The 144179-nt window shown below is 36.2% G+C and overlaps 1 protein-coding gene across 1 annotated transcript; it reads right to left on the reverse strand.

Annotated features, from left to right (window-relative positions):
- Positions 1–14631: 14631 nt before the first annotated feature.
- Positions 14632–111579, reverse strand: LOC131060954 (uncharacterized). Its single transcript, XM_057994421.2, has 7 exons — positions 111469–111579; positions 35208–35377; positions 34412–35008; positions 33930–34160; positions 33669–33809; positions 33296–33496; positions 14632–15345 (listed from the first exon to the last, which is right to left on the reverse strand). Exons 1-7 carry the CDS (start codon positions 111554–111556, stop codon positions 15064–15066), a joined length of 1710 nt encoding a protein of 569 aa, XP_057850404.2. The 5' UTR covers positions 111557–111579; the 3' UTR covers positions 14632–15063.
- Between the last annotated feature and the right edge of the window lie 32600 nt (positions 111580–144179).

Raw genomic sequence — 144179 nt, forward strand, 5'->3', positions numbered from 1 at the left:
TACTTGGGTACAATTAGTTGCTGCTGCAACATATTCTAATTATGCTGTTGATAAAGATGTGCAACTCTGTGATCAATCTGCTGCCAAGAAAGAATGCTCCGCTAGTGGTGCTCTTTCTGTCATCTACGTCTCCTATCCAATTTGCATCTGTGTATGCACATAAATCAAAATTCTCATCTTTAGGATACCATAAACCAAGATTTGTTGTGCCTTGTAGATACCGGAAAATCCTTTTCACTACTGATTCATGATTTTCTTTAGAATTACTCTGAAATCTTGAAACAATACATACTGCATTCATAATATTAGGTCTTGTTTGTGTTAAATACAATAAACCTCCTATCATAGACTTGTATCTTGTCAGATTAACAGGTGTTGATTCATCCTTCAATGATAGTTTATCAGTTGTAGTCATAGGTGTGCTTACCAGTTTAGAGTTTTCCATGCCAAATTTCTTTAGTAATTCCTTCAAGTACTTTGATTGATTTATGAATATACCTTTATTAGTCTGTGAGATCTACAATCCTAAAAAGAATTTTATCTCCCCAATCATAGACATTTCAAATTCTTCCTGCATCTTATTAGAAAAGTTTTTACACAATCCATCTTCTCCTCCAAAAATAATATCATCAACAAAAACTTCTATAACCAAAATGTTATCATTAGTCACTTTGAAATATAGATTGTTGTCAGCATTACCTTTAGGGTAACCAAGCTTCAAAAGATATTTGTCCAATCTAACATACCAGCCTCTAGGAGCTTGTTTTAATCCATATAAAGCTTTCTTTAACCTGCAAACCATATCTTTGTCATTTGTCAATGAAAATCCATCAGGTTGTTCAATGTAAACTTCCTCTTCAAGATCACCATTTAGAAATGCAAATTTAACATCCATTTGATATACTTTATAGTTCTTGTGTGCTGCAAAAGCTAAGAATAATTTGACTGCCTCAATTCTAGCTACCAGTGCAAAGGTTTCATTATAATCAATTCATTCTTTCTGTGAATATCCCTTACACACTAATCTTGCTTTGTTTCTGATTACCTTACCATCTTCATTAATTTTATTTCTGAATACCCATTTAGTTCCAATTACATTTTTGTTTATAGGTCGGGGAACCAATGTCCATGTGTTATTCTTTTCAATTTGTTCCAATTCATCTTCCATAGTTTTAATCCAATGTTTATCTTCACATGCCTCATTAACTGGTGCTGGTTCAATTTGAGAAATTAAACATACCTCTTCATTTGTCAGTGTTCCTCTAGTCATAACACCTTGATACTTGTTCCCAATTATCTGACTTTCAGAGTTATTCAATCTTACATACCTCGGTGTTTTTACTTGTTGTTGTTCTTCAGTCACTGTGGAATTCTCAGATGATGCCGGTGTGACTAGATTAACATTCTATACTGGTGTACTCATTGTAGGTTCATTTGATATTATATCTATTGCCGGTTGAGAGTCCATGTACCTTGAATTACCTCTAAATTGTTCCTCAATCTTCATATTTGCACTCTCAACAATTTTATTTAATCTCTTATTACAACATCTAAATGCCTTGCTCTTAGATGAATAACCAAGAAATATTCCTTCATCACTTCTAGGATCAAATTTTCCAATATACTCATCTCTCGTAATATAACATTTAATTCTAAATATTCTGAAATATTTAAGAGTAGGAGTATTACCAAACCATAGTTCATGAGGGGTCTTACCGGTTTCACCTTTGATGTGAACTTTGTTGAATGTGTAAACTGTCGTATTCACTGCTTATCTCCAATATACATGAGGTAGATTTGCTTCTGATATCATACTTCTAGCTGCATCCAGAATAGTTTTGTTCTTCCTTTCAACAACTCCATTCTGTTGGGGTGTTCGAGGTGCTGATAGTTGTCTTCTGATTCCATTCACTTCACAGAATGTATTAAATTCTTTAGATGTGAATTCACCTCCTTGATCTGATCTCAAACATTTAATTTTCTTACCGATTTCATTCTCTACCATCACTTTGAATAGTTTGAATTTCCCAAAAGCTTCTGATTTCTCTCTGAGAAAAGTAACCCAACACATTCTAGAATAATCATCAATGATTAGAATAAAATATCTATCTCCTTGTAAGCTTCTAGTTCTTGCCGAATCACATAAATCAGTGTGAATTAAGTCAAGAACATTATTGGATTTTTCTGGAATACTCTTGAAAGTTGCTCTAACTTGCTTTCCAAATTGACATTCCTTACATACCAGATTGTGAGGTTTAACAATCTTAGGTAAATCCCTTACTGCCTTAGTTGTACTGATTTTCACAATGCAATCAAAATTAACATGACAAAGTCTCTTATGCCATAACCAACTTTCATCAATATGTGCAATCAAGCATGCTTTCTCATTGTTATTCAAATGAACGATATTACCTCTAGTCTGATTACCGGTTGCAATTTCCAAGCCAGTTCTATTCACGATTGTGCATTTACCATTCTTGAATTGTAACTGAAATCCTTTTTCAACTAATTGACCAACACTCAAAAGATTATGCTTCAAGCATTCAACATAGTAAACATTATCAGTATTGTGCTTACCATCAAAAGATATAGTGCCTTTTCCTTTGATCAAACAAGCTTTATCATCTCCAAGTCTTAGTAGACCTCCATTGTCTTCCTGAAAAGTTAAGAATCTACTTTTGTCACCAGTCATATGATGTGAATGTTAGGATTAATGATAGTCCCAAAGATACTAAGAGGGGGAGGGGGGAAGGGGCGGGAGGGTGAAGTAGTATCTAACCGGTTAACAGAGTTTTTGACCTTATTAAGTATTTTGCATTCCAAAACAATGTGCCGATAAACAAGAATTAATGCAGTAAATATGAACAATAAAGACACATAGAAAGCACACCATAACACAAGATTTTTGGCAAGGAAACCCGGTGCGGAAAAAACCTTGGTGGGATTTGTGACCCACGATATTCACTCACTGGCAAATGAATGGATATTACTTACAATGAGGTGCCTGCACATGCAGGAAGGCCAACTGCCTAGAGCTCATTGCTCAAATACAAAAGGAAGTCTCACTAACTTACAAAATGGATTATGAGAATCCAATATAATGTACTGCTACAAAACAACATCTGCTATGCCAAATTCAGTACCGGTTTAAGCTCATACTATGACCATAACCTTATACAAAATTTGCCTTACTATTTACTCATCACTCCATGTCCTGTCTCCATATTAAAACGATTTACAAGATCTCATATTTATATATGAGTCTATTACAATATGCCATGTCGCCTTTACAAAAGATATTACAATTTAATACAAAATACAAAAGATGTTCCTGTCAGCTGGGGTGCCGGTGAACATTGTTGTCGCTGCCCGTGAAGTGCCTGCTGGTGCCGGTGTCTGTCGGTGATTTACCAGATGAATGCCATACAATTGTTTGAAGGTATCCACAAGACTGCAAGGTTGCCATCAATGACAACACCTTCAATCACCTTCAATTCTCATTGGAGTGTGCAATGCCAACAGTGAACATCCAGAATCAATGATCCATTCATCCTTTACTTCAATTTTAGCTGCCAGGGCCTTCTCTACCGGTTGAACAGTAGGTACCGGTGGATCTTCTGTTATAGCAACAAAATCCCATCCATTGTCTTCCGGTTCCTCATCAGAATCATCAGTAACTCCTTCATCAACATAGTAACATGATTTGTCTCTATTTTTCTTAAATCCGTCTCTGATATTCAGAGTTAGGCTTGTTTGTTCTTTTAGCTTCTTCTTTTAATCTTGCATGTCTATCAGGACACCTAGATGCCATATGACCAATTTTATTGCAATTAAAACATTTAAATGGTGCTTTACCTTCATACTTACTTCCAACTGGACCTTTAGGCATTTTCTTTGCAAATAGTGCTTCAAGTTCTTCCAGTTCTTCATTCTCCCTACTGATTTCTTCAAGTTCTCTTGCATAAAGTGCTTTCCAATCAAATCTTTCAGATGACGATGATGATGCTATAGATGATGATGATGCCTTGAAAGCTAAATATATCTTAATTGTAGCAATAGGACCAAATTCCTCAAGTTCAAAAGATGAAAGTTTTCCAACCAAAGTATCTCCAGATACTGATGTATTAGGCATTGTTCTTAATTCATTGATAACAATTACTTTCATTTTATATCCTGGTGGTAATGCTCTTAAAACTTTAGAAACAATTTCATCTTCACTTAAGGATCCTCCACAACATTGTATACCTAGAACAATTTCATTTACTCTTTCCATAAAAGCATAAATCCTTTCATCTTCTTCCATTTTCAAATTTTCATACCTGACCCAGAAGCATTCCAGTTTTGCAATTTTGACTAAGGTATCACCTTCATTCAATGTTTCCAGTTTGTCCCAAATAGATTTAGCAGTAGATCTATTTGATAATCCCATGATTTTGTTATCTGACAATGCACTCAAAAGTGCTTCTCTTGCTTTGTAATCATTCTCCTCAGCTTTAGCCAAGGTTGGTGGATTAGGTTGACCTTGAGTAGGCCCAACATAGCCATTCTTTGTAACATCCCATATGTCTTTTCCAATGCAATTCAGATGTGTCTCCATTCGGATCTTCCATATACCATAATTAGTTCCATCAAGTTTCAAACTGTCCTTCCTGAAATAGTTAGTAGACATAGGATCTCCTCAAGTTGTTAAACTTCTACAAAAAGAGGACTAGGCTCTGATACCAATTGTTAGGTCCTAGAGACAACTGAGAGGGGGGGTGAATTAGTTGTCAATTAATTTCAAGCCCAAATACAACTTAACCAAACTTAATGCATAATGCTAGTAAACTAGACTTTATATCGGTTAACAGTTTAACAGTTAATTGTAGTACCAGTAAAGTTTAATGCATGAAACAGAAAGACAAATAACATCCACAACACATAACACAAATATTTGTGTGTGGAAACCCTATAAGGGGAAAAACCACAGTGGGAAAAATTACCCACAATCAGATGATACTACTAAAGATAGTATGTGTGTACAATATGGAGTCTGCACATGCAGAAAGACCAACTGCCTAGAGCTCACTGCTCAATCACAAAATGGGAGTCACACTGACTACAATTGGATGGTTAAATCCAATGATAATGTATTGCTCAAAATAGCATCTTCACATGCTGGATTCAGTACCGGTTAAGCTCTGATTTGCCATCTTCAAACCTTCCTTGAATCTTCAAATGATGTTTGCATGTATAGCTTTGCTTATATTCGCATATACCAAAAATACTTTATTCCTTTTTTACTTCTTACATCCCCATATTGATCTCACAAATGAGATCTTACATATATACCAAAACCTAAGACCAAATGTGTAGGTCATCTCACTAAGATATTACAATAAAATCAATTACAAATGAATCAATATGTGATGTATCATGTCGGCTCAATGCATTTACAATAATAACAAATCATCTCCACAGCGTGTCGTGCTGATCTGAAATGGATAACGCTTGCTAGTCCATAACCTAGACCTATTTGCCGATAACAACAAATATGCAAACCCGATTAGACCAATAGTCAAATCACCAAAGCAAAGTGTCCAAACAATGTCTTTGACATAACCAAGTAATCTCCAAGTCATCCTTAGTGCCGGTGAATAATGTAACCTGCCAGTGAACCAGATACCGACAACTGTGCATAAGTCACTGAACATGCCAGTGAACATAACCAAAGATCTCCAAGTGCTGATAGGGGTTGACAAGTGTTGACATCAATGACAAAACCAATGCAACATATCCAAAATACCAACAGGCTGAAGTAATTGCCATGAGACCTTGACCTTAGGCTAAGAAGTTTATTTGATTGTGATAAGACCCATGAAAATTGGGTTGTTTCATCCTATTGAATATACACATTGCCTTCATATTTGGATAAAAACACTTTCAGAAATTGTCTTCTTGCCACAAAAACACTCACATTAAGATCTAGTCAAACATTGAAACATTGGAAAACTTGGACAAAATTGAGAATTTTTTTTTACCTTTTTTGTCATAAACACGTGTGTGGATTCATACTGTGTTTGTGGTTCAAAGAATGAAAGATCTTCTAAGGCCGATTCTATAGGAATCCATTTAGTTAAACATTATCTTTTTATGACTTTCCATTCACTTTCAGACATTTTTAGACATCACTTTCAGTCCCCCATTTACATCTTCAACTAGAGTCAAAAGGTTGTTTAGTAGTCTGTAACTTATCTTGCAAACACATCACATTCATCTCTAGGTGGTTTCCACATTAGATTTATCATCTTGGGTACCATTTGGACATCTCAAGTTAAGGTAAATTTACCTATAGGAATTTGTTATCTCCTAGGAAGCCACACCTTACTTAGATCATCTTATCTATCTTGGAACAATATTTTGGGACATTGCAAGACAACCGTGGATTCATTATCCATTTTCATAACCACCTTATTTTTCATAGCCTTCATATTTCCCCATACTTCATTTTAGCCAAAGTCTTTTCATGGTTGAAACCCGATCTCAAAGGTTTAGAAGACAATCCAAAGAAGCTCAAAGATATCTAAACATGGACACATATGAGTTTCATGAGGAAGAATTTTATAACACACGAAATTTTAAAAATCACAGTAATGCACAAGAATTTGACAATGAGTCCTTTACAACCACGAAAATTCAAGATCACATGTTTGACAAAAGGTTTAATAGATTGCTTGAGACAATTTTGAGAGAGATCACCAAATATTTTTATACATGTTAATCCAAGATGGTGCAAGATTACCCCATGACTTTGATGTGACACAAATTTTGGAAGAAGATCCAAATCAAGCTAATGGTAACGATGGTGGACCTAGACGTGAGCATACCATGCCCGAGTCATTTTCATACCTCTTTCAAAAACCCAAAATACCTAATTCTTACACGCATGCTAATTACTTTAGGCAAACTCATGAACAACCTCGTGCACATACTTTTCAAGGCTGAAGGAATACTAATGCTCATACTCAACAACAAGGTGATACTCGAGGTCTTAATCATGATCATACATATACCAGAAGACCACTTGTCACATTTAATGATCATACGCAAGATCACACTTACAATAGCAATTACACACGTGGTCATGATACATATAATCACCTAAGGCCTAGTGCACCTCATTGCAATAACATACTAGGTGGCTCATATAGAAATTACATTCCTCCACTTCCTAAACAAGCATATGACCAATATCATCCTTACATGAAATATATGTCTCTTCAGGTCTCGGTGGCTCAGGTATAAGGATTGCTCAAAGAAATAGGGCACCACCTAGTAATGATTTGAAACAACAAATGACAAGTATGCAAGCACCAACCAAGAATTACACAATTCATGACATGTGTCCTTATCCCTTTGATAGAAATGTACCGATGCCTCCTTTTCCTTCACATTTCATGGTACCTAAGTTTGATAAGTATAAAGGAAAAGAAGATCCCAAAGCACACATTGGAGATTTTTTTATGGCTTGCATAGAGTTGGCAAGAGAAGACTCTTAATGAGATCATTTCCACAAAGTCTAGGTGGACAAGCCATGAAATGGTTTTCACAATTACCACCTAGGATCAAGTCATGGGGTGAATTGGCAGAAGCCTTTATACACCATTTTTCATACAACATTGAATGTGAATTATTGGTGATCACTTTATGCAATGCAAAGCAAAAAAATGGAGAATCTTTTATGTCATTTTTACAACAATGACATTTCATGACATGATTTGACATTTCATGACATGACATTTTTACAACAATGACATTTCATGACATGAGAATCTTTTAGTAATGATTTGAAACAACAAATGACAAGTATGCAAGCACCAACCAAGAATTACACAATTCATGACATGTGTCCTTATCCCTTTGATAGAAATGTACCGATGCCTCCTTTTCCTTCACATTTCGTGGTACCTAAGTTTGATAAGTATAAAGGAAAAGAAGATCCCAAAGCACACATTGGAGATTTTTTTATGGCTTGCATAGAGTTGGCAAGAGAAGACTCTTAATGAGATCATTTCCACAAAGTCTAGGTGGACAAGCCATGAAATGGTTTTCACAATTACCACCTAGGATCAAGTCATGGGGTGAATTGGCAGAAGCCTTTATACACCATTTTTCATACAACATTGAATGTGAATTATTGGTGACCACTTTATGCAATGCAAAGCAAAAAAATGGAGAATCTTTTATGTCATTTTTACAACAGTGGAGAAGTTTGGCTAGTTGATGCCCTTGTCACATTCCACAAAAATAGATGGTTGAGATGTTTACCCAAAATGTGAACAAAGACATTGGATATGGCATTTGTAAAGCATGTTTATCTACATTCTAAAAAGTTATTGAAAAGGGTTTATCTATTGAGAAGGTCCTCATTGAACAAGGCACTATCAAGCTATTTAAAGAGAACAAAGATGAAGGAAATAGAAAAGACAAACCTCAATTTTGGAACAAAAACAAGAATATTGTCAATGATGTGGTTGTGGAAACCAATGATAAGTTTTCCCGATTCTAGCTCATCTAATAATGAAGTAAATACACAAAGATGGGATGTGCCCCCTTGACTGCTTGTTTTGGTCCTCTTTGTAGAAGGACCAAGGCAGCCCAAAATGCCATGTTCCCTCTCAAAGGGACCCCAATTTGAAATGGGGTAGGTGTTATATATCCTCGACATAATTTGATTCCCAGAGTTACACATGATCATTGAAGGTTGGCCTAACTGGTAAATTACCCCAGGAACCCTATATAAAGACATCTTATCAATTCATTTTAGATCTAAGAGGAATCTACAAGCTATCTATAACATTTGTGCATCCGTGAAGCATTCATCATCAAGCATTTTTAGAGATTCAACGCTGCATATTCATCATTCAAGCATTGTGGAGCAAAGTTACAGCAATGTTCATGCAAGCATGTGTGTGTGATTAGGGTTTTTCATGTTCATTTGTGTCATGCCATTACATTCAATATTTGTGATTACATTCAAAGAGCATTGCATCATCATCAACAATTGTAGATTTGAGGTATGTCTCCTTAATATTTATTTCAGTATTTGTATTATTTCATTCATGGTTGATTCCAAAACCAAGGTTTGACCTAAGGCAAACCTTTATTCTCAACATCTTTCCCTTTCTTTTGTGTGTGCAGGAAAAAGGTATGAAGCTATACTCAGGAAATCCAACAGAGTCAACAGTGAGGAACAAGTTAGCTTTTAATGGAGAAAAGTTTAAAGGACCAAGTAGGATTTGTGCTACCTGGTCTCAAAAAATCAAGCCGAACTTTAGAGGACAAATTTTAAACATCTCATTTTGCTCAGATGCATGTTAGTGGCTTCGTGAGACATCTGTAGCTTATTATTTTTGTCAAATCACTTCAATAATCCCTCATTTCACCCTAATTTTACAATTACACCACAATTCAACTTAGAAAGAAGGAAATCTACACATCATCACAATTGGGGTAAATTTAATTAACATTCTCAACCCTTTTCCTATTAAATTGTAGCTAAATCCATTGGATTTACCCCCTTCTTTCTATGTATGTGTGTTGATTTGGCCAGTTAGTGGGTTTACTTGTTGAAACCCTAATTCCTAATTTTCACCACATTACAAGATTATAGATTCCACGAGGAGTTTTTCATTACCTAGTTAGACCTATTTTCTACATTTTTACAAATGTTTGATAGAACATGAGTTTTTAGTTTTCTATTTCTTTTCCTCTCTTTCATGTTATTTTCCTCATTTTTACACTAGTATTCGACTGCATACCTTTGATTATTTATCTTTTCTTGTATATTGTAGGCACCTAGCATCATTATATCTAATGTCTCTATTTTTGTATTTGTTAGATTTAAAAACTGTAGAAGATTTTGATGTAGGACAAGGAACATATGTCTCACGTCATTGCACTACAATTTGCTATAGAATTTCACCTAGAGCTTCCTCTCAACATTTCAAGCACTTTTTATAATTGCACAATTTGATTCCAAGTTCATCTATATGCTCTTTATTTTATTGTTTATTATTTCTAGTCACAAATTCTCATATTTAAGTATTTGTCAAGCCTTGTTGCCACTTATAATTGTGTTTTGTTGATTAGTGTTTGACAAGTTGGATATAGTCCTTATTTTGCACTAGTTAAGATACAAACTAAAAAGAGAATCAACACATTTTCTTCCCATCACTCTAGCCCTCTCAATTTTTAAAATTTTTTTCTCACTTCCAAGACTAAATCTAAAGATTTTGTACCTTCTTTTATAGCTCTAACTACTATGTCTTCTTTAATCATCTTTGTTTATGCCTATTTATTGTTTTATGGTGTAGAGGAGGGGATTTTCTATTCTCAAGACGATGGGGTCTCAAGGAGCAATAGCCCTCAACTACCTCAATGTAAAAATGTTGAAGTGAACTGGAAAGTAAATGCCAAAAATTGAACTTTAAACTATGCTTGATAAAGAATGTGAAACTAAAAATACTTAATAACTTTGATATACAATATCATAAAAATATATAAATTACAGAAAAGGAGAGTAAAGAAAGTGTAGAATTTGATATTAGACAAATTAGCTCTCGACCTGGATGCTAATGCACCACAAGAACATTTGTGCGATCACATTGTCATTTGCACAAAAACATCCAGAAAACTATTAGAAAGAGAACCTTGATTTATCAAACTTGTTCATCTACACACATAGAAATAGGAAAAATTGTGGGGGCTATATAGGGGTTTGCCTCATTCAAACCCCTATTTTGGTGCTTCCACCTCCATGAACAACCAAACAAGATTCAAAGACATAAAATGAAATAGATGTGTGATAGAATCAAACCTTGTTGTGGAGGAGAACCCCTATCACAGTATAAAGACAATAGACAAGATAATAAAATAGACAAGATCATGTAATAAACATGATGCAAGAGAGAGTTACTAGCACTTGTGGCTCCCCTCTTGAGATAATAGACGTCATAAACAAGATTTGGGAGGAGTCTTGGCTGTGGTGAGAATCCAAGAGCTAAGAGTATTTTGTTAGAGTTTCACAGTGAGAGAGCAAGAGATGAACACAAGCTGAGAAAGAATGAGAGTTTTGTTGCTTGGAATGGGCAAGAGTAGTTGTTATAAGCATGTTCGACCATTGGGACACATGTTAGAGGAAAACTACCCGAAATATTCTTCATTTGAATCTCAGAATTTATCGTGACGTTTACACGACTTGCAAACATCTATGCACCACATTTGCTCAATTGATTTCTTCCAAAAATCAAGCCACAATCTACTAATGCTTCATCTTTGCTAACTATGAAGTTCAAATCATAAAATATTGATTATAGGTTTTGTCATAAATGCACCAAGTGTAATGTGTAAGTGTGAAATTGACATAGGGTGCAATTTGCAACACTACATGTGTTTTATTTAATTCTTAAACCCAAGGTCACATTCATTGGTGGATGTTGACATATAAGTATTATGAACAACATCCATTTGTTTGTCTCCCATTCTTGATTGTTATACTTCTACCATTGTGTATTCTTCTTGTGCTTTTGAACAATTCCAAGGATACAATAGTGCCTCACACTCTTATCATGTTTGCCAAAATACGACCTTTCTTATCTTTTTTTGTATATTATTCAATATTCCTTGTCCCTGTGAATTAAAAACTGATGCAAAGCATCACAATGCTTCAACTCACACTCATCATCTTGACCCAAAAACATAGTCCCCTTCTTGTGTGGTACTTACCCTTCTTCATATGTATTTGTGCAGCTCTATAATGTTAGAAACAATACAAAGCATTAGAATCATTTAAACCTTCTCTCTCCATGCAACCCAAAACCATAACTTTGATTATTGTTTGGTTTATCACTTGACCTTTTGTTTGTACCACAATTATTGTGCTTCTCCTCCATCAGATTCTATTTATTTTAGCCTTGTTGCCTCTTCTATAATTATCATGTTTTCTTTTTACTCGTTACAACTATTATTGTCCTATATTTTGTCTTATTTGTATTCTTAATGAAAATATTAAATAAATAAATTAAGTACTACATTCTTACCTTTCTCATGTCTCCATTTCAAAGCACTTTATAGTTGTGGCAAATTATGAGAATGCTATCTTAAGCCACCCTTCCTAAAAAAAAAAAACTCAACATTTCCATTAAATTGCACTTTATATGATAGATTATTTCACACTATTATATTATGTAACTTGTTTTCATGTTATGTTTGAAGTGTTGTTAGTAAAATGTCAACTGTCATGCATGTTGGAAAGACGGTTGCCGTTGCACCAAAAGATCGACTTGTTAATGCCCGATACAACGACGTGACACATAGAATCCATGGGAAGCGATTAAGCCATGTCACAAACCCATCGCTTGTGCTGCACAACACAAGGAGACCAAGGGCGCACACCTTGCCACAATCCCCTCCTCAGCGCAAGCGGGGGGTTTGAACCCGTGACCAAGCTCTGATACCACTTGTTGGAAGCACGGTTGTCGTTGCACCAAAAGATCGACCTATTAATGCCTAATACAACTGCATGACACATGGAATCCATGGGAGGCGATTAAGCCATGTCGCAAACTTGTCACTTGTGTTGCACAACACAAGGAGACCAAGGGCGCACACCTTGCAACAATGCACAACACCCACCCACACATTAGAGGTGTCAACAAGGGGCAAAAGTATTTTTTTCCTCATTGTTCTAAGCTTATATGATCACATTTTCTTAACAAACAAAACATAGGCCAACATATCTACTTACCTGGGATCGTAGAAATTACAAATATTTCTTCCCTTACCTCATATGAAATCAATTTGGGGGGAGAATACATCCTCCCTTCCATCACAAAAAAAATTATTCTCTTCCATTACAAAAACTTTGTCTAATAGTTATAGTGATCCTTCGTGAGTCTCACACCACATATCGAATGGCTCTTCATGAGTCCTATACAATGCATCCTACTTGAAGTGATCTTCCATGTATCCTATACCAATTTTGATAATGAATTCTATCCTTCATGGGGCATGGACATTGCCACCATTGTAGATGTCAATACATGAAATAGTCACGATCACACTTGCTTGGGCACTATAGATTGTGGATGTGCCCCAATTGATGCAAAGCCCAATGTAAAAAATAGAGTCACTCCAAAAATGTGTACCCCCTCCTTAGCCCTATCAACTATCAAAAACTTGATTAGATCAAACACATACCTTTCATTTTTATCCTCCTTTCACACTTTCCTTTATAATCATCCTCTACCTCTATTCTTAGTCTAATGAAAAAGAACTTGAAATGAATGTTTAAGTACATGTTTATGCTTTACATTCATGTTGAAAGTTAATCTAACGACATTAAGACAACAACCATTTATCCATTTCAATTTCTTTCTTTCTTTAATGAGAAAATTCATATTCTCATTTTTACTTATTTTCAAAAATAATACTAATGGTTTTTCTTTTCCTAGTTTATTTCTATGGAAGCAAAAGCCAAGAAAGTGAAATTGGAATTTTGGCAATCCCAAACCTACTCAACCTTTGGGGGAGTGCGCCTTGCACCATGAGCAGAATTCTTTTGGATAATCTTCCCTAGGAATCACCACCATTAGCTCCTACACAAAATAGCCATTCAAAGGTCTTTGTGAAGACTCTTGTTAGGCCTTCTCCAGCCAATGGTAGCATAAAAACTGCACAGTCGTACCTCTATTTCCTCGGGAGTGCTTGTGCTTGTTGTGGTTGAGAATTCTCAAGATGGAGGGGTGGCCCTCTTGTTCTTATTAGGTTTTCAAAAGTAAGGTATCTTATATAATTCAGTCCCTTTTTGTAAAAAACTTTGTGTAGAAGTGCATCTTCTAATCTTGTATGCTTTGTGCCTTATGGTGATGGAAAATCTTGGGATTATTAGTCATTTTTAACAAGAAGATTTGTATAGATTTTATTGGATGATCTTAGACCCCTTGGATCCCTTGGGCTTTAATCTATGCATTGTCAATACAAATTTATAGCATACTGAATATGAACGTGGCAAATTCAACCTCCTTGGTCTGGACCTGGACTCTTTTAATACACGCATTGTCATCCAATAAGCTCTGCCTCTTATATACTACAACCTATCACAAATTTAATTGGTAGACCATACGAAGCTAGAAGGATATACAATCTCTCATTAGTTAAATTTTGCTGTGATTTATAGATAGTGCTTAGACGTTGCTTTTGCATGCATAAGAATGTTGTTACTGGATTATCATAGACTAGTGCTGCATTGTGTTCATTACCAATAAAAAGATATTTGGCATTATCAATTCGACAGGAGGAAATTTCAGATTATAAATTTTTTTGGTATATAATCACTCATTAGCGAAACAAGTTGCACTGCCATTGTTTCTCAGTTTCACTCTATATATTCCACCAAGACAATTGGATGGTTAGTAGTTGCCCGGTTTTTATTACCTGTGTATTCATTAGTTGTTATTGTATTCTAGCCAAAAGAGGGTTCTTATTGCTCTATGTTGTACCTCAGAAGTTAAAAAATGCATTAAAAAAGAAGCATTCATGGCATTAGTAATACATGGTAATTGATATTTTCTCCACACATATCTCCTCTCATGGAAAAAAATAAATCATCTGCTTCTATTCATCATCATTGTACTACAAGATCCTGCATGTTTTCAGCCTGTGAATTTTTTGTGGCCTTTATCAGTTGCTGTACAAATAATTTTTGGGTTTCAGTGACATTCTACTTGATTGGAGACATATTTCCCTGGTGTCTGACCCAGAAACATAAGCACATCTAGGAACATATACAAGAATACAGTAGTTTCTTGGCGGCATCATGACTGTTAATGAAGCAGACTGTAGCTTTGATTAATGGAGATCCTTTTTCCCTTCTAAATTATAGCATCTGCCTTTTATTTGGTGGGTGGAGGCTTCAATTTGAATGCTTCTCAAAGAATTTTCGGGGCACTGAAATGATTCTTCTCTAATTTTTCATTTCTTTGCTTGCCATATCCCAAGATTTTACATTTCAAGCAAATCATGTTAGTAGCCCAAATAGCATTTTATATCTTTGTGTCTATTTAGGTGCCTTAGTTTTCCTAAAGCATTGTTTTCAATCTGTCTGATGCGTTCTTTAGAAACACAAAAGTGGTGTGCAACCTCCTTACGTGTTCTAGATATGCCACCATCTAATCCAAAGCGTAGTCTTACCACTTCTTTCTCCCTTGGTCGAAGAGTTTCGAGAAGTTCGTCAATATCTTGGCGCACCTTCTGTCTGGTGACTGCTATCTCTGAACTTTTCACTTCAGGATCTGCAATAAATTCCTGAACAGAATGCAGAGGCTTGTAATTATTATAATCAATTTGAAAACCTTCATAATATGTCATTTAGCTAGAATTGTGGGGTGAGTATATACTTCTTCCACAAAGTTCAAAATCATTGAAGGTTTTAGTATAATGCCTCCTTTTGGATATATCTTATTTTTGCCAAAAAAAAGCAAAAATAACAATTCCAACAAATGCAATTCATTTACAAATAGAATTCCATTATTGTAATATCAATTTAGAAAAAATCGTAATTTAGGTCTTATAAACAATTTAAATTAACATTAAAATTTAAAACATTAATATCAAGTAGAATTCCATAAATAAAATTTCATAATTGTAATGTCAATTTAGAAAAAATCTTAATTTAGATCTTATAAACAATATTAATTAACATCAAAACATTAATATCAAGAATCTATGATAGTATACAAATAATCTTTATTAAAATCAAAGTATTCTAAAATCATTCATATCTATTTCATAACTGGAATTCCAATTGAAAAGCTTTATAAGACGTGGAGAGACTGTCTTCCTCAACCAAACCAAGGGCATGGAATGAACCTCCAATTCATTCAGCCCGGACTATGTATGGTAAGACTTCCAGTCCATCCATCTCTGGGTGATACTTGATGAGGGATTCAAGTGGTCTTAATCTCCTCTTGCTGGAAAGATGGAATAACTGATAAAATTTTAGCAATAAGACACATCCATTCCTTTTTCCTTTTCCCATCATAGTTGGCCTATAAAATGTTGGAGAGGATGCTTAGAAGCTTTCTTTGGGGGAAAGCAAGTTGGGGCAAAAGATATTCCTTTAGTGATTGGGGTTTTTCTACACAATGCCTGGATATCAAGCGGGTCTAGGACTTCCTGACATAACAGTTCAGGAGTTGTTCTGGCTGGAAAATAGGTATTGAGCATTAGGGGGTGATGATGGCAGATTCCTTCAATCATGGTTTTAAAACTCCACAAGTACTCACCGGGCTTGCGAGTTTTTCTGCTGGTGAGTAACTTGTGAGTTAAATCTGCTGAAAAGCTCACTAGATACTTGGCCTGCTGAAAAGCTCACTAGTTACTTGGCAGACTTGCAAAGGGCCCCAATAGAGAGACTCAGCCAACACAAAGACAGAATAATCACAGTTGAACTCCCAAAATTGAAAAATCTGACTTATATTGTTATTTTTATCTTCACAAATCTGAATCGCAGCTGCATGAAGTGATTGTTGGGTGATCGGAATGATTAATCTGTTTTCTTATTTGGTATTATGATTCAAATTATTATTTATTTGTTATGCTCTTTTGATTAGGTACTTGCCCTTGTTGGGAGGTTGAGATAGGTTGCATCCGAGATGTGTTTAAGTAGTTTTTTGTCTTCCTCCTTTTAATATGCAGAGGCAATGACATACAGATACCTCTGAAGTAACCATTCTTTTGAAATTAATAACATAATTCCACACCAGTGAGGTGACTGAAGCTTTCCTCTAATTTGAACAGTATGACGGTCGGAGTGCAATATATAGGGTTAATGCATTCTCTAAATCCATTCTTCATGCTTCTCAAGCATTTTTAAAGTTCACTTTGTGTATTTATGTTATCTTCCAAGTTTTTCGCTGAATCTGAGTCAAATTTTTGGGCTGCCAGAATCCGAATTGACCCAAAAACATCTGCGGAAACGTCTAGGGTTCGGCATTTTGGCGTCGAATCAATTCTGCCAAGCACATCCCGAAAATTCCAGGCGTCAGTTGATTTTTTGTTGACTTCTAAACAATTAGAAAACCCTAAAACGTGATGACAAACCAAGTTTTGGAGCAGTGAAATATTTTGCGAATACCATATGAAGGATTTCTTAATTCTTGCTACGAACGAACAAGGATGGTTTTCCTACGAACAAGGATGATTTTGCTGCCAAAAGGTACGCTATTCTATGAATAGAGATGGTTTTTCTGCAAATAGGTAAGCCAGTATTTACCTCCATACGTATAGGGGAGAGAATCCACTGCTCACCTTAACTGGTTCTCAATTCTGTACTCAATTCTGTACTTCGAAACAGTATAACTATATTATATAATGTATTGAGTAGTATGCCTAAATAGTAAAACTAAATATAGTATATTATTACATGAATATATATAATTTTATTTTAATCTGTGTCACTAAATAGTAATATTGACTACTATATATAAAATTATTTATGTACAATAATTATTAATATATTATCATATTGATATTCTAGTGAATAAATAATGTACAATACTTTAATTATTATATAAATTCAATTAAAATATGCATAAAATTATTTTTATTTGCAATTTTGCATGAGTCATAAAGTTTCGAAGTTTTGATGTTTTGTCAATTGTTTGGGTTTCATTTGTTTTCCATACTCCTTTTTGTAAGGCAGTTGCATGTAGAGATTATAATTACATTGTTATGATGACAACTTGTTCTAGCTCCATCGATAAAGCCTCATTCAAAATTAACTCAAGTTTACCTTTGTGGAGGCATGTACAAATGTTATAGTAGCTTCCAAGTGGTGGGACATATGTTTGGCTATGTAGCAGATGTGAGCAATAATATACAAGTTCTTACAATTGAGTGAAAGCTCACTTGTGTGTTGTTTTTGTATTGGAGATCAAAGTTTGTCCAAGAAAACTTGGTGCACCTATATCTAGCAAAATTTATCAAAGCATGAGAGGAAACAAATGTAAAAATTGTCAATAGAATGGAGCATCCTTTGAGAAGAAAAAGGAGCTCACATAGGCCACCTACTTCTTCATCTCATACTCATTGTCATCCCTGATATTGTAATAGAAAGTCATCCATTTTGGATAGGAATGAAAACAAGCCTAATAATGAGAAACTCATCCATTTTGGATAGGAATGAAAACAAGCCTAATAATGAGAAACTCATCCATTTTGGACAGGAATGAAAACAAGCCTAATAATGAGAAAGTCATCCATTTTGGATAGGAATGAAAACGTGCCTAATAATGTGACGAGCAAAATGACAATTGGAGAGGGCATTTAAAGTGATGCTAAAGAGATTATTGACCAAACCATTTCAAGATGCCTCTATACAAATGGTTTGTCCTTCGATATTGTTCAATCACCATATTGGCAAGAAATAAGAAGAAAATTAATGAAGCTCCAAAAGGGTACATGAGCTCATGTTATGAGAAGGTGTATAGCACCTTATCATTTCAAGAGAGGTCAAACATATAAACCTCAATTGCTCTCATTAGAGTTTTTAATTCATGTCCTTAAAATACAAGAGATCACAGACCTTAAATCACAACCCGGGAATAGAAATAAGAAAGCAGCGATTACATAAAAGGAGTCAAATAAGATTAAACAACAGAATATCATGGCCAGCGATCCCTAAAAGCATTTGAATAAAAATAAATTAAGAAAGTCATTGGCAGCAATTAGTTAAAAAATTGTAATTAAATACTAAGGATCAAGACCAGCAATTAATTATGAATGGTTGTAACTCTTAAGTGTAGAAATCATGAAAAGTTGTGACTCCCTCAAGAATAAGATATATAAGGGAGATCATTTCCTTGGGAGGAGCTCATCAAGCAAGGAATTAATCAATCCCAAATTGGAAATAAATTTTTATCGTCTAAGGCAGCAATGAAGGGTGGTGACTCAGTTCTTATTAAGGATGGTGACAATTCTTGTGAAAGGTGGTGACTCTTTCACCAATAAAGAGAAGATCATTCCAAGCAAACATCAATACATCATCACTCATCAATGCATAAAAAATCAAGCAATCTATCAATCAGCAAAGGTCAAATCAACAAAGTGGACAAAAAAGCAATCAAATTGTCATCAATCATAATTGAATCAGCAACCAATCATCAAATGCGTTTTAAGAAATGAATCACTATCAATTCAGCATTCATTCAATCATCATTCACCAATATATCAAACCAGAATTCATTCAATCATCACTCACCAAGATATCATATCAGCAATCATAAATCATCATTCATGAGTCTATCAAAGGAAATCCTTGAATCATCCATCAATCATCAATTGGGAATAAAGGAATCGAGCAAACCAACCAGCAAGCAAGCAATCAATCAATCAATCATTCAAACATCAACTATTCAAGCATCAACCATTCTGTGATGTCCCCTTCTCAGTGGTGAGAAGTTTAGTTGGCCATTAGCCTACTCTGGAGACTTATAGGCTAACTGGAAGCAAAAATTAGGGTTTCCAACTTTTGTGGAGGTTTGCAGGAGGTGTTTGATGATTGACTTATTGGAATTTTACAATTTAGACTGTGGATTCCTTCTAGGTTTTCTGAGAGCTTCATAGGGGTGTGACATGCATTCAGTTCAAAGAAGCTTTCTGAACTTACTATTTTTAGTAAGTTGGTGGAAGCCGTCAAGATTTATGGGTTTTTCTGGGTTTTCAGAGTTCATCCTCAGGGTTCGAAGAGAAATCTTTTTGGAGATATTTTCAGGACTTACTATTTTTAGTAAGTACTATATCTGGAAGTGCTATTTTTTAGCAGTTCAATTCAGTGCTCCAACCCAGTTTAGTTTTGGTGATTTCCAGTACTTCAGTTCTCGACTTAATTTGGCAATAATCAGTTATTGAGAAGAAGGTATTTTTAATATATTGATACCTTAGGCATGAGGTTTTAATATTTGATTATTTTATGGATGGACGACTTAAGAAGGGAGAAAATATTATTGTATCTTAAGTCTCAATTTTCCCTAAGTCAGGTGGCGCCAAGAATCAGTATTAGTCATGCTTTATAATGTTGATATTTTATAACCTTGTGACAATTAAAAAAGTACGCCTAGGAGACATGAAGTTGGACGCCAAGTCTAGAGGGGGACATGAAATGAAATGAAGTTAATGGAGTTTGGGCGCCATTTGAGTTTGAGTTTGAGCCTCCAGAATCTATAAATATGAGTGTTGGGACTCTCATTTTATCTTTTGAACATATCATAACAAAATGTTGCCAAAATGCCAAGTGAAGCTTCGGGGAACGCTTGCCTCCTAGCCATAGTTCGATTTCTTGCTTGCAATACAACAACTAGTTGAGCCAGAGATTGCTCTTCATTCAGAGGAGTGGATTGAAGATGATGTTGCAGATTTATGTATTAGTTTTTCAGGTGTGTTGGAGTGTTTTTTTGAGTGTCCAGGTTGCTGGTTGTGTGGGTGTGTTGAAGAAGGTTAATTTTCATTAGTCTCTGTATGTTCTTCTGTTTGTTTTGGGTATTTTCTCTTAATCATTCTAGACCCTAGGCGATATTTCCTTCCAATTTGCAGAGCTTAGTTTGGTCATTTGGATTTTATAATGCAAAATCATCCCCATGCTTGGTTGTACCATGCTAAGTCTGCCTTGAGTTACGTGCAGATTTGTTTAGATGTTTTTGTGGCGGTTTTGTGGGTCTTGTCTAGTCGCCTTCCCTCTGGCATTTGTTTGTTTCTGTTCTTGGGTCATTCCGTGTTGTTTCAGAAAAGTTGTGAGCATTTCTATGGGATTTGTTGTGGCTGTTTGGGTGTGTGTTATGCTGCTGGAAATTATATTTCAGAATTGGAGTTTTGCGTTTGGGAATTATCTTTAGGTGTGTTTGAGTTTGCAATGTGTGGAGAGCTTAGAAGTTCTTATCGGTAGTGGACACACTGGACAGTATCATTCCTACTCTATAATTCATATTTCTACATTGTAATAGATGGTTAGTAGTACTAACAACTATTTTTTGGTTTTTGCAACAAGACCCACTAAAAAAGTGGAAGAGGCTGACTTGCCGCCTATATCTTTATTTGTATTACTGTCCTCCCACTGCATAAGCAATCGAGTGATTGTTTGCTTCAGTTTCTTGGCTTGTTTTTGGCTAGTTTACCACCAAGTTGTTATTTGCATTTCTATCACCCACTAGATAAGCGGAAGGGGCTGGCTTGCCACCCAAGCATTGTAATATTTCTAGTTATTTGAAGCTAACAATCCCCTCAACACCGTATGCTCTCACCTTCCCATATTGGGCTCTTGGTGACCAGAAAGTGGAAGGGTTACAATTTCAGTATTATTGTATTTCCATTTCTCATCCTTAACGGGTTCTTGTTGTGTTTTAACTGGAAATTAATTAAAAAAAAAATTGTGGGGACATTACTCATTCTGTCATCAAATAATTCAAATATCAATCATTGAGACATCAAGCATTAGAGCATCAATTCATTTAGGCATCATTTAAGTATCCACTCATCAATCATTCAAGAAATGGCAGTAAAGAGAAATAAAAAATTAGCAATAATCTAACAAATTCCTTAAGAAATGAGTTTTGAATTTGTGGAAGTGTCTTGCAAATAGGAAAGATGAAACTATTCCAATTTGAATTTGAATTTGTAAAGTGTCTTCGAAGTTCACAAGAGATGAAAGTACGGTACCCCTTTCATGTTCTTATCAAGTTGAATACGAGATGGAAGAATGGCCAACCTTACATGCTCTTGGGCTTGATCAAGGAGGATGGCAAGCCTCCAAGGAAAAATGGAGAGATGGAAGGGTGGCCCAACTTCCATGGTCTTTGCAAGTCAAGGATGACCAACCTTGATACTTGTCATTTGCAAGCGTTTCCAAGGAATTCACAATGTGATTGGCTGTGAGGAATATCCTATGATGTATTCGTCCAACTATTAATGATACTATGATGTATTGATTTGAATATTATCACAATTTCCTGATCTTTAATATTTCTATTATCAATTTTGAGTGATTAATATTTTTTGCAGGTGTAGAAATCAGGAATATCCCCAATAGGGGAATTACATTAATGTAAAAAAACATTAATGTAAAAAAACAAGGGTGTCTTATTATTTTCGATGGATGGAAAGATGGAAAAAATAGGCCAATAATCAATGTGATTGCAATGTGCCCTAAGAGGCAATATTATTTGAAAATATAGATTGTGAGAGACAGGTGAAGAAAGCACGTTTTATTGCTAACATCCTTACACATTGCATATAGGAAGTGGGTCCTCAAAATATTGGCCAATGTGATTGCAATGTGCCCTAAGAGGCAATATTATTTGAAACTATAGATTGCGAGATGCAGGTGAAGAAAGCATTGCTAACATCCTTACACATTGCATATAGGAAGTGGGTCCTCAAAATATTGGCCAAGTCAAAATGAAAAATGCAAAGAATTACAAATCAATTAGTATGTTGGTTGTGATACGATTCTCTTATGTATTTTAGACACCTTATGTTGTGTAATCACTCAAGATCATGCTACAAAAGTTGGGTAGGAAAACACATTAGATCAACAAGTCTATGTTGAGGCCAAAGAGATCCAAATGTCCATCACAATCCATCACATGTTGCAAGCCATATTAGATCATTATTGTGAATAGAGCTACTAAAGATAATTCAAATAATTCACTTATTTTATTTTACGTTTTATTTTAGTAATTTTGGCATTCTTCTTTATTTTTTGTTTTTATTTTCAAATAGATTGTTAAGACTAGATTTGTATTGAACATAATTGTCTTTAGACAACTTGTAAAGGTGTGTGAGGTGCTTTCTAGCATGGTCGTCAACCAATCATGATGGTTCATATATGGAGGCAATCCAATATTAGGAGGGCAGCAAAAGTAAAGCAAATGATTCTAGAGCACACTTGGCGGGATCATGTGGGATATCTTACTTTCATTGAGCTCATCACGAGTATAACCCACTTTATTGATATGGAATGCCATTCTTGGGAGAGGTTTATGATGGCATCAACTCAATGATTGAGAAAATGAAACCCATCATAAATGCAAAAAAAGTAAGATCCTAAAGAAACTTTCTTCAAAGAGGTGCAATCAATTTGTTTTGAGAAGTGAAACAAAAATGACCACCCCAATCCATCTTCTTGCCTTCACATTGACTTCCAAATATTACAAAGAAGAGATCATTGCTATGCCAACAAGGGTGCCATCATATTGTGATGTAGAAGTCAGCATAGGGTTTAGGAAAACAATCAATAAACTATTCCTTTATTCAGATATGGAAGATACAGTTATAGGTAATTTTGTTGATTTTGTAGCCTCTACTATTCAAGGTGTTTCCACTCTGTGTGCCAAGTATAAGAAGGATACTCACACTTGGCGATACTTGAATGGCCATAAATTGCCACACCTTCAAACTCTTGCAATCAAAATTTTATTGCAAGTTCATGAATTTTTACCCTCTCTAGATTTGATTTTCTCAATTTATATTTAGTATTTCAAATTTGAAGTTTGATTTACAATTTATTAATTTAACAACTCTAACGAAAGCTCCTTGTGCTTCAATAGGTTGCTAGTTCTTCTTCATCTAAACAAAATTGGAGTACACACTACATCCGCTCAATGAAGCACAAATGATTGACATCAAGTAAGGTAGGGGAGATAGTTTACGTGCATTCCAACTTACACCTTCTTACTCAAATATGATGAGTACAAGAAAGGAGTAACAAAGTTGTGGGATGTAGAATGGAACAAACTGACATGGGTCTTTCTTCTTGTAGCGTCCTAAAATTGCGACACTTGCAATTTCGGCTGCATTTGGGTCTTTACGATGGCGATGCAACACGGAACCTGAATGGAGACCCCGAAACTTGTTCATGACACCAAAAACTGCATTTCTCAGCACCTTGGCCTGATCCTCCTTGCACCCTGCTGTCCCGGGAGGTGGGACTAGGGCGCCCAGCGCCCTGGTCCCTGGCCCTATTTTTGGGCCCGGTCTCTTTTGGGCATCGGGTCTTTAAGTTTGCAAATTGGAAAATAGCATTTCCTGGTCCGCCTAAGGTCGGGAAAATTAGTCTTTTAACCCTAATTGACAAGTATATAAACTACATTTCCTCTCCCATTTTAAAATAGATGGAAAAAAGGCGGAAACGATATTCAAGCATTCAAGCATTCAAGCATTCCTTCAAGCAATTGATCATTCTAAGTCTCCATTCAAGGCTAAGTGTTGCATTCAAGACAAGGATTCAACCATTGAAGAGGAGATCACATACTACAACATACAACATACAACATACAACAACATCTATACCTTCGCATATAAGGATACAAACATCCTTACAACAAGGTATTAGTACTTGTTTTACATTACATTTACAGCATTTCTCATTTCTTGGTTAATTCCAAAACCGGGGTTTGACCTAAGGGCAAACCCCTAATCCCTAACCCCCCAATCGTCTTCGCTTTTCTGTGTGTAGGTTGCAGGTACACGGCTGTAATTGAAGATCTGGAATCCTTGTGCAGAGACGAACAGATCCCCCTTCGTTTCGCGGATTTTTCGGAGGACCGTGTGCACGTCGGGCGCCATTGTCCCGTCAACTTTTGCTCAAATTTGCAGGACAGCGCCGTCTCGACATTTTACTGCTAATTCCAGGTCTGCAGCTTCATCCTATATCCCTATCTCAGTTTATAAGCGAATCTTTCTCACTTTCTATGCATTCCTAGCTTAATCATTCTATCCACATTCTTTACAAAAGAGGGTAGCCTTGCTGTCTTAACCCTTGAAACTCATTTAGAATCCAATCTTGCATTGCGTGGGATTGGATCTTGTGGGTTTCAACCCCTCTTTTGAATGTAAAGTCTCCCCTAAGTGAAAACCATCAACCCTAGTGACTCTCCCTTCTCTCTCCTTGGAGTTGGGGAGGGGAGAACAACTAGGGTTCGATTTTTCCGCTTTACATTTTGGTGAACCCGACGTAAACATCCTCATTCTGATTATTCATGGTTAGATCTGAAAATTGGATGCCTTAATTACATTTCCATGATTGATCTTTTGCAAATTTTAGAGGTTAATTGCATAAAAACCCTAAAATTTCTTTTTAGTAATTGAGCTTGCGAAATGTTTAATTGTTAATGCTTGTTTCAGATCTACCCTTCTATTGCAAATTGTCAATTCATATTTGTGCTTTAATTTTGAAAATTAAGTGGTTAAATGTCAAAACCCTAATTTTTAAAACCTTCTTGATTCAACCTTTGACTGATAATTTCACTGATCTAAACACCTCCAAATCGGCTGTAACTTTGGATTCCGCAATAAAATCACAATATCTTTCATCCCTGAAATTTGGAAAAAAGTTGCGAGGACCGTGTGCACCCCGAGCGCCATTGTCCCTGACATTTTTTCCGAAATTTCGGGAGCTAGATCTGACTGTATTTTTCTGCTAAAATCCAGAATTTTGGCTGATTTTATCAATTTTAACACCTTCAAAATTAAAGTCAAAGTTGGTCTAGTGATTGCTTGGATTAAGGCTCCTAATCATTCAAAAATTGTTAAACTGAAATTCATGTCAAAATTGTGTTTCTTACAGTCCTAAATCTGAAAAGTGTGTTGGCATTCATTCGAAATTTCAGTGCTTTATTCAAATTCTTGCAATTTGTGACTTTTGAAATTAAGTGTTTAATTGTTACAACTTTGATTTCCACTTTCAAATTCGAATTTTGCATGAAATCGAGTCAACTTTTAAATTTCAAAACTTGCATTGCTTTTAGCATTCCCTCTAAATTCATAAAATTCAAAATTTCAGTTTCCCTCTCTTTTTCAAAATTCAAATTTTGCATTTTTTCAACAATCTTGGTAGGGTTCAATCTTGAGATTGCAACTTTAATTTGGCCTATCTACAGATCGTAAAATCACTCAATTTTTTCAGATTAGCTTTAAAATCATCATAACTTTCATCCCTGAAAATTTCGAAAAAAGTTGCGAGGACCGTGTGCACTCCGAGCGCCACGGTCTCGGACATTTTTTCCAAAATTTCGGGAGATTGTCCTGATTGCATTTTACAGCTTAAATCTAGGAGATTGGCTGATTTTATTGAAATTTGCTACCTCTAAAAATTCAAAATCTTCTCTCTCTCTTTAGTGCATGAGTTTTACAACAATAAGCCCTATTTACACTATTCCTGTTAGACGAAGCCTTAGAATTAAGTCTTTCCAAGGTGTACTTACCAAGGAGATGGAACCTAATTTGAATGGCCTTTTTAACGAGGACATGGGTAATTCCTCTAATCCTCTTAATGATGAAGAAGCTCTCCATGAGGTTTCTGTAGAACAACTTTCAAAATTGGATAACCAATTTGATGATTTTCGACAATGGATGTCTCAAGAATACCCTGATAGTGAAGCTCTTTCATTAATTGAGGGTCTAAAACGTATGGTTCAAAGTGATAAGAATGGAATTGATATTTTGCGTGGTATCGCACACATTGTGGATTCGAATGTGATGCCTATGAAGAGTTGTGCCGAAACTTTGGGTTATACACAACCTCCTACTCAAGTCAATCATTCTATTCCTTTGACAACTCCTATTGCTAGTATACCTACTTTTACATCAAACATAATGACTACTTCAACACAAGATATTCCCCCTATGATCACCAGTCATGGGGGCAATCCTTCTTCTTCAATCAACCCTCTTCCTTCATTCAATCCGACTTCTTCATTCATTCCTTGAATGAGTGTCCCTATTTCATCTCCACAAATGAACATGACGCAAGGGGGCAATTCATTTAACCATTCCATTCCTCCTTGTAGTGTTCCTCCAGTCCGATCATCTCCTATGACTAACTATCATAGTGTCCCACCACCTTACTCTCTACCTTCTTTCAATAACATAACACCTCCATCACAATCTAACACATCCAATATGAACTCTTCGACTGAAGCGACCATTAACAATCTTGCACAAACTGTCTCTTCCTTACAGCAACAAATTGCCTCTATGAATCAATCTAAGTTTAGTGTGCCCACATTTGATGTCGCGAGCCCACTTTCTCTTGACATTGTTCGAGTTATCCCCCCTAAACATGTTGAAATTCCACATTTGGAGCTTTATAATGGTAAGGGTGATCCTCTAACACATGTTAAGACTTTTCAAACAATATGTACTGATTTTGCTTATGACCAAAGGTTGCTTGCAAAACTGTTTACTAGAACATTAAGAGATAAAGCCCTACAATGGTATTGCTCGTTGCCTTCCTATTCTATTACTTCTTTCGAACAACTTGCAAATGCTTTTATTCAACAATTTCAAAACAATATAAGTCCTAAAGTTACTTTGATTGATTTAATGCATTGCAAACAAGGTGTTAAAGAAAAAGTGACTGATTTCATTGGTAGATATAAGCATTTGTATGCTCAAATTTCCTTTCCAGTGCCTGACAATGATATTCAAAGAATCTTTATTTCTAATTTACAAAAAGATATTAGAGAAAAACTCATGTTTTCTGAGTTTACTTCTTTCCAACAGTTGTGCGCAACTCTTCACAATTATCAACTGACTGTGAGTCAAATGGAACAAGCAAATCCTATGGCTCCGAGTGATAAGGGTGATAGTAGTCAACAACCATTTGGGAAGTTTAAACCGAACAGGGAGTCCATTAAATTCAATGAAAACATCATCAACAACCATGTGAATGCGGCATCAGGTGTGCCTCCTATTTCTAAGTTTTTCAGGAAAGAAAGAAAGTTTACTCCTTTGAATGAATCATTGCATAGTATTATGAATAAGTTATTGGAACAAAATGTGCTTACCCTTCCTCCTATAAGGCAAATAGATCCTGCAAAGATTAATTCACCCTATTTTGATAACAAATCTTTTTGTCAATTTCATCGTCATCCTGGGCATGATACTGAAAAATGTTTTGCTTTAAAGGGTAAAATTCAAGATTTGATTGATAATAATACTCTCTGTTTCTGGTGTGAATGATAAAGGTAACACATCTGTAGCTCCTCCTAACCAAAATCTTAAGATTTTCACTGATCCATTACCTTCTCATACCTCTAATGCGATTGATACTAATGACTCATCTGTCTCACCTGATGATCTTGTGTCTATGGCTCCGAATGTGATTAACTTTGTAAAGCAGCAGAAGATCCCTAAAGAACCTTCCATCACCTTTGATTCTAGTGAAACTATCAGGGCACCTGATGGTCCTTTATATATAGTTGCAAAAGTCAAAAATACACCTTGTCGTGGAGTGCTTATTGATTCTTCTTGTATGGTTAATGTCATTACTGAAGAATTTCTTTTTACTTTGCAATTGAATCAAGTAATCTATGATGAAACAAATGTGGTTGTGAAACTATTTGATGCATTTTCTTCTCCTGCAATTGGTTCTATTACATTGCCTATTGAGGTCCATAACAAATCCCTTGATGTGGACTTTGCTATTATTCCATCATTTGAACAATTTCGTGTGAAGCTAGGCTATCCTTGGCTATCTTCCATGAAAGCTATTGCTTCTCCTATTCACAAGTGTTTGAAATTTCCCCATAATGGTGAAGTTGTTACTGTCAATCATAGTCTCTTTAAACCTGCTGAAAGAATTTCTAGCGTTCCTATTGATTACTTTTGGCCTAAACAATTCCAATCTCTTCCACCGCGAAGTGACTATCTTTTCAAATCTTATCAAAAGTGGAAAAAAGATATGATCCTATCTCTAAGTGAACCTAGAACACCCAAACTTGACATTCCTATCATTCTTGAGAAGGAAGTTCTTCCTTTGAAAGATAAAACTAATGTCTTTTCTCAAGAAGATTCCCAACCCATCCCTATGGATGTGACTATGCCTATATCTAATAAACTTCCCAAAAGTAGACCTATACCTCCTCGTCATGATGGACTTGGTCTCCTTCCTAAACCAAATATTCCTCCCTTATATGGAGCAGTTCCTCCTCCTTCCTCTTATGGAGAGAAGAGACCTTTCTCTTCTCCTATTGTTCAACCTAAGAGACCACAACCTAAACACCCAAGTGATAAGGATGAGAACATTCCTCCTCCTCAATCTTCTCAACTTCCTACTAAGACTAGACGAAATCGTTCTGCACGTGAACGCCGACGAAAGCGTCGTCTTAGAGCTCAGGCAGCTGCTTCTCAAACTTTGCAATCCCCAAAAACACCTTCAGCCAGTATTATTCCATTTTCTCCTCAACCGACGATTGAGCCAAAATCTCCTAAACATAAGATGTATGATGGTCTTGATCCTGTGCGAGTCAAAGATCCTATTTTTATAAATCTTGATGATGATATAGATGAAAATGTTATTCATGATGAAAATGTTACTCCTGTTCATTCTGATAGTGAATATGAATATGTTGATGTTGATAACCATTTATCTAACGAATTTTCTAAAGCACTTATCCTAGCTCCTAGACAAGAACACCGCGGCTTGGGATATGAACATAGCCCTTGTTTGGATCTTGTGATAGCTCCATCTGCTGTGTTGGATGTTCCTCCTCTAGCGTGTTTCCTACCTTCCCGAAATACTGATCAGCAAGATCGGGGGGTAGATGACGTGCTAGACTAGTGTCATTAGCATAGCAGATTCTCTCCTCCTCTCTTTTGTTACTTCTTCTATGTGTTATTCTCATTCTTCTATTTGTTGTCCTTAGTGTTGACTACTTGAGGACGATGCAAAGCATTGAGATCTCTCGATCTCTCTCATGTTGACTCAAAAGACACATGTGTTCCCTTCTTCTAGGTGACCTTCCTTGATTGGGGAATGAAGAACAATTATGCATACATACATATGATATACATGAATTATCATACAGCATACTGACCCCAAGGAAAGCGAAGTCACCGTGTGCTTTGTGTTTTGTGTCTATTATCCTTGGGCTTATCTCACACTTGGGGGCTAAATCCTTGTGATAACGTGCTCCTTTCTCATTTCTTATATGTATCACTACCTTAAAGCAATCACCCCTGGTGAGGCGTGTGCGATCGCTTTAACGTAGGGGGGCATACATCCCGTTCATATCTTTTCAAGATACTTGAACATTTCTTGACAAATTTAGCTTTGCCTTGAAAATTTTTGATATCTTTCTTGCATGACTCATAGTGAGGGAACCTTACTACTGACAGTCATGGTTCTCCCTCGTGATCTTCCCTTTTACTTTGTCAATCGAAGTCGTAAGATGCTTAGTCCACTGGGGGCTTGGTGTATCTTGCCTCCTTGACGTGGTGAAAGTCTTTCAATGTTGTTTCCTTGTACTTTACCGGAAGTATTGGCGTACGCTTATACTCCCGCTAAAGTGGGGGCTAAATGTAGCGTCCTAAAATTGCGACACTTGCAATTTCGGCTGCATTTGGGTCTTCACGATGGCGATGCAACACGGAACCTGAATGGAGACCCCGAAACTTGTTCATGACACCAAAAACTGCATTTCTCAGCACCTTGGCCTGATCCTCCTTGCACCCTGCTGTCCCGGGAGGTGGGACCAGAGCGCCCAGCGCCCTGGTCCTTCAGGACCATGGCGCCCAGCGCCCTGGTCCCTGGCCCTATTTTTGGGCCCAGTCTCTTTTGGGCATCGGGTCTTTAAGTTTGCAAATTGGAAAATAGCATTTCCTGGTCGGCCTAAGGTCGGGAAAATCAGTCTTTTAACCCTAATTGACAAGTATATAAACTACATTTCCTCTCCCATTTTAAAATAGATGGAAAAAAGGCGGAAACGATATTCAAGCATTCAAGCATTCAAGCATTCCTTCAAGCAATTGATCATTCTAAGTCTCAATTCAAGGCTAAGTGTTGCATTCAAGACAAGGATTCAACCATTGAAGAGGAGATCACATACTACAACATACAACATACAACATACAATAACATCTATACCTTCGCATATAAGGATACAAACATCCTTACAACAAGGTATTAGTACTTGTTTTACATTACATTTACAGCATTTCTCATTTCTTGGTTAATTCCAAAACCGGGGTTTGACCTAAGGGCAAACCCCTAATCCCTAACCCCCCAATCGTCTTCGCTTTTCTGTGTGTAGGTTGCAGGTACGCGGCTGTAATTGAAGATCTGGAATCCTTGTGCAGAGACGAACAGATCCCCCTTCGTTTCGCGGATTTTTCGGAGGACCGTGTGCACGCCGGGCGCCATCGTCCCATCAACTTTTGCTCAAATTTGCAGGACAGCGCCGTCTCGACATTTTACTGCTAATTCCAGGTCTGCAACTTCATCCTATATCCCTATCTCAGTTTATAAGCGAATCTTTCTCACTTTCTATGCATTCCTAGCTTAATCATTCTATCCACATTCTTTACAAAAGAGGGTAGCCTTGCTGTCTTAACCCTTGAAACTCATTTAGAATCCAATCTTGCATTGCGTGGAATTGGATCTTGTGGGTTTCAACCCCTCTTTTGAATGTAAAGTCTCCCCTAAGTGAAAACCATCAACCCTAATGACTCTCCCTTCTCTCTCCTTGGAGTTGGGGAGGGGAGAACAACTAGGGTTCGATTTTTCCGCTTTACACTTCTGTTGCACAATCTTCAATTTTTGAGGAGTCAAATAGCTAACATGCTTTTAGTCCAAGTGGTAGCGGGGTTCCATGTGGTTCAAATCTACTTGCATCATCTAATGTTGATGTTGATGATGATTTTGGTCTTGATGATGACCCATATGATGATTACTAATTGTATTATTTTAATATTATAACAATGATTATCCATCATGCAATTAAAGTTTGGTCCCTTTGATATTGAATTCTTAAATTTAAATTTGTATTTTAAAATTTTAAAATTTGATATTTGTAATGGTTTTGTTTAGCATATACATGGTATATGGTTTCTAAAATTAATTATCGTCTTAGGCCTGCAAATAGATATATGGTTTTTGTTTAGACGTTCCTAGAACATACCCAAAACCCCCAAAAATTTGTCACACTAGCATATCATACCAATGCATCAATACCCGATTCGGCAACTTAGCTGCTAAGTTTTAGTTGAGTCCAAGTTTTTGAACTCTCATTCCAACTGCCAAATCCTAGATGCTCAACATATTAGGAATCATCAACGCTTTCCATCTGTGTCATTATTGGTAATGCTTTGACATTCATTCGGTGGCAGGGTTTCTTTGTTTTCTGTATTGACGATTTGAGGATCCTTGGGATGCTTGGGATCTAGCTTCAAATCATATTTGGACATTTTGGTCTCAAGAGGATGGCCCGTCTCTTGCCTGTGATTTATTGGCAAAATATTGGAAAGAAAAGTACTTTTTGTCCAAGGGGCTTTCGGATCATGAATACCAAGAAAGGCACACTTGGCATGATTTGAATAGAACACAATTGTTTAAAAGATCACACAATTTGCACTGGAAAAGTTTTGTAGGATGATCCCTAAAAACTATCTTTTAAAACTTCAGCTCCAAGGATTAGATCTTTATCAGAGAAATGATGGAAAAACTTTAATAGTCATGTGTGAAATGATCTCTATGATGCAGTGAAATACACGGATGATTTACTTCACAGTCAAACAAGAGATAAGGGTGAGATATTGTATGACTCTATGGTAAAGGCAATGTCAGTCCATCTGGAAATCTTGATCTGCTTTCAAGCACAAAGTTTGGGATGGTTAATGTGCTAACAATGTATGGTCCTGGTGAAAGACTTCACAAAGCTGGAGTAACAGATTCTTAATGCAGACTTTGTGGAAGAGAGGATCAGAAAACTATTGATTATGTTCTTAGAAATGGTCTATTAAGAATTGTTTTGAGTTGTTTTCAAGATGAATCTTACTTTTTCTAGTATCTCCATATTTGTGAAGGCCTCTCCTAGAGGAAACTTGGATGATAAGGTAAAGCTGGAAATTTTGATACAACACTTTTCATTTGAATGCTATTTGAAACCTGTAGAAACCAAGATGCAAGGATATTTTCCATGAGAAACCCTCAAAACTCAATTTATGGGAGTTAATACTTTTAAGGAAGGATTTGGGCTTGGTTGCAAAAAAATGAAATCAATTATTTTTGCACAGATACGAGTCATTGCCTCTTGGAGGTGCCAACTCGGAAGTTAGATGTTCTGACCTACAGACGGAGAGACTTTCCTTGCAATCCTAGTTACATTAAGGTAATTATTTGATCCATGAAGTAACATAAGATGCATTTATCCAGAAAATGAAAAAAGTAAGAGAGCTTTGAAGTAGATAGGAAGTGGTAACATGCCCCAAGTCTGCTGTCATAGTTTTGTGAAATATGCCGATCGATGGATCTTGGAAACTTTGAACACTTCTTCACAAATCTTATTCTTGAAACTGACAGGTTCAAATAAGAAGCAATCTCTTCATCTTTAGGAGGCCTTCTAAACTTCCGGTATAAAGATATCTTTGTTTTTCTTATTTTCAACAAAGTATCAATAAGATATCCCTGCACAGTAAAGTACAAATTATCTTCAATACACTGGAGAAAAATATCCAGTACAAAAGGCATTTGCATCTTGCTTGATATTGGAACAAAAATCTACTGATGTCTCCCAAAAAAATCCATGCCAAATTCCAAACAAACTTCATTAACTTGCAAAAAGACAAAAAAGCATTACAGGTAACCGGATTGTCCTTGAATTCTTGGTTATTGCATCTGTGACAGCTTGTCTAATCCACCAATAAACATATGTCGAAAACTTAAAGCCCTTCTTGTAATCAAACTTTTCAGCTCCCCGGAGGAGACCTAAGCATCCTTCCTGCATTTGAAATTTCATGTTGAGGTCTTTGTGAATAGAAAATGAACAATAGAGATGTTTAAGAAACACAAGATGAATATAATAGCTATAAACCATGTCCTATGCAATTATGCTTCTCACCTGAATGAGATCTGGTAGGCTCACGCCTTTTCCCTCATACATCTTGGCAACTGATATAACCAACCGTATGGCACCTTTGACAATTTTATCTTTGCAATATTGCCCTGCCAGTAATTTCCTATACAAAGTTCCCTGATCTAGACCAACAGCTTCTGCCCATTGGGCTGGAGTTGGTTCATGTCCAACTTTAATTTTAACTCTTGCCCTAATCTTCTCCAATTTTCGCAGGTCCTTAAACAGAAAGAGACCATCAGAATACCACAAAAAGCTTCAAATGTGAACAAAGACAAGCATAGTCTTGTACATCACAAGTTATGTCTACCATTCTATGGATATTTTCAACAAAAAAGTTATCATGAACACAGCCTAGTTTTACATTATGGCTTACCTGTGGCAAAAGCAGACATAACAAGTAAACTATTTCTGTTGACTATAATGATGTATGATTAGAGGCAAAAGAAAATTTTCAGTAAGAGATTTACCTTTAGTCCTTGACAGAATTCAGCTTCATTATCAGCTAAGAAGATTCTGCTGACCATATCGTGGTGCATGTATGATGGGTCGACAGAAGGCACAGTGATCATCTTAGACTTTTTAGTAGATAGGACAGAAACTGATTTGGGACGAACTGCTGTAGTCTTTTCTAATAATCCCGCCTTCATAATTCTTGTTCTCAATTTCTTCTTGGATCTTGTTGTTTTCTCCACTACATTTTGAGAGACCTGAATGGAATTGGCCTCAAATTTGGATAAAACAGAAGATTCTCTTTCAAGTTGAGGATGGTAAGTGAAAGAACTTGCTCCATTTAAACTACATTGTGCTCCTGAATTCCTCTCAGCATGCTTGGATTCTTTAAATAATTTGACAAGTCCAAGCACTTCAATTTGGGTAAGTTTCTCCCTTTCAGATCTTTGTAAATCTCCATTTGAAAGCAACTTGGCTTTTGGAAGATTCTGGATATCTTCCCAAATCACTGCTACATCCCTAGCAGCGTTTCTAGCTTCTGCTGATGCACTTTCTGTGTCCAACTCTTCAATTTTCAACAACATTGCTTCGCCTATGGTGGCCTCTACAATTACCTGCATTACAATCAGAAGTAGTCAAGAACAGCAACCAGCCTATATTTAATGTAGTAATACAGTAAAATTTTCTTCTCTAGCATTCAATAATTATCTAAAACACTATAGTAATACTGTGGCTATTAAAATTTTCATCAACACCTTATATTTCATCTGATGTTTGACTCATCACAAACAGGGTTTGGCACATTATGCTCACCTTGGGCTGCATGGAAATTGCCTGAGTCTTGTATGAAAAACTTTCTTCAGCAGCCAAAACAGAAGAATGGGATTTTGTCGCAAGGATATGAACATTTCCAGAGGAACAAGGCATAACAGTTGTGGTTGATATTATGGATGTCTCTGAACAAGACGCTTGTGGAAGTTTTGCTGGAAAATTGACACAAGAAAAAAAGTCAATTAGTTGTCTTGATTAACATTTCTTTGTGCTGTAAAAGTTTCACTTTAGTATGAATACAAGTTTTCGGATTCATCCCTGAACCCATCCTAAACCTCTTAATTATTACTGTTACAGCCTTTTATTAGGGACACCGTTAAGAGAGTACAAGTTGCATTCCTTTTGTTCTCAAATTGCATTCAGAAACTCTAGTGCGAAAGGATCACAAAAGTCGGCAAAACTAGAAACACAATAAGCAACCAATTTCCTAAGCTTTCAAAGGAAAACAAATGACAAGATACAAACACCGATGTTTGTGTCAAATAAGTTTATTCTGACTTGAGGAAAAGGAATTCAGAGGATCAAGACAAATATTGACATCTGTTTATATCCAAAGGCAAAGAAAGAGTAAATTGAAATCTGGATTTTTTATCAAGAACCAGTGCAACAAATTTATTCAATTACGGTTTAACCAATCAATTCAGAGAGAAGACGGTAAATAACAAAAGCATTCAGTGATACTATATGCATTTTCTTGAGATATGTACGAAGACCTAATTGTCTGTCCCATGGTGTTGTGTGGACAAAACATTGGGTTTTGCAAATGTATTTGTGGGAAACACTATTTGACCCAACACAAATAACACTTGCATATCAGAAAGCACAATCTTTATGACTCTAGAGTGAGAATACTTACTGTGGATTTTAGGTTTTAATCATCTGGAGCCAACTCTATAAATTACTCACATTGTGTTCCAAACAACTCATCCTTAATTTCAAGCGAGCTGTAGGGAGCAAATAGGGTCTCTTATGTATTTATGCATATTGATTGGGGGTTGCATGTTGCTGGGTGTATAATATTGCATATATGTATATTTTGACATGTTGTTGATGGCCCCTTGTTGATATTAGGTTGTAGCTGGTATCTTATTGTTCATCAAGTGTCAATGTTTGAGTAACATTTTGTTGACGGCTACTCATCCAGAAACAGATAGGTTTGTTTAGTCAATTAACTGGCAGATAGTATTGCAACTGCCACATCATTGCCATAAATGCTTTTAATCTGCTAGTATAAAAGATTTGATTGGCCTATAGAATGGTTTTTGAGGTTATGCTTCAATATGTCTGATCTCAAACATGAAAATGTGATTGATATGCTTTTGTTCTTCATGAAGTGAAATGGAAATTCTTTCATATGTCCAAAAAGTCCTTTTTGTTATATCTCTACCCTAGTTTGTATGTTGCTCACGAAGCATGGTCAGGAGCACTATGTATGGCTATACAAATAGTGAGCAAGGTTAGTGCATTTAGTGTACCTTGCAAATTAGAGAAGATGTTAGTTTCCAGAAAATATGGGTGTGAACGTGATAGCAGACAGCAGAAGGAAGAAATCCTGTCTGAGAAGGCAAACAACATACAGAGCAGGCTAAGATGAGACAAATAAATTGAAAGGAAGAAGAAAATAAAGAAGCAAGAGAAGAACATAGCAGCATGCAAAGAGAAATGGCAGATCAAAGAAAATGATAGAAAAGAGTAAGGTTCATGAAGAAAATGAAAATTGAAGCTGGGAATCAAGAAGAATTGAGGTGACCGTGGAGCCAGATATAAATGAATTAAAATAATCAAAAGAAATGAAAAATGTAAACGTATATGGAGCAGCTATTAAGAAATAAAAAGGACAAGTAGATTTCCACTTAGGGAAAATGAAAATGAAGGTAACTGATCTGAATTGGATCATGAAACTAAGTTGAATTCAGTTCAACTAGGTTACAAATCTCACTCTAAAAAACGACTACGACAAGAAAATTGCAATATTCCAAATACTCCTAATATAGCATATTTCATCAAGAATAAGAGTATTCAAATCAGTGCAAGGATTAAAAAAGATGCAAAGGGGTTCCAAGGCAATTAGAAGTTCACCTTGGGGCCATGAGAAAACGAAAGCAATGCACAGTTAACTGTTTGTCAAGATAAACCCCAGTTTGGCTTGAGAAAAATACATACAGGAGTTTCAGCTTGTGATAAACCCATACAAAAGAGGCAAAAGAAAGACCCAAATGGATCCAAGGAAGCTCAAATGCTTGAATTCTAGCTTTCAAATGCTCATGTCATTTGGAATCTTTGTTCAGTTCATTTTGCTGAATTTGTGGATGTGAACAGTGTACACCTTTCGAGGGTCATATAAATCTTCTTGGTTTAGTATTCTTGAAGATGTAGCATGTAATGGTAGTGCGTTGAAAAAAGTTGTTCGTGGTTGAGTTTTCTTGGAGTTGTAGCATGTAATGGTAGTGTATTTTTTCTTTTTGATAAATTATTAGGGGATCACTATAGGGGGCCTCCACTCAATGCCAAACATACATAAACAAAAATCACAGAACAACCAATACAAAAAACCATTACAATTTTATTTTCTTGCTTTTTGATCTGGTCACTATATAGCCAGAAAGCAGAAACTTCACAGATTTTTTCTTTGGCTAAATCTCTTTCCAACTAATTGAAGCCTCAGCTACTTCATAATCCATATAAGAGGAGTCTAATAATGGCTGATGATCACCGCTAGCAATGAATCTTGAAACTGAAAAGCTACTCCCATTACAATTTGCCTTTCTTGCTTCTTGATTTGGTCCCTATATAGCCAGAAGGCTGAAACTTAATGGATTATTTTTTTGGCTTAACCTCTTTCCAACCAATTGAAGCCTCAGCACTTCATAATAGGTATAAGAGGAGTTTAATAATGGCTGATCAATCACTCTTAGCAGTCAATCTGGAAAGTAAAGCTACTCGTCATTCTTTGACATTTGAAAGAGGTAGAAGGCATCTATGCCCCACACTGGAGCTTGTAGGCCGTTTTGGGGACAAAGGACATAGTAGTGGTTGCACATCCTTATTAGAAACAAGCTTCTCAAGCTTATCTTGAAAATCAGCCATGCTTACAAAAATTTCTAGTTACATTTTTGTGAAGAACAATCCAAGGAAGGTACTTGAAGGGGTGGAGAATGGCAAACTATATCTAAGTATTTGGGTAGTTATAGGGGACAAGGAGTGCTCAATTGTAGCAGTGAAGCTTGCTTGGTACCCATCGAGTGTCACACCTCCTCCTTGATCATCTGCATCACTAGAAAAATATAGGGCCACCCTACTAACTAATAGATGGGAGAACCTTGCCCCCTACCACCAAGTCACATGTTTCACCTGTTTTGGTTTCTCCCGAGGACACTTTGCAACATTGTGAACTACATAGAAGTAGTGTATAAATCTAATTGAGATATTCTCATAATTCAATACCTGCTTCCATATACACCCACCTACCTATAACCATACTTTGACTAGCAAACATGAAGATACATCCAATTCTAGTCAAATCCTTGTAGAAGTAGAATGAATTAAACCATTTATTTTAGGGTGTAGCCACAAGAACCAACCTAACATATTGCATATCCCTTAAAAGAAAGAGTCTACCTAGAGTTGAAGCCACAAATAAGGAAAACTTATTCAAACCAGCATAACTGAAAATGTCTATCTAAACTCAAGAAACCATGTTTTCATTAACAAAACCAACTTAAGCCAAAACCAAGGCCCATTAGATTATATATACTCTCGATCTTCCCTATATAGACAAAGCAACACGAAAAAACATAGAGCAATAGGATAAATTTCTATAGACACTTTTAGATTTGCCAACAAATTTCTTGTTATCCATGCATATGAATCAACTAGCCTAGTGTTGGAGTATTCCAATTTTTTGTTTTGATCCTTAGGGTTTTTGGCCTCTATTCTTCGCTAGGGTTTATCTTTCTATGTCTTTGGCTAAAACCCTAGTCCTTGTGAGGTTCTTCATATGCTTTTTCAGCCCAAGATTCTATTTCCATGGTGATTGGTTGCCTAGGTTGTATCACTTAATTCACGAGTCTCAATCCCCCCAAGCCCCATTGTTTTATCAGCCTTGCATTTGTGCTAACTTGATACTAATAGTTTCCTTTTGTTCCTATTGCTTTGAATGCCTCGATGACGTCCTTAGGTTACTAGGCCCGATTGGTTGTCCACATGTCAACACCTAGTTGCATCACATAAGCCTTCAAATCGCATCTTTTATTTGAAAGATCCTTTTGAGACTACGAGCTAGAGTTGGGACATGTGCCTTTAGGTTTGAGTTCTATTGCCAGTTTTAGTGACATGGTGTCATAATTCTTTTGAGTCGGTGTCATTTAATTGGTTTGTAATTGATAATCTATACATTCTGGGTGGATGAAGTAAAGTCTCATGTTGACTCTACTAGATGGCAACTTCCCATTGAATTGCAACTCCCCTTCACATCACAATCTCAGGTATGGGCCCCACTTTCAGCCATGCAACATGTGATGGCCATTAAGGGAAGGTTTTATTGGATAGGTATTACTTGTTGGAAGCAACGTGGAAGTTTTTTATTGTATCACATTGCTGCTTTGCATTACAATTTTTAGTTTAGGTTCTTTGTTCAAATTGCAAGATGGCAACCTATTGCAACATGTCCTTGGCAAGTGAATGTATGTTTGGATCATCTCGTGTCAAGGCGACATGGCATTTCATGATTGGTCTAAGCAATGCTTATGTGTACTTTCGGAAGAGAAGACACTAAATTCCTTGAAGATTTGATAGTGGGGAATCCCTAATTGCATCTCACAATTCCCTTGCATCACAAATTTTCAAAGGGCCCCAATCTAATGTATGTGATGTGTAGTGGCCTTTATAAGCTCAAACAAATATGCTAAGGTGGAAGGCAAATGCCAATTTCTAGTTGCATCACAAGAGCCTTTCACATTGAAATTTTTCATGTGGGTCCCACTTTAGGCTATGTAAAGTGCAACGAAAGTGAATGAAAATAAGCTAATGTAGGCAATGACTTAGCTATTGGTAAAGGTGGAAAAATAGAACAATTTTATTGGGCTACATGTAAGTTGTTCCACCAAGTGGTTTGTATGTGCCAAAGTGGTCCTAGCTGGCATGACACGAGTTTAAATTTGATGCCTATCAAATTCTTTTCAAATCAAAATTTGTGATGTACGATAGCCATCGATCTAATCCTTTAGAGAAAATCAAAGTGAAATAGAGGTTCTTGACAAGAAAGGAAAATAGATCTAGACTATGATGAAGGGGACTATTGCTGACTTCTATGGTGCTCATTTTTTATCTAAGAATTCCCCAAGCATTTGTTAACAGTTAGTAAGAGGGAAGAATGTCATTACACCCCTCTTATGAAACAATTGCAATTTTCTTTTCATGCACAATAATGTTGAGATGAGTAGTTGTGTGGTTTATCAATTGATCTTTAATTGAGTAAGCAATGCAATGAATGTATAAATGACTCATATGATTAAAGTGTAACTGATGATTTGATATATCTTGAGCTTGAGATGGTTTAAGATTAGTCTAACTACTTTTGTGAATCTAAGTGGAAGCATGAGACTTCACTACCCTCCAGGAGGAGAGGGAGAGTATCATTGGGGAGAGGGTTGTAGACGTGAGAAGAGGTTGAGTTGCCATTAAAGCCAAATTCATACCCATTTTGAGATAAGTTGTCCCTGTTAGGGTTCATTGTTGTTGATCTTGTGCCTTAGTGGGTAGTGTTGGTATTTTGATGTTTCTAGTATCAGGACCTTGTGTTGTTTAGATAGACTTGTTTAAGGTCGTCACTATCTTATTAATGCCCTCTATCATTACTTTATTTTATTCAATATGATATTATCCCTTATCTTAGATCATTGAGAGTATATGATGAACTATTTACATCATCATATAAGCACCTTAGTATTGATAATTTAAGGTAAGACAAATAAAATTAACATGACAAGAATATGTTTCTTCTCTATTAATATATATAAATCCAAATTCTTTGTTGAATAAATAGTTGACGGCCTTGGTGATTTGTTAGAGCCTAAGTTATTAAGGGCCACATAATCTTTTATTTATCTTGTGTTATCTATATCAAGCCAAACCTTATTGGGTTGTGGTAATCAACTTCAAACATGTTAATCCTTTAGACAACTTTACTAAACTTGAAGAGCTTGACTAAGCAAAGAGATCATTATGTTATACTGAAGTATTTCATTCGAATCTTGTCTTTGATCATTCAATTCATTTGGATGCCAAGCGTAAGCTTATCTCATGTAACCAAATAACTATTTCTTGAATTATGCGAATTGGATTAATCTTTTGGAGTGGATATAATAAACATCTTGTAATCCATACTGGGGGTTACACAATCTTTCTATCCAGCTTTTCATTTTGGGTTGGTATTGCTTAAAGGTATTGGCACCATGAGTAGAGAGAGGTAGCTTGTGGTGCTAGTGACTGCAAACTTCAATTCAAGTTCTCTGCTACAATTATCAAGCATGAGAAACTATTTCTTTCTCTTCTAAGATGTTCTTCTACATTTCGCTTAGAATTCGCTCTAGTTTTTTATGGCTTTCGATAGAGCATTAAACTCAATAAGATATCAATGGAATTGAAGATAGATATCTGTTTCAATTCCTTTCCAATTGTAAATGAAATAGGTTTCTTTTGAAACAATATTGAATAGAGAAGCTGTCTTAGACCACAAAATAAAGTATAGTGGACAGCGCCACTCTTAAGTTGGTCTGTTAGCTTCAAGTAAACCAATAGCTTGCATGTTGTAGAATCATCTTGTCTCATTCAAATTAACTTGTAAACTTTTATACTCATGAAATTCACTGAGAAACTCTGAGCTTTATCTTAATTCTTACATAGTGAATCTTTTCCAAAGACTCATTCGTAAAAATCTATCTATGCGCCGAATGGGAATTCTTGAGTAAACTGAAGTCTTCATTTCAAAGAGGACAAGTCCAGTATGGGATGGTCTATTAAATAAAACAATTATTCTCATAATTGGTAATTAATAGTTCTTGTTACTGGTAATATTTAGGAGCCTATTGTAAGCAGAACTAAAATACTTGAAAGTACATTATCTTGCTTCGCTAAGGGGATTGCATTAACTTGATGCACATATATGTAGGCATGTAGAATGCAGAGATAGCATGTGCATGTAGGGTGCAAATATGATTGTATATGAGTGCATATAAAGGAAGATATTGACTTACTTATCCCTAAACATACCAAGTCTTATTTCATGTAGAGAATTGTCAGTAGGCTAGTGAGCCTAATCTGAAATGGAATTTCATTATTAGGAACATCAACTCTATGAACTCTCTAAATTCAATTCCATGAAGACCAGATTGGGTCATTTTTACATAATGCTATGGTAAAGAATGTTTCAAAACCATAAGTAACAATTAATGATCAATAGATTGTGATTCTTAACCAAATTATGAATGTTCTACTTAACCAGTTCACAGTGTGAAGTATACCAGCTGTCAAGGATGGTTTGCAATGAATGCATGTCCTTAAGCCGCTTGTCAAACTTTAAACAAATACGTCAATTAAGACCAAAAAGTGTTTGTGAGTCTCAAGTTGAGTAAGGGTGGGTGGACATATGATTGCACGTATGACGTGCTTAGCAATTTTAATTAAAACATTTGGCCAAGGTGGCACAAAGTTCTGCTTGTGCTAGTCAATCCACCAAGATCAGATACATAACCTAGTCAGTGGCTCATTCAAGTTAGCAAGGGTCTATAGTGTGTGGCTGACTAGAGCTATGTAGGTATCCAATCACCAAGCTTAGATGGCAACTAGACCTAATCTTGTGTTTGTACCATCGCAAAGGGTAGGGCCACTCTCAAAAGGAAGGTGTTTAGGGGACTGTCAGGTCTGGAGTTGGAGGAAAAGCACCCTAATGATGCTCTCCCTCATGTGGAATATGCCGAGATTTGATCGGTTTCCAATAACATCAAGCAGAACTCTATAGATTTTAAACCCTACTTTGTCTTTCTTATCCATGGTTAGCATGTTTGTATATGCTAGACATAAAGATCAATATAGATTCTTTTGCATTCATGTTCTCATTCCAATTATATCATTACACTTGAAATGTATGTTCATGTTAGATTGATAGTTTCAAGTAAAAAAAATATCATGCAATTTTAGTTAGCTTCTCTTATTTGTTAAATGTAGCAAATCATTTACTTTACTTGTTAGTAGAAAGTTACCATTAAAAATGTGAGGATTTTTGAGGGGCAAAATGCTTGATATGAAATGGGTCTTATTTGTCAACCAACGGGTATTTATTAGAGATTTAAATTTTTCACATGCAAGAGTGAAAATAAGGTTGGAAAGATATTTTATCTCAGGGGTAAAAGGTTGCAGAGAAATGCAAAGCGAAAACCACTTTTGGCTTGCCTAAATGAGGACAAAAGGAGGGGAGATTTAAAGATGTTGTAGCATATCCCTTGTGCCTAATTCAATAGTAGAAAAGGACTACATGATACAAAGTTTTAGTTTTGTTTTCAAAATAGGTCTTCCCTTTTTTCTTTATGTAATTCTAGTTTTTTTTGAGAGTTATTGGGTTCTAGGATAGAGGCCGATAGTATTTTCCAAGACATACTTATGTTATGCTTGTAATTATGTGGGATTTGTAATGCCAAATAAATGTAAGGGCATTGTTTAATTCTCTCTCTGATTTCTACATTGGCACTGTACTATATATTTAGTAAATCAATATAAGACTTATTCATGTTTGCTTGCAATCTATCTCCATTTCATTTTGAGAGTTTTAGGGAATTGAACACTTTCTAGGTGCACACCTGTTGCACTTGTGTCATGGTTTGGTTAGTTTGTATTCAAGGAATACAGTAAATATATCAGAAGTTATTTGTGATGTAAAGTCTTTTTGACTTGATATGTGGGAATTGTGAGATTGAATGGATTGTTAAGAATGTGTTTCCCTATTTTAGACATGAAGGCATTTGAAAGTCGAGGTTTTGTAAGACAAAGTCATGTGGCATAGGCTCATCTAAAATGTAATTTGCTCTATCCTTATTGTTATTGGTCTTGATTTGATTCTATTCTTGCAAGATGAGGCACCGATCTCTTATGCTTGTAGCTAACTCAACATCTCAAAGATATCAATTAATGAACATCTACAAAAAGGTATAACTTATTGGAATTTTCTTGTCTTCATGGAGTTTAAAGGATGCAAAGGATAGACCTAAGTTTTCTTCCATTTGATCATCCTTTTGTGTATTTGGTACGAAGACAAATCAATTGCTGTAATTTAGTTGTTCACAATGTTGTAAAGGCACAAAGGATTTTGCCTACACTTGCTAATTTGAAATCCTTTGTTTATATATCTACGAATGTGTCAATTATCCACACATTTAGGGTCTATAGCTACAAACTATATGAAACTGTGAGATTTTGCCAAGATCAAGAGGCAATGGAAAACACAAATAAGAGAGAACAAAATAGATGATAGAAATAAGCCGTATTCTATCAAGATGAAAAATATGATCAACTGGATCATTAAGCATTACATACAATGAATATAAGCCTACTTATATAGGCAAGGCTAGGGATATGTGAGCAGACAAACATGACATGTGGCTCAATAAGAAACAAGGGTAGGTAGGAAATAGGTGTGGGTAGGTAGGAGAAACAATGTAATAGTCCACATGAGGTGGATCACCCACTGAATGTGGAGTGTAACAACAAGATCAACACCATAAAAGGTGGAAATTCTCCTACAAACACTATCCCAATGTGGCACAAACACCCAAGTGTCTCATACCCAAACTACTATGAGATGCATTTCTTAAGTAAACTTAAGTAAAGTGTAATAATATCCATGATGAATAATTATTTACACCAACACCCCCCCTTAAGTGCAACTTAGGGGAATGCACTTAAGTCTACAATGCAACTAAGCAATGCAAGATGGGTCCCGGCTACTAGGCCATGTTAGATACCCATGTACAAATGCAAATGCATGAAAACCAATGCAATGAAATCTCTCACAAAGTGGGGAAAGAGAGAAAAACCCAATGGGAAAAAACCCTCCCCCAAAAGAGAGATGAAAGCTATACAAGAGAACTCTCATAGAAGAATGTGAAGGACAAAACCCCATGTGAGGAAAAAGTCCCCCCCATATGAGAGAAGAAGAGAAGCTAGGAAGCCCCGCCTCAGTGTGGAATCTGCACCAATGATAGAAGCTCGATGTATGAAGAAACTGCTCCACGAACGTCGAACAACATTCCTCCCCTTAGGAAGAAACAAAACCAAAGATGTATCCATGAAGTCTCCCCAATCATGAAGGGAAGATGTATGAAAAAAACTCATGATGAAAGGAATCTCTAAAAATTGCTCAAGTGTCCCCATGTCGATGCTGAAAGATACCCCCTCCAAAGGTGGTAAACTGTGCCACACTGCTGAAAAAGGCACTCCAAGATCTAGTGGAGATGGATGTAGAACATGTCCCAAAGACTCACATATCTCCTCAAAACATAAAGAGACCTCCTCCAACTGTTGTGCATAAGTATCCATAATCATATCAACCTCAAAAGAATTATCATGTAGAGAATGAACAAGAGGGTCAGAGTGTGCCCTCGCAACAATCGAAGAAGGATCATCTTCATCAAAGAGAAGATGAATGTCATCAATGATGTCTCCCAAATCTGTAATGTAGGATTCCACAAACAAACCTGCAATGCCTGTCAAGTAATCATCCCATGAATCTGAATCTGGAAGACAATGAATATCCTGTTGCACTGAATCACATGAAGGCAAAACTGTCGCACTATCTGCATCATCAGGTGCAATAGGTGATGTGATATCAATATGAGGAGATGAAATACAAGACTCAAGAATGGGTTCACATGTGAGAATCCCCATGTTCAAGTGCCCAAAGTTCTCCTCAAAATCTGAACCATCACAAGAAGTGTGATCATCATGTGTAGAATCATCAAATGTGAAATTATCATCATCAACAAAATCTGAAAAGGAGTATAACCGAGATGCATGATCAACCACCCCAGTCGCAATGATAGCTCTAGTCTCCAAGTCTCTAATGAAAACTGACTCAGGTGTGAACTCCACAACTCTCTTAGTTGCGCCATGTGTGATTTGATAGATAGAAAGGAGATTGTTTGTCAAGTGGGGTACACACAACACATTATTGAAAGAGTTATCCCCAATGTCAATAGATCCTTTCCCAATCACATCCATGTATGTATGATTGCCCATCAATATCTGCGGCATGGTGCAAGGCTCAAATGTAGAGAATATAGACTGCGAAGATGCCATATGATGAGAAGCCCCTGAATCTAGAAGCCATCTCTCTGAATCATGACTGATAGTAGCACATAGAGCTTTTCCTTTTCTTGTCCCAAAAGAGTGAGTCTTCCCACTTGTAGAAGCCATGAATGCTTGCCCTTTTCCTTTTGAATGTGAAGAAGTGGAAGTTGATGAATCATCCTTCTTGTAGACATTAGGCAAATCAATGTTATGCTTTTTGATGATATGTGTGAGCTCATCAATCTTCTTAGAATGGCAACGTTGCTCCTCATGACCAAACTTTTTACGATAAGCACAAGTAGGTTTCTCCCTCTTTGGTGAATTATCCCTCTTGGAAGAGGATGAATCTCCTTGTTGTGGAGAAGATGGTGCTTTGTCCTTAGGTTTTGATTGCCATTTCTTCTTGTTTGAGTTGTCCTTTGCTTGATTTCCTTTGTTCCCTTGATTTGCCACTAATGCTTGAGACTTAGAAGCCTTAAGAATGCCCATGCTTATCAACTTAGTTTGTTCCATCATCAACATTTCATTGAAAGCATCAAATCCAGGCATTGTGTAGCTTGAACCCATTGTCATCCTATGGGTTTGGAAACTAGAAACAAATGCTGCATATTCTTGTGGAAGCTTGCCCATCAAGTTGAAGATCAATTGAGTATCCTTCTTATCAATGCCACAATCTTTGAGTTGTGCCCTCAACTCATTTGCCTTGGTGACATAATCTTGTATAGTATCAAAGTTCTTGGGATCCAACATGGTGAGATCACTATCAATTTGATATCCCCTAATCTCATCAACTTGACCATACAAGTCTTGAAACTTTTTCCAAGCATCCTTGATTAGAGTACACTTCTCAATATGAAAAATGAGATCCTTTGATACATACTTTCTTAAGGTACCAATTGCCATGATATTTTTAGTGAGCCAATCCAAGTGACCAACTCGATCAACCTTAGGATCAGCGGGAGCAACAATAGTTCCATCAATGTAATGAGTTAGTCCTTTTTCCATAAGTTTACTCTATGCATCAATTTTCCAAGTAGCATAATTATGAGGAGTTAAGAGAGGAAACTTAGAAGAACCCATAGCAGTAGAAAAGAAGGAACACAAAAGCACAAAAGCACAAGAGACACCCTCCCAAATTCACTCAATCAAGGTACCCCCCTAAAAAATGATGATTTTGGCACTTTATATGTAGTGCGTGTACAATAGGCCACTTGCAAACAATGGCAAGGTGGATTTCTGATTTCAATTTACAACTTCTCAAAATGAGATCTAAGAGACTTCAACAAATACTGCTAGTGATCTAAACTGAGATCCAAGCAAAATGCAAGTACCAAATATGCCAAAAATGGCCAAATAATGAAAGTACAATTTCTACTTAAAATTACTGCAAACAAATGGCAGATTATGAAAGTAGATGAAAAAATATGCACTTTCAAAAAAAATGGCACCTGAAAAGGAGTCCATATGAGCCCAAATGAAGCCTCCAAAGTTGTAAAAATCGAGATTTCACGATTTTCGAAAAACCTGTATCCGAAAATCAAAAAAATTCTGCACCACTATATAGATCACGAAATTCTACCCCAAAACAAAAAAAATTGCTCGTAAAAACGAGTCCGGATGAGTGAGATATTGCTATTTGAAAATTGCCTACAAAATTATAATTTCTGGAAAATTTCCGCCGCAACATCAAACTTCAAATGCCTCTAGATTTGGCCTCCGAAGTCCGATTTGGATGAAACAAAAGGCAAAACTGACTTTCTTGGACCTCCTCAATCCAATGGTAACCTCAGATTTGACCCATCAAGCTTGAATAATAACCTGCAATAGAAAGCTCCAAAATACACAATACCAAATAGCATCAATTTCTCTCAATTAGCAAACCAATGACACTCTAATGGCTCTGATACCATGTGAGATTTTGCCAAGATCAAGAGGCAATGGAAAGCACAAATAAGAGAGAACAAAATAGATGATAGAAATAAACTGTATTCTATCAAGATGAAAAATATGATCAACTGGATCACTAAGCATTACATACAATGAATATAAGCTTGCTTATATAGGCAAGGCTAGGGATATGTGAGCACACAAAAATGACATGTGGCTCAATAAGAAACAAGGGTAGGTAGGAAATAGGTGTGGGTAGGTAGGAGAAACAATATAATAGTCCACATGAGGTGGATCACCCACTGAATGTGAAGTGTAACAACAAGATCAACACCATAAAAGGTGGAAATTCTCCTACACACAATCACAATGTGGCACAAACACCCAAGTGTCTCATACCCAAACTACTATGAGATGCATTTCCTAAGTAAATTTAAGTAAAGTGTAATAATATCCATGATGAATAATTATTTACACCAACAGAAACTAACACAATAGTGACAAGACTAGGCTTAACAATTTTGCCAACTAGACTTGGTTTTGTCTTTGTAGAAATGTCTATTAGATATCTTTATTATTCTCTAAGACCCTCATTAGGATTACCCTCTTGAGTCTTGTGGAGCTCGATGTGTAGAAGATTGGATCCAATCTTGTTCCATTGGCTTTCTCTTGTCCTTGGTTCAACGTCACCTTACTTGGATTGACTTAATCCCTAGATCTAGGTGTTGTGTCATCCCTTATGAATGAGGGTAGCAAGAAAAAGAACCCACACCTAGGCCATAAGGTATAAGACCTATAAATCAGCCGTCTACTTGACAATCTCTCTTCTTCCCTAAGAACTTCTTCATCTCATCAAAGGAATGAAAACTCAATAGAGCACAGGATAAGAGGCATCTGCCACATATGAAACGCCAAAACTTCTTTCACTTTATTTCCCTTTGTAATGTCCCCATTTTCAAGTACTCTTGTAGTGCAATTGGTGTTGGCTTTCTAGGTTGGTATCAACAAGATCAGATGAATATTTTGATGTCACTAGTGTATTCAGATGAACTGATGGAGATGAATGATACTTTTGGAATGGTTTTAGACAACTTGTCCATACTTATATATAAGTGTCAATCTGGACACCAATTAGGTCAATTAGGAGTCTTGGCCGACTTACCATTTTTAGCATATTACTATTTATAGTAAGTGTTATTTTAGGCAACTAATCATAGCTTTAGTCTCCTCTCAACTTCAGTGTGCAACATCTTCAGTTTTAGGACTCTTGGGAAACATTTGTATTTTAAGCAGATAACTATTTATAGTAAGTGCTATATCTAATAGGTCTCAGTCTTAGTTTCCTCTTAGCTACAGAGTGCAGTACTTCAATTTTAAGTTTGGGCATTTTGTTATTTTTAGCATATTACTATTTATAGTTGTTAGACAGTTCAAATAACCGGAGGACAACTGAGGGGGGGTGGTGAATCAGGTGTCACCAGATTACTGGAACATTAAGCAATTAAAACTTCATTACCGAAACACATAAGATCAATACCGGAATACATAAACCAATTACCGAAATAGCAAATATACCAATTAAGCACAACCAACAATTAGAGAATAGACACCAACCACATGACACAAAGATTTGTACGTGGAAAACCCGGTAAAGGGAAAAACCACGGTGGGAAGCCTACCCACAGTCAGATAATACTTTTGCAATAAGTATGTGATTACAAATTGAGGGGCTTGCACTTGCAGGAAAGTCAACAGCTTAGAGCACACTGCTCATTACAAAAGGAGTCTCACTGACTACATAGAAATCTAGACTACAATCTAGAAGGAAGAATGAACTGCAATAATAACATCTCCTATGCCTGAATACAGTTCCACCGGAGGACTTAAACCTCTTGCATAAATCCAACTCGATCACCTATGATCGACCAAATCCTCTGCATGAATGATTACTACATTGTTCGCTTGCATACCATCCATCATGATCTACAATGAGATCTTACATCATATTTATACAAACCCTCGACCTTAAACAATTAGGTCGGCCACCTGGACGATAAAACCTATTACATAATTATAAAACATGTCGGCCTGAGGCCAAACAAATATTATCCAACCCATTAGTCATCTCATAAACACATCGAGGAGTCCCAACAACACATCACATTAAGTCGGTCCATAACCTAGATAGTACCAGACCCAATTTAGGTCCACACATGCCAACGCAATGATCCCAATCAGTCAAGTCTCGAACACAATCACCATCAGCATCTTGAATCCCTACTAGAAGCCGCACCAACACCACTTATGCATAGTATCAAAAGATCTTCAACAAAGCTCTGCCTGTGAAACCCTCACCGAATCAATAAACCAGGCTTACCAGCATATAAGATAGCATCCGATCACCAAGTCAATACCAACTGACTGAACATATATCTGAGTAGCATGAATAGTAGATCTAAGCCAATTCCGTAAACCAAAGCATACCGAAGTATAATGGATCAACATGATCTTACCAACCAGAAACCAAACATCCTACCGAGACCAAAAAGATACTGGTAAACAGCCAAAGTAGCTAGTGCTGACATCAATGACAAAACATCAATGCAACATGTAATCATTTCCTCCAAATTGCCAACAATCTCCCCCTTTGGCATTGATGGCAACACTAGATGTGAAAAACATCCAAGTGCAAAGAAATGCCAAACAAATCTCCCACACAAGAATATAGCAATGAAGTTTTGATCCACACTCTCCTTGTAGATGATATCATAGAAACAAATCTCCCACACAAGAATATAGCAATGAAGTTCTGATCCAGACTCTCCCTATAGATGATATCACAGTTAAGTTCTGCAAATTTCTCCCCCTTATGTATATAACTCCTTAAGTTTTTCACATGAATATCTCTCCTCCTTTGACATCAATGCCAAAGATTTGACATAAATATCAAAGCAAAATGTAGTACCCCTCCTCGATCAATCTCTTTTTGTATGTTTTTGATTGACTTCAATGGAACATTATTATATATTAGTTCAGATTTTATGCGATGTTATTTCATGCTTTATCTGGATCCGTGGTGTATGATTTTATGCAATATCTCAGTGCTTATGATTAATGTTATTTTATGGATCATTATCATGGACTGACACTCCTACCTTTTATGTGCGATGCATTATTTATATGTTGAATGTTTGCAAGTGTATTGGGATGCGAGGGGATGATTTTCCTTCACCCACTCCGGTGAGACAGGGAACGTCACGATTCTCCTTCATTAGTGTGCGTGCCGTATCTATTTATATATATATTTGTCTATATGTGTAATGTCCCCTTTTCTAGGTGACATGAGATGAGCAAGGGTTGACCTGCCATTCGAGTTCCCGTAGGTCAATGACATGGTTAGGGGACTCATTCTGAGGGTCATGGAGCTTTGCAAGGGCTCTATGAGCCATTTTGGACCTTCAGACGACAATTCCTATTTTTTAGGGAGAACTGGCAGTTGATTGAATGACCACCTGGGGGACTAAGGAGTAGAGTAGGATCCTTTTGAGCAGTTACAGGTGTTTGGAGAGAGGTTCCTACTTTTTAGGGCGATTCCCTACTTTTTAGGAGGTTGTGGCAGTTTCCATATTTGAGGTTCCACGGGACCATACCATGGTTTCAGTTTCAGGAAGATTGGGTGTGTTTCCTAGTTTCTACGAGTATCCCTAGATTTTAGGGATGTGACTACCAGTTGGCCCATCTTGTCCAGCATCAGTCACAGATAGGTGACGAAGTCAGATTCATGTTTGGTTGGTTATTTTGGGCTATTATTGGATCTATGGAAATATTTTAATATATTTAAATATTTCGTGAGTTAGCGATTAAATAAATTAAAATAAGGCTATGTATCTAGCCATTTCGGAGTAATAAGGGGTTTTTGGCTTCATTTGGTTTGATATGCCTATGTGTTATAGCTCGTTGGAAAGGTCTTGAACTTTGCTACATGATTCTCACCTCCCGGAGTCTTTTTGGATGCTTGAAGCTATTTATTCGCAATAAAGTGATATTTTTCTATAGTTTGACGCCATAATTGGGAAAGTGTCACTTTAATTATAAAGCGCAAGCTTTATTATTCTTTAGGGTTCGACTTGCAAAGGGAAAGGAGCTATAAGGAGATGAAAACCTAATTGATAGCATCTTTGATCATTTTGAAACTTGCGAATTTGGGAATTGCTCTGGAAGAGTGATTTTGGTCTGGGACACAAACCCCAGGTCTGAGCTTGTTGGGACGCAGCCCTCAGCAGGAGTTGACCGTGGATTTATCTAGGATTGCACAGAGATTGTCAGAGGTCGAAGACACATCTTGTCCTGAAGATTCAGCGTGCATATTGGGGGTTTCAACAGGGCGGCTAGTCTATTTCAGCTGGCATGTGATTTGCAGTAGCTTCCACGCCTCCTTTGCAACCACGCCTTGTTTGTATGTTGGCTTGAAGGGTTTTATTCAGCTTATTTGGTCTTCCTCGTTCATTGCCAGTAATATTCCTCCATCTGGCATCAATCCCGATTGAGAACAGCTCCAAATAAATGTATGGATTCTTGCTAAATACAAAACTAGGTTATTTGCCTGGTATGATTTGCAGTATTTTCAGATTGCTTAAGTGTTCTTACATATGAACATTGTTTACTATTTTATTTCACAGTTGTTGCTATTTATCAATTACTTTACTTATAACATCAAAATCCAAAAAGAAACAATCCCTTTCTGCAACTTCTATCTATTCTATAAGATCACCGGAAAATTACAAAAATATAGTATGTTTAATTAAGAATTTACAGCAGCAATAGCAAAAGGATCCATTTGGGATCTTTCAGTGGTATCAAAGCATAATCCTACCAGCCTGTGGGGTGGTAATTGCATTCACTTGGTGTGATTGGATTTGGTTTTCAGTTGGACATAAAAAGAATCATCATGACAGGGTTATGTAAAAATAAACAAGCAGGAAGGGAATTTGATCAAACACCTTCAAAGAGTTCAAGACACACTAGAGGTACAACTACATCTAAAGGTACAAGGAGGCCCCCTGTTAAAACATTCAATGATACAACTATCATGGGTATTGCTCCCTTCCAAAAAAGCTACAAGATATGCTTACCTTCACCCAATTTATGGGTATTCCAGATGAAGCTGAAGATGCTATGAATTCATATCAGCTGCAAATAAAAAGAGAAGAACCGATTGACTCATCCATAAATGAGGTTTGTAAAAATCTCTATGAGGAATTTGATGAACATGCTACAAGGGATGAAGTGGTACCTATGAATGTTGAAAACATGTCACAAAGGTATGGCAACCATTCTGATTTTTATAACAGCAGTCCTTCATATAAACACAATGATGATTCAAAGGTCATGGCACATGAGGAGGAAGTTGTAGGAGGGATTCCAACAGTTGGCACGCAATATATGAGTGTTAAACAAGAGGGATGCAAGGGGAAAACAAGCCATAGCAGCCCTGAATTTTATGACAGCAGTCTTGCTACTGAGCATAATCAAGATTTTGATGCTTTGGTGCATGAGGATGATGTCTGTGAGGGGTCATCTCATGCAAACACTCATTGTTTGGGTGTTACTGATGCTTTTGATATTGAAGATACATGTCATAATGAGTCTGATTCAAATCAGACCTTAGAAGATGGGAACAAAACAGAAAATGTGCCTAATGGTGATGGTTCCAAGGAGGGTTTGACGGATGTGTGTGAGTCTATCTTGATAGGGGAGGTGTATGTTGAACTTGGCAAATCAGCAGCCTCTAGCATGTCATTCGAGCCACCCCACGAGGTTCATAACAAAAGTGATATAACTTATCTTCCTCAAGATATGGTAGTCTTTGGTCAAGAAGAGAATAATGATTTGCATTCTAGACTTGAAGGTACACATGGTGCAATCATGGGTTATGATAATGTGAATAATACAATCCATCATAAATCAGATTTTGTGCATTTTGGGACAGCTGATATAGAGCAATCTCAGAGGATGAATGAAGGATGGTTGGCAAGAGCCAAGCAAGCCAAGTTGATAGCTCATCAGGCCAAGCTTCAACTTCAGCACATTCATGATACTCATCACCATATTGGTAAGGAGGAACACGAGCTATCTAATTCTGATTTTTCAGCTGATATTGGTTATTTTTTTCATGGTGGTGATGGAATTGATAATGAGGCTCATAGTGGACCAGCCACTAATGAGTTATCCTTTATTGGCATAGAAGGTGTTCCCAATGCACCTTTCATTTTGTCACCTCTTTCATATGATAAGGCAGCGTTGTACTTATTGATTGGTGACTCAGTTTTCTTAGATTTGACAGTCGGCTATGAAGATCAACATGTAAGGGACTTCATTTGTTACATGGCTCAACAAAACATTTACTTAGCAACCTTTAATGAAGGCACATTAATTTGTGGAAATATAGGTAAAGTTACAACAACTGTTTGGAGGTCTTGGAAAAGTATTCAACACACTTTACTTGTTGGAAATTGGCTCATTGATGGATTCATATCAGCATTGATGGTTGGTAGTACTTGTGGCTTCAATTGGAGTGAAGTTCTTAGCTGGTTAGATGATGTTCAGGTTCACAGCAGCAGTATAATGAGTATTGACATGATGGATGGATATGACAGTGCAAAGATTTGCGATCCTGGTATTGACATGTGTGGTGTATTTCTTCAGTGGATCCATGATAAGTTGTTTCACTTAGGGTATAAAAATGTTTATATCAGAGTAGTGCAGCGGTTGGGTGAAGCAACGTTTATCAGATTGATATGGGATCCAGTGAATTGGTTTTCAGAGTGCAAGTGCAGATTGCTTGAGGGCAAGCAATCTTCGGGAAGGGAAGATTGTAATGTCCCCTTTTCTAGGTGACATGAGATGAGCAGGGGTTGACCTACCATTCGAGTTCTCGTAGGTCAATGACATGGTTAGGGGACTCATTCTGAGGGTCATGGAAATTTGCAGGGGCTCTGTGAGCCATTTTGGACCTTCAAACGACAGTTCCTATTTTTTAGGGAGAACTGGCAATTAACTAAATGACCACCTGGGGGACCAAGGAGTAGAGTAGGATCCTTTTGAGCAGTTACATGTGTTTGGAGAGAGGTTCCTACTTTTTAGGGCGATTCCCTACTTTTTAGAAGGTTGTGGCAATTTCCATATTTGAGGTTCCACAGGACCATACCATAGTTTCAGTTTCAGGAAGATTGGGTGTGTTTCCTAGTTTCTAGGAGTATCCCTAGATTTTAGGAATGGGACTGCCAATTGGCCCATCTTGTCCGGCATTAGTTACAGACAGGTGACGAAGTCAGATTCATGTTTGGTTGGTTATTTTGGGCTATTATTGGATTTATGGAAATATTTTAATATATTTAAATATTTCGTAAGTTAGTGATTAAATAAATTAAAATAAGGCTATGTATATAGCCATTTCGGAGTAATAAGGGGTTTTTGGCTTCATCTGGTTTGATATGCCTATGTGTTATAGCTCGTTGGAAAGGTCTTGAACTTTGCTACATGATTCTCACCTCCCGGAGTCTTTTTGGATGCTTGAAGCTATTTATTCGCAATAAAGTGATATTTTTCTATAGTTTGACGCCATAATTGAGAAAGTGTCACTTTAATTATAAAGCGCAAGCTTTATTATTCTTTAGGGTTTGACTTGCAAAGGGAAAGGAGTTATAAGGAGATGAAAACCTAATTGATAGCATCTTTGATCATTTTGAAACTTGCGAATTTGGGAATTGCTCTGGAAGAGTGATTTTGGTCTGGACGCAAAGCCCAGGTCTGAGCTTGCTGGGATGTAGCCCTCAGCAGGAGTTGACAATGGATTTATCCAGGATTGCACAGAGATTGTCAGAGGTAGAAGACACATCTTCTTGTCTTGAAGATTCCACGTGCATATTGGGGGTTTCAACAAGGCGGCTAGTCTATTTCAGCTAGCACGTGATTTGCAGCAGCTTCCACGCCTCCTTTGCAACCACGCCTTGTTTGTATGTTGGCTTGAAGGGTTTTATTGAGCTTATTTGGTCTTCCTTGTTCGTTGCCAGTAATATTCCTCCATCTGGCATTTATCTAGATTGAGAACAACTCCAAATAAATGTATGGATTCTTGCTGAATACAAAACTAGGTTATTTGCCTAGTATGATTTGCAGTATTTTCAGATTGCTTAAGTGTTCTTACATATGAACATTGTTTACTGTTTTATTTCACAGTTGTTGCTATTTATCAATTACTTTACTTATAACATCAAAACCCAAAAAGAAACAATCCCTTTCTGCAACTTCTGTCTATTCTATAAGATCAGCGGAAAATTACAAAAATATAGTATGTTTAATTAAGAATTTACAACAGCAACAGCAAAAGGATCCATTTGGGATCTTTCAATATGCACGTGTGGATTCTTTGGTGCAGGACATTGCAGGTACTAGTACCGGGTAGGTACGGAGTATCGACTCCACCTAACTTCACAGGTCTGAGCGTGCCTTATATGTCCGATGGGAGTGGAGGAGATAGTTGTTGGACCCTAACTTGACCCGCAGTTACATTCGTGTGAGTGTTGTCAGTCGGTTGTCTTTCCCGTCTGACCGGTATGCGAGTCATAGTGCTTTGGTTTGGTCATTTGTGAATCGTCATTTGATCATTTTTTTGTTTTGCGTGCTTTCGTTCATCTGAATGGTTATTTAATTGAATGGATGATGCTATCTTAGGTTGGCGTAATTAGTTAATTATTATGCTCTTGAGATTATTGATTTAATTAAATTAATGATTTGGTAGATTAAATGGTTAAATGGCTTATTTTATTGTGTAAAGTTGCATTAATATATTTTGTGGAAGGAAATAAATAATTGCCTAGCCATTTAAGTTTTAAATGCTTATGTTGAAAGGAAGTATTGTGAAAAAGGAAATGAAATAAAAATAAAAGCTTTTCCTTTTTACCTCTCCATTTTGACTTTTGCATTTTATTTATTGGAAAAGAATTGTTTTTGGAAAAAGAGTAAATCTGACTGCTTTTTACTTTTTAAATAATTTAAACTGATTGGTGGAGAAAACTTTTAACCTAGAAAGTTTAGGTTGAAATTATTTTCCCATATATTCCTAGGAATTCACGGGAATGGGAGGCAGAAAATTTGGAAGAGAAGTTTGGAAAACCATTCTGAAAGAGGAGCCGGAATTTGATTTGATTTGCAAGGACTGGGATTCTTCCATCATTTTGCTTGCTAGTTTGCTTCAAGGTTGGATAATGTCTTCTTGTTTGAAATTTAAATTTGAATATTTCAGTTGCTTCCTGTGTGTTAAAAAAATGCAAATCTCTTTGTAGATTCTTGTGGAATGATTGGAATGGAAGAAAGAGTGCCTGTTATTGTTGATCTTGTGAAACTTATATCATATGTTTGCTTATAGGAAAGAAATGGTTCATTTCTCTATTTGCTGTATGTTTTTGTTCTTAAAAATCAACTTCTTGAATTACCTCTTCTATTGGGAATAGAAAGAATTAGATTTAGATTGTTGTGTGCTTTCTAGTATCTAATTGCCCAAGATTTGGGGTTTATGTTGGCAAAATTTGGTTATTGCCTTTTGCTAGATGCAAGGAATTCTTCCTGTTTATGGAAGTAAGGAAATTTATCTTAACCCTTCTCCTACCTGTTGAATTCTTCTATTGTTGCCTAAATCGTTATTTATTGGGTTCTTGTGTGATTTTAGCTCACCATTTACCTTACTAGTAAATATCCCTTTGTAATTTGGATTTTGGCACTGTGTGTGTGTGCCGGTGAAATAAACAGAGGAAGAACCAAGCTCATGTTTTATTGATTTTAAATGCTATGGAAGCATGTATTTATTTTATTATGTTGACCTTACCTTACCCACGTGGCGGGCTAGTCCCACCACGCGGGTCAGTAGTGTCTGCTACCTGCAGGTAGCAATGCTACCGGTCGGCAGTACTGCTACGCGTAGCAGCACTACCGGTCGGCAGTACTGCTACGCGGTAGCAGCACTACTGGTCGGTAGGACTGCTACCGGTTGGTAGTAGCACTACCGGTCGACAGCAGTACTACCGAGAAGTAGTGCTTGCAGGCCTACCGGTCGACAACAGTACTACCGACATGTAGTGCCTGCTGTTCTGACAACAGCACTACCACAGGTAGGCCTTGGCCCCCGTGTGACTTTGTACGCTTCGCGGTACAACTTTATGTGTCGTGAATTTCATTTGTATAAGATGAGATATTTTTTAAGTTGGCTTTTAATGTTAGATAAAAATAGTAATTTTCAAAGTGATTTTTATTATGTGGTTTAATAAATTTATTTATGGAAATCAAGGCATGAATTAGTAATTCAAATTGGTAAATTTGGATATATTATGGAAATGGATCAAAATGCCTATTAGGAATTCATGTTTTATTCGGTTGAATATTTAATGTGGATTTTATTCTTGATGGAATATTGATTTGGAAATTGAATAAGATGTGAATGTCGTAAAAGAGTGTTTTATTTAATTTTCAATCAATGAATTTGCAAGTGCTTATGATGCTGATTTTCTCAAAGATTGTCCAAGTGCGGACTTAATGAAATTAGCTTTCCTTGCAAAGAGTTACATTGAGTTATTTCTGGTCTGTGGTTCAGTCGTCCTGTGGTGGCCTATTTGGTACCTTTGACCAAGTGATATATGATGACTTCGTTATCTTAACCATGTAGTGTCTTTGCCTTATGGTTAACCAAGAGTCAGTATGCCCTTGTTTTGACCAATTGTTTTTGGATAGTGGTGTTATGGCTGTCTGCTTCGCCATAGGGTCTTCGTGGAGTGACCTGTTTGTTTAGTGTCCTTTGAGAGAGTGGCTTTCAAATGGGGGCTGCGCCCAAAGTGGTTGGTAGGATGACCCATCGAAAGTCAGATAATAAGTGATAATCTAATTAATTGATTAGGTGGGTAGTTCATAACATTAAATAAGATATTGTACCTTGCGCATAGGTGAGTGCTTGTACAGGGCTCATAATGTAGTGAGAAGGCCTGGAATGGCAAACCAACCACCTTGTCTTCACGAAAGGCTGGAAGGGTCCGCATGAGACTTAGTTGGAGCCGGAGGTTCGGGAAAGGTTACCAGGATAAACCCAGGATGGGGGCTGGGACCTATGGAGGCCGACCATGGTAACCATCATAAGCTATGCGATGACACTCTCTCTTTAGGTTCACTTGTGTTTGTGATGTCGAATCACTTGTGTTTTGTGATGTCGAATCACTTGTGTATTTGTGATGTTGAGTCACCTGGAATATTGTGGAGTCATATTGTGCTGTCATGGAGTCGTATTGTTCTGTCGACCATGTCATGCTTTTGCTTGCTTGAGGGTCCTCTGCTATCTCCTAGCACGGTGGGGTGATTTCTAGTTTGGGATCACATGGTCGGGTGGTAGTGCCACTTCCCATCGGATGTTCTTGTTCGTACCTTCATGCGAGGATTGGCTTCGTAGGTGTTCTTGTGGTTCGTAGCTCATGCTTCATCTCATGTTTGGAGATTATTGTTATTTGGAGACCTATGTGGTCAATTTTATCATGAACTTTTGTAATCCTAAGTTTGGGATGTTATTTATCAGTTTCCTTTATGATATGTGTAAATACTTATTGAAGAGAAATTATATTGTATCCTTTCAACCTTTCAATGGTGTAATCTGTTATTGCATATGGCTTAATATGTTCTATGAGTTTTGATGGATTATTGGATTAACCTTATTGTGGAATTTAACTTTTGGTTTTAATCCTTCGTTGGTAACCCTTAAGGAATTCTGGTGTAAGTCTTCCGCTTGTGTTATTATCGTGCATGTTGTGTTTAATGCACTTAATATGTTTATACTTTAAAAAAAAAAAAATTGTTTCACCCTTGTTGTGGGTATTCTTTTGGGGTTCCTGGCGGGGCATTACACAAAATCACAAACCACTGAATCACAAGACTAACTACTCCCCCTGAGTAGTAGCATCACCACATCAATCCAGAATGAATAATATCTCTGATAATGCATACCGGACTGATGCCAAATAGCATCAATCAGTTTTCTGCCAGAGGGGCAGAAACCCTTAATCTGTCTCTGAGGTACTCAAATGATTCTTTAGGCAAGGGTTTAGTGAAGATGTTTGCAATCTGCTCTTTAGTGTTCACATAAACCAATCTAACTTCATTTTCTTCCACCTTTTCCTTCAAAAAGTTATACTTGATAGATATGTGCTTTGTCTTAGAGTGAAATACCGAATTCTTTGATATGTCTATAGCAGCAGAGTTATCACAGTGAATAACTACCGGTTCATTGCAATGCACTTTTATGTCCTTTAACATTTGCTTCATCCATAGAACTTGTGTACAGTTAGTAGCAACAACAACATACTCAGCTTCAGCAGTAGATAAAAAAGTACATGATTGTTTCTTGCTGATCCATGAAATAAGTTTTTTTCCAAGAAAGAAAGCTCCATCGGAAGTACTTTTCCGGTCATCAACATCACCTGCCCAATCCGCATTTGTATATGCACATAAAGTAAAGTCATCATCTTTAGGATACCACAAACCATATTCAGATGTTTCTTGTAAGTATCTAAAAATCCTTTTCACCGCACTCATGATTTTCTCTAGGATCACTTTGATATCTTGATGCAATGCAAACTGCATTCATTATATCCGGTCTAGTCCGAGTCAAATATAGCAGACCTCCAATCATAAACTTGTATCTTGTAGGATTTATCGGTGCTAGTTCATTTTTCTTTGTCAATTTCTCACTTGTAACCATAGGAGTACTAACCGGTTTAGAATTTTCCATACCAAATTTCTTCAACAACTCTCTAGCATACTTAGTTTGACAAATGAAAATACCTTTATCGGTCTAAGTAATCTGCAAACTTAAGAAAAATTTGATTTCCCCAATCATAGACATCTCAAATTCATTCTCCATATTGTTAGAAAATTCCATGCACAACTTATCTTCACCTCCAAAGATGATGTCATCAACAAAGACTTCAATAATCAGTATATCATCATCAGTGACTTTATAATATAGATTACTGTCAGCATTACCTTTAGTGAAACCAAGTTTTAAAAGATATTTGTCCAACCTTGCATACCAAGCTCTACGTGCCTGTTTCAATCCATATAGGGCTTTCTTTAACTTGCAAACCATGTTTTTATCATTTGAAAGTGAAGCCATCAGGTTACTCAATATAAACTTCCTCATCAAGATCCCCATTTAGAAAAACACACTTAACATCCATATGATAAACCTTATAGTTTTTATGTGCGACATAGGCAAGAAATAATCTTATAGCTTCAATCCTAGCTACAGGTACAAATGTTTCACCATAATCAATTCTTTGTGAGAATATCCTTTACAAACCAATCTAGCTTTATTCCTCACAAGCTGTCCATTTTCATTTAACTTATTCCTATAAACCCATTTAGTTCCAATAACATTCTTATTTTTAGGCTAGGGAACTAAAATCCATGTGTGATTCTTCTTTATCTGATCTAATTCTTCTTCCATAGCTTTCATCCAAAATTTATCTTTACATGCTTCAGTTACTGATACCGGTTCAATTTGAGTTATTAAACATACCTCATCAGCTGCCAATCTTCTTCTTGTCATCACTCCTTTGTTCTTATCCCCAATGATCTAATTTTCTGAATGATTCAACCTTACATACCTAGGAGTCTTCTGACTCTCTGTTCCTCTTCCCTGATCTTCAGTTACTATTGAATTTTTTGATACTGTTGGAGTAACTGGTTCAGCATTCTGTTCCGGTAAAGGTGTTACCGGTTCAGTTATGATCATTTCCACAATCGGTTCTTGCTCATAAATTCTGATTTGACTTCTATTTTGCTCATCCACCTTGACATTAGCGCTCTCCACAATTCTCTGCAATCTTTTGTTATAACATCTATATGCTTTGCTTTCATTAGAATAACCAAGAAATATTCTTTCATCACATCTAGGATCAAACTTGCCAATGAAATCATCTCTCTTGATATAACATTTACTACCAAAGATTCTGAAGTACTTAACTTTAGATGTATTGCCAAACCATAACTCATAAGGTGTCTTATCAGTTTCTCCTTTGATATGAACTCTGTTGAATGTATAAACTATTGTGCTCACTGCTTCTCTCCAGTAGATATGAGGTAGATTAGCTTCCATCATCATGGTTCTAGTAGCATCCAAGATAGTTTTGTTCTTTCTTTCCACAAATCCATTCCGCTGAGGTGTCCGGGGAGCAGAAAATTGTCTCCTTATGCCATGCTTCTCACAAAAGTTATTAAACTCATTGGATGTGAATTCTCCACCATGATTTGGCCTTAAGCACTTAATCTTCAATCATGTCTCAGTTTCAACCTTAGCTTTAAAGATTTTAAACTTTTCAAAAGCCTCAAATTTTTCCCTTAGAAAAGTAACCCACATCATTCTAGAATAATCATCAATGATTAGCATAAAATATCTATCACCATGAAAACTTTTGATTCTAGCAGGACCACACAAATCAGTATGAATAAGATCAAGAACATCATTAGATTTGTCTTGTATACTCTTAAAAGAGGTTCTGACCTGTTTTCCCATTTGACATTCCTTACATACCAGATTATAGGGATTCACAATCTTACGTATATTTCTAACTGCCTTAGTTGAACTGATCTTTACCATGCAATACAAATTCACAACATAGCCTTTTATGCCAAACCCAACTCTCATCAATTTGTGCAATCAAACATGTCTTCTCACCGGAATTCAAATGAAATATATTACCTTTTGTCTGAGTACCGGTTGCAATCTTCAATCCAGATCTATTAATGATCTTGCATTTTCCATCCTTGAATTGTAATTGAAATCCCTTATCCACCAACTGTCCTACACTCAAAAGATTATGCCTTAAACCTTCAACATAATAAATATTATCAGTATTGTGCTTACCATCTAATGATATAGTTCCTCTTCCTTTGATCATGCATGCTTTATCATCTCCAAATCTAACCAAACCACCATCAAATTCTTGCAAAGATAGAAACTTCCTTTTATCTCCAGTCATATGATGTGAACAACCACTGTCTATTACCCATTCATCCTTATCTTCAATTTTAGCAGCAAGGGCCTTTACTTCAGGTACATTCTCTTCCAGTGCCGGATCATCTTCCTTGATAGCCAGGAACACCCATTCATTTCCATTGCTGGAACCACTAGCAGAGTCTTGTGCCGGTTCATCATCAGAATAAGTCACACCTTTCTCATCCGCAAAGTAACATGATTTATCTTTGTTTCTCCTGTACTTATGCTTGTTTTGATATCCAGGGTTAGGCTTAAAAGATCTTCTAGCTCTTTCTTCAAATCTTGAATTCCTTTTAGGACATCTAGATGCAAAATGACCTATCTTATTACATGCAAAACATTTAAAGGGTGATTTTCCTTCATACTTACTTCCTACCGGTTCTTTAGATACTCTTCTAGCAAATAGGGTTTCAAGTTGCTCAAATTTTTCATCTTCTCTCTTCATATCATCCAATTCCTTTGCATACAGAGCTTTCCAATCTTGCTTGCCGGTTGATGATGTAAATGCATGAAAAGCAGGTTCAAACTTCACAACTCCAGAAGGTCCAAATTCTTCAAGCTCAAAAGCAGATAATTTCCCAACCAAGGTATCCCTATTGACATAAGTATTAGCCATTGTTTTCAATTCATTAATTGCAGTAGCCTTCATCTTATAAGCCGGTGGTAAAGCTCTCAGAACTTTAGAAACTATTTCATCTTCACTTAGAGATCCACCACACCATTGAATTCCCATGACAATTTCATTAACCCTTTCCATGATTGCAGTAATCCTTTCATCTTCTTTCATCTTCAAATTTTCATATCTCACCTAGTAACCAACAAGTTTAGCATTCTTAACAATAGGGTCACCTTCATTTAGAGTCTCCAACTTGTCCCATATAGCTTTTGCTGTTGATTTGTCAGTCAATCCCATTATTTGCTGATCAGAAAGTGCACACAAGAGGGCTTCTCTAGCTCTACAATCATTCTCAAGCTCCTTATATAAGTTTGTCGGAGGAGGATTGCCAGATGCCAGATTAAAAGGAGTAACCCCATTCTTAGTGATCTCCCAGCTTTCCTTAACCAAAACATCTCAGACGAGTCTCCATCCGAATCTTCCATACTTTGTAATTTGTTCCATCAAGCCTAGGAATTTCTCTCCGGAAGACAGTTGCAGATGAACTAGATGAACTTGAACTGTTAGTCGCCATAGGATCTTCCTCAAGCGGTTAAGCTTCTGTAGAAAGGACCAGAGCTCTGATACCAATTGTTAGACAGTTCAAATAACCGGAGGACAACTGAGAGGGGGGGTGAATCAGTTGTCACCAGATTACTGAAACATTAAGCAATTAAAACTTTATTACTGGAACACATAAGATCAATACCAGAATACATAAACCAATTATCGAAATAGCAGATATACCAATTAAGCACAACCAACAATTAGAGATAGATACCAACCACATGACACAAATATTTGTACGTGGAAAACCCGGTAAAGGGAAAAACCACGGTGGGAAGCCTACCCACAGTCAAATAATACTTCTGCAATAAGTATGTGATTACAAATTGAGGGGCCTGCACTTGCAGGAAGGTCAACATCCTAGAGCACACTGCTCATTACAAAAGGAGTCTCACTGACTACATAGAAATCCAGACTACAATCCGGAAGGAAGAATGAACTGCAATAATAGCATCTCCTATGCCTGAATACAGTTCCGATTAAGCTCAATACCGAAGGACTTAAACCTCTTGCATAAACCCAACTCGATCACCTATGATCAACCAAATCCTCTGCATGAATTATTACTACATTATTCGCTTGCATACCATCCATCATGATCTACAATGAGATCTTATATCATATTTATACAAACCCTCGACCTTAAACAATTAGGTCGGCCACCCAGACAATAAAACCTATTACATAATTATAAAAAAATGTCGGCCTAAGGCCAAACAAATATTATCCAACCCATAAGTCATCCCGGAAACACATCGAGGAGTCCCAACAACACGTTACATTAAGCCGGTCCATAACCTAGATAGTATCAGACCCAATTTAGGTCCACACACGCCAACACAATGATCCCAATCAGTCAAGTCTCGAACATGATCACCATTAGCATCCCGAATCCCTACTAGAAGCCACATCAACACCACTTATGCATAGTATCAAAAGATCTTCAACAAAGCTCTATCGGTGAAACCCTCACCGGATCAATAAACCAGGCTTACCAGCATATAAGATAGCATCCGATCACCAAGTCAATACCAATTGACTGAACATATATCTGAGTAGCATGAATAGCAGATCTAAGCCAAAGCATACCAGAGTATACCGGATCAACATGATCTTACCAACCAGAAACCAAACATCCTACTGAGACCAAAAGGATACCGATAAACAGCCAAAGCAGCTAGTGTTGACATCAATGACAAAACATCAATGCAACACATAATCAATTCCTCCAAATTGCCAACAATAGTAAGTGTTATTTTTGGTAACTAGTCTTAGTCTCAACCTTCCCTCAGCTTTCGTGTGCAGAGTCTTTAGTTTCAAGACTTGGTGATTTTCCTAAGGCTAGGAAATATATTATGTTATGTCACTTAAATGCTTTATAAAGTGACTTTACAATTTACTGAAATAAAGTGGTCAATAGACCCCCCTTGGACCACAACTAGACAATGACAATTTAAAGTTGTTTTCAAGTGAATAGTTAAAGGCAAAAGTGGACGTGGGATTTGAGGGCGAAAAATAAAAGATTTAAAAGCAATATTTTATGAGCAAAAAATGGATGTCCACTTAGGGTGAGAAAAAAGAAATATTTTAAAGTGAAAAATAATATTGTTTTATTATCTTTGTGTTGCTCTAACTTGTGTTGCCCTAATTTCTCATTGAGTTTCTATATTTTGGAGTTTTGCCTCCATTTTGGATATGTTGAATATTGTTAAGAATCGGAAATGTTGCTGGAATGAACTTAAAGTTCTTTTCAAGATTTTAGAGGACGAAATCTCTCATCAATTAGCCTGGTTTTGGTGGTGAAAGATCTACCCTAGCTGGTTGTGTTCTAGAATTTGACTTTTCAGTGATTTTGGATTGCTGTTAGTGATTAAAGTTGGTTCATTGTGAAGGTTTTTGAGGTTTCTTGATGTCGGTGTTGAGTTTTTGGAGTGATGTTTACTTTCTAAGAGTGTTGTTCGAGTTTCATGGTATTTGGATTCTTGTTCAGAGTGCTAGACTTCATTTTCAAACTAACAAGAAATCAGGTTTTTGCTCATAACTCACTGGATGCATTTTGTATGGTTCTTGGTATTGGCTCAATATATTTCTCTTTCTGCTAGGCGATGAGTTACATATATTACATTAGGGTTTTGGTTTGCTATTGGAATTATTGGCATAAAATTCCCCTAGGAGCTGACGCCCAGCTTTGGGTGTTGATAAGTTGAATTTGCGAGGTGTTTTCAGATTTTATGGTGGCTGCAAATCATTCTATATTTGGTATCTAGTGTTGGAGAAGAGTTTCATAAGTTGAGAAGATGATTTTAAGTGTTCCGAGTGGATTTGAGAGTGAAATATGCTACCCGTCCAAATACTAAACGGTAGTGTTTAGCTACTGCAGAGTATACTTCAGGGATTTTGAGTGTTTGATTGTCAAAACAGGAGCAATCCTTGCTGCTGTTCATTTTTGAGTAGTTTTTAAGGCCTGATCATGAGCTTAGGGGTGAAGTTGGCATCGTAGCAGCCTCTTGGAGCTCTATTTCAGTCACTTGAAGACCTAGCATTGTCATTGTTAATGACTGTTCCAAAATCTACCTTTACATCGGACCTGAGATTGACTGATTTGGCTGCCAATAAGAGGTATTTTAATGTTGTAATGACTGAAAATAATCAGTTTAAATTTTGGAAAATTTTATTTCAGTTTGGGATGATGAACATTGTTATTTTCCCAGAATATGTACTTGATTACGAATGTATGAAATAAATCAGATCAGACTATTGTTAGCATTTAACTTGTCTTGGCAAGCATTTGTATGTTAAACTACTTCAATAGGAAAGACAAAAAGAATCAGGGCTGCTTATTGCAGTGGTATCAAAGCACTGGATTTCCTGCCAGCCTGTTGGTTGTGATTGCTTATTCCGGTCTTCAGTTACATGATAGTTTCGGTGGCTTAATTATCAAACCTCTCTTGATTGTTGCATAACAAAGTTGGAAAGATGACAGCAACTGACAAGTCTATTTTAGAATTGATGCAAGAACTCTCTAAACTAATGAAGGACCCAGACATCAAAGGGTACCTTAAAATAGTAACAAGATCCAAACACATGGAGACAAGTGTGCAAAAATAAAAGGATATAACAGCAGCATTTGACCCAATATCAGACTTGTCCAATGATGCTACTAAGACCTATGACTTCTATGATGTTTCTTGTGATGAGATAACTAATATCCTTGTAGAAAAAGAGCATGGTGAAAACAAAAATTCAAATGAATCAGCTTTGGATGATGGATTGTTTTCACACTCCAACGAAGAGCATTCAGATGACTTTGGGTTTGATTCCCAAACCAAACCTATAGAGAGTTATGTTTTTGAGGACTACAACACTAGTGATGTGGAGAGTGACCTATTCAGTAAGTCAACCGTTCATGAAGAACATAGTAAATACTTTTTCTCTAAACAAAGCAATCAGCCTATCAACACATGGGATCCGGATGTGTTGACACCTAAGCATGATGAGAATCCAACATGGGATGAATTTCTTTTTGATCCTGATAATGTTCTAGTTTTAGAGCACAATGTTAACATGGAGGATGGCATTGATGGTGCTAATGACATAACTGATTTATCATTGCATGTTGTTGGCTTTGAGCAGAGGGTTAGTGATGTTGATGTTTTGGATCCATATGTTGTTGGCTGAAAATGACAATGGAGAGGCACAGGTGATTTGGGACAGCCTTGGAGTCATTGATGATAGGTATAACAGTTCTGATTTTGATATTCATCATAACAGTAGTTCTCTTGATTTGCATGAACATGGTTGGAAGAATCAATTTGTGGTGATCACTGATAACCCGTTATCTGAGATGGGTGTTGGGGAGACGTGATAATCCACTATTTGAGCTGGATGATCAAACTACTCCTGGTTGTAGCATTGCACTTGGTGAAAATAGCAAGGTGTGGGATCCAGTTTTTGAGTTGGAGTGTGGTTCCAACTTGGTTTTTATCTATGTTCACTTTATGAGGTGATTGGTTACCCTCCTGGGAGACCACTAGATATGAAATGTGCAAATGAGGAGATAGATGAAGATTGCATTAGAAGACATATGATTCTTGGAGGCATCAACATTCCTTACTACATGAAGGGCTGGAAGGTAACTTAGGTATGCAAAATAATGATTTTAGTTGAGAATTATTTCCTTGTTGGTATTCACTTTGAGTTGCTTCATTCTTGTGTGAGGTTTGGTCTTGAGTTTTGTAGTTAGACAACAAGCGGGACATTTCATACATTGTTTGAGTTGATGAATAATAATGCATGCCTTATATGTGTAGTTGGAGCTGCATTATCTTCAGGGGATGTATTGATTCATGGAGACGACTTCATTTCTGATTTTGAAAAAATTCCAAACAATGCTCTTGAGCTTGCTGGAAATTTCAGAACAGCAGCAGGGAAAGGTAGCTTAAAGTTTTAAACTTATGAAGCTCTAGAGAAAGAAGGATATAAATATGACACATCTATATGTTTAACAATCCATCCTTTGGATTGGGTGATGTTATATATTAGACTAATATTTCTTTGAGGATGATTTTGAAGACCACAATTGCTCCTTGCAACTCAGTTGTTGATGCGTTCATGGATGGGCTACAAGTAGTTACCAAAAAAGTCACGAACTTTCATGATGAGCAATATATTATGGATGACACTCGGAGTTATGATTTGTACCTTTCTTGTTATGATGGAGATTATTCTTGGTTGGGTATCCATGCTTGGGATCTTCAACAAGAATTGATGGAATTTATGGGGGATGGTAGGAGTGATCCTTGGAGGGATAAGGATCAAAATTTCATAGTTGGTAGTGTTGATATATTCCTTACCAGCCATCTTGTGATTCCATTTCTTCATTTACAAATGGATTGGAGAGAGATTTTAAGAAGATATTGGAGCATTAAAATATGGTCACTCTTGGGAGAATTCCTTGGCAAATAATAGATCAATTTTTCAGTTTGGAGCTTGTTGTTTGGTTCCAGATCAGTCACTTCACTGTATGGTTTAATATCACTCAAGGGAGTTGGTATAATGTCCCCTTCTCGTTGGCGTACTTCCAGTGGTCCATTGGCCTATTCCTGAGACCCGTAGGCTATGTGGAATGAAGAATTAGGGTCAAACATTGATGAGGCAAGAACTTATTATTTTAAGTCAGGGGTTGGCTGTTTTGGTGATACTGTCCTATTGAGATTTCCATGCTCTGTCACTGGGTGTGAAGATCATGTTTTTCAGCGCAATAGTTCATGACTTACTATTTTTAGTAAGTGGCAGTATGGAGTGTTTCTATTTTTGGCAGTGGACAGGTTTCTGATCCTGTAGCAGTTCAGTGGTCTTCCTTGCTCAACTTCATCCTAGTTTTTGTTAATAATCAGTATTGGAGTCATAAGTGATTTAATTAAATATTATTTCCTTATCCTAAGGTTTAATATTTAATTTATTTTATTATTTTTACTACTGATTAATGAACTTTGGAAATTATGCATAACATGATGTCTCCTAAGTGCTAGGCGAATTGTTTATGTCTGGAAGGGGGACGCCAATATTAAAACGGGAGATTTTATTTTATTCAACAAAGTTTGCTAAGTCATAAATTGTGGTCCTTGCTGGCTAGGCGTGATTTTTGACTTGAAGTATGGCGCCATCTTTGGGTCCACTTGGGTAAATGAAATGCAAATGGGAAAGATGAATTTGGGCGTATTTGTGAGCATTTGCATTTGAATTTGATGGAGTAATCAGTTATAAATAAGAGCCTTGGGCTCTCATTTTGGATATCTTATGAAATTGCATCGTTATGTTGCCGGATTGGCGATTGAAAATCTAAGCTTCCAAGTGTGGCTTCCTAGCTAAGACTCAATTTCGTACTTGGAAGATAGTACCTAGCTGTGTCCTTGTATTTCCAGTGTTGTTGGTGAGTGAGTTTTGTAGATTGTGGAGTGTTTTTTGGTTGCTGGTTGTGGAGTTGCTGAAACCATATTTTGCTCATACCTGTTGGCCAAGCGATTCTATCATTCTGGGTACCGGCTCATTCATCTTTCCTGCTACTGTCGATTCATCCTGTAAGTTTTTAGCACCTTGCATTGAGTATAGAATTTAATAATGCAAATCGAAATTCTCTAGTTAGGCGTTGGGTTTAGGAGGTGCATTGGGATGCGTGCCAAATAAATGAGAGTGTTTTGATAGCTCCCCTTGGGTTTGTTTTCATCGTTGCTAGTACAGTGTTGATTTAGAACTATTTTGGGGTGAATTGGGTGAGTATTGAGAGAGATATGAGTGTTTTAGTGGGTTCATAGGCTGTTGGTTATGCATTTCCAGCCTGCAGTTTTGATGTTGCTAGAGTTTCATATTTATTTTCTTGGATGTTCAGCATTACTCTTCTACTCTCACTCTCTCTGTTATTGTAAGGTTAAGTAGTAGTACTACTAACCATTCTGGCTTGTAAACTCACATCCCATTGAAAGTGGAAGAGGTTGGCTTGCCGCCTACATCAGTTAAATTGTAATTCAGTCCTTCCGCTGCATAAGCGGTCGAGTGATGATTGGTTGTAATGGTCCTCTTGCTGCATAAGCGGTCGAGTTGAGTTTTTGCAATTCAGTCCCCCCGCTGAAATATCGCGGTTGAGTGATTTGTGTTTGCTGTATGTTTCTCTTGCCTGGTTCACAGCCAAGTTTCTTACATTCCCGCTGGATAAACGAAGGGGCTGGCTTGCCACCCAGTATTGTATTCACTTTATCTTTTCAGCAGATTTGAGATCTAACAATCCCCTATTCACCGTATGCTCTCACCTTCCCACATTGGGCACTTGGTGATCAGAAAGTGGAAGGGTTGCATTTTTCAGCAAGCTTTGAGTTTATGCTTTCTAACCTTAAAGGGTTCTATGTTGGTTGATGATTCTGATTGATCTTAAAAACAAAAAAAAAATATCCGGGATATTACATTGGTATCAGAGCTGGTTTTCTTGCTAGCTTGTGAGTTTCAAAGGATTCAGAATTCTCCATGAGTGACAGAGACGTTCGATACTACAACTGAGAACAGAAGAGACAACAGTTTTAGATTCCGGTAGTGCCGGAAGAGGATACATTTTCAGAAGTACTAAGAAATAGAGGGAAGGATTTGGATTCTTCAGATTCAGTGCATTCAATGGCAGACAAGGCTACAAAACAAAATGAGGCAACTGATAAGAAGGCTGAGAGACAATTCAATGCCATGATGGACATGATGTCTCTACTGCTGGCCAAACTTAACCAGAAAGTTGTTGGGACCCCTAACCAACCCAACAATGGACCGGAAGCCAACACTTCCAATGCTTCTGTAGGCAATGGAAATGGGAGTAACAGTGGAGGTTCAGCCCCAAGACCTCTACAACCTGTATTCCTGCCACGAGAAGCACAGCAAGCTGAAATGGAGATACCTACAGCTAATGAAATAAGGAACAACTACATGGAGTATGCTTCTCTCCCTAGTGAGATCCGAGATATCCTCAGTTTGGATCAGTTTATGAATCAGAAAATGAAGAGAGGAAGGAGGAATGACAATAGATTTGCTGCCCCAAGAGATTATCAGCAAGCTCTTGGAAGAGTGACTTTAGCACACTTTGATGGAAGCACTAAGAGAACAGCTAGAGCATGGGTGCAGAAATTGGACAATTACTTGTCCTTGAGGCCTATGCCAGAAGAAGATGCCATCAAGTTTGCTACCTTGCACTTGGATGGAGTGGCCCACGAATGGTGGTACCATGGGTTGGTCACCCTTGGTCATAACTTAATCACCACCTATGCTGATTTCACCAACAAGCTGATTGAGAGATTTGACACCAAGGATCCAGAGGTGAAATTTACAAAACTTGCTCAACTCAAACAGCAAAGTTCGTTAGACACTTAAGTAACTAAATTCCAAAATCTACCAGTTATGGTAAGTAGCATCTCTGAGAAGCGGTTAGTTGTCCTTTTCACTGAAGGACTTGAGGAACCTTTGAAAGGTTGGGTTAAAGCATTTGATCCGCCCACCTTGGCAAAAGCTATTAAGAAGTCTCGAAGCATGGAGTTGGCTACCCCAAGGAACAAAATTCAATCCAAGCCTTTTCCTTTTAGAAAGGATAAGAAGAAATTCACAAATCAGACCAAGAGGTTCCCTTCGCGAATGGATGATGAGCTTCGTCAAGAGCTTCGAAGGAAGAATCTTTGTTATTCTTGCAAAGAACCTTGGGCCCTAGGACATAAGTGTCATGGAAAGGGCAATTTGCATCAAATGTAGTGCTATTATGCGGATGGATTAGATTCTGAAATTTCAGAACAGCAAACTGAAATTGAGGACAGCGAGTATGAAGAGGCTCCTCAAGGGCCTGAAATTGGGTCAAAAGACAGAGGAGTGGTTGCTCAACTCTCGAGCATTGACAAGAATGAGTCCTTTAGAGTTCGGGGTGTGATTGGAGAGCATCGTGTCATTGCTCTCATTGACACAAGAGCGACTCACAATTTCATTGATGAAAGGATTGTTGCTAAGAGGGGACTAGTGGCAGAGGAAGTTGAAGGCTTCAAAGTCGTAGTAGATGGCTCCACTATATCCTGCAATCGGATGATTTCCACCATGTCTCTGAAGTTGGGGAATCATGAAATTAGAGATGATTTCTTTGTGGTTAGCATTGGTGGGACTGATGATGCAGTCCTCAGGATTCAATGGCTGAGATCTCTTGGTGAGATCACACTAAACTTGCAAACCATGGAGCTGAAATTCATGTCTGAGGGGAAGAAGGTAGTATTGAGAGGAATGTCGCATGGTGGACTTAGAGTTCTATCTTTGAAAAGGATGGAGAGACTGATCTGCCATAACCAGGTGGAATGGGCAGCAGAGTGTTTGATAATGCCTTCAAATCCATTGGTAGATAAGGGCAGCCATTCCATAGACATTCAAGCATTGTTCATGGATAGAAGTAAGGTCATGGTCATGCCTTCAGAACTACTAAAAGAGAATCGAAACTATCCTGAAGATGTTCAAGCCTTGAAAACCAAGAGAAGTAAGGTGTTTGAGAACCCACCTCTTGGTAGACCCCCTGAGAGAGGTGCAGAACACATCATTGAGCTTGAAGAAGGAGCTAAGCCAGTTATGACTACTCTTTATTGATATCCTAAGAAGCAGAAGGATGAGATTGAGAAAGCAATCCAAGAATTGCTTGATATGGGTTACATACGGCCAATCAAAAGCCCCTTTGCTTCGGCTGTTGTTTTGGTGAGAAAGAAGGATGGGACCATGTGCATGTGTGTGGATTACAGGGCCCTAAATCAGAAAACTATCAAGAATAGGTATCCTATCCCGAGAATTGATGAGCTACATGGTGCAGTGTTCTTCTCGAAGATTGATCTCAGGTCATGATATCATCAGATTAGGATGAGAGCTTCAGATGTGGAGAAGACCGCTTTCAGATGCCACTTTGGGCATTTTGAGTTCTTAGTCATGCCCTTTGGCTTGACGAATGCACCTGCCACATTTCAGTCATGCATGAACAGAATCTTCCAGAAACAACTAAGGAATTTCGTACTGATATTCTTTGATGACATACTCATATTCAACAAATCTTGGAAGGAGCACTTACATCACTTGGATGAAGTGCTAAGCATACTGGAATTCGAATCCCTGTTTGCCAAGGAGTCCAAATGTGAGTTTGGGATGGAAGAATTGCTCTACCTTAGTCACATTATCCGTGCAGGTGGTGTGAAGGTAGACCCTAAAAAGATTAGAGCCATCATCGATTGGCCTCCTCCTGAAAACATAACACACTTGAAGGGATTATTGGGTCTGTGTGGGTTTTATCAGAGGTTTGTGAAGGGATACTCTCAGTTGGCTGCCCCCCTCACAGATCTTACAAGGAAAGGAGCTTTTGAATGGTCCGAAAAGGCACAGACAATTTTTGAGCAGTTTAAGGGGATCATGAGTTCCTGCCCCGTTTTGGCTTTGCCTGATTTCACCAAACCTTTTGAACTGCAGTGTGATGCATCTAAAGAAGGTGTTGGTGCAGTCCTCATGCAGGATAAGCATCCTATAGTCTTTGAGAGTAGGAAGTTGAGAGAACCTGAAAGGCTGTATTCGATATATGACAAGGAAATGCTTGCCATAATGCATGCCCTTGCGAAGTTCAGGCAGTATCTGGTGGGGAGTAAGTTCATTGTTAAGACTGATCATAATAGTCTTAAACACTTCATGCATTAGAAGGATTTGAATGAAAGACAACAGAAGTGGGTGAGTAAGCTACAGGCTTACGACTTCGATATTGAGTATGTTAAGGGAAAGAACAATGTTGTGGCTGATGCCTTGTCCAGAAAGCCCCATTTGAGCTCACTGTCATAACCCCTCTTTGGACATTGGATTAAATAAATACGATAATTAAAACATTTATTAATTAACATTTAATAATATTAAAAAATTGTCTCATTTATGAGGCTTCACGATTTTCCTCTAATATATGATTATTAATATTTATTATTTGTTATGACTATTATTTATTATTATTGTTTTATTTTAATGTAACGTTCATATTTCAATTATTAATATTATATTAACTATTAAAGAAATTTTACCATAAAATACTATTAAAACATAAAATGGATATATCAAATATATTACACTTATCATATAACGTGCTATTTAATAAATATAAAATATAACATAAATTGTCAAAATACATTATAAATAATATCATATTAATACGATACCATAAATAGAACCAATATTAAAATACAATATCTTTCCCATTATTTCTAGTTCTTTAGAGTATTTGCCAATTGTTTGATAAATTGCCCTTATGTTGTCAATGATTGTTTAGATGATTTATGAGGAAATTTCATGATTTAAATTATGCGAGTAGCTGTTCTAAATCATTGCATCCAAAATAACTTAATGATAAGTGTATGCCAAGTGTTTGATGGAAGGTCTACCAGCTAGAATTAGCACTATTAACTTATTGCAAACACAATTTGTCATGTCCCCTCCTTGATCGTAATATATATCCTAAACGAAGTAATTATTAATATTAATTAATATAATAATTACCTACAAATGATTATTGGAAATTTATTTATTAGATATTATTATTTAATTAATATTTATTTCTAATAATATTCTTGAGATATTCAAATAAAAATAAATTAATATTATATTGTAAACATTAAATTATGTTAATATGAAAGACATATTTGAGAGCAGTGATTATACTAATAAAGGATTAATATATTACACAACGATAAAGAAGTGGTTAATACATTTTACAAGGATTATGTTTGAACAATAATTATAGCTGGAGTTACTGTATTAAAGGAGCATTAAGACGGGCCCTTAACAAATCAACAAACTATTATTCCAAGCTGGGCGATTATTTTATATTGTTCTAAAGATGGTTACATAAGGTGTTTTTATCATTCAAATGGTTGGCTAAATATGAGGGGAAGTTTATATTAGTTATCGGTCTCCTATCTTGAGCAATTAAGATAAAATTCTGAAGGTTAATATATAAGTCAGGAGCTTCATAAGAAGATAGCACTATATAATCATTGGTCAAAGGATTGGTTGCCATTTCATGTTGACGTGCACTATGGACAAATTGTGAGGAAATATTGGCTGACAAACATAGGATGACGGGCTGAACATATTATGAATAAGCATGGACTATTCAAATCGAAGGTTTTAAATAATTCTGGGCATCACCATATTGAAATAATGATCTTGGTGCGGAGACATTTGATAACCTTTGGCTGGACGAATTAATATCGTATTCTCTAATGAGAGATTGGTATGTATTACACAATGTAATTTGTTTGGTTAAATGAAGGGTTATGAAAGTGTGCGATCAGCATATAAAGAGACACGGTTTGAATAATGAAAGTTGTTATGAGATAACAAAGAGGTGCTATCTTGGTAAAAGACACGTCCATACATAAAGGATGCCTCCATTTGAGAAGATATAAAAAGGAGGAGAATCGTGGAGAAGAAAAAGGGGGGAACGGAGAAAAAATAAAAAAAGGAATCAAGGGAGATCGGGCATTAATAATTCATAAGTATACACAGCAGATCTGAAAATACTGTGGTCTGAGGTATAGCATAATAAATATTAATTGTATCTGCTTAATACTGATTCTTGGCATACTGTTGTTTATGTCTGTCATTATATGTAGAGTATATGTATAATACTAGATTCATATGTTCCAACGGTTCTCAGCCTAATACAAATGTTAATATTATAATATAAAGAAAATTAATACAAATGGTAAGATCAGACCAGAACTGTTATTAAGTTACAGGCAGTAACATCCTTGTTTTGAGTGGTATGCATGGGGTTGTGCTTAATATGAATTCTTAATATACGAAGCATGATAATGTTCTTATGCAGAATTTAATAATAATATAATAATAGAAAATAATATAATATAATTACTATAATATTTTATAAGAACTACTCTTCAGTGAAATATAAAGTATAGTACTATACATATATATAGAAATAGTGATTTGAAAGAACAAGAAAAACTGAGGTTATAAATCAGATTGAATTATCAATTCAATATCAGAAAGAAGATTATGTTGTCACTGACCGGATTCATGTTAAGATAGTTTTGTCCCCTAATCATTTTAGTTTAAGTCATAAGTAGGGACATTACACTCACTATGCGAGCTTACTACTGATTGGAGGGAGTTGTTGCTTGCTGATTATGCCAAAAATCAGTTTGCAACCAACATTATAGAAGGTACTTTTCATGATGAAAGGTACAAATTGGTTGAAGGGTTGATACTATACAAAGGAAGGATCTTCATTGTTGTTGAATCTAAGCTAAAGGAGAAGATTTTGAGGACTTTCCATGATATTCCCCTTGCTGGTCACCAAGGTTACTTCAAAACATACAAGCAGATCTGAGAGAGATTTTCTTCGAAGGGACTTAAAAATGATGTCTTGAAGTACATCAAGGAGTGTCACACATATCAGAAAAACAAAGATGAGCACACTCCCAGCTGGTTTGTTACAACCCTTGCCTATTCTCGGTCAAAAATGGGAAAGTATTTCCATGGACTTCATCACTGGGTTGCCACGGGCTCAAGGGAAGGACAGTATCTATGTGGTGGTGGACAGACTAACAAAGTTTGCTCATTTTTTTGCCATCACCAGCTCTTTTACAGCAACTCAAGTTGCTGAAGTGTTTTTTCGGGAGGTGTTTAGATTACATGGGTTACCGAAGAACATTGTGAGTGATAGGGACAGCAAGTTCCTAAGTGCTTTTTGGCAGGAGATTTTCAGATTATGTGGTACTGTGCTCACTCCAAGCACAAATTATCACCCACAAACTGATGGGCAAACCGAGATAGTGAATAAGTGGGTGGAAGGATATCTTAGAAACTATGTCTCGGAGCAGCAAAATGCATGGGTGAGATGGATTCACCTAGGAGAGTATTGCTACAATTCCTCCTATCACATGTCCATCCGGATGTCGCCATTCATGGCACTATATGGTTATGAAGCTCCTAGCTTCGCTGACCTAGTATTTGGTGATAGCAGAACCCCTCAGGCGAAGGATATGATGCAACAGAGTCAGGATATTCTGAGGATTCTGAGAGACAATCTCCAGCATGCACAAAATCAACAGAAGTTGTACGCTGATCAACAGCGAATAGAGCACATCTTTGAGGTGGGCGACATGGTTTACTTGAGGCTCCAACCCTACAGACAGTCTACTCTCAAGAAGAGTGGGGTTGAGAAATTGAAGCCACGATTCTATGGGCCTTTCAGAGTCAACAAGAGAATTGGAGAAGTGGCGTATGAGCTGGAATTACCGGCAAGCAACAGGATTCATAATGTATTTCATGTGTCACGCCTCAAGAAGGCTTTGGGACACAATGTTGTTGCTTCAACTGAGTTACCCCCACTTGATGAGGAGGGAGAGCTACTTTTGGTTCCTCAAGCTATCCTTGATTTCAGGGAACGTTCTTTGAGGAGAAGGGTGATCAAGAAATACTTGATCAAATGGAAAAATTTACCAGCAGAGGATGCTACATGGAAAAATGAGGAGATTTAACTGCATCCAGCCTTGCAGTTGCTTGAGGACAAGCAATTTTGGGGAGGCCAGACTGTAATGTCCCCTTCTCGTTGATGCACTTCCAGTGGTCCATTGGCCTATTCCTAAGATGCATAGGCTATGTGGAATAAATAATTAGGGTCAAACATTGATGAGGTGAGAAATTACTATTTTTAGTAAGTCAGGGGTTCGTTGTTTTGGTGATACTATCCTATTGAGCTTTCCATGCTCTGTCCCTGGGTGTGAAGATCATGCTTTTCGGAGCAGTAGTTCATGACTTACTATTTTCAGTAAGTGGCAGCATGGAGTGTTTTTATTTTTGGCAGTGGACAAGTTCCTGATCCTATAGCAGTTCAGTGGTCTTCCTTGCTCAGCTTCATCCTGGTTTTTGTTAATAATCAGTATTGGAGTCATAAGTGATTTAATTAAATATTATTTCCTTATCCTAAGGTTTAATATTTAATTAATTTTATTATTTTTACTACTGATTAATGAACTTTGGAAATTGTGCATAACATGATGTCTCCTAAGTGCTAGGCGAATTGTTTATGTCTGAAAGGGGGACGCCAATATTAAAATGGGAGATGTTATTTTATTCAACAAAGTTTGCTAAGTCATAAATCATGGTCCTTGCTAGCTAGGCGTGATTTTTGACTTGAAGTATGGCTCCATCTTTGGGTCCACTTGGGTAAATGAAATGCAAATGGGAAAGATGAATTTGGGCATATTTGTGAGCATTTGCATTTGAATTTGGAGTAAGAAGTTATAAATAAGAGCCTTGGGCTCTCATTTTGGATATCTTATGAAATTGCATCGTTATGCTGCCGGATTGGCGATTGAAAATCTAAGCTTCCAAGTGTGGCTTCCTAGCTAAGACTCAGTTTTGTACTTGGAAGATAGTACCTAGCTGTGTCCTTGTATTTCCAGTGTTGTTGGTGAGTGAGTTTTGTAGATTGTGGAGTGTTTTGTGTGGGATTGGAGTGTTTTCTGGTTGCTGGTTGCGGAGTTGTTGAAACTATATTTTGCTCATACCTCTTGGCCAAGCGATTCTATCATTCTGGGTACTGGCTCATTCATCTTTCCTGCTACTGACGATTCATCTTGTAAGTTTTTAGCACCTTGCATTGAGTATAGAATTTAATAATGCAAATCGAAATTCTCTGGTTAGGCATTCAGTTTAGGAGGTGCATTGGGATGTGTGCCAAATAAATGATTGTGTTTTGATATCTCCCCTTGGGTTTGTTTTCATCGTTGTTGGTATAGTGTTGATTTAGAACTGTTTTGGGGTGAATTGGGTGAGTATTGAGAGAGATATGAGTGTTTTAGTGGGTTCATAGGCTGTTGGTTATGCATTTCCAGCCTGCAGTTTTGATGTTAGTAGAGTTTCATATTTATTTTCTTGGATGTTCAACATTACTCTTCTACTCTCACTCTCTCTGTTATTGTAAGGTGAAGTAGTAGTACTACTAACCATTTTGGCTTGTAAACTCACATCTCGCTAAAAAGTGGAAGAGGTTGCCTTGCCGCCTATATCAGTTAAATTGTAATTCAGTCCTCCCGCTGCATAAGCGATCGAGTGATGATTGGTTGTAATGGTCCTCCCGCTGCATAAGCGGTCGAGTTGAGTTTTTGTAATTCAGTCCTCCCGCTGAAATATCACGGTTGAGTGATTTGTGTCTGCTTTATGTTTCTCTTGGCTGGTTCACCGCCAAGTTTCTTGTATTCCCGTTGGATAAGCGGAAGGGGTTGGCTTGCCGCCCAGTATTGTATTCACTTTATATTTTCAGCAAATTTGAGATCTAATGATCCCCTATTCACCGTATGCTCTCACCTTCCCACATTGGGCACTTGGTGATCAGAAAGTGGAAGGGTTGCATTTTTCAGCAAGCTTTGAGTTTACGCTTTCTAACCTTAATGGGTTCTATGTTGGTTGATGATTCTGATTGGTCTTAAAAAATATATATATATATCCGAGATATTACAGTTGGTACATTTTCCTTTGTCAAGGAAGTAATGCTTTTCAGTTGGAGATTGCTTGGAGGTGTTTTCCAGCCACTTCCGAGTTATTTTTGAGCATTGCAACATTCAACTTTGATGCTTATACTTGGAGATTCCATTGGTACTATTGTTGTGCTCCATGTAGGGCACTTAAATCAGATTTTATGTCACTGATTTCAGTCATGAACAGCAATGGTTATTGTTTACTTGAGACTTTTCAAACTCTAGGAGTTCATATTATGAAGGGTTGTGATTTAGAATACGATAGATTACTTGGAGTATATTCAAGACAGTAAAATTCTACATGATATGGTTCATCTTTTAAAGGCCCATGGAGTTGTAACAATGAGTGCTAGCACTGCTGTCCACTTTCTGATCAACCTATACATGACCTCAGTTCTTAACTGGCAAATGAGCTGGATGGTTTCTTCAAACTAGCAATTGAGTATTTTATGGTTTAGGTTGATTGGTGGAGACTGGAGACAATTTGATTATAGGAGATGACTCTACAACTACTTCCATACTCATCTCTCATATGTTTTCAGTAGGATTCCAGGTTGATCACAACTGCCCTTACATTTCCACATTGGTTATGGTGATATTCTTTGGTGAGCAGATTGATTTGGAGCTTTGGCAGGCTTTAGGGCAGCTGATTATGGGAGTTTTTTTGGACACAGTTCATCTACTTATTTCTTCCACCCCAATGAGTGGCTGGCACTGCAAATACTTCCTAGAAATGGTGTGCACATCTTCAAATGATGCCTTATTGATTGCAGCGGTTTGGGTGTGTTGGTGTGTTCGGAACCTTTCTTTCAACACTTGGAGATTAAGTGTCGATGATATGGCTTCAGCTGAATTTGATCCACCTCATCCATGGGAGATTTTTGTTTTTGGGTTGAGTAGACTTTCTTTCCTATTGCCAAGCATCATGTTTGATATAAGGATTGTAGTTATGAACTTTACTGGGATGCTACAGCAAGAGATGTTTCATGGTATACGTTTAAGTCGTCACAGGTGTTTAAGTTTGATTTTTGATGATAATTACCTTTTGAGGTTTCAAGAGAGAAGAGTTTAGTTTGAGCATAATGTTTCCATAGTTGTGATCAAAGTGGCGAGGCATCATTGTGGTGGTTCTTTTCTCAAGTTATTTGGGATCCTGGGGTCATTCTTGGTTGCAGTCTGGATCAGTCTAGTGATTGTGGAGTTGCTTTGGCATTTTTTGAGGACAAGCAATCTTTTGGAAGGGTGGACTGTAATGTCCCCATTTTTAGGTTCTCTTATAGTGCAAATGGTGTTGGCTTCCTGTTGGTTTCAGCATGATCAGTGGAGTATTTCGATATCTCTAGTGTGTTCAGATGGATTGATGGAGATGAATAACACTTTCTGACGTAATTTCAGACAACTTGTTCACACTTACTATATTTAGTAAGTGTCAACTAGACACCAATTAGGTCAGTTGGGAGCTTTAGCTGACTTTTTATTTTTAGCATATTACTATTTATATCAAGTACTATTTTGAGCAACCAATCATAGCTTCAAACTGCTCTCAACTTCACTATGCAACATCTTCAGTCTCAGGACTTTGGGGGAACATTTCTATTTTTAGCATATTACTATTTATAGTAAGTGCCATATCTATTAGGTCACAATCTCAATTTCCCCTCAGCTACAGAGTGTAGTACTTCAATTTCATATTTTGGGTAGTTTTTGCTATTTTAGCATATTAATATTTATAGTAACTGCTATTTTTGGTAATTGGTCTCTGTCTCAGCCTTCCCTCAAACTTTAGTGTGCAAAGTCTTTGGTTTCAAGACTTGGTGATTTTCCTAAGGCTGGGAAATATTATTATATTATTTCACTTAAATACTTCATAAAGTGACTTTATGATTCAAGTGAAATAAAGTGTTCAAGAGACCCCTCTTGGGCCAAACCTAGACACTGACTATTTAAATTTGTTTTTAAGTGAAAATTTAAAGGCAAAAGTGGACATGGGACTTGAGGGAGAAAAATAAAAGATTTAAAAGCAATATATTATGAGCAAAATGTGGACATCCACTTGGTGTGAGGAAAAATAATACTTTAAACGGTGAAAATAATATTATTTTATTATATTTGTGTTGCCCTAATTTCTCATTGAGTTTCTATATTTTGAAGTTTTGCCTTCATTTTGGATATGTTGAATATAGTGAAGATACAAAAATGCTACTCAAATGAACTTAAAATTCTTCTGAAGATTGTTGAGGACAAAATCTGTCATCAATTAGCCTAGTTTCAGTGGTGAAAGATCTACTCTAGCTGGTTGTAGTCTACAATTCAATTTTCCAGTGATTTTGGATTGCAAGTAATAAAGAGGTGAGAAGCATAGCTCAAGAAGAAGAAAGAATGCCACAGATGTGAAGCATGATTCAACAAGCTGTAAGAAAGCTTGCTAGGTTGGAGATCACACAGGTCCTTGTGGGAGAGCTAAAAGTAGATTCCCAAAGCAAGTTAAGATTTGAGTACAGAGAAGCCCCAAACCCATGAGAAGGAGAAGCTCCACATCTTCCAAGCACCCCCACCCCAATCTCCATTCAAGGAAGAGGCCAAGATAGAGATCCAACCATATAAAGGTGAAGTAAATGGTGACTTCATGTTTTTGCAAAGCTCAGTACTTTCTTTCAAACCTCGGACTATTATTGGTAAATCTTAACTTAAAAAAAAAACTTGGTCAGCTTTAAAAAAACCTTGTTATGGAATGAATGCAGATCTGAAGCTGCCAAATCTGTTCCATGCCCTCTCCACCTCTGAACCAATGCATTCCTCTCACTAGTAACTATAATCTTTCCCCAACTCAGCCCTAGGCTGATTAATACAAGGATCTGCCGCCCTTAATGGTCTATGGCCTTCTCCCAAATAACTTACTTTTTTGAATCCTACGACACAAATCAGAACTGTATGGAAGATCTGCAACAATTTACTCACCATCACACCCATAAGAAGGTTATCAGGTCTCCTTTCCCTATCAAAAAGGAAAATGTTTGTTACCTTAGGATAGAAACTTTACTAAAAGTAATGATTTCCATGGATGAAATAGAAAATAGATTATGGCTGTCCATTCCTTATTTGTAGATTCATGAGGTTTTTCCAAGACCCAAAACTCTAAAAGCATGAACACAAGAAAGTTGGAAACCCTTAGGATTTGTAGATATTCTCATGATGTCAAAGAAATGGCCATCTTCTCCACCAAACAAGAAAAGAACATTAATACAACTAAATGGGGAGGAGAAGTTTGGGTTGTGAAGGGACAACCTACGTTTACAGATATGGGTACTGGAAGATTTGGTGAAGGGGGTACCCATATGCAGCATATATTAGAAGTGTGGGTGTTGGTCAGAGACTCGGTGGAACAATGTCTGAGAAGTTTTTGCAAAGCAGTAAATTTTGTTACAGACTGACAAATTATGATGGTCCCTCCACATGGAGAAATTGCATATTTTATGGAGGTCCAGGGGCAGATGATCCTCAGTGCAGAAAGATGAACCCATAATTCTGAGGTTGAAGGAGGTACATAATTCATGCAAAAATCAGATTTGTTCACATAGCATTGTTCTCCTGCCTTAAATTCCCATAAGATCTTCCAAGCATGGCTCGAATATGGTTCTAGGCCTTCAGGCTAACCCTTTCTCTAAATGAATATTAGCAAGAATCCACCTTCAATAAAATGGACGAGCAATAGGTGAGTACATTACTACCTCTAAATTTACCAATTATCATAGCAGTTTTAACTATGCAAGGATCTATGTCAATATTGATCAAGAAAAATTTCTGCCTGATTGTATTGTCTTGGATATGGGTGGGATTAAATGGGAGCAACAAGTAAATTACAAGAATATTCTCTTTTAGTGTAGGATTTGCCTTGAATAGTTGAACATGATCATCTAGCCAAGGACTGCCCTGTGCATCAACTGTAAAAACATAATAGCTTCCCAAAGAGATTAGAGTCAACAACATCTCAAGAACCCTAGCAACAAATCAACTAGCTTCCCCAGGCAGGTACAAGTGTCCAATCATGAAGCCAATGCCTCGCAGATTGACGAAAAATCCTAAGTGGCATATATATTCAAATGGAAATCTCAACATGCATCGAGGTGGCCAACTCAAAACAAAATAAAACTCTTTCCATGGTTTGGCCTCAACAAAGATAAATAAAGTGGAGAACATATCTGAATTGAATAGTCAGATGAGTCATTAAAATCTATTTACAAGCAGCTTGGGACCAAAGAAACAAATGCTCCAATAGAATTTGGTAATCTCCTTGCACCAAGCTATGGTCAAATGTTTATCATATCAAGAAACAATGCTACGAAATTAATGACCGCCCAAGCCCTTTGTTAAAAATGACAAACAACACCAAAATTTTCCAACGCCCTAAGGGCAGAATTAGGAAGCTTAGAGAGAGCAAACCACAAATGGGTGGACACAAATTTTAGAAGAAACACTTACACGTATCCTCAAGGAATATTGTGTTGAAATCTCTTGAACAATTACTACTAGACTACTAGTGACAATGTGAAGACAAATACACAATAATGGTTTGTGCTACAAGGAAATATGACAGAGTTAGATGTTTCTTGATTCTAGTAGATTTTTTGTTAGAAATTAGGATCTTTGAGTTATTAATCATCACAAATAAAATATAAAACACTTACAAAATTGTCTATAAAAATAATAGATAGAACCTAGGGATATCACTTCTCCTTACTTTCATATGGCCAATAGTACCTCCTATGCATAGTGATTGAATTCACTATGAATCTCCAAACTTCATTTTTCTCTCAATGGGAGGGAACCTCCTTAAATATATAAGGGGTGGCAAAATACCTTAGGGATATTAGTCACACCTATTCAAAACTACTTTATATAAATATTTAATAATCTAATAGTTTATTAGACTACTGATTATATAAATGATATATGTTTTATAAAGCATGTTAACATGCATAAGGTTTAACAAAACATGGAGAGCTCGCATGGGTGACGAGAAGGCGGCAATGGCAGAATTGAAATTTCGAATTCTCTGCAAGGCGAGAACTCTGGTTCCAATGGAGGAAGCGGCTAGATCGATGGAGCTGGCCAGATGGGGGAGAAGGGCAAGCCTCCGAATATTTTGCAAGCTGACGGTACTCTGCAAGAGAATAATGTGGGTCTTGGAAATGCGGTTGGGGGGTCCAGCCCACGTGAAGAGGTTTGTGAGAGTGGACAAGAAATTAGAAAGTGGTCAACCCTCTTTGGAACTAGACCTACTGGGAAATCTTCCCTGCCTCCTGTCAAGAATATATCGGATCCGAATGGTAGTAAGTTTTCCATCTCTATCCCTGACTCGATAGTGGATCATAATATAAGCAGTATGTCGAACTCTCTGGTGGGTAAATTTATGGGACCACGTCCTAACATTGAGGTTGTTAGGGCCTATGTTAAACTGAAATGGGCTTTGAAAGGTAATATTGAATTTTCGGCTTTGCCCAAAGGTCTACTCACCTTTTCTTTTTCATGTGATGAAGACAAAATAAGGATCCTCTATGGTAGCCCTTGGTTGGTTGGAAAGACAGCTCTGGTCCTCCAGAAATGGCATCCGAATCTAAATATGAGTGATTCTCTTCTGGTGCAAGTCCCAATTTGGGTTAAGTTACCAGGTTTGCCTCTTGAGTATTGGGCAGAAAGTATATTCTCAGGTATAGCAAGCTCTTTTGGAGAGCTCCTCTCAATAGATCCAGTCACAGCTTCAAGGAAGCTCACTCATGCCAGATTTTGTGTAGGGATCGCCCACGATGCAGATATGCCCGAGCAAATAGATATTGTGTCAAAGTTGGGAACTTGGAAACAACAGATTGAATACAAATCCATCCCCTTTGCTTGCTTCCACTGCAAAAAAGTAGGTCACTAGGCTAAACATTGTCCTCTCAAGCCTAAAGGGGAGAATAAGCAAGCCAAAACTATAGTAGAAAGTAAAAAGGCTCCGGAAAAAAAGGTATGGCAAGTCAAAAATTCCGAAAATAAGGAAAATGACCTAGTTGATATTAACTGTTTTGGACCTCTGGGGAAGAATAAGGAAGTGGTCTCCTCAGCCTCTGTCTCTAAACATCTCCCCCCCCAGGAAGCTCTGAGGAAGGAATGAATGAAAGCAGATAACCCCTTGGAAGGGCAGATCCGAAGAGAGGAAATAATAGACCAGAATGAATCTTCTAAAGAAAATACCCAGATGGTAATTGCTGACACCTTGGCTAGTAAGGAAGCTTCCAATGAAGAGGATCAGAAGGATAAGAATATTAAGGAAGTGGAACAATCTGAGGAAGGGGAGATCACTGGCTCACAAGAAGAAAAGGTTGACTCTTCCCCTCTCACAATCAGTTCTGACTTGCAAGAGGCCCAGAAATGTGCTATATTGGGTCTGAACCTTTCGGATTCAAATCAAGCCTCTAAAACAGTCAATAGCTCTTCACATGATTCCAGGTCACCTAAATGGGGAAATGAAGAGGAAATTTCTAGAATCATTAGTAACCCTAAAGTGGTTTTTGAGAAAGAAGCCGAATGGAAAATTCCAAAGCACAGGAACAAAAAAGGATCCACTCCCTCTGCCGCCCAACTAAGGAAGTCTAGTAGAATTGCTCAAGTTGATGTAGGGTATGTCTCCTCATCCCTAGGACGACCTTCAAACCTCAAACTCAGAGATAAGGAGGCCAACAAGAACATAGCAGATGGGACTCAGAAGACTCTGAAGGAGTTAGGAATTGGTAAGTAATCATGAAGATTGTTTCTTGGAACATTAGGGGACTTAATAATCCCCACAAGCATGATATTATTAGGAATATGATTAGGGATAGTAAACTTGATATTTTTCTTATTCAAGAAACCAAGATGAGTAGAGATAAGGTAGAAGCTTTGAATTTCTTTAAATCTCGGATCATCTGTGGTGGTAGCTCGGAAGGTGCCTCTGGAGGCATTGCAACAATCTGGAATCTCAATAGTGTTAGAGGTCAAGTTCTTATTCAAGAAAGCAATTTTTCTTGCATTAAATTTGAGCATTTAAAAGATGAAACCTCTTGGGTCCTCACAAACATCTATGCTCCTAACACATTGAAAGCCAGAAGCAATTTTTGGAAAAAACTTATGGAAATAAGGGACAGCTTCAAGAACCTCAGCTGGCTGGTCATGGGAGACTTCAATACCCCGTTGAGAGAGGAGGAAAATTTGGTGGAAGCCCTTCTTAGTTGGACAACAAACTGGCCCTCATGGATTTTATAAACACTCAGGCTCTTAATGATGTGGAGATGTAGGGTTTCAATTACACTTGGACTAATAGGAGGGCTGGAAATGACCTTATTCAAGTTCACCTTGATAGGGCTCTTATTTCTGATGATTGGTACAAACACTATTTATGTTCTCTGTCTGCTCACATTCGTGTTGGGTCTGACCACTATCCCATAACTCTTATTGCTGACCCCATAAATAGGAGAAGGCATTTTACTTTTAGATTTGAAAAAATGTGGACTTTACATCTGGATCTCACCCATAAAATTCAGGAATGGTGGAACATTCAAGTTGAGGGTACTGCCATGTGTAGAGTTGTGAAGAAACTTAAAAGCATAAAAGACAACATAAGGACTTGGAATAAATCCAGCTTTGGGAATATTTTTTAGGCCAAAGGAAAAATTCAGGAAGACCTCAATAAAATACAGGTCCAAATCCAGAAGGATGGATTCTCTATTGTGACTATCGTTGAAGAAAATGAGATCCTCAAAAGATACCATGAAATCATTGCTAAAGAAGAAGCTTTTTGGAAGCAGAGGTCTAGATGTATTTGGCTGAAGGAAGGAGATAAGAACACCAGATTCTTCCATATGTCGACAATCAAACATAAAGCGTCTAATAGGATCAAAAAACTAATGGTGGGCAATGTGGAGCTGGTTAAGGAGGAGAAGATAAGAAATGAGGCCAAAAGTTTCTTCTCTGATCTTCTTTGTAGGGATCAAAGCTTGGATGATGATGTTCAAAATTCCTTTCTTCAGAACATTCCTTGCCTTATTGATGAGCAAAAGAATGCTTTCCTAACTTCAATCCCTTTGAATTTGGAGATCAGAAATTCTGTCTTTTCTTTTAAAGGTAACAAAGCCCCTGGACCTGATGGCTTCCCTCTGTTCTTTTTCCAAGAGTTTTGGGATATTGTTGGGAAAGATGTCTCCAATGGGGTTAAAGAATTTTTTGGGACTAGAAAACTTTTGAAAGAAATCAATGGCACCTTTATTGCTTTAATCCCCAAAAGTCAAGGTGCTGACTCCATGGATAAGTTCAGGCCAATCAACTTATGCAACACTTTTTATAAGATAATTTCCAAGTTCCTAACTTCCAGACTCTTGAAAGTCCTTCCACCTTTGATCAGTCATCAGCAAAATGGTTTTGTGCTAGGAAGGCAAATTCTTGATTCCATCATAACTGTCCATGAGAACATCCATTCCCTTGTTATGGCTAAGAAGCAGGGTTTTATTCTCAAGCTGGATCTATCTAAGGCCTATGATCGGGTCAATTGGTCTTTCCTCATGAAGGTCCTTTTGGCTTTTGGCTTCTCTAACAAATGTGTGGACCTCTTCAAGTAGCTTATCTCCTCTGCCTCCTTTGTTGTTCTTGTTAACGGATCTCCCTCCTCCTTCTTTAAAGCCTCCAGAGGATTGAGGCAAGGGGACCCCATCTCCCCTATCCTCTTCATAATTATGGCTGAATGTTTTGGTAGGTCCATGGAAAGCATGGTATCTAGAGGTATTTTTAAAGGTCTCCAACCCTCCTCTACAGATCATACTTGCTCCCACCAGCAATTTGTGGATGACACCATCATTATGGGGGACTCGAGCATTTCGGAAGCCAGAATCCTGAAGGACACCCTTTGCAAGTTTGCATCTGCTTCTGGTCAACTTATCAACTGGGTTAAAAGTGAAGTGTTTTTCATCAACACTCCTGAGCGAAGACAACATAGAATCAACAGAATTCTGGAATGTCGGATTGCTGATCTCCCTACTACCTACCTAGGCCTCCCCCTGGGCATTGCTCCACCTGATTCCTTTTGGAGTTCTTTGGTGGATAAATTTCAAAAAAAGCTTATTGGTTGGAAAGGTGCTCTCTGAATTCAGGCTGGCAAGCTACAACTTCTTAAAGCATCCCTTCAAAGCATTCCTATTTATGCCCTCAGCCTCTTTAGAATTCCAGTTAAGTTTGTTGATGCTATTGAAAAAATTCAAAAAAAAATTCTTTGGTCTGGGGTAGAGGAAAAGAAAAGAATGGCTTTAGTGGCTTGGGACAAGGTTTGTAGATCGAAAAGCAAAAGTGGCTCGGGCCTGAGGAGAATCCGGACCCTCAATGAAGCTCTTTTGTCTAAACAGGTTTGGAGATTGTTCCACTCTGACAGTGAGTGGTGTAAAATTTGGAGAAGTAAGTATCCTCTTCTATCTTCTTCTCTTTTCTCTTTCATTAACTCTGATTTCAGTATTAACGGGTCTCACATTTGGAATCATGCCTCTAAGTGTAAAGACAACAATGCTAAAGGGGTGAAATGGAGAGTTGGTAATGGTAGGAAAGTTAGATTTTGGAAAGTTAGATTTTGGGAGGATCCCTGGTTGCTTGATAAGCCTTTGATGTAAATCCCTAATTGGGCCCCTTTTCTGCCCCCTGTAAAAGAGTCTTTGGTTCCTTGGTTGAGGGGTATTGGATAGGTGATAAATGGTAGAACATTGAAGGCATTCACCTTGACCTCATCAATCTCAAGAAACACCTGTCTTCTGCTTGGTTGAACAATGAGGAAGATACTCTTATTTGGAAATTAGAACCCAAAGGAAACATTACTGTTTCTTCAATGTATGGAGTGCTATCTCCAGCCCCCTCAGAGAACCCTTTCTGGTCTTAAGCCTGGATAAAGGGTCTTATCCCAAAGATCAATATTTTCTATTGGACCATCCTCCAAAACAAAATTTTGACTTTAGACAATCTGAAGGTTAGAGGTTTTATCTTCCCAAATAGGTGTGCTTTATGTCTTGAGGAGGAAGAGTCTGTGGACCATTTGGCTATCCATTGTTCCTTCACTGCTTCAATTTGGGAAATTTTTCTTAAGAATTTTTGTATGGAATGGATGTTTACTAACTCTATCCAAGACTTGTTCCATTCTTCGAGTTATCATTGGTCTAATCCCACTTTGAGATCTTTGTGGCAACTCTCACTCCCTCACATCCTGTGGGGGATCTGGAAAGAAAGAAACAACCGCATCTTTAGGGATACTTCTCTCACCCAGGCTGTTGTTTTTCATAAAATTCAAAGGGCTATTGTGGAGAATATTAGGATCATTGGAGAACCATGCAATCCTGTCAACCCCATGGAAACTCACATTCTCAACTCCTGGAATTTGAAGAGTGTTGTTAGTACTGATTCTAAACAAAGAAAGAGACTTGAAGCTAGATGGCACTCTCCCCCTCATGGATGGCTCAAAATCAACTTTGACAGAGCTGCCAAAGGCAATCCTGGCCCAGCGGGATGTGGTGCAATTCTCAGAGATGAAAATGGCAATTCTAAGGAAATGATTGTTGTTCCTATAGGTTGCCAAACTAACCACATGGCGGAAGCTATGGCTTCTCTCCAAGGCATTCTCCTGGCTAAAAGATGGAACTGTCCCTATCTATGGATTGCGGGGGACTCTAATAATATCATTAAATGCCTTAAAAGAATTTCTAAGCCCTCATGGACTATCAACAACATTATAAAGGCTGCTAGAGATCTCATCAACACCTTCAATAAATGTTTTATTTCTCACATTTATCGTGAAGCAAATGGCCCTGCTGACTAGGCAGCCAACGTGGCGGTCACTAACAACAATATGGTTACCTAGAAGGGTGAGGAGGATCTCCTCAATGACGTCAAATCAATCATTTTCATGGATCGATATAACTGCACTCCAAAGATCATAAATGGATAAAATAATGATTAAAAGTATTACTTGGAGGGCTATTACTAATTATCATTGTGTCAGTACCACTAATGACAAGACGAATGCCACCTTTTCCCACGCTTCCTGGGTATTTGGGGTCGCTTCGAGAAATTTCTTTCCTGTAGCTTTCCGCAACTCCTGGTTTTCTGTTTTGAACTGCGAAACTATGGGAGGTAACAGGCGTCGCTATGAGCCCAGCAACTGTAAGCAGTGGAAACAAAAGGAGAAAATTTGGAGCATCTTGCAGAAGGGTGGGTTTACGAAGTATATGGAGAGACTCCATGGGAGGGATGCCAAAATCATTAATTTTTTCTGCAAAAATTGGAGGAAGGGCACCCTGAAGATGGGAGATCAAACTATCTCCATTGATGAAGACCTCATTGCTCAGGTAACGGGTCTTCATAAGGAAGGAAGCAATTTCTACAGGGACAGAAAGCTTAGCAAGGAGGCCATTGAGCGATACCCTGAAACGGCTAAGGAGAAGAAGCCCCTGGTTAAGCTAAGCAAGACCTACTACCCTCCTAGGGCATTTGTTAAGCCCTGGAGGGAGGTTCTGTTTGCTATTATGCGATACATTACCTTGGATGGCAGATTCACCAAAGTGTATGGCTATCATTTTGTACCTACGAAACCCGGGGACGCGTCCCCTACCTGAAAACCCCCGTCCCAGTCCCGGGGACGTTTCGGGGACTTGGGGACGGCCAGGGGACGTCCCCCCCCCCCCGTCCCCAAATTGTCAAAATTTTGAGGGGACGTCCCCGAAACGGGGGGACGGCTTCCCTAGCTGTGGGGGACGTCCGTACGTCCCGGGGACGGCTGGGGGCGGATTGGGGACGTCCCAGCCGTCCCGAGGACGGCCAGACGTCCCCCACGTCTAGGGCTAGGGAAAAATATTAAAATAAAAAAAGTCGTATTTTCAATTTTTTTTTAATGATGTTTTTTGCGTAATTGAGGGAGTGAAATATCTCATGAAGGGTTTTTTGCCAATAGAAAAATAACACCCGATGCCTATATAAAATAATAAAAGTATTTTTGGCCTCGCGGGGCGCTGCCCCTCGACCCCGCCCTGTATCGCGACAGGGAGCGCGCAAGGGGCGCTGCCCCTTGACCCCGCAAGGGGCGATGCCCCTTGACCCCAAGTTGGGGGCGCTGCCCCCAAACCCCCGTCAAAAAATATAGGGGGGAACTGCGCTAATGGAAGTAGTGAAAATTTAACCTCTGAGTCTGATTAGGCTCCATTATGTATTTTATTTCTTTAATATCTATTATGATATGCATATTGACAATGTGAATGAATTGAAATTCTGAATTATGAGTGCATATTGAGTATTGAGTCTATTGATAATGTTGTATGTTCGATGTTTGCATTCTAAAATGTTTTCATAGTATCATACACGTGCTATATCCATGTTTTCATATGAATATAATGTATAGATGCATGCTTTATCCATGTTTTCATATGAACATTTAGAATTTTCCTATATATTTTAAATTTTCCCTATATTTTATACAGTCGTCCCCTTTTCCGTCCCCCCCCCGTCCCCAAATTTGGCAAAAAAATTTGCCGTCCCAGAAACTCGTCCCCCCGTCCCCCCGTCCCCCCGTCCCAGAAACTTGGGGTAACGTAGTTTTGTACTGCTCAACCATTTTAGGTATGATGAAAAAGTTAACATACCCTATTTCCTGATTTGTTCAGTGAATGCTACCATTAAAGCCCATAGAGAGAACCCTAAGGGAGATACAACCATGCACCAAGGTCTTATGGTTTTAATCTATGACCATTTAAAAGCTAACCAAATTGCCCGCCCCCAACCTTCTATTTCTGATTCTGAGGAGGAAGGGTCAGATTCTGACTTTTCTATGGGTGATGAGTATGAAAGTGATTCGAAAAGTGAGACAGAGGAGAGTTTGGAAGACTCTGAAGCTGAACTTGGTAAGAAAAGAAAACAGGTGAGTATTAAGTCGTCCTCTTCTAAGGGCAAGAAAAAAAGTAAAGAAAAGGTCTTCTAGATTCACTCCTACTCCTCCTCGGAGGTCTCTGAGGACTCTAAGAAGGATGAATCCCAGTCCCCTCGGAAAAAGAAAACTAAAACTTCCATTAAGATAAGGAACAAACAAAAAAGGCAGGAAAATTATGAAATGGAATTGGAGGATAAAGTGTAGAGAAAGGATCCTGACGTCGACCAAAAAGTGGAGGAGATCACAGGGGAAGGTTTTAATTAGAGGGTTGGTGAAAATGCTGAACAGATCACGAGTGGAGATGTTCCCAATAATGAACAGGACAATGCTGGTGAGAAAAGCCCCCCTTCAAATCCTCCTACCAATGGTTTGAAAGAGTTTGTGGACACCCTCGATTGGTTAATTAACAGTAACAAGAAAGTTGTGGAGGATAATAAGAAGCTGAGCCACAAGGTTCAAATTCTGGAGACAATCAGTATTGGTGAAGGTAAATCTATGGCAGAATATGTTGATGACTTGAGGAAAACTGTTGCCAGAGCTGAAGAGATTAGAGACGCCTTCAACCCAAGGTTTGAGCAAGTGAAGAAGGCCCTGGAAGAGATAAAAACCAATGACAATGCTACGGACTAGAGAATGGCGGAAACTAACAACAAATTCAACAAAATTGAAAAATGCCTCAAAAGCATTGCTGAACAAAGCCATAACATTCTGAAGGCCTCGGCTGATAACACCAAAATTCTTACAGCAAGCTGGAGAATAAGAAGGATTCTCTGGAGCTAGAACCTAACATTGAAGGTATGGGAGAAGTGCAAGGACCTAGAACGAGGACCAGAGGCAAGAAGAAGGAGAAGAAGCCAAACAAGGAAATTGAAGAACTCAAAGTTGCTTCGGCAAACTATGACCTGCTAGTCACTAAGGTGGCTGATCTTCTGAAGTCTTTGTAGTTGTTGTTTGTTGTTTAGGTCTTTTATCTGGTTTTTTTGCTTTGTTGTTCCTTTCTTTTGTTGTCCGTTCGGTTTACTAGCCTTCTTGCCAGTCTTTTGTATGTTGTTTCAATGCTGGTCTGGTTGCTCTATGCTGAACTATCTTATGCTCCTTTGTTAAAGGTTTCAGCTCCTTAAAACCTATTTTTCATATTAATCAGAACATGCATAAGGTTTATAACCTTATATTAGAACAATATAAAAATACTATGAGGGTATGACCCTTAATAACATTATGTTCTAACATTTTTCCATGGATTTCCTTAGTTTGGAAGTTGAAATCTGGTTTGTAATACCTATCAAAATAATATCTAGACATCATTTTTGTTGCTTTTGAAATTTTATTTTTGTAAAAAATTGCAATGTTTTTTAATGTATCACTTTTCTTTATTAAAAAAAGGAAATAAATGTTGAGAAAGTGAATCATGGTTAGCTTGAGGTATATTGTAGTTTGCATAATATTAGTGAAGTATAATGATTTTTGTATATAAAGTTGAAATTGGCTAATCACTCACAATATATTTGTTCTTTTCCTTTAAAGTAAATAGTATACATATCTTAAATACATCTATCTAGGAAATGTCAAGAAATATCAATTTCAAGCTATTTTATTTACTTAAGAGTTACTAACTTATTTTATTTTACTTAAGAACTATTTTATTTACTACATACATATATGGACACATTCTAATTTTTAGTTAAGATTTATTTTATTTCATCTATATTGTTTACTTTATTTTTATTTGAAGAATTATTTTACATTTGTATGTAACATTTAATTTTGCTTTTGAAAAAGTCACCATTCATTATTACAGTAATTCTTTTGTTTTGTTTTTCCTTTGAAAATTGTAGTAAATATTATATACTTGAATATTAATTTTAGGGTTTTTTTAATATATGTCGGTTGTTTTTTGGTTTTTATGTACATGGCCATGACATAGAACTCCCCTACTACAACTATAGAATGCCACTTGGCATAATGACCACTAGTTCTAAATGGGATGATTTCAATAAGTTAATCAAGAAGCAATGCTTCTTTATTTGTTGTGAAGAGGAAAGGTCTTTAATAAGCAATACCTTAGGCAAAGATGTTGGTGTAAATAATTATTCATCTTGGATATTATTACACTTTACTTAAGTTTACTTAGGAAATGCATTTCATAGTAGTTTGGGTATGAGACACTTGGGTGTTTGTGCCACATTGGGATAGTGCGTGTAGGAGAAATTCCACCTTTTATGGTGTTGATCTTGTTACTACTTTATCATATCCACTTATTGTGGAGTGATAATTTCACATTCAGTGGGTGATCCACCTCATGTGGACTATTATATTATTTCTCCTACCTACCCAGACCTATTTCCTACCTACCCTTGTTTCTTATTGAGCCACATGTCATGTTTGTGTGCTCACATATCCCTAGCCTTGCCTATATAAGCAAGCTCATCTACATTTTATGCAATTGATTATTGATCATTTTCTATTGATGAGAATACAGTTTATTCTTGTCCTATATTGTGTCTCTATTTTGTACATTTCATTGAGCTCTTGATCTTGGCAAAATCTCACAAAAGATATGGTTGAAATGTGCATGAATATATAAACAAGATTCAAATAAGTCTATCTAAACGGGTAAATATTGTGAAACCTATGTCATCTTAACGAAGTACATTGGAAAAATCATGGTCATCTAAGGAGGCCCATGTTAGCCAATCCTAAAGACACATGTAAGGCATGTGTTGAAGACATAATTCAAGCACATGCTCAAGCCCATCATCTTGATATAAATAAGACAAAGAGTCAGTTATCCTCTCTTCATATGCACAAAAAGTGCTTGGTGGTTGCATGCCAAAAAGGAAAGGTAAATAAAAAGGTAAGCATAATGCTATTGATACTATTTCAAAGGATAAAACCAATAAACACTAGGAATTTTGATTTTAATAGTCATTCAAACAAGAAATATTGGAAACAGCATCCTTACAAGAATACCAAAAATGGTCATAACTTCCTTTGAGGAGAAGGAAATAGATAACAGCATGAATGTGGATGAATGGATTGCTTAGACTTCCATCTAAGGAGAGGTATGCTTGAGTAGAAATGAGGCTCACAATATAGGCAAATCTATTAACTTTGCAATTTCCACACTATATTGCACACTCATTTTAGTGTCCATCATTTCAATATATTTAAGGATTAACTTAACCAAGCCTCAAAACCCATTGTGAAGATGTCATGCAGACCCAATCCATACAGCTATTCGGTTATAATCTTTTCCCAATTTTCTGAAAATTTATGCCCGCCTTGACACTAGTGTGATATATGGTAGTGACTTAGGTCACTAACACAATCATGGTAACGTTTGCATGAACTAAGTTGTTTGAAAATGGTTAAAAGTCATTTCTTGTGGCATTTTTGCATATTTGATTCTTTGAACAGCTAAAATTTGTGCGAATTTATTGCAATTTTGGATCTCATTTACATTGACACTCATTAAATCTTCTAATCATTTTTCAAACAATAATTTGCAATTCCCTCTTCTTATTTTGAGTTCTGATTCTTGGCTTCCTCTTGGGAACTTTTAAAATTTTCTTCTGCCACTTTTAAAATTTTCTTTTGCCATTCCCATGAGCTCTCTGCAACTCCTAACCAATTTTCCATAGCCATTGCTCTCCCATATTTTATCCACCATCAAAAACATGTAGCCTCACATTCATTCACCATGGCACCTTGACAATCTTCCATCTCTAATATCCTATTCCATACGCCATAGCCCAACCATAATGATTGGACCCAAAGAATACATTCCTCATATGACAAATTTACAAGCCCTACTAGAGAGCTTCAATGGCCAACCAGCCCACAACTCTTGTTAAAGCAACTAAGAGTGGTCAATGGATTCTCACAGATTATTATGGATAGGTCATATCTAGATCCCCCATGTTGAGAAAATCCTCCATGCATTGTAGCTTCATACTAATATCTCTATTTAGGATTAGGTAAGTCATGACACCCTTTAAGTTGCCCCTACTATCTAGACTTAAATTATAAATTATTTTCTAAAATGTATTTGGCTTCAAAAACTACAAATTGAACCCAGTTTTTTGAATGTCCCCTTTTCCCCATTGAGCCATATTAAAAAAGTCTAATGCTTCTCTCCACCCCATACATGCTCGAGTGAATGCATGTTGGTTTCAAGACCACATGCACTAGTTCATCCACAATGGTGTCTCATCATTGCCCATCCATCTATAACCAACCTCATTATAAGTTAGTGTATAGTACAAAAAATTCAAGCATGAAAGTACTCAACAAGCATGTAAATTTATTACTCGATCATAGAAATAGGAGGAATGGTAGTACATATCATGTTCAGCCCTATCCATAGCAGCATGTAGGTAGCAAGGTTATAAAACACTTATAGTGTTGTATGGGGAATAGTAGCATGTATTACATCTCTATTGAATCGAGAAGTGGCTGTATATATGGTGATAATGATGGTAGAATGGTGAACATCCATCTCATGCAACATGCTTAGGCCTAATCTTGACATGTCAAAGCCAGTGTTTACATGTGCTATTTTTTCCATTTCTACGACACTCCCAATGACAACAATCAATCAAATGAACAAAGATCTAGCCATGAAGTTGATGGGTTTTCTAGTCTTACCATATGCACCCCATCCTCCATTCTCCTAGCTTACATTCAGCCCTTCACCCACCCATTCAATAGTTGAGATTTTTTTTAAGCTACTTCATTACCCTATTTTCTATTATCAAAATGACAAAACCACAAGTCTTCCGAGGATTAGAAATCCTAGTTGGCCTATCTATAGAAAAAGAAAAGACAAATTAGAAACACACTCTACTTAATCTATCTTGAAAAACTTACAAACATCCGTAGAAGCTTTTAAGACATTGTTTAAGCATTTCAAATTTTTTGCACCTTTGCACCTAGGCTTGAACACATTCCAAGCTTTCATTATTGCTATGTAGGTTGAAACATACCTTTTAGGGGTTTGACTAAGGCAAGCTCTTAAGCAGCCATGACATTTTTTATTGTCCACCCTACAAATTTTGACTTCCATATCTTTTTTGTAGGAAAATTGGATTTGGAGTTTTCAAGTACCAAAATGATTAGAAAGCTATGCTACCATGTTCTTCTAAACTGGTTCATATTCCCATACCCAACCAGGTGAGGCTCGGGAGGGGCAACAGGAGTGTCCTAGGAGCGGACAAGGACGCTTCTTGTTCACTCCCAAATGATCCTAGGTGCACCCAGAAGTGGAAAACATGTAAAGCGCTCAAAAACTGATTTCAAAAAAATTAAAACACTTAAACATTAAAGAAAAAACTAAACTGAAAAAGCACCTTAAACCCTAAACGTGCCCTTATGTTTGTTGTTTGACAAACAAACTCTATTTTACACAAACTAATTCTTCCTATGTCATTTTGCATTTTGAAAGGTAGCTGTTTTTTTTCAAAATAGAATGATCACAAAGTGCCAATGGGGCAAATATAGCCTGCACAACGGAGATATAATCATCTAAGGTAAGCTTTTAAACTAATTCTTTTAGTTTTTTAACAGTTATTTTCAAGTTCAAATAAAAAATTGGTTTCAAGATTTTTTTAATGTTTTTTGGTGTTTGTTTTGAACTTTTATTAGTTTATACATATTGTATGGTTGCATATTTTTAATCAAAATTGCAATCTAATTGGAATGGCCACTAATTCAAGTTCAATGGGCATTGAGACAAATAAATAATTAAAATATGATCAACCATCTCCTCCTTGGAAATATGTTAGATGTTCAAACAAATTCTAGGAGATGGCACTTTTATTTGGAATTGTAATGAGTGAGGAGTCCAATTTTAAGAGATCATATAATCAAGTGAAAGCTCATTTATGTTCTATATGTGGGCACGGAATTAAAACATGTGGAGGGAAAATAAGAATGGATTGCCAAAAAAAAAAAAAGAATTTATTAAAGAACAAGAAGTTGATGCTGAGTGAGAAAGAAAAATTGAAATCTCATCCTTTACCGAGGAAACCATCATTGAAGACACCTATAGATTCAATAATGGCCTCCCTACATCCTTTCTTGGAGATGCAAGATCGCTCTCCTTGCAAAAGAGGCCCATTGGTTAAAGCATTTCAAAATGAAACAAGAGACATTGTAGATGAAAAATCTGCATGTTGCATTTATGCCAATGGTCTTCCTTTCAGCTCAATGAGATCCCCATATTGTCATGCCCCTACCTCGAAGGACATAACAATAACCAAGAAATTGTCTTATCCTTAAGACTTCACGATTGTCTATGAAGGGGAATCAAACAACATGCAAATCGTTAAGGAGCAATGACTATAAGCAAGCAATTAAGAAGTCACCAAACAAAAATCGATGAAGGATTATAACTTGTCATTACAACATAAGGAGGATAATGTTTGATTATGTCGAAACTCCAAGAAGGTTAAATGGAAGAGGCACGTCTTTGCTGAGAGGGCAGCCACTTTCCAAAGGGATGCCTCCCTTCATGAAGTCGACAAGGTATATATGGAGGAAGTTCCAAGTGGAAATGGGCATCATGGAATATCACAAAAATTACAATGATAGGCTAAGAATTAAGTACAGAAATCAACGAACAATAAACAGACTCAGAAATCGTGTAAACAACAGAAATATAATCAAGATCAGATTCTCATTAACCTGATTCAGACCTGCTATAATCAGCATCTAACAATCTGAATAATTGTGCTGGTGGTGTATATTTTACTTATCCATTAATTGTCAATATTTATTTCTTATACACATATATGTATGATTGGATATAAATTGCATGTCTGATTAATAAATCTGTTTGTAAACCCCATCATGTATGGAAGGAAGAAGGTGTAAGGTAGAGGAGAATCGTGAGGATTTCCATCTAAGTAGGCCACCCCAAGTGGATGTCCATGTTGCCTGCCACCGAGGCCAAGAGGGCCAAAGCTCCACTCTTGGGCTTAGATAGGACAATCAAGAAACCCCCATTACGATTTCCACTCTGACTCTAAAGGATGGCTACTGATCTTAAGAGATGAGGCATAGATAGAGAAAGCAGGTACAAACACCCCACAAGGTAGGCCACCCCGAGTGGATGTCCATGTTGCCTACCACTGGGGCCAAGAGGGCCAAAGTTCCCCTCTTGGGCTTAGTGTGGGATGACTTCAGGCGGACCTATCACGCTTCCTCCCCCAAACCCTAATGTGTTTGAAATAATATTATAGATATTGTATGAATATCATGTGTTATAGTCTAACCCTAAAATATATATATATAGATAGATAGATAGATACAGACACATAAATACATGTGCGTGTGTGTGTTTTCCCTTGGCTATAGTTGCAGGATTCAAATCCAAGATCATTTTGTTTACGGTGATCTCTTTCTTGGTAACGATGTAACCCTAACCGTAACTTGTTGCAAATGTGGTTCTAGGGCAAATTAGGAAGGGGACATTACACATATTGGTAGGAAATGGTGATGACAATTAGTAATGCACCTTCTGAGTACATAGGCATTGGGTAAGAAAACGTGTGCACCACCTTTATTGGCAAAAAAATTGTAGAGACATCACTCAAACGAATTAGAGATTCTTGGATAGAAATAGGAGTGTCTGTTATATCTGATAGATGGAAAATTTGCAAAAATTGACCTTTGATAAATATTATTGCTGTGCCCCCCAAGGGGGCAATGTTTTTGAAGGCAACTGATTGTGAGGGAAAAACCAAAGATGCAAAATTCATTATAAAATCCTCATTGAGTCCATAGAGGTAGTGGATCCTGAAAATGTTGTTCAAGTCATAATGGACAATGTGAAAAATTGTAGGGCAATAGGTGCTTTGGTTGAGAAAAGGTATGTGCTTATTTTTTGGACACTATGTACTATAAAGAATTGGCACTCAAATAGAGTGAATGAAATCTATATACCCTAAGTGTGAAGAGATCCAAATATTTGTGAGAAACCATTTGGTCTCATTCTAGTTCACAATTTCACACAAAATCAGTGACTGCAATCTGAAAGTGAAGAGTGAAGAGAGATTGAGCTGGAAGGAGATTTAGGAGAGGGAGAATGCCAAGAGGAAATTATTCATTCTTGCAAGAGGAAGAGGGTAGCAAGATTAAAGATAGGCATCCTGATTCAAAACATTTTTTGTTCATTCGCATCGATCATTGGACAATGCAGCTGTTATGAATCATGATTTTCATTTAAATTTATTAATGATTGAAAAATTTTAAGTGAAACAATGAAAAGTAAAACCTTGTAATAATACACTCGAATTCATTTAAAGTTATGAATAATGCACTCAAATTCATTGTTCAAAACTTCAATGTTTACTTCAAAAATTTTAAACTCATTGTAATGTTTTTAATTTGACAAATTTAAAATTTATAAATTATGACAGCAGCATATAGGTTTTCTGACTTTTTTTAAATTGTTTCTTGCAGCATCATTATCATTATGAATTCTCACAGCATGAGTGAGGATAAGGATCAAGTGGTTGAAGTAGAAATCAAAGTGAAAATGAATCATCTATGATCCTGGTATAGAAGGAGTGAGGAGTGACTCTAACACTCAAATTGAAACAAGTTCTATTGGGAGTCAAAATTATGGCTTCCCTCCTCAAATCCTACAAAAATGGGCCAAGGGCCCCTTTGATCTGAGCTCACCTTTAAGACATATTGCATCTAAGGTACTAGAGAAGCCTAGGAAAGTTGGGGGCACTAGAAAAAAGAAGTGCCAGATTTGTAATCTTGAATGTTTTGGCAACATTACTAGAACTAATGCTCATTTCCTTCTTGTCTGTGGCAAAGGTGTAGATGTATGTGAAAAGGTGGAAGGGAACCTAAAATATAGGTCTGAAATATTAAAATTGTGGGGTTGTAATGAAGATGAAGTACCTACATCTGCTCCTTTGATACAAAGGAGTACGGGTAGCTAGATTCCTATAATTACTGCTTCTACTTTGCAAAGTCTAAGGCCACCGAATCCATCCATTTTAGAGGCAGCAGAGCCTAAGGAGAAACGTAAAATGACTAGTCCATCTTCAAAACCACTGGAAAATTTATTCAATGTGCAAGCAAAGGATGAGGCAGATGATGCCATTGGCAAATTTGCCAATAGAATTCCATTCCATGTGGCTCACTCTCCTTATTATAAGGAAGTTGTGTCAAAGATAATAACGGCAAGACCATTGTATGTACCACCAAAGGAGACTAAATTGAGGACGACAATCTTGGATCAGAATATTGCAAGATTAATATTTTGATGGTGAAGATGAAGAGAACTTGGGTCACAAGTGGATGCAACATAATCATAAATGGGTGGACGGACATTAAGGATTGTCCACTCATCAATAGCATGGTTACATCACAACAAGCCCTTATATCCTTAGGGCTACTGATTGTTTAGGGCATCACAAGTATGCTCATTTTCAATTATATATCCTATAGAGGAGGTTGGGCCACAAAATGTGGTGCAAGTAGTGACAGATGCAACCCATGTGTGCAAAGTTGCAAGGAAGTTGATTGAGGCAGCTTATAGACATATTTGGTGGACTCCTTGTTGTGTGCATGCCATTAATAATGCACTCAAGGACATGGATAAAATCAGTTGGATCAAAACAATTGTCCGTGATGCTAGAGATGTGCAAATGTTTATCTGCAATCACCACACTTCACATGCACTCTTCAAGTCCTTCTCCAAGAAGGAATTCTTGAAACTTGTAGAGACTCAATCCGCATCAAACATTATTCTCTTGGAGAGGATGCTTGAATTGCAAGAGGCATTGCAATTAATGGTTATGATAGCAGAATGGAATCAATGGCTTGAGTTGAAGACACAACAGGGATTGAGGGTGAAGGAGGTGGTGAAGAATGATGTCATTTGGACTGATGCTAAATATATTGTCTCCATTATTACTCCGGTCTACAGAGTTATTAGATACAAGGATTCTAATGCACTTTCCCTTGGAGAGATGTATGGGTGCATTGATTCTATGCTTGATCAAATGAAGGTTGTTGTGCGAGAGAAGGATCCCACATTGAAATTATACACCGGGCATATTTAGCGTAGAGGGGAGAAGCTTAACACTCCATTACACATGGCTTCCTATGCATTGAATCCAAAGTGGTACATACAAAGGTCCAACATAATTACACCTATAGAGGATACTAAGGTGAAGGATCGATTCATGAAGGCCATAGAGAAAATGTATGAACCTATAGAGGCCAGCTTGACTCATACTAAGCAGACAAATTTTCCACTCTTTGGGGATATTCAGAGGTGGCCAAAATAGGTCTAGAGACTATGTCATAGGAGGACCCCAAGTTGTGGTAGAGTATGAATGGGCCTAGATCTTTGACTACTACTGTAGCTATTTGTTTGTTGTCCCGGGTTTCTATTTCTTCTACTACTAAGAGGAACTGGTCTACTTATAGCTTCATCCACTCCATTAAGAGGAATAGGCTTACTTCTAGCAAGCCAGAGAAGCTTGTGGTTGTACATAGTGCCTTGCGTCTCATTAACCGAAACACACTTATGTACAAAGAGAATCCAGCAGCCAGATGGAATGTAGAGCTAGAAGAGCCAATACAAATTGTTGATGATAGTACATAGACAGGGCTGGTTGGTATTGATGTAGATGAGCTTGAGCATGTGGGGTCCAATAGTTCCAATGATGAGGATTTTGGCAAGGAGTTTGGTGATGATTAGAGGCATTAGGAAATTGACTCATGAGTCACAAGTAATTAGTATTACTATCAAGTATTTACTATTTTGTTTTTGAAGTTTGAAGTTTGAACATTGTTGATTGTAATCAGGAATCATCATTATGAAAGTTTGAAAATTATTGCTTCATTGTCAATATTTTGATCTTCACTATTAAAAACTACTACTTAAATGTTAATAATAATACGATATAAGTTTATAACTTAATGTTCAAAGTTCAATGCAATCATTGCAATTTGTTTACTTATTCCTTATACAATAATACTTCTTTTTATAACTAATTTTTCAAGTACTATATGTATTTTAGCACCATTCCTTCGCCCGCCGCCCCCGCCGCCCCCCAACTTGGGTGGGCATTATAGTTGAATTGCCCTACTATTATAAGGAGTGCCTCCTGAGCAAGGGTGGGTGGATGGCTATAGTGGGGCTCCCAACCAACCCCTTGAAAACTTTCTATTACCCCCCTCCCCACCTGGATGGTCGATTAAAATCCCACCCAACGAATGTGCCAATTCCTAATTTATCACTCTACAAAATAATGGCAGTGGGGAACCAATCGATATCCATGAGTAAGATTGCCCCTAGAAAGGGGTGGGTGGGAGGACAAAAGGGGTTGCACTCCACTCACCCCTATAGGGTGGGAGGCTATTGATTGGGTGGGCAAGAATCATAGTTCCCCATCCCCCCACCGTCCCCAAACTCAGGCCCTCCATACCCTCGTCCCCTTGTCCCCGTATCAACAAACTTTGTGGAACATTGTCAAAACCAAAAACTTAGCTAGCAAGTTAAGGAAACCAAGCTAATGCCATATTATTTTCAAGAAGATGGAAATACAAATTAACAAAAGGGAAACAATAGAAAAGAAAAAATAATATTGTACCTATTTTTTTTTTTCATCAACAGGCTCTAAACCCATGGCAGTCATTAAAATTTAAAAAGATGACCATCATGGGCTATACAACCTATGATAGTCATTAAATTTTTTCATAGTCTATGATAGCCGTTAATTTTAAACAATGACTGGCATAGTGAAGAATTTTTTTTTAAAAAAATCATGTTTAAAACTAACTGGAGGGATGCCAAAGATTCTACCACCCAAAAGAACCCAAGATCATAGCATTCAACTATTCTCGAAGGGGCAATAGCTTAATATCAAGCCATATGTTAACCCGATTTGCAAAAGAGTGAGATTGATAAATTGTCAAAGAAGATGTTGGATGTAGGACAATAATGTTACCTAAGCTCAATGAAGAGGAAAGAATCATCTTGGATCCCAAATTAATTCTCCAAACATGCACAAATAAGTTGAGTACTAGGACAATCATAAAGTACCAGAGTCCAAAACAAGTGGAAGAATTCGGCTAGTGAAGGTGCAATGTGGAAGAATGAAGCATTACTATAGAAGCATCTTGGGATCATCAACATTGAGGAGGGGCATGCCATGCCCTTAACCTATAGCATGCATTGTGAAATGTGTAGCCAACTTCTGAATAGCATAACCTTTAATTAGGTTCGCCTAATTAGTTTTTTATTAGGTTGGCCTATATTCATTTCTATGCTTTTATATAGGTCGTTAGGTCACCCTAGGTAGTCTCCATGGCATAAGTATAGTTAATATAGGAGGTAGTGATCAGTTTATAAATTACTATCATCATGTTGTGAATTATGTTCTTATAGAAGGCATTTGGGGGTTTTCCCGTTGAAGTGGCTTAATATTGTCTACATATTATTACTATTACATAGTTCTCTAGTGCAATTTATTTCATTAGATTTTATCTCACCCAGATTTGCAAATACAAGTACAAGAAGGCAATACGGTTGAGACCAGGGTGTAGATAGTTCCCCCTTTGGTGATTAGGTAGGATCAAACATGTACTGAGGATAGTGAAATGCTGAAGGTGAAGAAAATCCTATGGCAAATGAATTGCAGGATGTTATTTCTGATGGGCCACAGCAAGGAAGCAATGGTAGTAGTGCATCAAAGATTAGGGATGGTGATGACAGTGAAATTGATGGTAATTTTAGGAACAATGTAGCATCAGGGGTTTAGATGTAAGGAAAGAAACCCTGTACCAGATGTGCAAGCTCTTCTTATACTCCATGTACAACAAAAGAAATTGATCATGCAGCCCTGAGAGTCAACATTAGTGGTGTAGCAGCTAGTAGACTAGTTTTCGTGATAGCTTTCTCTAAAATCGTCCTCTTGTTTCTCCCTAGTGCCAACCAGTAGATCATGGAATCTTGAAATGGAATCAGGTATTCTTCTTCCCAGCATTTTTTGTTCTTGAACATGGGTCAAAAGTCTGTGGAAACATTTGACAATATGAGGAAACTGATGAGACTTACTAATTCTAGGCTTGGATTTTATTGACCTTCCTAAGTAATGGATTACTGCCCCGCTAGACCTGCTGCTGTTATAAAGGTATGAAGATTGTGTAGATGAAAGTTCATCTTATCAGATTTCTGTTTGCATTACCAAGAATTGTCCACATATTGCTTGCTTGATCCTAAAGATAATATATAAAGGAAAAAAATGCATTTTTACCGAAGATGGGATATTACAAACAGGTAGTAACTTGGGAAAATGCACTTAAAAGTAGTGCTTGACTGAATGATGTAAATAAAGGTGTTGGGATTCAAGTTGATGACAGGATTGACAATACTGATACATGGCAGAATACCTCTTGTTGCTGTGAATTTCAATTATCCTCCCCTGTTTCAACTGATGTTAATAAACTTCCTCCTGCTGATGTTGAAAGAAACTGTGAAGACCTTAATGATGTTCGTTTGATCTAGGATATTGCTTTTGGACTTGAAAAGCTGCACTTGGTATTTTATATTGTTATAGACAAGTAACATCACGTGCTCTAAAGTCTGTAGTTCTTGAACTTAGACTAGTAGTAATGTTGTTAAAACTTTTCAAGACTCTACCTTGATATTATGTTTGTTTAAGCCAAAGTTTGGAGCATAGCTGTAGTTAAAAAATTTAATTAATAACAAAAGAGTTTGTGTAGCAGACTGTTTACAACACATGTTATATCATGAGAAAAACAAGGTTGTGGGTTTTATGTTACATTTTCACAGAGCATTACACTGGTTTCTAAAAACAAAGATCAAAAGGAAAATAGAAATTCACTATCACTGGTTTAAGGGAAGTCCAAATTCCTCTAACAATCTCATATTCGTCAGGACATCATCCAATGTGCAAACTTTGAAATACATTAGATGAAATGTTGTAAACTAATTCAATATTATAAAATTATAACAGGTGATTCAAGGACCAAGTAAGTCAGATCCTAACTGGATTGGTGTACAACTTACAGAAAAAGTGATTGCACTATTGTGAGCTATGACAAGACTGTGCAAATTTATAGGCCTTGAGGAGGCATTGATGTGCATGCTGACACTTAAATTTTTAATTTTCTGAAGACAATACATAACCTGTCGTGACAGAACTTAAATTGAAATGAGAGTTGGCAATTTAAAAGGCACCTTATGAAGGTATCCAGGGAACAAATAGGTGGATGACATTTGGAATATGTCAGAAGTAAATTTATAACAGGTGATTCGAGGACCAAGTAAGTCAGATCCTAACTGGATTGGTGTGCAACTTACAGAAAAAGTGATTCGAAGCTGGACTAATGCACTATTGTGAGCTATGACAAGACAATGCAAATTTATAAGCTTTGAGCAGGCATTGATGTGCATGCTGACACTTGAAAATTCTAAGACAACACATATCCTGTCGTGACAGCACTTAAATTGAACAAATGCAGCTGCAATTAAAAGAGTTGGCGATTTAGAAGGCACCTTATGAAGGTATCCTGGGAACAAATAGGTGGACAACATTTGGAATATGTCAGAAGTAATTTTTGTATTTCAACATATATTGAGGGGAAGCATTATACAAGAGAATGCCCTTACAATACCTTGAACCAGATGGTGAGCAGACAAGGATACCAATATAGTGGGCGATTTGTGAAATTCAATAAACCATGATTACACACACAACACACCCAAGAGTGTTATGAAAAATACATAAAATATTCCTTTATTCCAATATCAAATATTACATTTGATATGCATTTTATAAAGTGGTGGAGACGGCAGAAAGTAGGTAAGTAGTTTAACCGTGCAGAAACTACCTCTCTAACTGTCTACCCTAATCAATGTAATACATTTACTAACAATGTAATACATTATACTAACAATCCCCCCCATTACTTTGTTCTTTATAAATGTTTATATAGAAACCCCCCCTTAAGCCTTACATAATAAAATTGCTTATTACAGAATATATATAGACACATTTTGTGAAAAATTTATTTGAAGAAACAAATTATGAATCAAGTTTAGCTCCATCAAGCTGTCTCGTAACCCTCAGAAAGGTGTAGCCTCTATCTGATATCCCAAATTATTCAGCAACAATCCATACCAAGCCCTCCAACCACATGGCTTCATCAAGTTGCCTGATAACCCTCGAAAGGGTATAATTGTCGAACACAGCCTCGAGTACTACTGGACAACCATCCATATTGAACTTTACACCAAACCCCTTACCTATCTCCAAAAAACAAACTTCACAATACATGTATCTTCAAATATGCCAGCAACAAGGAATAAACAAGAAACCAAAAAACCAAAAACGCTTCTCAAGCAAAACACCATCTCAAAGCGAGAAGCTAACTTGAGATGATAGAAATCCTCCATCCTCCTGTGCCACTAGCCTCCAATGAAGTGAAAACTTATAGCACTTCTCCAAAATCACTAAGACAATCATAAATAATAACTTGATCATTTGATGAATTCCCATTCTCAATATAAGAAATGTTTTCTTCATTGATTTTGTCTTTGAACTTTCCTTTAAGAACATCTCTAGCTCGACTTTTACACGACCAAGCTCTGTGACCTTTTTTCTTACAATAGAAACATTTAATGTCTTCATTACTTGTGCTTGATCTTTTATTATGGTTTTGAACATATAATGCATTTTCCAATTGAGAAACACCTTCTAAGTCTTCTGCATCTGTTCTCTTTTCTTCTGCTAAAAGGGCTGCAATCATATCTTCTAAACTCTGGGAGGTTATTTGGCCGAGTGCAAAAATAATGTTATTGTATTTTGCAGGCAAGTTGTTTAACAAGATAGCCTTAGCATCTTCATCATTTACTGGAGCCTTAACTTCTGCTAATTGTCTGATAAGAGATCTCAAACTACTTATATGACTTGACATTTTTACTCCATTTTCCATTTTGAACCTAAACAATTAAAGGTTTAGAGAGAATTTTGCATTTAATGCCTTTTCTCCAAACAATTTATTGAGATTATCCCAAATATCTGCTGCTGATGTATCCAAATCTATATGATGTAATTCTGAATCAGAAAGAGCAAAACCAATAATAGCTTTGGCTTTATCATCTATGTTCTCCCACTCTAATAATTTAGATGCATTTGTAGGTTTCATTTCTTTTCCACTCACTAATCCCCATAAATTTTTATTCATTAATTGCATTTGAATTTTTATTTTCCGAGTATGAAAGTTAAAACCATAATATTTATCTAGTGTATCAACCACAATCTCCATAATGAAATATCCCTTTTATTTTTCAGTAATTACTTCACTAAAATTGCAATATTTTTTTCTAAGCCCTAACTTCCCCTTGCAGATTAAAGAAAGAGGGAATTACAATCAATTTACATACACAAAGATTGCTTGGATTGTCGCAGCATAGACACAAAGATTGTTTGCTTTTCTCTCACATCATTTTCACAGGCACATAAACATATGCACAGCTTCAGATACTCATTGCATATTCAAAGGCGTTTAGGGAGACCACTCTGATACCAATTGTTATGAAAAATACATAAAATATTCCTTTATTCCAATATCAAATATTACATTTGATATGCATTTTATAAAGTGGTGGAGACGGCAGAAAGCAGGTAACTAGTTTAACCGTGCAGAAACTACCTCTCTAACTGTCTACCCTAATCAATGTAACACATTTACTAACAATGTAATACATTATACTAACAAAGAGAACATCAAATACGTATAAAAATACATATAACATTGCACAGACCCTAAGAGCAAAGCCTATCAAATGTTGAGCCAGTGGAAGCCATAGAAGAGGCCACAGAAGAAGCAGAAATTAAGGGGAAAATAAGAATCTGCTATGTTGGGAGTGAAAGTCAAAGGGCTTAAAGGCTTCTACCGTCAGTGTGGCGTGAAATGTTTCTACTTACTTTATCAGCAAGTTCAGTAGTATGGACAGAAGTTATGAAATCGATGTTTCAGAAATCTATAACTAGATTTACAGAAATTCACATTTTGACTGCAAAAAGCATTTCGACTGGACCATGGAAAAGCCTACCTGAAGTGTTCAAGGATCTAATCTCTTCTGGAATGGCATTGTGTGCAGTGTGAACTACTGTCTACAAAACATGTTTGAGGGAATGATCTATGTCACAACTCAAACAAAAAATTGAGCTTCATACTAACGCTACAATTTCCTCTTTGAGCCCAAAAACTACTTGATCCTATAAACATACCATAAATTAGCATTTTTTTTCAGTATTTTGTACATCTTAGTATTTACCGGAGATTAAACAGTCAGCGAATTATTTGTTTATTTAGAACATTTAACCAGAAGAACTTAAACAGCAGATGCTATTTGCTATTGAGAACATTTAACTAGAAACTTGTTGGAAAAACTTAAACAATCAACACCTTCTTTGTTATTTGAAACATGTAAACAATGAACGAACAGCTGTTAATTTCAACCATGCTTAACTGCAAACTTTAGTTTTTAAGGAAATTAGACATTTGTTCTTCTGAACCCAGTTCATTTGATCGTAACCATTGCCATTCTAAATTATTAAAAAAAAACGATTGGACCGCAGGAGCTGCCAAGAAGGGAAGAGCAGAGCCATGCATACATGTTATTCTGTTGGAGCATCTGCACATAAGAGAAGAATGGGAAGAGCTGGACATAAAGGAGAATGCTGCGCAGGCCATGCTGCCCATCGCTCACTATCCCCCAATACCACCTGAATTCAGTTTAATTCAATTCAAACAAACCAGAGGTGGGTTTTTAGATAAGGAAATAATTTTTTTTATTGTGATTGGATGAAATGAAAACTTTTTGTTACGAGTACTTTCGATAGCAATCTGGTTACGATTATGTCGAATGTGACTTCCACCTTGGAAATATATTTTGTTCTTTCAAAAATTTTGCTTCGAGAGGATATTTAGGAGTAGCATTTCAGAGTCCCCTACATAGCATTGGAAAAACACATGGAAACGGATAAAGACCCCTCATAAATATCTAGGGGTGCATGAATTAGATGCAATATAAATGTTAAATAGATTATTAGTGAGCTGAGTTTGCTAATATGATTGTGATTATTTAATGGAGTTTGAATTTAAGTATGTATTGAAATAAAAACTATATGGATTAGAGTGGATCATGGAAACTCATAAAAAGTAGAGTCTATTGGTATGATATCAATTGAAATTAGATAAATGATCATAGAGTTGAGATGATTGAAATTAGAGAAGTCGAGTGTTTGAGATGTGATTAAACCAATAATTTTATCTAAGGAGTGATTGTGTCTAAATTGATATAATTATCTATAACAAAATTGAGCCTTTTATACATAGAACTTTTTCACTTGATGCAATGTCTAAGGTAAGGAAAAATAAGTGGTGCTAAGGAGTGGCATGGGTCTTGGTATGCAAGGTTTCAAGTTTAGAACTTCCTTGCACCTTAGTCCCAAGATATAAAAGAGAAAAAGAGTGGTAATGGATGTCATTGAACTAATCATTGATTCTTCTTATTAAAGCTTAATGCAAGTCAATCCATGACTATGCCACAATTATGTTTCTTTCAAGTGCACCCTAAAAATGGATGTTAATTACTTGATTGTTGAATGTTTCTAATATTTATTACTAATATGAGGGTTGATGACCAATTCCTGTTAAAGGAATAAAGATTTTTATGCTAATGTCAGCTAATGACGTATAAGTGTCCTGGGATGATTCATTTGTATGTACACAATTAAAACACATAATTATGTGCAAGAATTCATCTTGAACTTGAGCCAAACTGGAGTCTCAATTCCCTAAGGATTTGAATCTTAATTTTCCTATTCTCAATCTTGGGTCAAGCTCACACATGTGGACCTAAACCTAGTATAAACTATTAGGGTGCCTTTTGCCCCATTTTCTAAAATCAAATTCTATAATAGACCGAGCTAAGTTGACTCTAACTAGTTGCTACCTACTAATTTAAGCAAGAAATATTCAACTTTGAATACTAAAGTGTTATATGTAAGGACAAGAGTCTTATGCCATCTAGATTATCTAACTATACCAACAACAGTTAAAAGGTAGTATCCAATCATGGAGTAACCATTGCATCAACATGTATACACATAAGGAGAGATGTATAGGCATTTACATTGTGCTTGTTACATCTTCAATCTTATTCAATACCCATTAAATTGGAACACAATGTCTCATTAACATCAAAATAAATCATAGTATTAAGCCCCACCCATTCCAAATGTGCACAAGTAAATATATCTCTTAAGAGTAAAGATTTGAATTTTAAGGTTATCATTCCAATTTTAGGGTCACACATCAAGTTCAAAGTTGTACATTAGGTTCAAGTATAAATATGGGGATGAAGGTCACACATGAGGTTTTGAACCCTAATACAAAATAGTTCATTTTGTAATATGTTAGAGCTTGACTTACACAAATCTAATATTCAATTCTTATGAATTTAAATGTTCTTATTATAGAAAAATTCCCTATCACATATAAAGCTAAGAACCTCTTTTTCTCTTGGTTAATTTCATCGTAAGGTTTAATGTTTTATCTAGGTTAATGGCTCAATTGATTATTTTAATTGATTTAATAGCCTAGATATATTTAGAGGATGTATTTGTATCCTCTTCATTTTGGTGAACCCAATGTTGTCTACACCCCTAAGGCTTGGCATTAAGGTTTTGTCCTTGTACTTTTTTGTTTTAAATTAATATTTCTAATTACTTTCATCTTTAATTTTAAGTCCAATTTATATTACTTAGGGTTTAGATCTATTTTTATATAGTTTATTTGCTAAAATTCCTTTATGGGTGTGTTTTTATTTTCTTCCTATTTCATTATGTTTTATGATACAACCATGTATTCATGTGACAAATCTATAGAAAAAGACAAATCTATAGATGATGGTTTCTATGATGATGTAATAGCTACATTGATTACTCATGATATTATTATGACTAGTGATGGAACACTTCCTACATTTAATGATAGTTCTATATGGACTTAATTTGATTTGTATGTTTTATCTTATGAGGGATCTAGGGATATTTATGTGCACCATCTTCCACCATCTTCTTTTATACATGATGATGTTTTATATTATGTGATATTTCTATAATATTTAATGTAGATTCCATTCATATTATTGATGATTCATCATTTCATGTTGCATTACATATTGATACTTCTTATTGGTGAGGAATTCCCGAGGCTTAATGATTTTAATGGTACCATACATATATTTGCATATCAATTCATTCTTATTTGTACACTATAAGCATGTAGATGGTATTTTTTTAATGAATGAATTTAGAAGAGCTTTAATTGATGAGCCATTGTGTGTTGGAGTTGATTGTTGAATTCCACATCTTTGAGTTCAATCACTTTCAAGCAAAACATATCACATGAAATGAAAAAAAACAATTGATTTTCTATGTACAACCTTGAGAATTGTCTTGATCTAAAAATACATTTGAATGAGCTTCTAAATTATTACAATGAGTAATTAATCATTATAATTTAAGAAAAAATAAAAAAGAATGATAGATGAAACTCTAGGCGAAGATTAAATTAGATCAATGACTTATGTCCTCATCCTATTCTATGAAAAAAAATGCATGTACTAAAACAAGAAAACATCTTTTAAGTTTAGCTTAAGTGTTTTAAAAAAAGGGTACCTAATAGTTAATTAATTGGGTGAGTTCCTCTATTACTCTAATAAACCCCTTAGGTACAACTTATATAGAGAAGCTGAAAACTCTAATGATGAATGCAAGAGTGGATGCATGAATGGATGCACAGATACATCCAAACTATAGGTCTAGGTGAGGTACATGTTAGGTTATCTAAGTTGTGAGTCCCAAATCATTAAGGATGGATAATCTTAGAAGTGTTAGGGGTATCAAAATTGGAAAGAGTACCACAAAACCTATGTATAAGTTGGGCAATTGAGAACCAATTATTGAGGTGGGTAGAACCTCCTTCACTTTTGAATCTAGTAAACCAAGAGGTGTTTTCCCTAAGGTGTTGTAACAAATATCATTTCAACAACTAAACATTAATTTTAACACAAACCATACCCACTATATAGTGTACCCCTATTTCAATTGTCACTTTGTGCCTATATGCTAGTTTGTGATACTCAAGGTCAAGCACCTTATTAGAGTAGATGATAAATGCCATGTAAATGTCAATTAATATATTTTATGAAACCCCTTGTATTTTTACATGCATTTGAACATGATAATTTAAAATACATTTAATAGATTAAACTAAAAAAATGTTTATTTCAATTTGTACCAAGTGTGTAGGGATGATGGGGAGAAGAAGTAAGTAGAAATTTAGTTCATATATCTAATTGTCCAACAAAGTCTTTGAGTTCATATAAAACATGTAATAATGATAACCAATATGATATCTTTATCAAGGTCTCACAACAAATAGGTTTTTCAAAATGCACAAGCAGGCTAGGTTCTAGCATACATTCAAGTAAATCATAGATAGTTGTAGAATATTGAATGAGACTACTTAAAATAATCCAAGAGCACATACACACATTTTCTTTATTGCTATGAAAAGATGCCCTACAAAGGCCTTACGACTATTTTTTTATAATTTTTTGGTTGACCAACTGTGTAGTATCAAAATGGAACTGCGTAAAACATAAGACCAAGATCCACTTTCATACCAACATTGGAATACAAAATCACCTAGAGGAGTGATCGTATTTGACTCATGTAAAAGAGAGTCAAATGACACTTCTAGGGTTTATATTTCTTCGCTGATATGGAATGAACTATGGAGATATGTTGAAGTGATGCAAAACTATGGCTAAGGTAAAAGAGAAATGAATGTTAAAATTATTGTAATAGACTGGTAAAAATACATAACTAGAGTAGCATACACAAAAATAAGAGAATTTGCTTGTGCACCTGTGATTGAAATTTGGTGTTGATATAGCCAGACTAGGGTGCCATAATTCCTGGGTATTCTGAGGTTGAGCTATTGTTGAAAAATCTACAACCTGAAGAAGTATAGAAGCCTCCCCTGAAAATTGGTGCAAAATCTTGAGGACCATGATGCCCTAGTGCCTTGGTCCTAGGACAAGGGAAACCCAACACCTTGGTCCCTACAAATCAAGTCCAAATTTTGGGAACATAACTATATTGGGCTCCTAATGTTGCTTTGGGCCCCTTGGCTTTTTCGAGAACTTGTAGTTGCACACGAGGAAAGAAAAAGGGTTGTGGATAAGGGTTTGCCTTAGGTCAAACCTCGAGCTTGAAATTAACCCTATAATTGATTTGAAATTGAACTTGAATCGAATTGGAAATCTTACCTTTTGAGGGCAAGGCTAGATCTAGAATTGAAATGCTTGAATGTAGATGATTATACCTTCAATAGGTGATGCAATGTTCTTAGGATAAGTCCTCCATGTGTTGATGCAATAACATGATGAATCACATAAAATCCATCATGAAACCATAGATAAAACATAAATGGAAGATGCCTTGATGAAGTTTGTTTCTCCATGAATCAAATCTACTCGTAAGGAAGAAGGATTGCTCTTCAATTGATTATATTGTTAGCATAAGATAAGATTATGAAAATTAATTCAAGGATATGCCTTATACAGGGATTTCATAATTGAAATTACCTTTAGGCCAACTTAGATTTGATATATTTTCACACGGAGTGGGATTTGATAAGACTACCAAAAGATCATCTTGAAATTTAAGGAAAAAAGTGGGGGATCAGGGTAGTAGGTCGCCCGAGTCCTGACAACATTTTTTTTTCTTTCAAGGAATGCAAGATAACAAGGTTCTAATGTAGATTCCATCTTAGTGGCAAAAGCCATAATGTATAGATATATGGAATGTGTCTTGGAAGTTGAAATTGTGGTAGAATTGAGATTAAATCAGGATGGAATAATAAAAGGCACATCTAGAGTCAAGGGCCCAAATAATTGTGTGACGATGTAATAAACATAATATTAATTTAAATCAATAAAGGTCCCATAATGCATAGAGGAAAGGGAAATACTAAAATAGGTGCTAGGAGAGTGAAATTGGACACACTAATAAAGGTGTACAAATTATGATGCTACACCAACTAAACAACACACATTTAGAAATGCACACCATACAAATGGAGACACCCAAATAAAGTTGAGGTTATCTTTAATCACCTGATCTACATAGGTTATATCTATTTATTATAAATTTGGAATAAACCTAGATTATGACATTAGCAAATTATAATATCTAGCTATGGAAACTATGAACGTAGGGTTTTACTATGTAATTATTTCTCTCTATTATGCTCTTCTCGAAAGTAATTTTATCATTCATGTAAAAACAAAAAAGAAGGCACTTTATAACCCAATGCAAGTTAGGTTGGAGTGGGTTCAACATGTGTAAATGATCGAAAATATTAAAAACTCATGACCTCAATAAATGTAGGGACACCCATAGTGTAGTCTTTCTCATCATAAATATCACTTACTAGAATCATATTTCTTGGATTTACAAACATCTCAAACCATGTGAATGGTATTCCTTGTCCACTTCACCACACCTATGAATATTAATGGTACGAGAGTTTGCATGTAGGGACATTGTTTTATTAAAGTATTGTCCTTGTATAAAGATATTATATTTTATTGTAAAAATTAAATTATTCACCAAAGTTGAGTGACAAGAAAGGGAGAACATTGAAACTTAAAGCTCAAAGGTTAGTTAATATAGAGGAACATCAATGGTACAATCCTAAAATGTTTAGATGAGGAGAAGTTTACAAAAGGGATTGAGGAATGTCACTAAGGATTATGTAGTGGGGATTACATATTAAAGACCACTAATCATAATATATGAGAGGTTGTTAAATTGTTTTCCAATATTTCTCAGAGATGTGGGAAAATTCATCAAAGGATATGATTCTTGCCAAACATTTTTGGGTAAGTATAAGTTTGTAAGAGCACTCCCCCTAACTACAATTTCAACAAAAGCTCCATCCTAACTATGGGGCATAGATTTATAGGGGAGATAACAAAAAAATCTATTAATGAGTGCAAGAGGATTTTGGTGATTAGTCATTACTTTACAAAATGGGTAGAAGTAATCCCTACAAGAAATGTTGCTTTAAAAGTAATGATTAAATTTATGCTAAATAATATTATCTAATAAATTTGTTGTTCCACCCCAAATAGTTGTTGATAATGCTATGTGTTTTTTTTATTTTGTTGATGTTTGCTGGCATTATGGTATCTCATTAACACATGCATCTCCTTATCATTCTCAAGTAGATGAACAAGCTTAGTCTAGTAATAAAATCATCATTAGTATCATTAAGAAAACTTTGAATTCGAACACAAGAAGATGGAATAATAAATTAAAATTTGTTGTTTGTCTAGAGGTAGAATTAAATTACAAGATGGTTATTGGTAGGAATCCATTTGAATTGGTGTTGGCATGGAGGAAAATTTACCAATTAGCTTTGAATTACCCATGTATAAACTACTATAATAGGTTAAGGGAGAAGAAGAAAGTGGCATTTCCCAAAGGATACATGGGTTGACCAAGCTAGAAGAAATACAAAGGATGCCCATGAGAGAAGTTTTTTGAGGCAACATAAAATAAGTACCTCTTTGATAAGAAGGTTGTTAAGAAGGTGTTCTATGTCGGGAACCTTTTCCTCGAGTAGAATTCTAAGTTAGAAGATAACGATAAACATGTAAATTTTTGTGCCTTATGGGTAGGCCTTTTAAAATTGATAGAGGATGGGGTCAAGGGACATTTTTCCTCCATCTCCAAACTAAATTTGGAATATTCTTTTTCAAATAATGTAGTACGTAATTACTATTATCCAAGGGGGTGAATGAGGGCCCAAAATAAGCTACATCATTGTAATATAATTTGTTTTTGTTGTGTTTGTGTTGTATTGTCTTTTATATAATATTATGTTTGTGTAGTAGTGATCCCTATATGTCATGATGAAGTGTAAGTTGGCACCACCCCTTTCTATTCCCCTTTTTGGTCAACTCCTAGAGATTTGGATCCTCATTATTCCTACAAGAGACACAGATCCCTAATTAGAGCTATTGTTGGCACCCCATTTTGAAGTTTCTCATTTTTTGTTCTACTACATTAGTGTGTATCTGGCCCTATTCACCCATTATTGAGAGTTAGTTTAAGATAATATTCTAATTAGGTACCCTAGGTATCAAATAGTGCACAAAATCTTGAAAAAGCTTGATTTCCAAGCTATTCTAGTGTTCTCTTTGGCTATGGTGTATTTGATGCCTTGTTAGGGTTTTGAGGGTATCCATACTTATATGTCTTTCCTCTTGATATTAAAACCCCACCTAGAGCCTTTATGAAAATTGAATAAGTGTTGTACTTGCTTGTCTTTCAAATTGTTAGGGTTTCCCATACATTCATGCCTCTTTTGATATTTGTCAACCCTAGAAGCTCAAAGGATATAGAATGTTTGTGTTGGATCAAGGTCAAACTTTCATCCATTCCTTATTTGATTCCCTCCTTCCATACATCCTTAAGTATCAACACCCCACCTTATTCTTTCTCAAAATTCAATAAAGTTTTGTTGACCTTTCAAAGTTCTAAATCCTCCATAACCATAAAAATTGTCACCCTAATCATTCCTCCCATGAGAGGTTGACACATCAACATTCCAATAAGTCATTTTTCAAAATTCCTATAGGTTATACTATCCCTTCCAACCATGGCATCCTAAAGTTTCATTGTTCCTCTCATGAGATCATGTTGATATCAATGCCTCAGCAATGTCATTATAACATCAATAGTCTTGATATGATTATGTCATTTTGACATTATCAACCCATTAAAATTTTAGAGTTTATCCATCCCATCCTTTAGTATTCATTCCCCTTTATCTTTGATTCCATGATTCTTCAAAATTTTATTGGTCCCTTTTAAAATAATTATGTGTCCTTCAATGTCAAACTCTTGACCATCTCTTACCTAAGTACCCTTTTCTATTCATTCCCAAAAGCCCAAAACTCCACTACTCTTATGTTAACATTTATAAAATTCAAATGTTTAACCTCCCCTTGACTTGGTATCAATTAAACTTCCTCTCGAACCCTAATCCCAACTTTTTGAAAGTCTTTCTTTTGACAAATTTATCTTTTCAACCTTCCCTCTTTGCTCAATCTTGTTTTCATAACTTCATGGTCACTCCTAGCTCCTTTATCTTGAGATCCTTTCACCTTATTCCTTTCAATATTTCAAGCTCAATCTTCCTAGCATGAATGTCAATCTTTCCCTCCTTGACATCTCATGTGTTGAGACTCCATTGTTCAACCACAAAATCCCTACCTACCTACAAGATGATCTAGGAATGCCATTAATTCATCTTTAACACCCACCAACCATTAGATCAGATTTGATGGCACCAAAAAATCATTCTTTATAAAGATTTAGCATAGATCTAGAGGGGAAATTGATTTTTTCCCTTGCCCTAATTTATTGTAGATGTTGAGTTGTAAGGACCTCCATAATTACAAATGCACATAATTCACAAAAGACACAAAATAGGCACAAATCATTGAATTGTGTTCAAATGTACAAGATCAAAGTCATGTTATTTACATAGCAACATGATTGTTTAGTACAATAAGCCAAAAATGAGGTAATTCATAAGGATACATAATCCTTTACAATAGACCATAAGGTCAAGTACATTGAATACATATGAGCAAAACATGAAGATCTTCCTTAGATGGACTCCTAGAATCTATCTCCTTAAAGTACACTATGGACAAGAACATTGTCAAAATGTGTTTCTGCCCTACCATGAAGTATTGATACTTCCCCCAAATGTTTTATGATACAAAACGTACCTGACCTAGCATGAGGCAGACTAATAATGCAAATATGATAGAAGTAATAAAATTGCGTGGTACAATATATCTACACTAACGCTTATGTGACAATATAAGTTGCATATAGAATACATATGAAGACATAAACAATCATCATTGCTATCTATCTGATGTCATTTATAGACTAGAGACCCATCTCAATAATATTATTCCAAGAGTAATTCATAACATGAATTCATCTCAAACAATGAGAAAGCATGGTGAATCTTTAGTAGAGCACACAATTCAAAGTTGTTCAAATTGATGTAACCTTAGAAAGATACCACTTATGCAGAGAACATAATTGTGATACAATTCCTAAGTGAAGTTAAATTTTTTGTTTCTCAAAGGGTAGATTATAAACATGATAATAATATCTACTATTAAGTCATTTTTCCAATAGTTGTGTAAGCAAAATAGTTATCATAAATAATCATAATTGAAGATCAAATCTACTATGTTGACTAGGTATAAGTTATAGAAAAGATTGTGCAAATATTTGTTTAAGGTATTACACATGTATGTATATAAATAGACATATATATTTGTATATACATCTATATGTGTATATGTTCTTAAGCAATCATTTCTACATTTTTCGTTATTATTAATATTGACATGAATAGTGTTTTCTTCTATTATTTAGAACAAGGTAAACCCATATCACTATTTTAGTTCCATTTTCGTTATCTAAGTCATCACTATAATAAAAAATGATGTTGTACCTATTATAGTATTATGATCACAATTTGATAAAAATAATGTTAGTTTATGCTTAAGAGCATTTTTAATAAAACTCTCTCATATAAAAGAATGGTATCTTCCAAAATAATTACTTACTATTCTACAAATAGTTGATATCTAAAGTTCTAGTTATGAGCTATAAGATGTGCTTTCGATCAACTTGCCTTTATGAATACTTTAATAACTTTAATATGTCTAATATTCAATCAATAAATAATTCTTTCTCTATTATTTATTTTTCCTTATCTTTAGTATCATTCACATGCATAATACGACAATATTATAACATTCTAAGAATTTTTATCTTTGTTCTATTCTTATCATTATTCATTATTAGATGAATATCTTGACTCGATCTTAATTGCATACCAATTTGAATGACTTATTTCTAATTCTTAAATAACTTAATAATTTAGATATCTAAGGATACTAATCAATAGAAGATTATATTCGAGCTATTAAAGCTATACATTGTACATGTTGACCATTGTTATAATTATCCAAAGATATTAACATGGTTGATATCTACTAGAGACCATATTATTCCTAATATTTATCCTTAACCACAAGGAAGAACTATAACTATTTATTAACTATATTCTTGCATTACTATAATCTCCTAATCATCTATAATTTAATAAGAAGCTTACCATACTTATTTTAATTAAATGACTATGTTTCTATTACCTTTATGTAAATAAATCTCTATTTGTTCAATGGAAAAAACTATATAATCTGAAATATCTAGTTAGATACCTTGATCTAGTCATAAACTTATGCTAGCAGGGATAATTGTTGAAGATGTTAGAGATATTGATGCAATGAAATTTTCATGAATAATAGATTTTAAAGTCCTAACTATAGCCCCATGCATACAAATCGGGAAAGTGTGGACTAGGCCACAATTTGTGCACAAATGAGAGATCATCCCCAAAGTGTTGGTTTTGGGAATGCATGCGCATATGTAGCACATTATGTGACATAATACCTCAAAGATATGTAACATCCTATATAGGATTGGTGGTTGTTATTGGAATGTGGATTAAAAGGTTTCCCATGAATACATTTGAGGTGTGGTTGTTCAAGTAATTTGACACATAGGAAGAATATTCATTATTCTAGCCTTCTTGTGGCATCAAATGTTCAACTTATCAAGTATGGGGGTAGATTGTCGAATAATAACTTGTGGAGGGTTTAAAAGTATAACCAGAAGGTAATAGTTAACAATGTAAAGAGTAGAGTGGATCCACAAGGGTCATTGGATTGAATTGATAGAATAACACAAAGGTTGTACATATTTTGTATGTGTGTGTGTTTGTACTTATTAATTTATTTTATTTTAGTATGCTATGCACTTCTTAATACATGAATTTTATTTTACTATGTTATGCACTTCTTAATTATTGATCCGCTATCTAACTATGAAATAATTTAGTTATTTTAGGCTTTATCTTTGATTGGTGAGAAAATTTATTGTATTAATGCATCTCTCATCATTTATATTATTACAATATTTGTATGATTCAACTATTTCTTACAAGGATTTTTCCTTTTCTAATTATTCTCTTTACAATTTTGAAATTATCAAACAGAACATTAAACCCAATTTTCCTAGAACATACTAGGTTGATATGCACACATTTGCAATTTTTTTAGTACACCTATAACTGCTTAATTTTTAAGTATTCATTAAAATAGTTTGACTCCATATTTAAATATCATTACAATATTTCTATGGGGTCTAGTAGTAGTGTTGTAGATCTTGTTCATGTGCTTAGGGAAATAATGGTATCTTCTTGTCTACGAGTAAGGACTTCTAGTCTATCACTTCTTTGTGATAATTTAACCCCTCACATGCCTAGTCTCTACAAAATTATACCATCTAAAAAGTGTTATCAATCTAAAGAAATAACAATTTTATTGCATGCTTGACAATAGTCAATTTGATCTTCCCACCAGTATTTTATTCACTCATTTATATGCATATTTGAATGTTGAATTGACTAGTTTTCTTAGTTCTGGTAAAGGTTAAAAGAGACTATACTTATTGAGCTAATTCGCGTTAATGTTGAAAATTTTATCTATTCTTAAATTATAGACCTTATTCAATGAATAAGAAGAATTCTCACAAGGTCACAGATGAAATAATGGTTTTTATGTAGTCTTGTATCTAAATAATTTTGCTCCCTCTAAGAAGTGTTGAAAAAATGCCTCCTCTAACACTTCATTTGGTAGTTCCTCAATAAAAGGTCATAAAAAAAATCCTTTATCCTATGCATATTTGGTATGCCTCTTAAAATCAATAATTTTTATGATCTACCTATCATTTCATTAAATGTCCTTTCCCTTTTTAGTAGAGAAGAGTCTACTACTCTAACTAAACATATCAAATATTTAGTAATTGTATGTTGTTTTACTTTTTTACAATATAGAAATGTCCCTTGGGATGTGCAAAGAGATAATGATCATATAAAATTAGAGAAAAACAAGGAAAATATGACCACTATAAAATCATAAAGAGAGTTGTTACGACAATCCTAAATAGAACAACCCTAGGCAACACTTTCACAACTAATGAATTCAAACATTTGAATGGAAGAAATAACTAAAGTTATGTGTATTAATGTTATGAAAACACGAGGGAGTGATGAGAAATGAAAAAAATGAGAGAAAAAAGAGAATTCGATGTTGGAACAAAATTGCAAAATAAAAGTCAAAAGTGAAACATTGCCAAAAAGTTGTTATAGGCATGATAAACTTGCACGAATCCATTGCTTAAAAAACTTTGGGTTTGGAATAAAATATATAGTATTATTTATAACATATCTAGATAGATAAATTTTCAAAACGTAAAGATTTGTCTTTACACAAAAAGATATAAAAGTTGTAAGTAAAAACTATAGAAGTTCATATCATGGGGCCAAATCTACTATACCAAAACATTAGGTGTAGGTGAATACTATAGGAGGTCCAATTTTATTCCCAAAGTCTCTTGATCTTTATGGTTTATAAGGTTTTGGCAAAGTCTCTTAAGAGACTCATGAGCAAAAAAAATGTTAAGTGTTCAAGAAGTAGTTGTTAGAGTTTGTGGGTCCTAGAAATGTTTTGCTTGGAATTACACACATGTTTGTTTTCTCTATAGTTACCTTACTAAATTTTATCAACTTAAATTTTGAACGTGCAAACAAGGAATACATTCTTACAAAATGCTTCATTGGTGTTTAGTGAATTATTTCCAACAATCATATTTTCTATTCTACAAGTAGTGGGGCTAAACTAACTACACCAATATGTTAAGGTATGTGGGTGAATGCTAAGGGAGGCATTACTTAGTTCAAAAAGTCTATCAATACTTTTGGATTACAGGGTTCTTGCAAAGTCTCTTAAGCAACTTGAGAGAAAAAGAATGTCAAACTTTGATTGAGCTTACACAATTCTTAGAGTTCATGCAGCCTCAAATCATTTCATTTGAACCTATGGGTGGATATGGTGTCCTTTCATAATAACCATTTTGAAAATTTTCAACAAGTGAAATCATTTAATTATGTAAACAACAGATACATTCTTGCAAAATGCTTCATTTGAGAGTACGGTCCCTATATCTCTCTCTACCAATTGATCTTATGTACAACTCAACTCTCTCTCTACCTCTTCCTCTCTCCCTCCATCTATAGACCTCTATATCTATATCTCTTTACCTCTCTATTTCCATCTCTTCATATTTATTCTTCCATCTCTCTATGTCTCTCTCTCTCTCTAACCCTATTCCCTCTCTACACCCCTATATATCTTTCTCTACCAATTGACCTTATGTACAACTCAAGTGAGTGCAAAAAAGTACCAAAAATTTCTCTTATTGACCTTCCACATGTACAACACAAATGTACACAAAAAAAATATATCAAAAAATTTCCTAATCGACCTTTTATCCCTCTTCGACGTACCCATTGTACACCAAAATGCAACTGCTAGTTATCTCGATTTGTGAATGATTGTGGAAGGCATCAAAGTTGCACCAATCCATTGTGTTGGTGTCCCACATTTCTCTCATCACATGCTCATATCTATGGACCTTCTTATCTCTACAATGCAACAACTAGGTCAGCTCTGATTATTATGGCCTTCACATATCCACGCGACCCAATTCAACAGTCCTATAATTGCATTTTGCAAGCAGACATGAGAAAAATTGTAGCACTCCATTTGGCAATCTTCAACAACTCATTCTCTTACCCTTTGTTCTACATGAACACATAAGAAAAGTATTCATTATTCTAGCCTTCTTATGGTATCAAATGTTCAACTCATCAAGTATGAGGTAGATTGTTGAATAATAGTGTTCTTATCCTTTGTTCTCCATGAATGCCCACTTGAGGTCGTCTCCATATGTGTTTAATGATGCTTGTGAATAAAACTTATGAAACTCATGTGGGAAGGAGATCTTAGATCATCTCAACTTAGTTTCTGAGAGTTCTTGTGGTTAGTAAAGGAAAATTAAGGATGTCTTTTGGTAGAGAAATTCAACACAAAGAGTCTTTTTCTCTATGAGAAACTCCAATGTCTGCTGCATTTTCATGCATTGAGGATTCAAAGGAAGACAATTGAAATTCTTGTATATCTACACATGCCCAACATACATCTCGGGCTTGGGCATGAGTAGCAAGGTTGGAGGCAAGCATTTTTCTAGATAATTCCAGCACTAATTGGAAGCTTAGTTTGATGCCACAAAAGAATATTTTTTTTTAGTTTTAATGCAAATGTAATTAAAAATGCACTTGATAGTATAGAGCAATATGGAAAGATCTTGAGTAAATGTCATTTTTATATTAGTGATGATCAAACACATTCTATAAAGTTTGTGTCAGGTTTCTTTTAAATTTTCTATAGTAATTTGAATAGCAGACCTCACATTTGATCAAGATATCATATGGTCAAATGAATGCTCATCATAATTTAAGAATTCATAGATGTTCTATTGGTTGACTGGGATGTATAAGATGAGTGGTGTTGAACATATATAGAATTTATTTGTAGTAAAACATTGAAAATGGGTGCATGTATTAAAAGAGTCTTAGCATGCGAAAAATTGAAGTATAAAGATAGTATAAAGTTGATAGATGCACCATCTATCATCAAATGGTGTAGTTCTCTATAATAGGTCTAAGTAATGAAGACGTGCTTTCATTCTACATGTATAGATTTTATTTCAAATAAGTATATGATTCAAAAGAGTGGTTTGATGAATGATGCATTATAGGTTTAAACCCATATGAGATGTATCAACTTTTAGAAGTGCTTCAACTTATGAAGATGGAGCCATTAATTGACTTTGAACATATTCTAGATCTAGTTTGACTAGGTATAATAGATTCATTACAAGTATTTTTTATCTTATTATGTAGTATTTTTACCATTTATTAAATATATAATTTAATATAGGATAAACTTATATAATTATTGTATATGAATAATATATATATAAAAAAGAGAATATATTATTTGAGTCATTGTGTTGAGAAAAAATGAAATTGGGATCCCCTATCATAGATGGATAAGGTATATAGTATCCTATATGATTGGTGATTGTTATTAGAATATGTATAAAAGGTCCCCAATGAATAAGTTTGAAGTGTAAATGTTCACGTAATTTGACACACATAAGAAAATTATTCATTATTCTAGCCTTCTTATAGCATCAAGTGTTCAACTCATCAAGTATGGGGTAGATTGTTGAACAATAACTTGTCGAATGTTCAAGAGTCTAACAACAAAGTAATAGTTAACACTAAAAAGAGTGGATTGGATCTACAAGGTTGATTGAATTGAATGGATAGAATAACACTAAGGTTGTACATAGTTTGTAAGTATGTATTTTTGTACTTATTAATTTATAAATTTGATTTAAGTATGTTATGCACTTCTTAATATAGGACTTTCAATTTACAATGTTATGTGTGCTTCTTAATTTTCATCCACTATCTAACTATTAAATAATTTTGTTATTTCAAACTTTATTTTTGATTAATAAGAAAATTTATTGCATTCATACTTCTCACATCATTTAAATCATTGTGACATTTGTATGATTAAACTATTTCTTAAAGGGATTCTTTAAAATTTTGAAATTATTAAACAAAATTTTAAACGCAAATTTCCTAGAACATACTAAGTTGATATGCAAATTTGCATTTTTTTTTACTAGTTAAAATGCTCTTTATGCTTACAACTACTTAATTCTTAAAGATTCATTAAACTACTTTGACTCCATATTTTACTATTACAATATTTCTACGAGGTCTAGTAGTGGTGTTGTAGATCTTGTTCATGTACTTAGGCAAATCATTGCTATCTCCTTATCAATGAGTAGGGACTTCTAGTCTATTACTTTATTACTTTATTGTGATAATTTTACCCCTCCCATAGCTAGTCTCTACAAAATTATACTATCTAAAAAATTTCATCAATCTAAAGCAATAAATCTTATATTTCATGTTTGGCAATATTCATTTTGGTCTTCTCACTAGTATTTTATTCACTCATTTATAAGCGCGTTTCTATGTTGAATTGACTAGTTTTCTTAGTTCTAATAAAATGTTAAAAGAGACTATAATTTATTTTATTGTATTGTAGAAAGAGATTGTAATTATTGAACTAATTCACTTTCATGTCAAAATTTTTATCTATTCTTAAATTATTGACCTTATTCAGTGTATAAGAGGAATCTTCACATGATCATAAATGTAAGAATGGTTTCTAAATAGTCTTGTATCTAAGCAATTTTCCCCCCCTCAAATGAGTGTTATAGAAGTGCCTCCTCTAACACCTGATAGTTCCTCAATAAAAGGTCATAAAAAAGAATCCTTTATCCTATGCATTTATGGTATGCCTCTTAAAACCAATATTTTCTATGAGCTACCTATAATTCCATTAAGTGTCATTTCCCTTTTCAATAGGAAAGAGTCTACTACTCTAACTGAACATATGAAATATTTAGTAATTGTATGTTGCTTGTACCTTTTTACTACTATATAGACATGTCCCTTAAGATGTGCAAAGAGATAATGAACATATAAAATTAGAGAATTTAATAAAGAAAATATGACTACTATCAAATCATAAAGAGAGTTGTTATGACAATCCTAAATAGAACAACCCTAGGCAACACTTTCACAACTAATAAATTCAAACATTTGAATGGATGAAATAACTAAAGTTAGGTGTATTAATGCTATAAAAACATGAGGGAGTGATGAGAAATGAAAAATGAGAGAAAAAATGAGAAAATTCAATGTTGGATCAAAGTTGTAAAATAATTTAAGTCAAAAGTGAAAAAGTCGCTATGTGCATGAATCCATAGATAAATAAAATTTGGGCTTGGAATAAAATATATAGTATTTTTTATAACATTTCTAAATAGATAAAATTTTAAAAATGTAAAGATTTGGCTTTACACAAAAAGTTATAAAAGTTGTAAGTAAAAACTATAGAATTTCATAGCATGTGGCCAAATCTACTATGCTAAAACATTAAGTGTAGGTGAATACTATAGGAGGTCTCATTTCATTCCCAAAGTCTCTTGATCTTTATGGGTTACAAGCTATTGGAAAAGTCTCTTAAGAGACTTGAGAGCAAGAAAATTATTAAGATTTGAAAAAGTAGTTGTTAGAGTTTGTGGGTCTTAGAAATGTTTTGTTTGGACTTACACACAAATGTTTGCTTTCTCTATTATTACCTTTCTAAATTTTATTAACTCAAAATTTTGAACATGTAAACAAGGAATACATTCTTACAAAATGCTTCATTGGTGTTTAGTGTATTATTTTTTGTAGACACCTAAAAATGTCTCATTGATCATGTACTAGTTATTCTTCTATTTCATTAAATATTTTTTTAATTATTTAATTAATCTTATTCTTCAAAATTCATATTTCTTCATCTTACTAATTATTTCAATTTCTATCTTCTCATCAATTAATCATTAACCCTTTTCTAAATATTAATTATTTAATTAATTATGATTTAATTTCTTTAATTTAAATAATCTTTATTATTTAATTAAATTCAATTTCTAGATAATTAAATAGTTTCTTTATAATTATTTAATTAAGTAATTAATTCTTCAAATTCTAGTTCCAAATCCCCAAATGTTAATTTCATATTTCTTCTAATTTCATTTAATTCTTTTAATTTCATATAATTTCATATTAGTTCTTTCTAATTCAAATTCAAATTCAAATTCTTCTAATTTTTTCTAATTTCAAATACATGTGCATGATTTCAAAAGTCAAACTGAAAATCAAAGTCAAAGTTCTAAATATATTCAAATAACAAATTGAATTTAAAATAAATTCAATATTTGAATTAATTTTCTTGTAAAGATTAAATTGAATTTCTAAATCAAGTTCAAAAGCATGTAAACATGGAATTGAATTTCAATAAAAATCCAACAACACATGCTAAATTAATTAATTCAGTTAATTAATTAATTAATTCAATTATCTTTCCAATTTTTATTTCTATCTTCCACTTTGTTTTTTTCCAAAAAACTTTCAATCAGTTAACTTTTCAATCTATTTTAATTGTTCATTTCAATTAACTGATTAATTACATCATTTCTTTAATTCTCTCCAATCATTCTTTTTTAATCTTCTAGTTAGCTTTTTCTAAATAAAGCTTTCTTTGTCATTTCTTTAATTCTCTCCAATCATTCCTTTTCTATCTTCTAGTTAGCTTTTTCTAATTAAAGCTTTCTTTCTCATCAATTAATTATCCTCCAATCATTCTTTTTCATCTTTCAATCAATTTTTTTCTCAATCAGTTAACTCAATTAACAATTCAATTTATTTTATTCCACCTTCAAATTAGTAGTTCAACTATCAATCAGCACATTAGCTCACCTGAGTTCCACCTCTTAATCATTTTGTTCCACCTCTCAATTAATCTCACCCAAAAATCTATAAATTCAGCATCAATTCTCCATTTTCAACAATCATGATGAATCATGAACTTTGAATCTTTGTGTTATTTGCAGGTTGCCAACACAATTTCTGAGAGCCATCATACCACACAGAAGAGAAGAACAATTGAAGCTATATGTAGTCATGGGATAGGGAGTCTTAATTGATATTTTACATCCTTATTGCTTTGATTATGTTATTATATTGATGTTGTTTGAATTATTTAGCTAGAATAGGGATTCGTGATTTCCAAGGTTATTATTTCTAGCTAAGCAATGATGATTTTAAGCATACGACATTTTGGTGAACTCGACGTGAAACAACAACACTCTAATTTGGAATTTTGTGTATGCCTGCATGTATAGGTATTGGATCTTGCAACTACACCCCTCTTTTAAATTCATATTCTAAGAGGTTTTTTTATCTTAATTGGTGTTTTATTAAAAAATTTCAAGGCTAACATTGTGCAGATCAGGTTCTAGGCAAGATTGCAGGTTGTTCAAATATTTTATCATATCTTCCAAATGATGGATAATTTCTTCATTAATTTTTTTTACTGTAGGTTAATGATCATCTCACAACTCTACAGTAAAACATAATCCTTAGATCGTCATTTTTGAGTGAGATATGGTAGTTTTAATCATTTTCATAAATCTTTAATTTTTGGAGAAAATAAATGAATTTATGTGAGATTTTTTTACAAAACGTTAAGGATCATGAGACATGCCTACAATAATTTTTTTTGGATCTGTACCATCTATTTTGACTGAGATGATCATTTTTTTTATATAAATTCTAAATTATGGGCACAATTCTGAGAATTTTTCTAAAATTCTTATGTTTCTGGAAATCTCTTAAAATTTCACAGGGGGTATCTTCTTTACACTTTTGATTTTGATGTCAACTAATTAACATAAAGTTAGATCTTTAAAAATTAATGTTTTTCCATAAATCTGCTCTCCAGAGTGCAAATTAATGTCTTTTTCTAAAATTCTTACATTTTTTGAAAGCTCTCAGAAATTAATCTAGGGTATCTTCTTGGTAATTTTATTTTGGGGTTGAAAAAAATAAAAGCCCATTGGAACTATTGCCCCAGAACTTCATTGGTTCACACCACAAACAAAAAAGAAGAAGATAATGCCCATCATGGCTCCTCTAGTCACTTGTGGACATCTTTGAGTAGCATTGGAAGATAATTTGTCGCCAAATGATAAAAGATAAAGACTAACTAGGACAAAATTTAGTTGCCATATTGATCTTTGTCTTCATTTTAATTGGTTGATGTGATAGTTGATAATGTCCGATCTCAGAAAGTTGCGGACTCCGTTTAAGATTGACCTGCCTGATTTTGAGTGTATCCTCTTATGTTTAAGGAAAGATAATGATCACTTGATATGGATATTGATACGATTGATAAGACAATTTGATCAGTTGATTGCATATGTTTGACTGTATAGTTGTATCATTTGTTAACTTCGTGCGAAGTGTTTGCTGGATATCTGTTAGGGTGTTTGATTTTATGAGACATTTTATTGCTAGTTTTTTTTATTGTTTTTTAATTTTTCTTTTTGATTTTTAGTTCTTTTCCAAGAGTTTTTTCGATGTTTTTGGATTTTTTCATGATCGTATTTGAATGTTTTTGGTTGATTTTTTTAGGATCATGTTTGAATGTTTTTTTGTTTTTATTTTTAAAATTTTTTTAACCCCAAAATAAAATTACAAAGAAGATACCCCTAATGAATTTCTGAGAGCTTTCCAAAAATGCAAGGAATTTTAAAAAAAGACATTAATTTGCACTCTAGAGAACAGTTTTATGGAAAAACACGTTAATTATTTGACATAAAAATAAAAAATGTAAAGAAGATACCCCCTGTGAAATTTCAAGAGCTTTCCAAAAATATAGAAATTTTACAAAAAAATCTCTGATTTGTGCCCAGAATTCAGAATTTATTAAAAAAAATTAAAATGATCATATCTCAGTCAAAACATATGGTACATATATAAATTTTTTACTATAGGCATGTCTCAAGATCCTTAACCTGCTGTAAAAAAAATATCACAAAAAATCGTTTATTTGCTTCAAGAATAAAGATTTATGAAAAAGGTCCAAAGAGTTGAGCTTAACTAGTTAAAACACTAGGTTCTCAGTGTGGAGACCCAAGTTCAATTCCCAATAGGGACATCTAAAATGGAACTCTAAGCTGTGACTGTAGACACCTAAAATTGTCCAGTCTAATTAAATAAATATTTTATTTATTTAACTATCTAAGCTTAATTCTTCTATTAATTAAATAAATCTTTATTTATTTAATTAATTCATTAATCCTCTTCTAGCCTTATTTCTCATTTAAATAAATACATTTATTTATTTAAATTATCCTTTTCCTAAATTAAATAAATATCTTATTTATTTAATTGATCTCACTTCTTCTATTAATTATATAAATCTTTATTTATTTAATTAATTCATTAACCTTTTCTACCCATGACACATGTCATTCATCTCTTAATTCCTACACTACCTACCCCTTTCATTATTTTATTATTTCTTTTACCTACCCTCTAATCATAGCCGACCTCCTTTTACACCTCTCAATCTTATCCCTCCATTTCATATAGTGTCTTCTATATAACGAGATGCTTCCTTCATTATAAAACCCTAATGAGCTAATGAAAGATCTTAAGGACTTGACTACACTACGATCCTACTTACAACCACATTCCGTTCTTTGTTGAGCTCTTGTGCATATAAAATCTGAGAGCAAATATATCAAGCAAGATCAATGGAGATAGGAAGAATGGAGATCAAAACCCTATTGGACATGTGATGGTATAATTTTTGTGATTTCGTTTGATTTGCATTGTCTTAGGTAATCTTCATATGTTATGGTGGATCTTTGTTGTTGTTAGGCTAGGGTTTTATGGTTGCATTCATTTAGCCTTTCAATATCGTTATTGTTGTTATCTATTTTCACCATATACATTTTGGCACGCCCGGTGGGACTCTTGTCCCTTTTTGCATTTAACATCTTGTTGCAGATTTTGTATTGTGATGTTGCAGATCCGACGTTTTCGACAACATTTTGATATTTTCGCGTTTGCGCACTTTCGGATCGGGTTTTTGATTTTCTGGCGCGTCTGCGACCTCTGGAATTGCGTCTGTGTTATTGGCAATATTTTAATTTGCAGGTTCCAGTAAAGCGCGTTTATGTTCTAAAGTCGTGTCTATGATGTTTTTGGTGGCGTCTGTGTCCAGAAGGCGCGTCTGCGTTCTGTAGTCGCGTTTGTGCTTCACAGAACTGCGTCTGTGTCACCCAGTCGCGTTTGTGTTGAGGGTAACCACATCTGTGTTCACCAGTTCAAGTTTTGGGTTTTTATTGATTCAGTTTTCGGATTTTGCATTTACCTAACTGGTGTGCTTGCAGGAAGGGGTGATCATTTGAAACAATCCAAACTACTAACAACTCTTTGTTGCAGGTCCTTGGCAAGGGTTTTTTGGATTTTTATTGTGTGCCTTGTTTTCATAGACTAGCAAACACTTCAATTGGTGCACTAAAATTGAATCATTGTCTTTTGTGTCTTGAGCAATAGGCTCTTTTTGTTTAATCTTTAGAGGGTCTGTCTTCCCGTGTGGTCATTAGGACTACCTGTGAGAAGAGAACGACCCAAGTGGTAGCGAGGAAAACCCACCTCTTCCGAACCACTATAAACAAATGTATTCATGGTGAAAACTATGAATAACGTGTGCTGATTAGTTCATACCAACACTATGTCTCCCCATAAACCCATTTGATCAAATTTATTTGATCAGTTGTAGGGCGTAACTCCTACTGGCTGGGAGCCTTCTGTATTTACAGAGCTGAAAGTGCCGCATGTATGGCCACACGAGCGGATGCCCTTACTAGCACCTTTTTGTTTTAGAAGCCCAAATCCTTCTAGTTGTTGGGGTAGGAGGTCGTACCTCTGGTAGCGGCCCACACACATACAGTTCTTAGTAGAGATACAAAGTTCGCCACGGGGAGTTTTCGTGGGTACTGATGCTTGGCTGACCCGAGAAGTGAGTGCCGAGGGTGGAGCCAGTGAGGTCAAGCATCTAAGTATCCGCTTTGAATAGCATAGCCTCGAGGGTAAAACCCCATGTGGGATCAACAACTATTGTCTTGGCCAGCCATAAGAATTGTGCTTGACTTATGTTAAACATTCAAAACATTTAAGACCAAATAGAAAAACATTGTGTCTTTTGTGTCTTCAAGTGTATGCAAAACATTTTTACATCAAACAACACACTTTTCTTGGAGTCATTTTGAGTCTAGACACTTGCAAACACTGAGTCCTCATCAACATTGTGTCCTCTTGTCACGAAAAATAGTCAAACATTCAGATTTGGTCACAACCAACAACTTCACAAATTGGAAAAATTTTACAGTCCAGCAAACAAGAGCAATCAGTTTCAGAATTCTTGAGCTTCCCAGGTTGTTTCTCCAAGTTTTCATCTAGCATTCAACTTGTCTTTGGGTCTCACAAAATCTACCATTGCTTTACACCTTACATTACATTCACATTTGTCTAAACTTGAGTCAAAAGATCACTTGCTTGTCCTCACTATACTTTGTCAACACACTACATACAACAACACTTTGCTAAGTGGTCCCTCATCAAGGTTTCTTACCTTTGGGTCTCATTTGGTCTTACTTAGAGTCAAGGTCAACTTACCTCATCAAGAGAAACTATCCTCTCTTTGGAAGTCACACCTACTCTACTACATACATACTTGGTCTTACACTTTGGACATTGCAAGTACACCTCAGATTCATTTACATTCCATCCAACCCCTGGTCTTCCATACTTTTTCCATTTTCATCTAGTCTCACACATCTTGGCCAATACCTAGTTCATGGTTGAAACCCACCTTCAAAAATCTAGGAGAGAAACTAAAGAGGCTCAAGAGTCCGCAAACATGAGTTCTTATGAGTATGACAATGATATCTTTTTCAATTCTGATCATACTACATTACCTGACATGGATGCCTATAGAAACATTCCAAATGTTGAGAACATGGACACTATAAACAACAATGTTACACACAATGACAATGTGGACAACTTTTCCGTACATTCAGCAGATGTGGAAGAATCCATTATGAATCCCCATTTCAATCGATTGGTTGAGGAAATAATGAGGAGGGATAGACAATACTTCTTACAAATGATGGCACAAAGTGGAGCCAAGATACCTCATGATTTTGACATGTCTCAAATAATGGAAAATCGACCTTTGCAACAACCTCACTCCAACATGGATCAAAGAAGACCTAATAGTGGAGGAAATAGAGGACCACACATGGTACCTGAATCACCATCAGCTTTGCTTCAAAAACCAGAGGTCACATACACATGGTCAAGCATATGATACTCACCTTCGTAGACCATTATGGAAGTCTTATGCAGACAGATATGTTCAATCACATACTAATGCTAAGGATCAACCACCAAAGCAATTGGATATTCAAAGGCATGCTCAAAATTTGGACACAAGGAAACCTCATGTCAAATTTGGGGGCAACACATTAGAACATGACATGCCTGCAAAATATGGTATACATGCACAAAATAGATATGGTGTGCCTCAACATGAATCTATACCAAGTGGTCCATATACACAGCATCACTATAGACCTCCTCCATATGAACATGTGTATGATCAATATCATCCATATATGCAACATGCTCCTCCTCCAATTGGTGCCTCAAGCATGGGGTATGGTCCAAGAAGTCGATCTCCACCTAAGAACAATTTGGAGCAACAAATCAGGGACTTACAAAAGAAAATGGAGGACATAAATACACCAAAGCCAACATACACAATGAGAGACATATGTCCTTATCCATTTGACAAAAGCATTCGGATGCCTCCATTTCCTACACACTTTGTGATGCCTAAATTTGATAAGTATAGAGGAAAAGGGGATCCTAAGGCACACATAAGACAATTTTTCACAGCTTGCATTGAGGTAGCAGCAGAAGAGACATATTTGATGAGATTATTCCCACAAAGCTTAGGTGATCAAGCTATGGAATGGTTCTCCCAACTCCCACCTGGTATTAAGTCATGGGGTGATCTAGCAGAGGCATTTATCCAACATTTCTCCTACAACATAGAGACAGACATATTAGTCACTACTTTGTGCAACACCAAGCAAAAAGAGGGAGAATCTTTTGCATCATTCTTACAAAGATGGAGAAATCTAGCCAGCAGATGCTCTTGTGAAATTCCACAAAAACAAATGGTAGAGATGTTCACCCAAAATGTTAACAAAGACATTGGCTATGATCTAAGGAAAGCTTGTTTGTCCACCTTCAAGGACGTCATTGAAAAAGGCTTAGCAACAGAAAAGGTCCTAATTGAACAAGGAGTCATTAAGATATTCAAGGAAAACAAAGATGACTTTAAAGGAAAAGACAAGCCAATATTTTGGAATAAAAACAAGAACACAGTCAATGATGGTGTTGTTGATGCCAATACAGTGCGACCCAAATTCATTTTTTCTGGATCAAATCAGGTGAATACTCAAACAACTTCTAAATCATGAAGGAAGTACACTCCATTGGGAGAACCACTTGAGTCAGTTTTCAAGAAGCTAGTGGCAAACAAAGTAATCACAATTCCAGATTTTCCTCCATATGAGCCAAAGGTCAAACCAAATTGGTGGAATGATGATGAATATTGTGAATTTCATAAGAGCAAGGGTCATAAGACAGGAAATTGCCATCGACTGAAGAACATCATACAAGATCTCATTGATAAAGGTGACATTGAGATTGAAGGACATTCCTCCAATCAAGAACATGAAATGTTTAAGGAACCATTCCCAAAGCATGACAAGGGAAAAGTTGTAGCCATAGATGACCAAACCAACTATACCAGAGCATCTTATAACTATGATTCAACTATCAATCACATCTCGATGGACAATTACGTCTCTACCATTATCATCAAGGACAAAAACCTTGAGAATTCTACCCAGAGACCCAAGATTGTCTTAAAAGGCGTTGGATCTTCTTCCGAACCTACCTCTGAATGTCATGTTACAACCCATCGAGGTAAAATCACTTTGCAAGGTACTCCAGCCAAGAACACCACTTACTCATCAACCGAACCTGAGTATGACCTTGTAGAACAGTTAGGGAAGGCACCCGCGCTCATCTCTGTCCTTGAGCTCTTACGCATATCCCCCACACATAAAGCCATTCTTGAAAAAATCTTGAGAGACACTTCTACTGATCTGAATGTGGACCAATTTCAAGCCATGGTGGGATACCTTTCCATTCCACACTCTCTTACATTCACAGAAGCTGATGACGCCTCCGTGAGTCAGCCACATAATGCACCTTTACACATTGAAGCCTTCATACACAAACATTGAATAAAACGAGTCCTGATAGATGGAGGAGCTAGTCTGAACATTTGTACATTAAGCACTATTAAACAATTGGGATATTCTGACAAAGCTATGAATTCTACAAACAAAAATACCATCAAGGCATATGATGATGAAGAGCATTCATCCGAAGGCACAGTCACCTTACCTCTCAGAGTTGGGCCAGTTACAAAAGATGTGATTTGTCAAGTCCTAGACCTTGATCTCACATACAACATATTGCTAGGATGTCCTTGGATTCATGAGATGAGAGCAGTCCCATCTACATATCATTAATGCATCAAGTTTCCACACAATGGAGTTGAAGTGACCATCAAAGCTGACCCAAATCCATTCATATATTGCAACAATCTACGACCTAGATCAGAAATAACAATCCCAGTCAATCAACAAGCTATTCCTTCTTCAGCATATGTGGATCCAAAATCCTTGAAAGCTTCTACATCAAAACAAGAAGAGCTAAAAGAAAAGTTCAAGATTAAAGACCTAGGATGTGGTGAGTATATCTTTCATGTTGATCAACTCCCACTATCTCCTAACACATTTTGTCGACAGGAACAATCTACAAGCAATATGCAAGACCAAGGAATTGGGTGTGAACCACCTAGTGTTGTGGCTACTAAGTCTAAATGAAAATCTCCTCTAGTGGTGCAAGCATCTCTTGATATCAATAGTCCTAAGAGTGGTTCCAGAGAAGAATCTATTGAGTGTATTGCCAGCCCTCTTGAGAACTCACATAGCCTTACCATTTCATCCACTCATTCCATCTCCACTCCTCTCCCAAACTTGGATCAATAAGAATCACAAAAGCCCTTAGTCATCAGGGATCAAAAATCAAGCTTTGAAAATACAAATCTAAAAGTTGAAAATAAAGAGAAGTCCTTTAGTCCAAATCAAAATCAAAAGCTACCGGACTCTGCAAAAATCAAAGTCAAGGATAAAATTCCTATGAAGCAAAAAGAGAAAGAGTTGATCTCCCCTAATATCAAAATAACTGGGGGCAAAAGTTCTAAAATTTCAAGTAAAAAAGCATACTTGTTGATCCTAAGTCTCCACCATGCTATCCTACTTTCACTTCTTTTCACAATCATAAGCCTTCATCACTCATCCACTTGTTCCTCACATCCTTTCCCTTCTGGTGATACATCATGGACCTTTAATGGAACTTCCTCAAAGGAATTTGTTGTCAGGGATGCCCAAACTTCTTTAGGTGACACGCATACGGGCTTGTGTAGTCCACATGCTAGTAATTCTATCTCAGTTCCTTCATCAAGGAAGACAGTCACTCGAGATACACATCATTTAGTCAAGGAACAATGCAGATACAATCATACATTCAAGCCTGGCACATTTGAGGTAGGTGACTTAGTTCTCAGAGAAAATCCCAAAAATCAGCAAGACAGAGAGAAGAAGGGAAAGTTCGAACCAAACTGGCTTGGTCCTTACATCATCATAGCAGCATATGGATCTGGTGCATATCAACTCTCAACTACAGAAGGTGAACCTTTGGAGGATCCTATCAATAGCATGCACCTTCGCAAGTTCTACACATAGCTCTTTGGAATATCCTAATTCAAAAAAATACAAAAAAAATAAAATAAAATTATAAAACAAAAAAAATCGTTACTTGGTGAAAACCTAGCAAACAGGCGCCTTGTGACACAAAAAACATTGAAAAATCAAAAAAAGTAAAGAGAAATAATTTCGTCCAACGGTGAAAACCACTTCGGTGGCACCCTGGGCAAGTACCATGGTGAAAACTGGGTCACCAACGCCATGCGTAGAGACATTGCTCCTCCCTCCTTCAGGATTCTCTTTCATCACTTCACTTTGCACACACTCATGACCTATTCATCCATAATAAACTTACCCATTCCCATCATGGCTTGTTATTGATCTCCCCAAGATTGGTTAGCCATTCATAATAAACCTCCCTTTCCATCCATAATAAATCAGATCCTATCTGTGGCTAAGGCAAAATCCTACGTCTAGTAATGGGTGTGGAACTGAGAACATCACATGTTTCGAGGAGTACAATTTCTTCCAGCTTCCTTCAATCTATCCACGCACAATCCGCAATAAAGCAACATTTGCATCACAAATCCGCAATGAAGTTTCATCTTCTTTGCAATAAAGTATCAGTTTCATGGATTCAGTTAGTTTCAGATGAGACACAGCAGCAACAATGGCTTCAACAAATCAAATCTTTCAACAGACTCAGACAACATATGGTTCCGTGCTATCTATCTTTTTTGTGAAAGTAAACATTGTGACCACAATCAAATAAGACTTATACAAGTGACAAGAGACACTAAATTTGAGGACTACAGTGGATGTTGGTGTCGAGTCTTGGTTTTCTTTTGATTTTATCTTTTGGTGACATGTCTTTTAGCTTTTTCGGGATGTCTCTGACTAGAGATTCTATCTCCAGGATGTCTTTGACTAGAAAGGCGAGGATGGGGTATCGTCACCTATTTGTATTTGCTATCTGTGGATTGTCTCTTAGTAATACTATGACTTGTCCAAGGACATGAGGACACTGTGAGTCTAGTGTGAACTAGGGCATTCCTTGTTTGTGACTATCTTATCTCCATGCAAATAGGTACAATGACTTTCTGGGTCGAACATATGCCTCGATTGTCATAACCTACTTGCCATAATAAAGCTCAATGATGATAACGCACAAGAAGCTCTTTCACTTTCATATCTTCTGTCTTCCATCCCCCTTTCTTGATTGACTTCCATCATCCTTCTCGAGTCCACGTAGCCTACTATCACATGACTGAGTATAATGACACACCAAAAACATTTGCATTTCATGTAGTTGCACCTGCATTACCACATATAAGCATTTCATACATACATATAGATATCACAACTGCATCACATCCTGCACACAACACCTGTTAGCACAATTTACATTTGCATTGTCATATTCATCCACATTTCATACATTCACATTTGCATCATGCATACACATATAAAACATAAAAGAACAAAAAAAAATATATTGCATTGCATCATATACATATTTGCATCTATATCATAAGCATCACATAAGAACATCTCATCACATAGGTACGCATGCATATAGTTGCCGCAAAGATGAATCATCTCATATATATATATATATATATAAAGTGTCATGATACAATGATGCCAAAATCATATTGCTACAATCACCCGCAGGTGTCTACATCATCATACAAAAATGGTACAATACTGATACATAGGGAGCCCTCTATGGCTATGATGAACTCCCTCCCTCAAAGCCGGCTGGCCTCGATGGAGTCTGAGCCCTAGAAGGACCCGCCCCAAGATCATCTCTCCTGGCCCCCATGTCCTCTGCAGCCACCCCTCGTGTCACCCTATCCGGACAAAGGAACCTACTGATCACTCCTGCCAATACTACTGGTAGTGCTAATCCTGTCCATGTCATGGTATCCCATGCCACATGTCCCACCCTCATCTCCAGTCCCGGATCCTAGAACACTCATCTAAGGGCATCCCTGTCTCCGTCTCGATCATATGGAATTAGCTCCCCATCGATCGGTATCCACAGAATCCTGTATACATCCTCCAGGGTGACTGTCATCTCCCCCATCGGCAAATGAAAAGTGCAAGTCTCAGAATGCCACCTCTCCGCCAGTGCAATCAGCAATCTCATGTTCGCCCGAAACTCAGGCACATACAAAATATGTCTCAATCCCATAGCCTCAATCATAGCTCAGTCCTCGGCTGTCAACTTAGGTCACAACCTTTGAGTCGATGGGAATCTCTCCTGTGACTCCAGCATAGGCAAATACTCCTGTAGTCACACAAATCAATCATCTCAGTCCTAGTGACACTCACTGTTCATCACAAAGTGTTGCTTCTATCCTAGTGGTACTCCCTGTTCATCACAAAGTACTACATGTTTGGCACTCCCTGTTCATCACAAAGTGTTGCTCACATTTGCACTCATTGTTCATCACAAAGTGCTGCTCATATTTTAGTACTCCCTGTTCATCACAAAGTACTATATCTTAGTACTCACTGTTCATCACAAAGTGCCTTGATCTATCCTATCCTAGGGCATTTGCTTGAGTGTATCCTCTTGAGTAGTTTCCTAATTGGCAAAGTATGTTCTATCACAAAATTGTCAATCCTAGCCCTATTTGCTATCCTAGTCTTCCCTAGAGGACCTGCTTGAGTGTATCCTCTCAGCAGCTTATCCAATCGACAATGTATGTTCATCACAGAACTGCTGATTTGACCTAGAAGACAAAAATTCACATTTTTGGACACAAACGCGCTTTCCTGACATAAACGCGCATTTATTACATTACCTAGTATGCATTAATGACAACAATAAATGCATCAAAGTACAAGGAGGTTTTGTGGTACTTACTGGCTCTCCTACCTCTGCTGGCCTCTTGAATCGGCGAACGCGGTCGAATCTGTGAACCAAAGCCATCGCTGCTGACTGTTGCTGCTCTTTTCTCTCTCTGCACTCTGATCTCTTGGATGTGTAGATGACAATGAGGATGTATTTCCCTCGTGGTCTATCTTATAGACTACCCTAGCCCTCGTTTCCCAAGTCAGTCTTCATTATCCCATGACTCTGTCACTTTATCCAGTCAGTCCATTCTAGCCTCTCTTTCTTATCGAGAGATTGTCTGCAATCTTTTTCATCCAATCTCTCGAGGGGGCATATCATTCCCATCTTGGGGCAACTCTGTATCAATTCATATTATCTTCTTTGAAACAATGTGACAAGCCGCATTGTCTCAAAGAGGGGCAAAATGTAGACATCTAAAATTGTCCAGTCTAATTAAATAAATATTTTATTTATTTAACTATCTAAGCTTAATTCTTCTATTAATTAAATAAATCTTTATTTATTTAATTAATTCATTAATCCTCTTCTAGCCTTATTTCTCATTTAAATAAATACATTTATTTATTTAAACTATCCTTTTCCTAAATTAAATAAATATCTTATTTATTTAATTGATCCCACTTCTTCTATTAATTATATAAATCTTTATTTATTTAATTAATTCATTAACCTTTTCTACCCATGACACATGTCATTCATCTCTTAATTTCTACACTACCTACCCCTTTCATTATTTTATTATTTCTTTTACCTACCCTCTAATCATAGCCGACCTCCTTTTACACCTCTCAATCTTATCCCTCCATTTCATATAGTGTCTTCTAGATAAGGAGATGCTTCCTTCATTATAAAACCCTAATGAGCTAATGAAAGATCTTAAGGACTTGACTACACTACGATCCTACTTGCAACCACATTCCGTTCTTTGTTGAGCTCTTGTGCATATAAAATTTGAGAGCAAATATATCAAGCAAGATCAATGGAGATAGGAAGAATGGAGATCAAAACCCTATTGGACATGTGATGGTATAATCTTTGTGATTTCGTTTGATTTGCATTGTCTTAGGTAATCTTCATATGTTATGGTGGATCTTTGTTGTTGTTAGGCTAGGGTTTTGTGGTTGAATTCATTTAGCCTTTCAATATCGTTATTGTTGTTATCCATTTTCACCATATACAGTGACTCTTGGCCTTCTATAAAAATGGGGAAGGTCTAGGGTCAATCTAATCAAACATAATAATAATAATAATAATAATAATAATAATAATAATTCAAAATATTGCGGTTTCGGCCTATTACCTACCAAAAAAAAAAAAAGATTTATGAAAAAGATTAAAACTACCATATCTCACTCAAAAATGATGATCTAAGGCTAATTTTTTTATTGTGGAGCCGTGAGATGATCATTAACCTACAATAAAAAAATCATGAAGAAATTATCATTCTTTTGGAAGATATGATAAAATCTTTGAATAGCCTGCAATCTTGCGTGGAACCTGATCCGCACAATTTTAGTCTTGAAATTTTTGAATGAAACGCCAATTAAGATCAGAAAACCTCTTAGAATATTAATTTAAAAGAAAGGTGTAGTTGCAAGATCCAATACCTATACCTGCAGGCATACATAAAATTCCAAATCAGAGTGTTGTTGATTCATGTCGGGTTCACCTAAATGTTGTATGTAAAATTCATCATTGTTCAATTAGAATCAAAGGGAAATCACAAATCCCTATCTAATCAAAGAATCCTAAATAAACCAATGAAATAATGCAAAACAAAGTAATAAGAATATAAAAATATTCAATTAAGACTCCCTATTCCATGATCGCATATGACTTCCATTGTTCTTCTCTTCTTTGTGGTGTGATGACACAAAGATTCAAAGTTCATGATTCG

Source organism: Cryptomeria japonica, chromosome 9 (assembly GCF_030272615.1).
Source record: "Cryptomeria japonica chromosome 9, Sugi_1.0, whole genome shotgun sequence".
Lineage (NCBI taxonomy): Eukaryota > Viridiplantae > Streptophyta > Pinopsida > Cupressales > Cupressaceae > Cryptomeria > Cryptomeria japonica.

Bases quoted from the DNA above. Each gene is read 5' to 3' on its own strand.
- LOC131060954 (XM_057994421.2), bottom strand. From the start codon at position 111,556: ATGGGCAGCATGGCCTGCGCAGCATTCTCCTTTATGTCCAGCTCTTCC. The intron at 33,810-33,929 runs GTGAGAAGCATA...TTTCAAATGCAG, and splicing joins GCCTACCAGATCTCATTCAG to GAAGGATGCTTAGGTCTCCT. The intron at 15,346-33,295 runs GCATGTTACCAC...CATTCTGTTCAG, and splicing joins ACTATGACAGCAGACTTGGG to GAATTTATTGCAGATCCTGA.